Consider the following 121,896-nt stretch of genomic DNA (forward strand, 5'->3'; position numbering starts at 1 on the left):
GCTTGTGCTTGAGCACACAGACTGGCTATGTCATTGGAGAGGAAACCCTTCCTTAATTACTCAGATTCTGGGCACCATCCATTTTATCCATCACTGGCTCTAGCTTTTATGTTGATGATGTCTTTTTGCCAACATGGCCCCTGATTCAAAAATCATGATGCTAATCCCTTTTTTAAACCTTAGCTTAGTAAAAGGGCTCCTAATATATTTCCAGTATATATAAAATATTTCTTACAAATAGTTTTTCTGGGCTAGAGGGATATTATGTTATTGTCAAACTCTTGAAATTTCTGTAAAAGTTCATTTATCCTTTTCCTATACTGTTCAAATAAGAATTGTAATTAAAATTTATTAATTTTTTTTTAAAAAGTTTCTCTGTCCTTTCACTTTTCCCAAGGATCACTGGTCTGGGAAAGTAGCAGATTATTGGACCCCTAGACTGTAAAGAACTGGTAGGAATGTCTTCTTCCTGAGGGGTGAACCATTAATCACACTTGTTTCAGATACACCTGAACCTCACAAGATCTACAGACTAAAGCCATGAATCTGGACTGTTCATGACACCTCTAAAATCAAAGTTTACTAATGTTAAATTGTGTTCTTAGAAACATAGGAACAGAGACAGGTCGACTAAAGTAGACGAAGACCTTATGGTCTATCTCAGGGGTAGGCAATTCCTGTCCTCGAGAGCCGGAGCCAGGTCAGGTTTTCAGGATATCCACAATAAATATACATGAGATAGATTTGCATCTCAAGGAGGCAGTGTATGCAAATCCATCTCATACATATTCATTGTGAATATCCTGAAAACCTGACCTGGCTCCGGCTCTCGAGAATTGCCTACCCCTGGCCTATCTAGTCTGCCTGTCCATGCCATCTACTATCCCTTCCTCTCAGAGATTCAATGTACTTGTCTCAAGCTTTCTTTAATTCAGATACATTTTTCATCTTTGCCACTTGCACCAGGAGACCCCTCCGCACATTCATTTCATGTGTGATTCTTTACTTTGTACAGTATATATTAATTAATTATTGTTAAAAAAGTTGTTATGGAAGTGGGTATAAATGCCATTATGTCATATGTTTGAACAAGGAAGTAAAGAAAACAAAAGCCATTATTTGAAACAATGACTCCCACAGTAGCCACTGAAACAGCAGAAGAAAATGACTACTTCTCACAAACTGTCACATGCAACAGATAAATTAATTTCCTGGCATTGAGCTGGAAAAAGCAACAATAGCATTTCAGATAACTTAATAAATTTCAGTGAGAACCAAACCTGTAGATTTCTTTAGTGTAAAAATATTCTATAACAAATCTGTGATTTACTGTATTTTCCCATATACAGTATAAATGATTATTCATTTTGAAGGGGCAAGCTGCAGATTATACTTGAGTGCTGGCAATACAAGCTGTTATATGTATGATGATTTTTGCATGTTACATGTATGATTCTCCTGTTTTTGCCCTGTGCACAGTGGTATGCTGCAGCCTGATTAGAGAGTAACGTATATACTGTGGAGTTTTTTTTATGCTGAAGAGAAGTAACAATGACTAGCTTATAATCAGTATTGATTGCTGTCAAAGATTCCAGTGTTGAGGCTTTTTCTCCACAATTTATGTGTTTAATGGTTCTCTCTTTCAGGCACATCCTTATCTCTGGTTGGTAACATTTTGAATTTAATTTATTTATATTCTGTTGCTAATCATTATTTTTTGAGAGGTAATTTTTTAAAAATTCTTTATTGATTTTCTAAACTTCAAAAGTGCAATACACAAATATATACCATATAATAAGTTAATAAAAGCACATTCAATTTACAAATATGCATAACCAACCATTCTCCCCCCCCCCCCCCCAATGATTATAAACACAGAAACATAGACTATCCCAATAACCTTACCCTATTCAGATTAAAAATATCCTTCCACCCTCCTCCCACCCCTGGTGGACATACTCAAAAGTCAAATTAGGACAGAAATAGCCCCCCCCCCCCCTTTCCTGGATGTGTACGAAAATAAACAAAAACTGACTCATATTCAAAGACCTACTATAGTGAAGAAGTCAACGGCCCCCAAAGCAGCTTAAATAAATTACTGTGCCCCAAACTATTGCCATTCAATTTTTCATATCTATAGCTGGAGCACAAATTTGCCCACCAGAAAGGAAAATTGAGGCGGTAATAGTTCTTCCAATTTTGGGTTACCATCTGCATGGTTATCCCGGTCATGAGAAGAAAAAGATGGCATTTATAACGATCCATAGGGGATTTAACATGTAATAATGTTCCACATATGACCGCCTCATACGTAAGTGGAATTGATGATTCCAATATGTTGTTAATCGTAATCCATATTGACCTCCAAAAGTTAAGTATCAAAGGACAATAGAACAACAGATGATCCAGTGTCCCTATGTCCAGTGTCCCTATGCCAGCATCTAATAGATGTAGAACTGTCTAACTTGTGTAACTAACAGGGGTCCAAAAAGATCTATGTATCAGAAATAAACCACGTTTGTTTCATATATCTCATCCTCCAAGTCCAAATTCATGACCATCGAGTTGCAGAAATATATTGTTTAATCTCAATGCTCCAAATGTCTCTAAGACCATTTTTTGGTTTTTTATTCAAAAAATCAGATATTAATTTATACCACCGGGCAGCCTGATGCCCTAACGAATCTATCTGGAAGCATAGGACCTGAAAGCTGTAATAACTTTTTAGATTTTGCCATTCAGGGAGCCCCTTCTGAATGGCTTGCTTCAACTGCAACCACTTATAATTTTGAGACTTTGCAATACCAAATGTTTGTTGCAGTTGTGAAAAATCAAGCATTTTCCCATTTGCTAGAACATCATCTAGTGTATGTATGGCTGCCTGCATCCAGTGCTTCCAGGTGATCCCAGATCCGCCTATTTGAATCTTGGAGTTTAACCACAAGGATTGATAAGTGGATTTCTCTTCCGGAACATCTGTTAATTTATTAATAAATTTTAAAGTTTTCCAGGTGTCAAATATAATACTAGTGTCCTTAACATATCTGGGTAATCTTTTGAGATATTTTTTAAGATTTTAAACAAGAATCAAAAAACAGGTGTGGGATGGGGCAATGGTCTTTTCAAATGAAGAATAGCCAAAAGGATCAATAAAAGCATAGATTTATTTTGTCCATCCACAAAGGTGAAGACCTGACACAGCACAATGTTTCGGTGTATAATACGCCTGCTTCAGGAGTCAATCATACATGTTTTTTTTCTATATTCATTTCATAACTGCTATGCTTGTAATACTATGCTAATCATACTATGCTATGCTTGTATATATGACTATGTTTGCCATGCTATACTAGTCCAAAAGAAACCAGGAGAACAACCCCACAACAAATATACAATGCAAAGAAGAGTGGAAAAGGAACAGTATACATCAATCTTGGGTAGAAATTAGTTTATTGAATACAAACATCTATTGAAATATAAAATCTTACATGTAATCATTATATCTCTGGATTCTTTCCAAAACCTCCAGTGATATATTGATTGCATCTAAGATTTTATTTTTCAATAGATGTTTGTTTTCAATATACCCATTTCTACCCAAGGTTGATGTGTACTGTTCATTTCCCATGCTTCTTGGCATTGCCATGCTAAGCTGCCATCCTATATTTGTCATGCAAAGCACATCATGTTGCGTCACACTATGCCACGTTTGTCATGTTATACTTTACCAGGCTTTGTTATACAGTAAAACCTTGGATTGCAAGTAACTTGGTTTGCAAGTGTTTTGCAAGATAAGCAAAACATCTTATTAAATTTTAACTTGGTATACAAGCAATGTCTTGCAATACAAGTACTTACAGTATACACACATCACAACTGAGCCGATGGTTCTTCTCCCTCTGACGCTGCAAGAGTGTAGTGACTGTTCTAAACGAGCAAAGTCTTGCAATACGAGTACATACAGTATACACATATCACAACTGAGCCGATGGTTCTCTCTCTGACTGCAAGAGTATAGTGACTGTTCTAAACAAGCAAAGTCTTACAATACGAGCACTTACAGGATACACGCATCACATCATCACAACTGAGCCGATGATTCTTCTCTCTCTGACGCTGCAAGAGTATAGTGTTTGTTCTAAATGAGCAAAGTCTTGCAATACAAGTACGTATAGTATTTTGTATTAAAGTTTTTGGGTTGTGGAACGAATCGTTTGAGTTTCCATTATTTCCTATGGGGCAATTCGTTTTGATATACGAGTGCTTTGGATGACAAGCATGCTTCTGGAACGAATTATGCTCACAAATCAAGGTTTGACTGTATATGTAAACTTGTAACCCGTTCTGAACTCTCCTGGGAGGACAGGATATAAAACCAAATAAATAAAAAGCACACAGGAAAAACAAAGCCGAGCCAAGCACTGCTTGGTCTTACAGGCTTCTAATGCACACTGGTCAATCTTCAAAAAAAACAAAAAAAGATTTGTTTGTCCTTATGACACTGGTCAGCACATATTTATAAAATCCCCAAAGTCTAAAACAACCAACCAAGAATAAGGGCTCGTTTTATCAAGCAGTGGTAGAGCTTTTTACCGTGGGCTGGCAAGGTAAACAATCCGACAGTAATTCAATTCCTATGAGCATTGGAGCATTTACCTCGCCGGCCCACAGTAAAAAGCTCTATCACTGCTTGATAAAAGGAGCCCTAAGTCAAGCTCATTGATTCTTCCAAAGAATTTTCATTGTCACACATCGATAGGTCTGACAATAATGAATTTTTGGAAGAATCAACAAACTTGACTTAGACTCCCTTTCACAAAGCTGCGGTAGTGATTCTTTTGAGGCAAATGCACCAAAAACTATAGGAATTAAATGGGATTTGGTGCATTTGCCATGGGGGAATCACTATCGCGACTTTGATAAAAGGGCCCTTAGTATTTTGTTCCTGTATATTCTTAGTTGGTTGTTTTAGACTTATCCCCACTTTTGGGGTTTTGCATTTTACTCATGGGGATTTAGTAGATTGCAACTGTTATGCCCAGACTTCCCCTTCAGCCCTCCTTGTTGTATGCTCATATCTGTTTGTACGAGAGCTTTTCCCCTCTTTTTATGTCTAAATTCCATGCTAAAATATCTTCATAATATAAATTATAAACTTTATTGAAAATAATTTTACAGTACCTCCATGAACCTCCTTAAAATATCCAAGGCATTTTATAATACCACCTATTAATGCAATAAAAACACACTAAGCATCCAATACACATCATTAGACCCAATAGTTTCCTTTTTAATGAAGAAAGAAAAAGAGTTATTCTGTCTTTCAGGTGTGCCGAATGCATAGCTGTTTTTGTACTTTTCAACCCAGTCCTCAGGGCACAACCAAACAGTTGGTTTTTCAGGATATTCACAATGAATTTTAATGAGATAGATTTGCATACCAAGAGGGCAGTGTGTGACAATCTATCTCATGAATATTCATTGTGGATATCCTGAAAACCTGACTGGCTGGGTGTGCCTTGAAGGACAGAAGAAGGGAGCATTCGTGGTAGAAATGATGAACCAAATGACATACGCAAGCAGCTGGCAAAACAAAACATACAGAGACATACATCACATGAAATGATACTTGCATACACACAGCCAAGACACCAAGCTGGACGATGACAGATGTGTATCAGCAAATACTAATCAGCGGGACCTGTTCCACAAGCCAAAATGAGGTCTTCTAGGCCATTCGTGCCCCCAAACTATTGAGAGTCCTTTATGAGCCAAAGGGACAATCTTGATCCCTCACTTCCTCCTCCCCATTTTTGGTTTCTGATACTCAGGAGTTACAATGCCCTGCTCTGAACCATAAGATCATAAGATCAATTCTGAAAAACATAAAAAAGAAGACGGTCATTAGCTGATGGATTCCAACAAGTACAAGTAAAGGAGGCCTGCCACAGACATGGTGAAGACAGGAGTAGAGTCTGTGGGAAACTAACTCCCATCTGTACAAGAAAAGGAGCTACCTGGGTCTCAGAAAATCCCTTCCTCTATTATTTTCCTATATCTAATACCTTCCTTGTCTTAATATGGTTTCTCAGCACAGCTTCATCTTTATAACCAGCTGTTATATAAGAACATAAGAATAGCCTTACTGGGTCAGACCAATGGACCATCTAGCCCAGTATCCTGTCTTCCTGGAGGCCACTCCAAGTCACAAGTACCTGGCAAAAACCCAAATAGTAGCAGCATTCCATGCCACCAAAGCAGTGGCTTCCCCCATGTCTGTCTCAACAGTAGACTTTTCCTCCAGGAACTTGTCTAAATCTTTTTTAAAACCAGCTACATTAACCGCTAACCACTCTTATCACATCCTCGGACAATGCATTCCAGTGCTTACCTATTCCCTGAGTGAAAAACTATTTCCTTCTATCGGTTTTAAAAGTATTACTCTGTGACTTCATTGACTGTCACCTAGTTTTTGTCGTTGTCTTCGGTCCAACCTTTCTGTGTGAGATGCCTTTCTGCATTAGCCCCTTAGACAGAAATGTAATCAAGCACCTAAAATATCGATGTACCAAGGGGGCAATTATATATGTGGGTGTCTCCTTTTAGATGCCCCTATGCAGCATAGTAAGAGACTATACTATAATGGCATCTGGATGCTTAAGTTCCATTATAGAATGCTAGCGTTACCCAGGAATCAGTGCACCTTCCATGTACATGCCCACAGTTACACATACATAATAACATACATAATAGTACATACATAATAGTAAATGGTGGCAGATAAAGACCTTCATGTTCCATCCAGTCTACCCAACAGTCACATTCATTATCAATGCAATGTTGAATCAACAATCTAGTAATTATTCATTTCACTTGCTAAGTTCCACTATAAGATGCCTTTCCCTCCCTCTGAGATTGGCAAGACCTGTCCTCAGACAATATGAATGTAGTGTAAAATATGCATATTTGCTCCTGATCGGTCTTGCCACATACAGACACGAACTATAGAAGTCCGTCCAGCATCAGCTACACAGCCCCACAGTTGGAGTCTCCGTCAAAGCTAACTCCGACCTGTCCTGATCTACCCTGACACATACTGGACTGAACTCTGAAGACTTTTTTTTAGAGATTAGACTCCACAGGTGCCCTTTGAGGGGAGGAATGCTGACCTAGTGCCTAACCCTCAGTAAGCCTGGTTCTGAGAGAGAGATTGTAGAGTACATTCCCTTGAGCCTAGAGTTGCAGACTTGGAAGAGCTGAGGGAGACAGAAGAGGTACATACAGAAGACCTACAGGGACATTCAGTCTGGCAGCCCCTGTGCTGCCTTGGAGGAGGGAGGTCTCCTAAAAGGAGAACATCACCTTGGTGATGCAGGACCTGCCCACCTCTTGAAACAATGATCTATCTCCATGGGCTTCTGCCTAGGAAGGCCATTGTAGTGAGAGATTCAATTATTAGGCATTAGTGATCGCATGGTCACTTGCCTGCCTGGTGTAAAGGTGGTGGACCTCACATGTCACTTAGATAGGATATTAGCTAGTGCTGGGGAAGAGCTGGCTGTCTTTGTACATGGCATAGGAAAATATGGGAGTGAGGTTCTAGAAGCCAAATTTAGGCTCTTAGGTAGAAAGCTGAAATCCAGATCCTCCAGGGTAGCATTTTCAGACATGCTCCCCGTTCCACGTGCAGGACCCAAGAGGCAGGCAGAGCTCCGAAGTCTCAATGCGTAGTTGAGATGATGGTGCAGGGTTGAGGGATTTAAGTTTGTTAGGAATTGGGCTACCTTCTGGGAAAGGAGGAGCCTATACTGAAAGAATGGACTCCACCTTAACTGGGATGGAACCAGGCTGCTTGCGCTAACGTTTAAAAAGGAGATAGAGCATCTTTTAACTAAGATGGGAGGGGGGAGCCGACAGTTGCACAGGAGCAGATGGTTCGGTGTGGAGTATCCTTGAAGGATACTGTTGAATCAGAACATTTAGGGAGCCCCAATAGAGAAGTTTCAAAAATGGTGAAAGAAAGCCAAGAGTGCTAAAGAAGGAAGTAGAGTAAAGATGTGAAGTTATCCTTGTCATCTTCTCAGCAGCCTGTAGATACAGGGAAAAAACACAATTTGAAGTGTCTGTATACAAATGCTTGAAGTCTAAAAAATAAAGTAGGGGAGTTAGAGTATAAAGCACTGAATGATGAGATTGATATAATAGGCATCTCAGAGATTTGGTAGAAGGAGGACAATCGATGGGACACTGGGTACAAATTATATCGCAATGATAGAGTAAATCAGATTGGGGTGGGGGTTGTGCTATATGTTAAAGAGGGAATTGAATCAAACAAAATAAACATTCTGAGCAACACTGTGTGGAATCCATATGGATAGAAATTCCATGTGGGAAAAGAAGGAATATATGGGTGGGGTTATACTACCGTCCCCCTAGACAGAATGAACAGACAGGAGAATAAATTTTTTCACAGATCAGGAAAGCTGGTAAATTGGGCAACAGTATAATAATGGGTGATTTCAACTACTAAAATACACTAGGAAGAAAGAATGTAAATCACACGTTCAAACACACACATGTCCTATATTCAACCACAGGATACCCCTTCTACACTGCAAGGCCTCCCAAAACAACTAAACCCCAAATTACCACTGAAATATATTTAAAAAGTAGAGAAGAAACCTCAGTTCAGTTTCATTGGTTTAAAAAAAAACCTCCACTTTTCAAAAATCAATGTCCCAGTCACAATCATCCAATGATTTTTGAAAAATTCAGAGAAACAATATGTGAAAAATCATGGGGTGCAATAGCAGTCAGAGAGGAAACCTCCTGATTTCAAAAGTTTTCATTGCAAAAGCATGCCAAAGACCAACATGCAAAACCACTTTCAGATTTTGTAATGCTCAGTCCAAATACTGCAAACAAGTAAGGAACCGTCCACTTAGCTGCACTTGAAGTTCAATTGGAGTCCACACAGTGCCACTGCTTTGATTGGTACTCCTGAGGCCGTGCAGGCACCCAGCTGGCAAACAGGATGCTAGGAATTATTAGTAAAGGGATGGTTAACAAGACTAAGAATGTTATAATGCCTCTGTATCGCTTAATGGTGCGACCTCATCTTGAGTATTGCGTTCAGTTCTGGTCTCCTTATCTCTAAAAAGATATAGCAGCACTAGAAAAAGTTCAAAGAAGAGCAACCAAGATGTTAAAGGGGATGGAACTCTTCTCGTATGAGGAAAGACTAGAGAGGTTAAGGATCTTCAGCTTGGTAAAGAAACGGCTGAGGGGAGATATGATTGAAGTCTACAAAATCCTGAATGGAGTAGAACGGGTAAAAATGGATCGATTTTTTACTGCATCAAGATTTACAAAGACTAGGGTACACTCGATGAAGTCACAGGGAAATACTTTTAAAACCAATCGGAGGAAATATTTTTTCACTCAGAGAACAGTTAAGCTCTGGAATGTGTTTGCCAGAGGCAGTGGCGTACCAAGAGAGGGGGGGGGGGGCAGTCCGCCCTGTGTGCCAGCCATGAGGGAGGTGTTCCCGGCCTGGGAGTCATGGTCCAGGAACTTCCCTTCTCATGGCCCGGTGCCAAGGCTCTGGATAGTCCCTGTGGCTCAGCATGTTCCCAGCCTTCTCTCTCTTTACCTTCCGTGAAGCTGAAAAAAACTGCCGGCCTCGGCATTGATTCAGCTACGTTGCCTGCGGCTCCCCTTCCTGCTTTCCGCATCTGCCAATGACCCAACTTCCTGTTTCTGCTTGGGTGGATTGCAGAGGCAGACACGGAAAGCAGGAAGGGGAGCGGCGGGCAACGTAGCTGAATCACTGCCGAGGCTATAGCACGCGGTAATTTTGAGCGTGTGCTAAAACCCTAGCGCACCTTCGTAAAAGGAGCCCTAAATGACACAGATATAGTGAAAAATCAAATATAAAGTACAACTCTTTCACACAGACAATGCAAGGTAGGAAAGAAAGCTGTTGCACAGGCCAAAAACAATAGAAGTGAATACATGTTCCAGTAGGTAGTAACAGAACACAGACAGGAAGTAAAAGAGAACTTATTTGCATGCCAATTCTCCCGAATGTTATTTCTAGTTTACACAGCTGTGATAGGGTTCAACCAATTCAGCATCTGCATCATTCACACACACTAAAAACCCTAATGATAGCATCCATCGCCTATTCCTCCCAGGAATATGTCTATTTTGCAGTTGTTCTGTGCATTTTCATTGCATTTTGTAAGTCATCCAAAAACAAATCTTTGATCAATCAGAATTATTTTGTCACATGCTCCATTGTATATCTGTGTTTCATTGCCCCTTCGTTCTTTTCTACAACTCTAAACAATGGTATTTTCTGCCTAGAAAAATAATATATTCATAAATCAGTTAGTCTGAATTAGTTAATCAAATTATAGTTTAACATTTCAGCATTTACACTGTCAAGTTATCTGAATTTTTTGGGGGGACAATACTGCATAGGGCAATGCCCCCTCCCAAATGCTGCAGGTGCTTTGCAAACAGCATTTTTCATCTACCTTGGGAGTCAGCAAGGACTGTTATATTGTAAGTAGCTGACTCCCATGGAAAATCGATGGTATTAAAGTTTGCCTTTTAATGCACCTTAATAATTTCACCCCTAACCAGCATATTTTATCTGGGATTAACCCAGCTGCACTAATTCTAGCTGGTTAAAGTCTGAGTGGCTATAAGTATACAAATATTCATTTAAAAAAATTTTGCAGATTAGGCTTAACTAATCATCCAGAGAAAATCTGCTATAATGTATTTCATTTACTGCATCCGTTAATTTCTATATTTAACCTGTCCTTACCCCCAAGCTCAGGGTGAGTTACATAAGAACAGAGGCAAAACAATAAAACAGCAAATAACAGAAATAGCACAAATATTATAATAGCTCTGTTATAGAACATAGAATACTCATATATAACATATCTATTTATTCAGATTCAAGATATTTCTTCAATTTACTGGGGACAGAAATGGTTTCAAAAGAAGCCTATATTTACTCAAATCATCCATTTATCACAAGGATGATGGTAATCAATTCTACTGCACAGTTCTTCTTAAATCAGTCCTTGAGGCACACCTAGTCCATCAGGTTTTCAAGATATGCACAGTGAATATGCATGAGATAAATTTTCATACCAAGGAGTCATGCATATTCATTGGGGATATCCTGAAAACCCGACTGGAATACGGCTCTCGAGGACCGGAGTTCCCTACCCCTGACGTAAAAGGTTTTCAGCACCAGCTGGTGCGCTGAATGCTCTGCACTGCTCTGATGATCATAGAGTTCCTACGAGCATCAGAGCAGAGCATTCAACTTGCCAGCTGGCGCTAAAAACCACTCACATGGTTTTGTAAAAGGGGGTTTAAAAGATTTGTGTGTGAATGTGCGCAAATCCAATTTGTTGACAATTAACGCCAACAATTATTAGTACTAATTGGCTCATTAGGCAATTTAATTGCGCATGCATTTGTGTGTGGAAATTTGTGCGCCACTTATAGAATTCTGGGCCCAGTGTACAGGCAATCCTCATGCACACACCTTACACCCATTTTCAAATGGAAATGACTTGGGTTTACTCTGAAAACGTGCAGAAAGCATGCTCTTTACAATTGTCTATGTATTTCACCCCTTCAAGGGCTGTTTCGAAATTGTAATTTTAGAAGGATTTTTTTTTTTCTTTCTACTTCTCTTCAGTTACTAATTAGCAATAAATAGTTTCCTGCACTATGACCTGTTCTCCTTAACTGTAGAGCAAGTTTAGTGAAAAAGCAGAACCATGTGGTACTTCTTCAATTTTGACTATAAAAAGTCTACAGTATTTTGTTTACAGAAACTGGAAGGTTCTCTCACTGTTTCTGATGAAAATGATCATCTATTTTCATTGCATTATACATTGTATTCTATACATCTGCTTTGCATGAAACTCCTGGGACTGATTTTATCTTACCATAGGACACTTCAAAGTGAAAAGATGGGAATGGGGGAGGGTTTGATTTAGCTCACACCTCTAGCATACAAAGGGTGGTGCAATGGGGGTGGTTCATCCTATGTGCGGACGGTGGGGGGGGGGAGGGGGTACATGGAGTGGTTGCATGGCTGCGGTCTGCATGTACTCGGCTGGGCTCTGCCAGCCCCCACCCCCTATCACATCAATTTCCTGTTCCAGGGCAGGAGAATGGCAGAGCTAACGGCTGTACAATCGCTCCATGCACTCGCTCACTGCCTGTGCTTTGGCCAGAGGAGGGGGTGTTCTGCTCCAGAGGCTTACAATCTAAGTTTTCACCTGAAGCAATGGAAAGTTAACTGACTTGCCCAAGATCACAAGCAGCAGATTTGAATCTGGCTTTTCTGGTTTTCTGCCCCCTGCTTCATATAGTTCTTGCATGCAGATAAGAATGGACTAGATACAGCCAGTTGAGGGCCAATGTGGAAGTGAACAGCTATTTGGGAGTACCACAGAATTAAAAAAAAAACAACTTTGAGCAGGGGTTTCAAAGGAAGTCAAACACAGGAAAATTGTGTAATGGTAAGCTTATAGGAGTTGAAAGGAAGAGAAGTCCAGTGGTTAGATCAGCAACTCAAATCCTACTTCTTCCCACAATGCTCCTTGGGTTAGTCATTCTACCTTCCATTGTCTTGGGTAGAAACTACCCAGTGCACCTCAATATGACACACATTGAGCTAACAATAAAAAGGCAAATTTAAATTTGGGCTCAACTGGCAAAATGCATTATCAACCTGTTCTCTTAGGCTTCCATGGCTGGTGTCATGATTGTTGTAGTTATCCGAGTCTCGCCGCATCTGGGAAGGTAGAACTGATTTTTTCAGCTATCATGCATTGGCTTTCTTCAGTGTGTGCTCTGAGATCTGCAGTGTGTGTCTTTATATATATAGTGGGTCCTCACATCTGATTGGCTGGGTCTTGAGGTGATTGAGGCAGGAAAGTCCATTGGTCTTGCAAGACCTGGACAACTGCAACAAGCTTTATCAGTCTCAAGACCATCATTCCTTTTTCAGATTCACTTCATAGCTTGTACGTTGGTAGCTCAAGATGGGTTACATTAAGAACATAAAAGCAAGACTTGCCATACGGGGACAGACCAAAGGTCCATCAAGCCCAGTTTTCAACAGTAGCCAACCCAGGTCCCAAGTACCTGGCAAGATCCCAAAAGAGTAAAACAGATTTTATGTTGCATATCCTAAAAATAAGTAGTGGATTTTCCTAAGTCCATCTTTATATTGTAATGGCTTATAGATTTTTCTTTTAGGAAATTAGCCAAACCCTTCTAAGCTGCTTTTACCATATTCTCTTGCAATGAATTCCAGAGTTTCTCATACATGTTGACTGAAGAAATATTTCTGATTTGTTTTAAATTTATTACTTAGCAGCTTCATAGCATGCCCCCATTCCACTTCACTCAGTATTTTATAGACCTCTATTACATCTCCCCTGAGCTGTCTTTCTCCAAGCTGAAGAGCCCTAGCCGCTTCAGCCTTTCCTCATACATTCAAGGTCAGTAGGAAATTACCTATCCCCAGAGAACTTACAATCTAAGGGCTACATTTATTAATACTGCATTAACAAACATCATCACTATTTAATGTAAGGCCCATTATTGGATAACCATGGGAAACTATCTCTATGTCATTCTTTAAGGAGAGAGGGAAGAATCAGAGTATGAATGGGCACAACCACTGACCCTCAAGTCTTGCATTACCCTCCCCCCTTTCAAGGCCCCTTTTATTCCCTCCTCCTGAACCCCTTTCAACACTTCTCTGAATGTCGCCTAGAGCCTGAATAGGTATGTGCAACGCACAAATAGAAGATTAGATTAGATTAAAAGGACTGAGGTTGAGATAGACACTAAAGAATGACACGGAATGGTTTCTTGAAGTTATCCACGGGGACAGGAACGGTGATGAATTTTGTCACCATTGAAGGTGACCCTCACACTGGACAGCCTGTGGAAGCAACTTCCACAGAAATGTGCATGAAAATCGAGGATTTAATTGACAGATGAATTAAGGTTTCCTGAAAAGCTGAAGAAATGGGCATTTCGGCAGATAAGGTTTGGAAAATAATTCATGAAAAGTTGGGCAGGTCCAAGGTTAGTGGAAGATGGGATCCAAGAATGCTGATGCCATGTCTGAGGGCCACGAGGCTTCAGTGTTGTCAGGAGAACTTGGGAGATGCTCTGTGAAGACCAAGTGAATTTTTTCATCATTTGGAGACTGAAGATGCGACTTGGGTCTATCTCAGAGATCCTGAGTCCAAAATGGAGTTAATGCATTGGAAGCATAAGTCATCCCCCACCCCCCAAAAAAATTCAACACAGAAAAATCTGCAGGCAAAGTCATGGCAAATGTCTTCTGGGATGATGAAGAACTTTTGCTTCAACTGCTTACATGCTAAAATAAATAGCACCTGCCAACCAGAAAACAATGCCATTTTAAACATCTAATTGTACAAAAAATTGTGCCAGCTGACCAGAAGTTTAAATGGATAAGTTAGACTAGCAAAATGGCAGGTCTAAGTTCATCCAGATAATTTTAATGGGTTATATGCAGATATGTTCCAAAAAAGATCTTACTTGCATTACCTACCGTGCCTCTGGAACAAACCACCTGCTTGCATAAAATCACTAGAAGGTCTACTGAACTTCAGGAAGGCAACAAAAACTCACCTCTTCCCTTGATCCTCTATGAGTGTGTGTCGATCTAAATTCCCCAAACCTTCTGACAAAATTCTCTGATCCCCATTGTCTCGAGTCTCATATGATATGTGCTTCATTCTATCTGACCTTACTATGTTTTCTCATACAATGTTCTTCCAAGCTTCGCAAGCTTTGTCCTACTATACTATACAATACACCATATTTACCATACTATGTTTACCATGCTACAATCTCTCATACCATGTCTGCCACACAATGTTTGCTATTCCATGTGTTCCATGCCTTACCATTTCTTCCATGTCATACTATGTTAGTCATGCTTTGTAATACCATGTTTGCCATGCTATGTTCTGCAATACTATGCTCACCATGCTATGCCTCACCACACCATGTTATGTTTTGTCGTGCTTTGTTAACTATGTCTGCCATCTCTGTTAGACAATGTTTGGCATGTTATCTCCTACCACCCTAGATCTGAGAGTGTGACACAGGGGTTATAGCTACAGCCCCAGCACCCTGAGGCTGTGGGTTCAGATCCACACTGCTCCTTGTGACCCTGGGCAAGTCACTTGGTCCCCCATTGCCCCAGGTATATTAGACAGATTGTGAACCCACTGGGAGATAAACAGGGAAAATGCTTGAGTACCTGAACAAATTCATGTAAACCATTATGAGCTCCCCTGGGAGAACAGTATAGAAAACTGAGTAAATAAATAAATCTCTCTTTAATGGTGTCTGGATAACCTTAACACCCAGCAGCCTGCTAAATACTGGCCTCAATGTGTATCCAAAGTTCTGGTAAGAACTCTTTCTTTAAGGTCCGACAGACCAGCATTGTCTGCGTTCTGGGATTTATGGCTGTCTGAAAACCTGAGCATGACAGCAAAGGAACAGATGCTCCATTGTTATAAATAAGAAGAACATTATGCATGGGCAGCTGAACCACTGACATACCCAGAGTTGTTTTTTTCATATGATATCCATGTTGCTGCTGTTTGTCATATAGCCCAGCACCTGGTTGTATCTGGTTCCTCACCCATCACTCACCATTTTAAATCAGAAGCAAGCTTGGCTTTGTCTGTAGGATTTCTTCTATGGTATTATTTGGTTCTTTACTGTATTATTTATAGGTCTTTACTGTAGTATTTATAATAGCATTAATGAGTATTATTTGTATTGTATATTGTTTCTTTATTATCTTTTATATTTACATATGAAATTCAAGTTTTGATGCATTGTACTGTATTTTATGGAAATTTTAATAAAATGATTGAATTAATAAAAAAATAAAAATAAATTGAATAGGTAATGGGGTCCTATACCATGGTGAGCGGAAAGGAAGGAGAGAGATATGGGAGGTGTTCAAGGAGTCTGGGTGAAGAGGTGGATTGGTCAGGTCCTTTATCAAACTTAAAAAGTGTATTATGTCCTGTAAACATGTCGTCTATGTCCTGGTGACATAGAATTTCTTTTATATTTAAAGCATTTCTATTGAAGGAACAAAAGAAAATACATTCAGATAATATATAAAGATATTCCTTATAAATAAATTCACATATTTAATAATTCCATTCCATATAATTCATATTATCAAATAATATTATTATTCCTTCAATCATTATCACCCCTTCAATCATTATCACCCCCTTCTCTCCCCTTTCCTTCTCCCTCCTTCTCCTTTCCCCCTCCCTCCCTCCCCATCCCCCCTCCTTCCAACCCATTTCATTCTCCTACACCCCATCCCATTCCCCCTTCCTTCCATCCCATTTTCCCTTCCCCTCTCCCCGGATGAAAAGTGACAAAAATAAAAATAAAGATCTGGAATGCAATTAAGACAACCATAGTTTCTTTGTAATTCATTGAGAATTAAACTTCTTGCTTTAGGTGAAAGTTTTTGGACATAGGGATTCCAAGTCCTATATTAAACTATAAGGAACAGCAATGGATATATGGACTGCAAACTGTAGAGCCTAAGGGGCTCATAATCGAAAGAGAAAAACATCCAAAAACCAGCCTAAATCACCACTTGGTTGATCATAAATGAAAGACATCCAAGTGCCGATAATCGAAACGGGTTTTGGATGTGTTTACAAACAACCTAGGTCTTCCCAGTGCTGCTGAACGACCAGAGCTAAAAGGGACATTTCAGGAGGAGTGTCGAAGGCGGGATTTGTGTGGAAAGTGGGCCATGCTAGACTTAGTCATACTGAATGTATAACCAAAAGTTTTACAACACAGCCTAGACAGAACTTGGACGTTGTGACTTAGGCTATTTAAAACATGGTCTAAGTCACAAAAAACTATATACAGTGACCAGATAAGCTCTGCAAACACATAGTACAGGCCCCCCATATAGTAAGACACTACCCCAGTGATCACCGACCCCCCCACCCCACCCCCATAAAAATCGTAATCACAACTTTAAATATCTGCCTCCAGAACATCAGCACCTGGCAGCCTGCCCTAGGAAAGCCTAGTAGAGCTGCACAGAGGCGGCTTAAGTCGTCTTAGGGGTGGTTTAGGGACCCATGGAAAGGAGGACCCAGGTCCATAAGCCACTGTACTCACTACATTCATGGTGAAACATGTGCACTCCCCAAAAAACCCCAAACCCTTTTGTACTGGCATATAAGAGTCTCCTGCAGCCATAAGGGCTATTGGGGTTGTAGACAGGTGGTTATAGTACATTTTGGGGGGCTCACCATGACCTATATGGGAGTTATAGTGCGATGTTTATGGGGCACCCTTTTTGTGAAGTTCACAGCAGTGCCCTGTAAGGTACCCCACTATTCAGGTGCCATGTCTGGGTGTCCAGTCCATCACTTTGCTGACCCCTCCCATGTCCAACAGGGCTTATTATAGGCATTTTTGACTTGGACGAATATTTGGACGAAAATGTGGTATAAAGATGGACGATTTAGCAGCTTGGACGATCAGACTGCTAGACGTGTGGAGGGGCATAATCGAAAGGAACGTCCAAGTCCATTTTCATCTAAGTTGCAAGTCGTCCAAAGTAAAAAACAGCTTAGGACACATTTTCGAAAAATACGTCCAAATTTTTTTTCATTTTAAAAATCGTCCTGCTGATTTAATCATCCAAGCCATAAACCATCCATCTTTATACCACATTTTCGTCCAACTTTTCGTCCAAGTCAAAAACGCCTAGAACAAGCCCTGTTGGACGTTGGAGGGGTCTGCAAAGTGATGGACTGAACACCCAAAAATGGCACCTAAATAGTGGGGTACCTTACAGGGCACTGCTGTGAACTTCACAAAAAGGGTGCCATGTCATCATCTCACTACAGCTCCCTTATAGGTCACAGTGAGCCCCCCAAACCACCTCCAGAATCCCCTAAACCCACTTATCTACCACCCTAATAGCCCTTATGGCTGCAGGAGCCACTTATATGCCAGTACAAAATAGTTTTGGGGGTGTATAGGGGAGTGCACATGTTTCAGTAACAATGCAGTGATTACAGGGGCTTATGGACATGGGGCCTCCTCCCCTAACCCACCCCTAAGACAACTTAAGCCGCCTCTGAGCAGGACAACTAGGCTTTCCTATGCCAGGCTGCTAGGTGATGATGTTCTGGAGGCTGAATTTTAAAGGTGTGATTACAATTTTTATGGGGTTGGGGGGGGGTCGGTGATCACTGGGTTAGTGTGAGGGGATCTGTATTATGTGTTTGCAGTGCTTATCTGGTGAATTTAGGTAGGGTTTTGTGACTTAGACCATGTTTTAAATGGTCTAAGTCACAATGTCCAAGTTCCGTCGATCCTGTGCTGTATAACTTTCGGTTATACATGCAGTACGACTAAGTCTAAGCCTGCCCATGTCCCGTCCAAATCCCACCCTCGACACTCCTCCTGACATGCCCTGTTTAGCTATGAATCACAAAAAAACAGACCAGTTCAGCAACACTATGAAGGACTAGGTCGTTTAGAAATACATCCAAAACCTGGTTTGATTATTGGCACTTGGACGTCTTTCGTTTATGATCATCCAAGTGCCGACTTAGGCCAGTATTTGGACATTTTTCTCTTTTGATAATGAGCCCCTTAGTTAGATGATTTTTGAAAAAAAAAATTGGGGGCGTATTTTTTGAAAATGTGTCCTAAGCTGTGTCTGACTTTGGACGACTTGCGACTTAGGCGAAAGCGGACTTAAACGTTTCTTTCGATTATGCCCCTCTAATGGTTTGAATGCAGAATTAGATTGGATGTCTTTGATGTGATTTTTTGAATTCCGCCTCCACTGGGATGTGGTTGGCTATTTTTTATATTACATTTTATCAGAATCGTCGACATCAGAGATGACGTGGCTAACTTTTTTCTTTTAACGGCGTTTTAGTTTGCCAGGAGCCATGTTGCAAAAATATAAGGATAAACGTAGTTGTTTGAGCAGTTTTTTGACGATTTGTTTGAAGGAGAATGAGATTATTATATTCTAATTCTTATTCCAATCCTATTTTATATTGCTTTAAAGATATGTTTGGAGAATATCTATAAACCATACCCTGAAGCAGATATCTACAAAAACATGCACGTCAGCAATGGTTTCTGACTACATCTAAAGATAAGTGATATTTAAATAAATACAATTAAAATTGTGAAGAAGTCCTATATTAACTTGAAGTTATCACATAAGTTTGAATTTACTATACAAATGACATCTGTTTCTCTGGCCAATGAAGAAGCTTAGCGGTGAATATTCATTTACCTCTATCCCTTTTACAAAACTGTAGCGTGGTTTATAGCGCCAGCTGTGGCAGAAACAACTCTGATGTTCATAGAATTCCTATGAGCATCAGAGCTGTTACTGCTGCGGCTGGCTAAAAACCACACTATGGTTTTGTAAAAGGGGGGGGGATTACTGCAATGGAATGCCACTTCTGAAGGCTGTTTTGAGAACAGGAAGTGTTTATTTTGAGTTGTTTATTTCTTGCTGCTTTTGAGTGATATAATTTACAAGTAATAAAGTTTTTGACCATATTTAGGTGATGTGTAAACAAACACAGGTTTCTGTTTCTTGGAACTTAACTAGTCTGTTTTTTGTGATTCTTTCTATCTTTATAATTTGATGTATGAGAATATCTTAGACTCATATAGGCCAATGCTAGCTAACTCTACAAGATTCATAAACATTTGTATTTCCATTTTTCTTTCTTAGGCTGTCCACTCTGTAAATCTAGTATGATCATTAATTAGGTTCTGCATTTCTTTTCTGTAAGCTTTTTCTTTCTCTGATAAGAAATAATTGCACGAGGCTTTGTGTTTTGGGTCTAGTTCTCATTATCTTGTCTCTTTGGTTCTGTACTTCTGGTATTTTCCCTTGATAAGGCAGCACATAATATGAGGTCATGTACAGAGTACAGAAATACTTGGTTACTATATGGTTGGGCAGATTGTATGGACCATTCAGGTCTTTATCTGCTGTCATTTACTGTTACTATGTTATGTCCTGTGTAAGTATGGTTGCATAGTTTTAGTAATGCTTTATGTTTTGAGAATAGGGCTCTAAGAATATTGTTACTACTCATTCATTATCTAATTCTTTTGTTTTATAACTATGTGTATTAGTTATTCTTTGAGTTTGGTCTGAGAATTGTAGATATAAGATTTTCTGCTTATATTAGTGTATAATAAAAATGTCTCCTTTTCTATGCACTGAATGATGCATACACGAACAGCAAAACTGTGCAAGCACATCTCAAAGAATCCCATGGTCACTCACATGGGAAAAATATTCAGCATAAAGGGATCCTTCACATGTTCATCTTCTAATGTGGTATACATCATTCAGTGCAAAAAGTGCAAAGAGGCATGTTACATCGGTGAAACAAGCCAAATGCAAAAGACCAGAATTAACGTACATAGATATCATTAAGAATTGCAATACCAACCAGAATGTAACCTCTTGTCAGACAACACTTTGGAAAAATTGACCACTGCACCAATGACTTTATGGTGAGAATATTAAAAGGGAACTTTAAAACAATTCAAGAACATAAAACCTTTGAAATCAAAATGATAAGGTATTTTGACACTTACCATAGAAACATGATGGAAGATAAAGGCCAAATGGCCCATCCAGTCTGCCCATCCACAGTAACCATTATCTCTTTCTCTCTCCAAGAGATCCCACATGTCTATCCCATGTCCTTTTGAATTCAGACACAATCTCTGTCTCCACCACCTCTTCCAGGAGACTGTTCCATGCATCTACCACCCTTTCTGTAAAAAAGTATTTCCTTAGATTACTCCGGAGCCTATCACCTCTTAACTTCATCCTATGCCCTCTCAATGCAGAGTTCTCTTTCAAATGAAAGAAACTCGACTCATGCGCATTTACATTACGTAGTTATTTAAATGTCTCTCTCACGAGAGGCTCTTGAGAAAATTAAAGTGTCATCGGATAGGTGGCAAAGTTCAGTTGTGGATTAGGAATTGGTTATCGGATAGAAAACAGAGAGTAGGGTTAAATGGTCATTTTTCTCAATGGAGGAGAGTAAACAGTGGAGTGCCGCAGGGGTCTGTACTGGGACCGGTGCTATTTAACTTATTTATAAATGATCTGGAAATTGGATCGAGTGAGGTGATTAAATGTGCAGATGACACTAAACTGTTCAAAGTTGTTAAAACACATGCGAATTGTATAAAACTGTAGGCAGACCTTAGGAAATTGGAAGACTGGGTGTCCAAATGGCAGATGAAATTTAAAGTGGACAAATGCAATCTGTGTGCATGCTTTTCTCAGGTCAGTTTTCAAAACCAAATGTTTCCCTCTGAAAATTATTAGAAAATCTGTGAGTAAAATGTATTTGCAGACTTTACGTATATGTGTACTTTCTGTAAGTTGCCTTCTGAGCAAGTAGGATTTTAATGCCTGGTAAGCACTAGCCTGTACCCCTCTGGTGGAATACACAGAAACAAAATAGTGAAACTTTTAATATAAAGAATGAGACTGGCATAAGAACATAAACATTGCCATACTGGGACAGACTGAAGGACCAATCCATGTCACAAGTATCTGGCAAGATTCCCAAAGAGTAAAACAGATGTTATGTTATTTATCCTAGGAACTAGTATTTAAGCCCGTTACATTAACGGGTGCTAGAATAGATGTGTCTGTCTTTCTTTCTTTCTGTCTCTCTTTCTCCTTGGCTGCTATCTGTCTGCTGTCTCTCTCGTTGGCCACTGTCTGTCTGTCTTTCTTTATTTCTGTCTCTCTCCTTGGCCGCTATCTGTCTGTTTGTCTTCTTTTCTGTCTCTGTCTCTCCTTGGCCGCTGTCTGTCTTTCTTTATTTCTGTCTCTCTCCTTGGCCGCTGTCTGTCTTTTTTTCTGTCTCTCTCTCTCCTTTCTTTCTAGGCTGCCACTGGACACTGAGCAGAGTGTTTTAATGTGGCACCACTGATGACACCGAGATCCTTTTCCTGGGTAGCGATTCCTAAAGTGGATCCTTACATCACGCAGCAACGGTTTGTCTTCCACTTCCCTAGAGGCATCATTTTGCACTTACTCATATTAAACGCCTTCTGCCATTTTGATGCTCAGTGTCACAAGGTCCTCTTGCAATTGAATAACTTTCTGTCATCAACAAATTTAATTACCCCACAAGTTATTCCCACCTCTAGATCCTTTATAAATTTGTTAAAAAGCATATGAGAGCAACCTTTTAGTTCCTTTTTTCATTTGTCTAACTTTATGTAATAAAAACTCATAGGTGTACAGCTATAAGGAACTTGCCGACATAAACATGAAAAGAAGAACCAAAATTGAATTTTTATGCAAACTGCTTAACATTAATGCAGAAGTTTATCAGAGGTTTCTAAGAGAGAGGAGGGAAGCATTCAAAACATTTGCGACAAACACAGGCAAGCCCTTCAGTGGCAAGATGATCTCTGCACTGCTGTTGCTGTATCTCTGCAATTACGGGAGTAAGTTCACATCTTTATCTACTGCTCTTCAAATGGGGGGGGGGGGGGAGGCAGCTCTGAGATAGTCAACAAGATCTGAAAAGCCAGTCAATGCATGATTAGCTGAATAATGCAATCTGTAATGGGGAGAATGTGGCGCAGTGGTTAAAGCTCAGCACCCTGAAGTTGTGGGTTCAAACCCACACTGCTCTTTGTGACCCTGGGCAAGTCGCTCAGGTCCAAATTCTGTAACCAGCACCTAAAGTTAGGCACCTGTTTCAGAGGCGCCCACTTAGATAGGCGCCTATCTAAATTGAATAACAAGCTCAATTAGGCTTTTTAATCAGCACTGATTGAAACATAGGCGCCAATCAAGAAAGCGCGATTCTGTAACGAGGCACCTCTAAAAATTTAGGCGGCCTTCAAAAAAATAGGCGCTATGCATGTTAGGCGTGGGCGTGGCTACGTGTTAGGCGCCTTCTTACCGAATCGCTGCACTTAAGCGTGCTTAAGCGCTCGCATGGGCTCCTAAATTTTAGTTGTGCCTAGAGCTGGCCTATTTAATGGGCGCCTCCAAAATAGGTGCCGCTCAGCGCGATTCACTAAACAGCACCCGATTTTACTTGAATCGTGCTGAACAGTGCCTACCTTTTGGGCGCTTCTTGTAGAATTTGCCCTTCAGTCCTCAATTGCCCCTGGTACATTAGATAGATTGTGAGCCTGCAGGAACAGACAGGGAAAAACATGCTTGAATAAATTCATGTAAACCATTCTGGGCTCCCTTGGGAGAATGGTATAGAAAATTGAATAAATAAATAAATTTGATTTCATTTCTTATTCTGGAAAATCTTTGCTATTACATCGACAGGGACTTGGAAACTGTTTTATTTGGCTTCCTACAACATTAATTTATTTGGTTTTATCTCCTGTCCTCCCCAAAGAGCTTAGAACAGGTTACGGTTTTACATTCAAAGTGATACAATGTACCACTCCATAAGGATTGCTCTTTGACCCGGAAGCCTTTTCTCTGACGTCGCAACATCAGAGGGAATGCTTCTGGAAGAGGCGCGGGACGCGCGAGGAGCCGCCGCCGCTGCAGCCACTGCAGCCTGCGGCTTTGTGCACACGGCGGAAGTGAGGAGGAGGGAGTCGGCTAGAAAATAACACCGGGGGCATCGCACTGCAGGCCACATGAAATGGCCAGGGGGCCTTCAGTTTTGCACCTGTGGCCTAGGGGCACCCAGTTATAAAATTACCTCATAAATCTACACTAGCTTTCAGTGAGAATTTGTATTTTTTTAGAGTAGGATAGAAAATATCCGGATTAGAAGAGGCCCGGAATGGCTTACTGTTACAAATCTGTCTTGTTTTTCAGGCACATCCCAAATCAGCCTGCCTACCCAAATTAAAAACCTGAAATTGTACTCCATTAATCTCAGGACTGTCCTTCAGTGGGATCCTCTCAACAGCACAGTGGCTGTTTACTTTGTACAATTCCAACTGTAGGTATAACTTTTCTTAACTTGACAGCCCACTAAATGGAACTAGATTTTCTGAACTGAACATGCTAGATATTACCAGAGCCGCATATTAAGGGGCTGGCGTTGTTCTCTCTTTTCAATGAACTGAAAAACAAAACCCAAAAGTTTACCATTGCAAGGTATCCATGCATACTGTGGTGAAAATTAGAATGTTATCTCCTTTGTATTATGTAAGCATTCATATGAACAAAACTGTGGTCCCTATGTTATACTCCATCCCCCCCCCCCCCCCTTACAAAGCTGTGCTAGCAGCTGCAGCTGCAGTAACTGCCCTGAAGTTCATAGGGATTTAAAGAGCTCTGGGGCTTTTGCCATGTGGCAACCACTAGTGCGGCTTTATAAAAGAAGGGGATTAGTCTGCATGGAAATAAAGAGCTCTTTTTACAAAGGTGCACTAGCGTTTTTTAGTGTACGCACCGGATTAGCGCACGCTATAGCGCGCGCTACCCGAAAAACTACCACCTGCTCAAGAGGAGGCGCTAGCGGCTAGCGCGCGTGGCATTTTAGCGTGCGCTATTCCGCGCGTTAAGGCCCTAACGCACCTTTGTAAAAGGAGCCCAAAGTGTGGTGCACTAGTTAGAGCTATAGCCTCAGCACCCTGAGGTGGTGGGTTCAAACCCTGTGCTGCCCCAGGTACATTACATAGATTGTGAGCCCACCGGGACAGATAGGGAAAATGCTTGAGTACCTGATTGTAAAACCGCTTAATACATCTTGTCCAAGCAGTATATAAAATTCCAATAAACATAGATTTCCACCATAGCCCAGGCGCTACATGGTCCGACACTGCCCTGACGCTCATGGGAATTCTATGAGTGATGGAGAATTTAGTGCTCCAGGACGTGGTAGAAACCTATATCGTGGCTTAGTAAAAAGGGGGGGGGGGGCATATGAGCTGATTCCTTTTGCGTTGGACTGCCATAATATATTTCTTCACTACCAATATATTCTCAGCCTACACAGAAGGGAGTGTTAGCAATGTATTAAGTTGGGCCAATAAAAACGTTATCGACATATTTTTTTTTAAGACCTTTATTTTCACATCTTAGACACTGATAGGCTATACTGTTTTCCTTGATTCAATGGGAAATTAACATAATCCCCTTGCTATTCAGTCTGATCGTGATACCACAGTGTTCAGTGCAGGGCTATACCTGGATACCAGTGCTGAACTCAGGTTTAATAGGGCTGCCAGCACTTATCAGGGAACCGGCAATATCCACAGTGCATAGATATTTGATATAATGTATTCTAGAACAGTGTTTTTCAACCTTTTTACACCTATGGACCGGCAGAAATAAAAGAATTATTCTGTGGACCGGCAGTTGAAGAACACAGGGCTAAGTCGTGGGCCAGACCCTGCCCATCTCTACCCATTTTCCACCCCAGACCCCGCCCACATAATAGTACTAATTGCACCTTGCACATCCTGTGCCTCATCTGGAAGCCTTCCCTCTGACGTTGCAACGTCAGAGAGAAGGCTTCCGGTTCAGGCGCAGGACGCCCGTAGGAGCCACTGCCCGTGGCTTTGTGCACTGAATCAGTTAGGAAGAGGGAGCTGGCTCGAAGATAACGCCGCATCGATCGCACCATGGACCGATGGTTGAAGAACACTGTTTTGGGCCTGATGCACATGCTGGCTCTGTGGACCGGCAGGAAATTTCTGTGGACTGGCACTGGTCCATGGACCGGTGGTTGAAGAACACTGTTCTAGAACATTCCTTTGATTCCCAGAGTGTAAAAATTTGGAATGAAATACCATTAGAAGTAAGATCTGCTTCTTCTTATTTATTATTTAGTAAAACTCTAAAGACATATTCATTTTCAATAATATTCTAGAATTGTTTTTACTTTTTAATTATTTTGAAACTGGCTGGAATATCTACCTAAACATATCAGGGATCTCTTTTTTTTGTGATCTGCCTTGAATCTAATAGATACCAGCAGAATATAAATCACAGAATAGAATTAGAGTGGTACCCAGATACCATTTGAAATGCCTTTTTTTCTAAATAATACCACTACTTGACTCCATTCCCAATCACATATTTATTGAAATATATGGCAGCAAAGCATTCATTTTCAAAATGAATTTTTTAAACAGGCATGGGGACCTTATGTGGCAAAACAAAACCGACTGTTGGGGAATGAATTTGACATTCTGTGAGCTCACACCTGAATTTTCCAACCCTGAAAATGCCTATGAATATCACTTTGCCCGAGTACAAGCAGAGACAGCTGGTGGACTATCTAATTGGACAGAGACAAATGCATTTCATCCCATTATTCACAGTGAGTACTAAGAATGTAACTCATTCTAGGTTTGCAATTTGCTGATGGTTAAAGGGCCCAATCAAGTGAAGGTCCCCATTCTGACTAGATGCAAATTCTGACTGTCTTGGAGAAGGCTTTCTGCTGATTCCGGAAGCTTCTCTCTTCTAGGAATATGCATTCATTTGTAACAATGTGAGAAATATCAATATGTCCCAAGTTGTGTTATGTAGAAAATCGCAAAAACCCGAAAAATACTTGGGAGGCTAGAAAAATAATCACAAAAACGTAAACCTCCCAAACCCCAAGAACTGGAACCAGATAGGGGGGATGAGACAAGAGCCGAACTGGTGGAGTGGCAAATATAACTGCCACTAATAAAGGAATGGAATGGTAAACACAGAAGAGCCCTCAGTCACACAGCCACCCACTGGAACATCCAGCGGTAAAGGCTGTCACATGGCTTACACCCAGAAGGGTGTTAACTGTGAAACATCCCCGGGCTAATTTATAATAAAGTGCACCCAACAGTGCTCGGTGTGAAAAAAGATAATAATAAATCAAAAAAACACACACATGCTCCACCATAAACAGCAATTGTCTCAGCCCCTTATCCGGGGGGCCAAATGCAAACGTCCAAAACCAGCAAAGTGAAAGAGCCAACAGGAAGTACTTAGCTTCTCAGTGGAAACGAACAGCCAGCGAAGATCTTAATTCGTCCAACGGGATTCCGTTTCCAAGTTGTGTTATGTCATTTTTTTTTTTTTACTCAAACTGACAGGAAAAAAAGTCCTCATATTTTGGATTTTTTTTCCTTGTGATGTACAATTAATAGTGCACACTTTTCTGAAAGAGTACAGATTATTTCCTAACCATACACACTCTTCACAAATAAAATGAAAATTCCCTTAAACAGTATGGAAAATTAAACAAAATGGACAATTATGGGCTGCACACTCCTACTGTCCTCTTGCTATTCCTTCCTTGAGGTGAGGAAGACTTTGGGGCTACCTTTTCCCACCTCTGAATGCAGAATTGGTCGGAGCAAATTTGGAAGTTTTCTTTTAGCTGAAAAGGGGTTGGCAAGGGTCCTCAGGGTGCTATTGGAAAGAGGAGAGAGATTGGTGTGCCATCATGGGACAGTGCCTTTGTTATTTAAGAGCTGGAAAAGCAATTGGTGTGGGAAGCACAATCTACACTTGGTAAAACCATCTTGCTAGGACAACCTATACACTTCCAAAGTACTGCAAGGCTGTCACTATAGATTGCAGTAACTATTATGTGGAGGCAACCATGCCAGGCAGGAGTGTGGGCATCACTCTTGTCCATTTCCCACTAGACCACCAAGAATTGGGCAGGTAGGCCTGAGCTGATTCAGCGGGGGACATTCTTGATGTTATGGAGGAGTGGAAGGGAGGAAGGGGAATCCTGGGATGGGAGGGAAGGAAAAGAGATTCTATGGGAGTTCATGTTAGGGTTACCAGATGTCTGGGAAAACCCAGGCATGTCCTCTTTTTAGAGGACTGTCCAGGTGCCTGGATACACTTTCCAAAACTCAGCAGTTTCTCCAGGTTTTGGAAAGCCCTGAGCTCTGGCCATGTCTGGAGGGCCTCTGAGCATGAGCAGATGATGTCGCATGCATCCACGCCTGCTCGTAGGTCCTCCAGACACAGCCCGGAGGTCAGGAAAGAAGAGATGAGGCTTTGTGGGGCTGGTGGCAGAACAAGGTGGGACAGGGGGGCGGAACAGAGCAGGGCCATGCATCTGGGATTTTACACCACTAAATATGGTAACCCTAGTTTATCTTCTGGGGAATGGTAAGGGGGATTGGAAAGGAGGGATTTGGGATGTTCCAGGAGTACGGGTGGGGGTCAGAATCATGGGGGCAGGGGTCAAGAGCTCACTAGGAATTCTTTTGCAGGTCCCATCCAATATTCAGCAGGACCCACAAAAGCTCTAGTACCTTGTTCATCACAAATTAGCCCCGTATATTCAATACAGATGCCCTGACATGGTCCAACAATGAGTATCTGGGGCTAATTCTGCCCAGGCAGTCAACATGGAAAAAAAAACAGCTGGTTGCCACATATTAAATATCAACTGGCTTGCTTTTACCTTGTAAAATGCCATTGCTGAGCTGGCAGAAGCAGAGCACAGTGATGATAATGAATAAACAAGCATTTGCCACTGTGTAAAAGAATTAATCCTGAGGTGGGGGCTGGTTTGGAAATAGGCTGATGTGTGTGTGGGGGGGGGGGGGGAACGACTGGAAATGAACTGACATTGGGTGGGGCTATGATTGGAGGGGGCTGATGCTGTGAAGGTTAGGACTGGAAGGGAGTTGATGGGGTGCTGGGGCTGGAAAGAAGGGGCTGACTATAGCAGATATTAGGCAGAGGGTGGGAGAAAGCGGGAGGTGCTGCCCAGATGATAGCAAGAGCAGCACATAAAGAATTATATTTGTCAGGACCAAGACTGGGACCAACTTTAAAGCTGGGGGGTGTTGAGCAAACTAGCATCAGATTGTCCACTCACTCACTCCAATAATGTAGACCACACCAGAATCTGTAAACTCCAAACTTGAACTTTACTTTCTCTCTGTTGATGAAAGAAGCAGTTTCCATGACAGTTCCAATTTATAGTTCAAAAATGTTTTATTAAGTTTCCAAAAACATAATACAAAAGACAACATAAATACATTAGAAAGTATATGGTCCATGTACAGGAAAACAACATTGAAGTCAAGTATCAAGTAGGCATACTATCAAAGTAAAGCAGGAGGTGACAAGAAATATCTCGTCTAAGGAAGTGCAGTTGAGAGAATTTATAAAGGATATCCTTTACTTTTCTCCTCTCCTCAATTCATGAAAAGGTGTTGCAAGAACAAAACTTAAAGTTCCTCTACACAGGATAGGCTGATGGTATTCAGATATTAGATACAGTAGAACAGTTCTTAATTTTTTATTAAAAAATTTATATACCACATACAACTATGCGGTTTACATATCACATACATAAAATCTTATTTCCCTGCAATTTCCACATATAACATAGACACAACTAGACAACATCATTAATATCCCCCCCAATATAAAATATCAATATATCAAGTTAAATCAAATTTCAACAATTAAAAAAGCAAAAATGCATTACATCAAACGATCTATTTCAACGTAGGTGACAAAACCGATCCACATATACAGGCAAAATAAGTCAAATTCCAACAATTCAAGAATGCAAACAAGCTTTACATCATACATGGGCTACCTGGATGGTAGTGCTGCACAGCCTGAGGTCCCTTTAATGAAACTTCATAGAGTAAGAAGAGTCTCCACATCTCCTCACCAAAGCAAACCAGCAGTGGGTGTCCGATTTGGAACTTGCCCCATCCTCCTATTCCTTGCTCTTCTAGCAAGTGCCTATAATGGCTAACCTAAGTAGTACAGACCAGAGGCTCCCAACCCTGTCCTGGAGGACCACCAGCCAGTCGAGTTTTCAGGATAGCCCCAATGAATATGCATGGAGCAGATTTGCATGCCTGCCACCTCCATTTTATGTAAATCTCTCTCATGCATATTCATTAGGGTTTTCCTGAAAACCCGAATGGCTGGTGGTCCTCCAGGACATGGTTGGGAACCAATGGTATAGACAAATTGAATCTGTATCTCTCTCAGGTGTCAGTTTCAGGCATAGGCATACAGGGGCTCTCCCTCAGCATGTAAGGTCAGTGGTGGGAGAAATTTTGGCACCAAAAGCAGAGCTTAAATCCTTTTTGGGGGTGTACCTTTTGCCACCAGGAATACCCCTTCAGAAACTCCAAGAGCTACCTTGGCTTCTAATTGGGTCTAACTCCAGAAGTTACCAGAAGCCTTGACATGAGCCCTTGACAGCTAATGCTGCTATAAAGTCTGAAAAACTCCAAAAATCCCCTTTGAAACTGCTCCAAGAAAGTGCAGGAAACTCAAACAGGAAAAACATGAAGTCGGAAGTGCACCTCTAAGGGCTGCAGGTAGCTAAAAAAAAAAAAAAGAAGAAACACAGCACTAATAATGAACTGTCAGCTACACTGCCAGCTGTCACTGGATATGAGCTGATAACTTTTAGGGACAGCCAAGAGCAAAATACATGCAAAAACAACTGTATATTCTCTCTTGCTGTTGCAAATGTTTCTGTGGGCAGAGCAAAACTGGAGAAGAAAGACAGATTTATGGAGAAACTCGACACACTGATGGACATACTTATCTGGAAGTATGATGTGAGATGCAATTCTGCTTGTGTCAATGGAATACACATACTTTGTGACTACAGCAAAGAGATTTTTGTGATTGAGCTAGACTTTTATAAAAGGTCAAAAAGAGAAAGCTGGAAGTGTTGGACCAAATCAAATTGGACCAGTCGCCCTCCCTGAGACCAGAAGATAAGAGCTACAGAAGGAAAAGAAGGAAGATGAATGAAGAGTGAAAAAAAGAACAGCAGAAGAGCAAGAGATAATGGAGAAATCTGTGCTTGTAGTGGAAGAGGGAGACTCGGATGAAGTGGTGGAATAACTAATGGAGGAAGCTCCTGTTGCTCTAGAGCAGTGTATCGCAAACTGTGTGCCGCAGCACACTAGTGTGCCTCCTGAGATTTCTCCTCCACCTATCCAACATTAACTCTCTTCCCATCCCTTTCCTTCCCTGCAGCATCTCTCCTTCTACCTCCCTCCAGGTCTAGTAGCAGCTCTCCCTTTATCCAGTAGCTTCCCAGCCTCCTACAGTGGCTTCCTCCCCTTCCAACAGTTCTCAGTACTTGCCTGTAGCAATGATTTCCTTAGGCAGCCTTGGGTCCGTTGCCCTCTGAGAAAAGGGGAAGGTGCCAAAGTGAATCACTGCCCTGGGAGCTGCTGGGAGGGGAGACAGCCACTGTCGAAGGCTCCCCATGACACACCGGGGAAGAGGAGAGGAGGAGAGGCGCTGGTGTTGGCTAACTGCCTTCAGGATGTGCCTCTTGAGAGACACATTCTGTAGGCAAACAGCCGGCGCAAGCACCTCTCCTTCTCTCCATGCCTCTTCCCTGCTTGCACCCCCTAATGGCAGCTCAGGACCCATCTGAAGGGTCTTTGTCCACGCACTTCCAGATGCCTTGAGCCATGGCATTTAGTGTGCCGCAGCTCGACAAAGTTTGTGGTACACTGATCTAGACAGAGGCCAAAATACAATACCAAGGCTATAACCAACATTGCCCTTGCCAGTTTAAGAAATTATACTGGGCTGAGAAAGACAGCAGAGATTGCTGCTGCTGCATGGATTGATGCAGGAGAAACTGCAGCAGAATGGCATCAGTTGCATTTTCTGTGATGGTCGTCATGACAATACCAGGGTTATGTTAGAGGCAGAAGATAATGGCAAAATATACCCAGGTAAGGTGAAAAAGGAACATTACACAGTTTGTATGGAGCCAGGAGGCAGATATCTGGCATTTTGTTCCTGCAAAAGCAACTAAAGAGAAGACTCAAGCAGAAATAATTGCTGATAATTTTGTTGAATGATTGAAAGAGGAGCATATTGGAGGCGATTCCTGTAATGCAAACACTGGTTGGGAGGGCGGAGTGATGCATTATGTTGAGGAGAAGCTAAAAAGGAAGCTGGTTTTGATTTTCTGTAACCTGCACACAGGCGAACTACCATTAAGGTATTTGGTGACTGCTTTAGATGGCAACACACAACAAACAGATACAACAAAGCAGTACAGTAGGCAAGAGCAAAAAACAAGAAAAAACTGCAGATCAAAATGTACAAGATGCAGGCTATGTTTATTTGTACCAAATATTAATGCAGTTACTGATATCACCTTACTACAAACCAAGGGACCCAACACGGTCCGTGTTTCGGAGAACACACCTTCTTCAGGGGTCCATGGTTGTTAAGGTTTGAGATAAACCACACTGAGAATGGTATAAAACAGGCTTTTGTTTTATACCATTCTCATTGCAGTTTACCTGCTTTAGATGGCAAGATAGCGAGCAACAACAAATGGTCAGGTCCTATTGGAGAAATGCTGGATTCTACTACTGACCTGGAAATAAATCCTGATTTTACTAAGATCTCTGTTCGTCTTGATCTTCCTTAGCTCACCAATGATCAAAAACTTAAGCACAGATCAAATCTATGGCTATGGAATTGTAACTACCATCAGAACAGGTGTCTTGTCAAAGGATCTAGCTCTGTTGGAAATAGGACCTGTGCCAAATAAGAATTATGTTCTGAATTATGTTTCTATCTGATGCCTAAAAACCAAATATGAACTAGGAAGTAAAAAATAACAAGATAATTCATCCCAAAGCCACACTGCCTGAAAGACAAGCAGCTTATCTATATAACTGCACCTTGATCAATTAATTAATAAGGCAGCAAACCTGAATCTCTCCACAAGGTAAGAAGGAGCCAACCCATTCAATACCTTATAGAATATACAAGGAAACCTAAATAGCAATCTCTCCTATACCAACAACCAATGTACAAGAGTATGCTGAAAAGTTCTCATCACAACCAACCAACTTCCTAAATTCTGAGCTTTATTTTGTAACTGAAAAGAGTGTTTGGGTTTTTTAAAATAATTTATATTCTTGGATCATCTGCTCTTCTTTTGTCCCCTTTGGGGACAAAATTTTGGCAATCCCTTTGGGGTCAAATCAATAGGATATTGAAAGTTCCATTGGCATTGACATATGATGCAGTGCTGTTTGGTACCTTATTAATGCCCAATAGTCCAATAACTTCACATAACAATAAATTATTTCTCATCATGACAGGAGTTGCCATACAGCTTATTATGAATAATTCAAAAAACTGGGACAGGTTAAACTATAGTTTTTGGTGGGAAACATTGTGCCAAACTTATAAGTTTGAATGTATGAGTTCAAAGCATTTGGGACATTATAAGAAGTTCAAGGAAATTTGGGACCCATTAACAAAATTTTATAAGAATTGATTATTAGTTTTGCCCTTTGATTCTGTACATCCAGGATGGGAGGGTGGAAGGAGGGGGGGAGATGTAATTAATTTATTATTTGATTGCAAGGTTGGTTATCTTGATCATTTGCATTATATTAAGTGCTTTTATACTTTTAGGAAGGGTGGGTGGGGATGGGGAGGGGGTTATGTATTTATTGTATCATCTGAAGGGATTGAGTGCTGTCTATTGTGTTAATTGATTGATAATATGTTTCACTTTGTGCTGGTTTTAAAATAAATAAAGATTTAACAAAAAAATAATAATAATAATTTATATTCTGCATATCCTATCTAATGTACCTGAGGCAATGGGAATTAAGTGACTTGCCCAGGGTCACAAGGAGCAATGTGGAATTCAAACCCACAACCTCAGGGTGCTGAAGCTGTAGCTCTAACCACTGCACCACACACTATTATTTTGTCAAGTGCCAGTTTTCAGAAATTAAATTCTATGTTCTGATATTGTTTCAGATCATTGATTAAATCATATCAACGTCATTCTCTTCTTGGTTGGGTTGAGAATCTTTCAGTAACCACTTGTAACTTAAATAAGAATTGCCGCTGTTGGGTCAGACCAGTGGTCCATCAAGCCCAGCAGTCCGCTCACGTGGTGGCCCTTGGTCAAAGACCAGAAACCTAACTGAGACTAGCCCTAGCTGAGTACGTTCTGGTTCATCAGGAACTTGTCTAACTTGGTCTTGAATCCCTGGAGGGTGTTTTTCCCTAAGACAGACTCCGGAAGAGCGTTCCAGTTTTCTACCACTCTCTAAGTGAAGAAGAACTTCCTTATGTTCATACAGAATCTATCCCCTTTCAATTTTAGAGAGTGCCCTCTCGTTCTCCCTACCTTGGAGAGGGTGAACAACCTGTCCTTATCTACTAAGTCTATTCCCTTCAGTACCTTGAATGTTTCAATCATGTCCCCTCTTAATCTCCTCTGTTCGAGGGAGAAACGGCCCAGTTTCTCTAATCTTTCGCTGTACAGCAACTCCTCCAGTCCCTTAACCATCTTAGTCGCTCTTCTCTGGACCCTTTCGAGTAGTACCGTGTCCTTCATGTACGGTGACCAGTGCTGGACGCAGTACTCCAGGTGAGGGCACACCATGGCCTAGTACAGCAGCATGATAACCTTCTCCGATCTGTTTGTGATCCCCTTCTTTATCATTCCTAGCATTCTGTTCGCCCTTTTCGCCGCTGCCGCACATTGTATGGACGGCTTCATCGACTTGTCGATCATAACAAGTCTCTTTCCTGGGAGGTCTCTCAAAGTACCGCTGCGGACATCCTGTATTCGTGCATGAGATTTTTGTTATCTACATGCATCACTTTACACTTATCCACGTTGAAGCTCATCTGCCATGTTGATGCCCATTCTTCGAGCCTGATTATGTCACATTGCAGATCTACTGTTTGTAGTGGGGTCATCAACTGTTGTGAACAGCATTTATTAAGAAATTGTGATTCAGTGAGAAAATGATCTGGAGGACAAACAAAATGGTAAAAAATAAAAAGCTTCCATAGCAGAATATGAAAGAGATACTAGATAATTAAATAATCAAAACTGTGACTGTTGTCTCTCTGTACTTTGGATATTCTAGATGCTTATGGCTGCGAATTGTGTTGATATTCTTCTTCTAGATAGGCTTGGATCAGCTTGTTGTATTACATGGATATTATTGTATGATTCTTTCTCCTTTGTACAACTTGTCTGCATCTTGCCTCATTAACATTTCTCTTTTTGTACTTCTTGTATATTAAAATCAATAACATTTTTGAACTAAAAAAAAAATATATATATGACTGACTGTATAATTGCACTCAAGTTAGAGAGGAACAGAATGCCGGGGAGTTTTGGGTATGGTTTCAGCATGGGAAGTTACCCCTCCTGATGACGCTTTCAGGTCTGGGTAGAGGGGTTCAAAGCAACATGTTTATCACATAAGTAACACAGGTGCTTCATACGAATTTGTCCACCTGCAGAGCCGCTGAAAAATTACATAAAACCAAGAAGTTTGGCTGGAGTACAGCAGTGCCTCCAACTAAACAGATAAATACATTGCCCTGGTCATATGTTATGCTCACTGTGTGGGGGTAAGGGGACTTGCAAGTATTATGATTGTCCCCAGTAACAACTAGCAGCAGCTCGCATGCAGTTGGAATCAGGGCCGGATTAAAGGGTAGGCCCAGTAGGCATCTGCCTCGGGTCCTAAAATATCAGGGGGTCTCCAAGGCTGGCATTAGGGGGGAAGCACACAGGTCAGGGGATCCCCCAACTGCCTGGTGAGGTGAGCTCAGCTTCCCTCTCTTCCACTCCCTCGTTGCCCTCTCACCCGAAAGCAAACTGAACCCAGGCTGCTCTAACACTGCATGTGCCAGCTTCCCTTCTCCTCCAAAACAGAAAGCTATCTCATGAGGGGGAGGGAGGAGAAGGGAAGCCGGCGCATGCAGTGTTAGAGCTCCGCTGCCTGGGTTCGGGTGAGAGGGCAGCGAGAGAGTGGAAGATAGGGAAGCTGACCTCACCTCACCAGGCAGTCGAGGGCCCCCTGCCCTGTATGTGCTCTCCCTAATGTCAGCCCTGGAGCCCTCCTGGGTTCATTTCACTCTAACACTGCGCCCGCCAGCTTCCTTTCTCCTCCCTCCCCCTCATGATGCAATTTCCTATTTTGGAAGAGAAGGAAGCTGGCACACACAGTGTTAGAACCCTGTGGCCTGGGTTCAGTTCGCTTAAGGATGGTGGCCAAGAGGGCAGCGAGGGAGTGGAAGGGAGGGAAGCTGACCTCACCATGCAGTTGGGAAGGGGGGATTGAAATGCTGCTGCACCCAATTGGGGAGAGAAAGTGAAGGAGGAAGATGCCAAGACCATGGAGGGGGAGGGAAGGGAAGGAGACAGATGCCAGACCAGGGGCAAGGAAGGAGGGAGGAAGAGAAAGGAAGGAGAGAAAATGTCAGATAATAGAGAGGGAGGGATAGTTAGAAGAGAAAAAGAGCAGAAAGATGCTATGGCATGGGGGGAGGGAAGGGAAACTAAGGAGACAAATGTCAGACCAGAGGGAAAGGAAAGAGAGGAGATGCCAGAGCATGGAGGGGTCGGGATAGATAGAAGAGAAGGAAAGGGAAGGAAAGGAGAGAGATGCCAGGCCATGGGGTTGAGTGGGAAGGAAGAAATGGAGAAGAGAGAGATGCCAGAGCATAAGGAAAGGGGTGGAGACAGAACAATGGAGGGGGGTGAAGCTGAAATGAATCATCTACAAAGGAGAGAAGGGGCACAGAACAGACAATTTATTGAAGGGACATAGAAAAAGGGAAGATGCCATATGGAAGAGAGAGAGAGAGGACGGACATTGGATGAAAAGGGCAGGGAGGGCAGTGGATAGAAGAGGCGAGAGAGAGGAGGACAGCCAATGAATGGAAGTGTGGGGGTGAGAAAGGGGGACAGACACTGAATGGAAGTGTGGGGAAGGGGTACAGACATTGAATGGAAGGGGGTGAGAGAGGGGAGCTGATGCTGGAAGGAAGTGGGGAGGAAAAGGAAAAAGGATTGGGGAAAGAGGATTGGGGAAAGAGGATAGAATTAGATATGCCTAGAACTGCTGGAACAGGATGCATGAATCAATACATCATGCTCCATCCCTAGCAGCATTCAAATCCAAGCTAAAAGCCCACTTTTTTTAAAATCTGTTTTCAACTCTTAACTCCCACTCACATTTCCTCTACCATAATCTCCCCAACCCTGAAATGTCCTGTCTAAATTAGACTGTAAGTTCTTCTGAGCTGCGTATGCCTTTCAGCACTATAGAAATAATAAATACTAGTAGTAGTAGAAATTGGAAGGGGTGAGGGAAAGAGGTGGCAAGCTATAGGTAGACACAATGAAAGAAGGAAATTGAGGGCTGAATAGTAAGAAAGAATTTAGACAGAGGCAGAAAATAAATTGAGAAGGAAGACAATGGAAGAACAGGAGGAAGGGAGTAGAGAGAGAGATGCCAGAGCAGGGGAAGGGGAGGAGACAGATACCAGACCTGGAAGGAGGAAGGAAACAGATACCAGATCTGAGTGGAGGAAAGGAGGAGAGAGAGAGATATGCTAAAATCTGCTGGGAAGGAGGGAGAGATGGAAGGGAAGAAGACAGATGCCACATCATGGGGGGAGTGGAGAGAAGTAAATGGATGCCACACCAATCTGGGGGGAGGGGAGGGAGAAATGGAAGGGAGAGGCAGATAGTTTCTGAAAAAGGCATAGGAAGAGAACAGATGCCATATGGAAGAGGCAGAGAGAGGGCAGACAGTGGATAGAAGAAAGAGAATGATGAGAAGATGAGAAAAGCAGTAACCAGACTACAAAGGTAGAAAAAAATTTCTAATTTTTTTATTTATTTATTAATGAGAAATAGAAATAAGGTCATACTGTTTATTGGACTAACTTTAATACATTTTTTTACTAATTCAAAATCCATAACTCCTTTCCTAAGGTCAAGACAGGGATATTGTAACAGCAGTATAGTTTACTGACCTGAAGAAAGAGGTTTTAACCTCTGAAAGCTAATCGAGAAATGTATTAGTTCGGTAAAATGACAAGCACTAAATTTTCTTCCCACCATGCCCCATGCCTCCTACCCAAATGCAAAATATAAATTGGTAGGCTTCCCAAAGCCCTGCCAGCTGAAGATCTCTTCCTCTAGGAAGGAAGGGGGGATTTTTTCAGAGATGTTTGGAGGTTGCATAGAAGAAAAACTCCATACTGGCACTGGTATGGTAATCTTTGTTGTTTATTTTGAATTTTTTAAAAAAAAGAAATAAAGTGGAAATAAAGAAGTAAATAAGAAAATGGGTAAATAAATAGGGGTGAGGCAGGGATGGGGCATGATGGGGTGGGGCAGGGGGGTCCAGTGGACTTGTGTGCCTAGGGGCTCTCGACAAATTAATCCTGCCCTGGTTGGAATGGTACTAAACACTTCAAATGTTTAAAAACATGAGGTTGTGTATTGAAATCTAAAATAAAATAATATTTATTGAAGCATATCCTAAACCAAATAAAAAAATACAGAGACTTTGAGTGAGAGTATAGGATTCATTAAAATTGGACTCTTATTGTTTGGAATGACTATATACTATATATAAACATAAAGCTGAAATTTGTTATCTTGAAAGATCACTTCAAAACTGTATTGGGTTCTTTTTGTTCTTATTGCTAGCAAACATTGATCCTCCAGAACTGGAACTAACTCCTCAGCTAGATGGCATCTCTGTCCACATTATTGCTCCAGTAGATATGCTTCGAGCCAAATTTGGGATGAGCCAATCAGGTTACAAAGCATCAAAGAAGAAAATAAAATATACCATAATCCTTTCTAGCAGAACGGAGGTAGGATTTTTAATCTTCTACTTCATTTGTTCATTAATAAAACTACAAAGAAAACTCTGATGAAACATAGATTTTACTTAGATCAAATTATAAACGTTATTTAATAATGTAGTAGTACATGTGAAGGGTAATTTTCTGAAACTGTGCTTACCTCAAGACAAAGAAGAACTCCGAACCTTTTGCCTTCCCTCCACTCAAGGGCACTCAGCGCAAAAAGATGTTTGATAACCTTCTGGCGACACAAGCAGCAAAACTTAACCACTCCATCTCCAACCTGTTGACGGCAACAGGCGACTTCAAAACTTTTTGAAAAGAAATCAAAACCCTACTTTTCAAAAAATTTATCCAGATATCTTAATCCAACCCTTCCCCCTCCTCCTAGATAAATTCTCCTCCAAAACCGCCACTTAAATAATCTCTTCCTCCCCAAAACACCAACCAAGTATTCAGATCCCTGAAATGTAACGTAATCTTATTTGTACTCTAACTGTAATCTATTTGTTATATCACACAGTAACGTACAGTCAATTTAATATCCAATTTGCAAGTTCTTCCGGAATTAATCCAGGTACCTTTCCTCCCTTGTAACCAAAAAAAAACAAACAAACCCCAAAACTGTTGTAACTTCACTGGAAATGTCCAGTTAGCTCTTTTGTAATCCGCCTTGAACTGCAAGGTATAGGCGGAATAGAAGTTCCTAATGTAATGTAATATTTTATGTGCCTATCGCATGTTTATTTATGCCTATTTGACATCTATTTTATAAAATGAAGTACAAACCTATTTGATTTTACCAAATACTAGAGTAGGTGTTAACACATATACCAGCTATAGTTCTAGTGTAAATATTAGCAAGTACATGCACAAATGAAGGCATTCTATAATCCAATATCAATTACCGTATTTTCACGCATATAACGCGCACACAGGTATAGCACGCGGGAACAAGGCATTTATGTAAGAAAATTTTGTTATAGCGCGCACATGCGTATACCGCGCATTCTCCCACCAACCCAATTGGACTGCAATTTGAGTTTGACCGCATATACCGCGCTCCTCATCTTTCTTCTTTTCTTCACTATCCATTTGTACCATTTCCTCCCCTTCCATTAAGTATCACATCTCTGCATTTTTATTCCTCCCCTTCCAGCATTATTCCATGTCCCTGTCCCTATGCTCCCTCCTCCTTCAGCATTTCTTTGCTCCTGTACTCCTCATCCTCACCCCGAGGCAGGCAGGCTGGCAGACAGGGCACCCCCATCCCCAAGGCAGGCAGGGCCCCTCCCGAACTCCCTCCAACCTCTCTCATGTACCTTATTTTAGTTCCTCCAGTGCAGCTTGACAGGCCTGTTCCTCCATGTCCTGCCTGCTGCGGGGGCTGAGGCGAAGGGAGTCAGAGGAGTGGCGGTGGAGGCGGCTGAAGCTCGAATGTGCCGCCCAGCGCTGCCATGGGGGAAGGGAGGGAGGAGAGCGGGAGGCTGGAACTAGCCGCTGCTGCCGCTGTTGCCTTGCCATAGCTGCTAACTCTCTTGTCAGGACTGCCATGCCGGGACTCTCAGCGGCTTCCGGTTCCGAAGGCTGCTGCTTGTGTCTGGCCCGCTACCTGCCTGGTTGGCTGATGTGGCTGCCTCTTCCCTTCTCTAGCGACAGAGTGGCACACAAGGCTGCCTGCCTAGTCCCACACTGCGTGATCCTGGCTTATGGGTGTCGCCGAATGTATCAGCAATGTAAAAAAAAAAAGTATAACGCGCTCATGGATATACCGCGCATGCTTATTCCGTGTTTGTAAAATCTTGTATAGTGCGCGCGATATATGTGTAAAAAATACAGTATATAAGAGGAGTAGACACTTCATTCTACAGTATAAACTATTTGAAAATGTGTCCACTAATATTTTGTGACCGACCAGTGACAATTCCAAACCCAGTAAATATTTACACAAATGGGCCTCAAAATTCCGGCAAGACCCAAATAAGGATCCAAACTCCTAAAGAAAAGTAATCCTCTCTCAAGAGTCTCACATATTAAAATTCCCAACATGCAACAATATAAAGTCTACCAGGCAAATTACCCTATACATCCAATATCAATTAGCAAAATGCTGGAACCAACTACAATCTTGTGAACACTACACCATAAATTCTGGGTACTGGCTTGCAGGTCAGAAATAAGGTCCCCTCCCTCTTGGTCTCTCTTGACAAGCTTCCAATCCCCCCTCCCTAATCCCTCAATAAGCTTCTGATCTTTCTGGCCCCTCTCAACAAAGCCTGATCTCCCTTCCCACCTCCCATCCCACATTAAGTAGACAAGTGAAATCAAATCCTAGAAATGCACCGTGCCATCTCTTTTTATCCAGGTAAATTCTGCGAACACAATAACTTGTCCACTTAATATATGGCCAAATAGTTAGATTGATTGAGGGAATTTTAATCAGAAATACTTATCTGACTGATTTCCATGGTGAGCTGGACCACCCTTTGAATATTCACCACTTAAAGACTTTAAATCTGGTTCTTTAAAGTGGTCTCTTCCATGATTGAGAGCTTTAAGCAGTATGAGAGCACAAGCAATGCACTATGAGAGTTTGGGGTTGCTGGAAACTAAGATGATCATCCCTACTCCATTTTCTTTCTTTTCAATTTACTTATTTGGGGAGGTCAGATAAAACATTAGGAAATTATGAAAACAACCAAGAGACCTAAATCAAAGGGTATTGATTGTTATTTTTATGGGCTTTATAGTTTGGCACACTTCTGTTTAGATTCCTATTGTAGAGACACTGAAGGTAGGATGCAGATGTGACCCAGGTGGCATTAAATCCCTCATAGTAAAGAGTGAGGATTTTTCTTTTCTTGCCCTTGCAGGGATGGAACTATCCTGGATGCAGCATAGGTATATTAACACCTAGGCTTGCTCTAGCCCAGTAACCAATTAGTCAGTTTGTTAGATTATTTTAAGGCCACCCAGTAGCAAGTACAGATCTGCATCCAGCAGTGCAGTTAGAGTGACACCCTGAAAAACCACCCAGATCTCAGGACAGTAGTAGAAGCAGAGCATAGCCAGGAGAGGATGCTGTTGAATTCCCCCTTCCTGTCTACTAAGAAGCAGACTGAGCTTTAACCCAGGGAAGAGAGCTACAGATCTCATGAGGGTAGTATCTTTATGACTGCAGAGGTAAAGGGTTAAAAACAACAATGGCTTACTTCCCTGCGTAATTTTGCCAGGGCATAAAAAGGACTCTTTAGTGGAGGGAAGATTGTTGGTGGTAGCTCGGACGTAAGGATCCAGACAGAGAACTGAAGAGGCTGGAGGCCTTTTCCCTGGGAGAGAGAAACTTGTTGCCAAATATCTATGGGAAGCCCAGCTGGAGGGTGGAACCCGGGAGAAATAAACACAGGTGTTGGCTGGGGAGACCGATGTTCTTCAACAGAAGCACAAAGAGATATATTATATCTCTATATAGAATTATATAGAATATTAATGGGTGCCGTAGCATTTAGCTCATGCTAATCTTTAGCTAAATCAGTTAGCGCACCTTAGTAAAAGGACCCCTAAGTTTAGGAAAGAGATAAGTTATGTTGATGTGAATGGAAACTAGACAGGGGTGGTGCTGAGGAAGGGACTGTGCCAAACTGAGTTTCCCTAAATGTCAACAGTAACACTGGAGTTTCATTGTACATCACTGTGTGTTCTGGACTTATTTCTGATTCATGGAGGAAGGATGTATATGGTACTTGAATGGACATTACATTACAGGGGTGTCCAACCTGTGGCCCGAGGGCCACATGTGGCCCCATGAAGTATTTTGTGTGGCCCTGGTCAAGGGTGATGCACTTTTTTCCTCTGCTGCCTCCGGGTGTTTACCGTCTTGCCGGCTCCCTCTTCTATCTTGTTGCAACATTTGCGAGTTTGTGCAGCCCCAGAAACATTTTTTTTGGCCAATGCGGCCCAGGGACGCCAAAAGGTTGGACACCCCTGCATTTAATAGAAATGTGTAAACCGCATAATACCAGCTAGAGTTTCCTAGCGGTTAACAAAAGAAAAATTGAACATCCCTCAGGAATTCCATCAAATCCATGTCTAATTACTCACAGCACAAATTTCCTAAATAGAAATGTTTTTAACAATTTACAAAACACAGAAAAACTAGATTCTTGTCTCAAAGAGAGTGGAAGGGAATTCCATATAAATGCTACCTGACAAGATAAACTATTATTGTGAAATTTGTATAATTTTACAGATTTGATAGAAGGAAAGCTTAATAAAAATTTCTGCTTTCCCAATCCCTACAACAATTGAAAATATGGACATATGCACATATGGGAGCAATTCCCCAAATAGTGTTTTAAAGGCAAAAAACACAGAGTTTATATGCATTAATGATATAAGGTCTTGAGAAGAATCCTCCCCACCCCCACCCACTTCCTTTCTCAAGCATCTTTGGATTCCAAAAATTACCAAAAACTCTTATGTCAGCTTTTAATCCACCTTAAATGAAAAGTGGTAGGGGAGAGGGGCTTGCCAGGACTCATCTTACTCAGAGAATGAGTAGAAAAGATGGATATATTATAATTGAGAAAAAGTAGGCAATAACCAGCTCAGTTTTGATTTTTGCAGCCAAAGAAGATATATGAGGCAGATGAAAGTGTATGGAATATATCCAGTTTAACTCCTGGAAACCAATATTGCATTTCTGCTACAATAGAACTTGCACATATCAAAAAAGAAAGTCAGCCAAGTAAGGAACAATGCATTACATTACAAGGTAAGCTTTTACAACCAAACTATATTGTACGGCACTATGAAGTATGAATAGGATGTGAAAGACACACTTTGCATCACAATGGTATCACATGGCTTGGCAATTATAGCCAGGGTCCCTGGTTTCTCATGATTCAATGGCCATGAGAAAAGCCACAAAATCTTACTCCCGGAGGAATTCCGTGCAAAAAAATTTGAAAATTCTATGTACAATATTTCAAAATTCTGCAGTTTTTATTTGTAGTGATTTGCACAGAATTCTCCTGTCCTGAGGCCTGAAATTAGTTCCTGCTTTTTCCTTTCTCAGGTTGTAGCCTCCTCAGTTACCTTTCCCACTCCAACTACAATTCTGTCTCCTTCTAAATCTCACCCCTCTTTTACTTGCACCTTGAGTCCCCTCCTTGGCCCCCACAGTTTGAGATCACTTTCTCTCCACTGGCTAAGAATCTTTCTCCCTTCCCACCCCCTTTCTGGTTTTGGTCACTCTCTCTTCTTCTCTGTTTCCCCACCCTCAATTGCAGGTCCAACATCCATGTCCTCCACCCCCACCTCTCTTGCTTGCTGAGTCCCTTCCCCACTCCCCATGGTCTGGCATCTCCCTCTCTCCATGGCTAAGCATCTCTTTCTTCTCACCCCCCTTCAGTGGCGTACCTAGGGTATGTGGCACCCGGGGCCCATCATTTTTTGACACCCCCCCCCCCCCTCATGGAAAAATTTTTTTTTTTTTTTTTTTTGCAATAACCATGAAATGGAATAAATGGTCAGAATAGAAACAGGCAGTGAAAATTTTCTTTTATTGAACCTCATTTATGTAACCATTATTCCAAACATAACATAACATAAATTATGTCGGAATTGTCATGACATCAGAAGTACATATGGAGTAGTTGCAGGTGATGCTTGGGACAGTTCTGATTATGTTAGTTTGGTTTTATGTGTTTTTTGAATAGAAGGGTTTTTATTTCTTTTTTTAAGGTTTTGTAGTTTGTGGTCGAGGTCAATAGGTTGTAGAGTTGGGGGTCAAGTGTTGCAGCTCGAATGGCTAGGAGGTTGTCGAACAGTTTTTTTCTTTTGACGTTTTTGGTTGGAGGGTGTGTGAATGGTGCGTGAGTTCTCCTATGTCTGTTTGAAGTGGATTGAATTATTTAGCTGAAGAAATTAGTTACCCCCCCATTCCACACACATTAATTCTCTTCCATTTTTGTTCCCATTATAAAAAAACACTGATAAGTTCCCAGGAAAAAAATACATTAAAATAAGAAGTGAAAACAAAGGCCCCTACAGATGAGAACATAACATAAGAATAGCCTAACTGGGTCACACCAATGGTCCATCATGCCCAGTAGCCCATTCTCATGGTAGCCAATAGTGCTGCCCGATTCAGAGAAAAATATTTCATTCGATTCGATTCACCCTGTTGAATCGATTTTTCGATTAGATTCACTGTTAATGACACCGCTTTTTAAGTTTAAACAAAGTATAACAATAAATTTCACAACAACAATAAATTTCACAAAGTACTTAAAAAAAAAAAATCACATTTTTCCATTAAAGCAGTTCTGGAGACATTTGCTTGAACAGTCTTTTTTCCCAGTCCATAAGCAAGCAATATGAAAAAGATTTCCTTAATTATCTACTCAAACATTTTTGCTATTTACTTTCATTGTACCTAGACTATTATTCAGTAGAAAAAATTTAGTTTGTTCAATCAAGCAGAACATTCACTCATAGAAGTCCAATGTCCACACAGGATTTGATTGAACAAACCATATTTTTTCTACTGAATAATAGTTTAGGTATACTGAATAGCAAAAATGTTAAAGCCACACAGAAAAGCAGTAAAAGTCAATAGGTTCTCCAAGTGGGAACAACCTGATGTCTCAGCACTTGAGGAAAAGACCACGTAATAATGTTTATAAGATAAATCATATAAATGATTATACTGAAGCAGGGTGTCCTCAGCGTGAGAGGTAAGCGAGAGGAGAGAATTCTCCAGTGCTTTACACAATAAGGCTCCTCTGCCTGCAGTGCACACCATCATAGGACACCTCAGGTGTGCTCAAATTAATCAATGTGATAAATTAAACAGTGATAAACAATTGGTCAATCACAAGAGTGCAAGATCAAACAGGTTGTTCCCACTCAGAGAACCTATTGACTTTACTGCTTTTCTGTGTGAGTAGATAATTAAGCAAATTTCTGATAGCCTACAGAACTGATTCTCACCTTCCATCCCCAGCCCCCAAGACTTACCAGACCCCCCCTGCCGATGCATTTACTTACTGCCTGAACTGGATATTAAATCGTGGGGAAGAGAGGAGAAATGCGGGGAAAGAGCCAGCCAAAACTAGTATTTGTTGCTGCTGAGTGCACCAATCCAGGGCAAGCAGACGCTTCCCCCATGTCTTAATAACAGACAATGGACTTTTCCTCCAGGAATTTGTCCAAACCTTTCTTAAAACCAGCTACGCTATCTACTTTTAACATAACTTCTGGCCACTTCATTTTTAAGCTTAGATCTTTCCTTCCAAACAGAGACCTTGCTAGATGTCAAATACAGCACAAGGTAACTTCACATGGACTTAACTGTGCAGGAAATGAATCTCCTCATACACCCACCATATAGTGCAAAAATGTGCAAAGGTCTGTTTTTTTCTTTCGATCACTACATAGCCTAATGCCACACAAGCAGCGCTGTTACAAACATATTCTGAAGGTCAATGCTAAGGTTGACAAAGTTTCCTTCCTTGGACCAGAAGGAGATACTGACAAACCACTGGAAGAGATTCTAAAACAACTACCCAGAAATAACACCCAAAGACCCACTCAGTGTGTGAACCAGTTGAGTGGAGTGGACTAACTGGGGGTGGAAATGGGCCCAGAGTTTGCTCAGCAGAATTTCCCAGACTACCTCTTCCTCTCAACACACTGACATGCTACCACCACCACCAACACTAGGAACACCTCACCGAGTATGCCAGCAATGCTTATAAACTTTATAAAACACATTATTATATTTTCTTATAAAGCATATATTTTAACTGAACTCAGCCTTGCCATTCACAAAAATAGAAAAGTTCCCATTTCAAGCTGTCTCATGTACACTTTTCAAATCTAACATATTGTAATCACAAAACAGAAAATAAAATTATTTTTTCTACCTTTTGTTCTCTGATCAATATTCAAATCTTGTTGGTCCCAGGCTCTTGTTGTCTTGCTTGCCAGGGTCTCCTTTCTCCGTGCTAACCATCCGTCTGCCATCTCTGTTCTCCCCTTCCGTTTCCCTTCCCTCTCCCGGAGATCTGGCATCTTTCCTTTTTTTTGTCTCCATCCACAGATTCACCTTTTCTCAACTCCCCACCACCCCAGGATCCACCATCTCTCCCTTTCTGTTCCCAACTATCCTCCTATCCAGTATCTCTATCCCCCCTCCACACCATCCCCTGTTTCCAAGTTCTCTCCCTTTCTGTTCCTTCCCTCCCTAAATCCCATTATGCACCATCTCTCTCCCACTCCTCTGTTTTTAGACCCATTATTTCTAACCCCCAAAGTCTGGCATATGCACGTATCTTTGAACCCCCCCTTCCCTCTCTCCCTCTGTGTACTTTTACACCAGGACCCCCCTCCCCTGAAGGTCTGTCCCCCCTCAGAAGGGCTACACCCCACCCCTGAAGACCTGCACCCCCCGAAGGACTTTACCTCCCACCCGAAGGTCTGTCCCCCTCTGAACGCCTAAACCCCACCCCTGAAGGCCTGCACCCTCCCCGAAGGCCTGTCCCCCCACTTGAAGGCCTGCCTGCCTGTCCCCCCCTTGAAGGCCTGCACCCCCTTGAAGGTCGGCACCCCCCCTGAAGGCATGCACCCCCCCTGAAGGCCTGTCCCCCCCTTGAAGGCCTGTCCCCCCCCCTTGTAGGCCTGCACCCCCTTGTAGGCCTGTCCCCCCCCCCCTTGTAGGCCTGTCCCCCCCTTGAAGGCCTGCCTGCCTGTCCCCCCCTTGAAGGCCTGCACCCCCTTGAAGGTCTGCACCCCCCCCCGAAGACCTGCACCCCCCCCTTGAAGGCCTGCCTGCCTGCCTGTCACCCCCCTCCCCCTTGAAAGTCTGCCTGCCCGCCCGCCCGCCCCACCCTGAAGGCCTGATGCCCCGACCCACCCCGAAGGACCATTCGCCCCCCTGGCCTCCCCGCACTACCTATGAAGCAGCCGCAGCAGGATCGCGACGTCAGCTATCTTTGCGCTGCTTAGGAGCTGCTTCCTGCGCCGGGCTACCTTAAGCTACTGCCCCCCCCACGCCCGAAGGACCGCTCGCCCCACTGACCTTCCAGCACACCTATGAAGCAGCCCGCAGCAGGATCGCGACGTCAGCAATCCCTCAGCTGCTTGGGCGCTGCTTCCTGCGCCGCGGTCCCGCCCCCTCCTCTGACGTCAGAGGAGGGACGGGACCGCGGCGCAGGAAGCAGCGCCCAAGCAGCTGAGGGATTGCTGACGTCGCGATCCTGCTGCGGGCTGCTTCATAGGTGTGCTGGAAGGTCAGTGGGGCGAGCGGTCCTTCGGGCGTGGGGGGGGACTGAGCGGCAAGGCCGGGAACACCCCCTCAGGGCTGGTACCCGGGGCGGCCCGCCCCCCCCGCCCCCCCCTAGGTACGCCACTGCCCCCCTTTCTGATGTGGGTTTCCTTTTCAGTCCCTTACCCCCCTATTTATAGGTCCAGCATCCATGTCCTCTCCTTCTCCCCCTGAAGGTCCAGCATCTATGCCCCCTCTTCTCCCCACTTGCAGCCCAGCATACATTCCCCCTCCTCTCCTCCTACAGTTGCAGTTCAGTATCCTTTCCCCCCATTTGCAGTCCAATATCCATGTCCCCTCTTCTCCCACCCCTCGTTTGCAGTCCAGCATCCATGTCCCCTCCTCTCCCCCTGCCCCTCCACTTGCAGTCCAGCATCCATGTCCGTTTCTCATCCCCTACTTGCAGTTCAGAATCCATGCTCCCTCTCCCTAACCCACACTTGCAATCCAGGGGCATGCATCAGGGTATAGGTAATCAAATTCTCACATATCAAAATCTCACATACCAGTAGTCTAACAGCTATTATTTGTTACAGGTAATCTAATGAAGAAAATAATATTAGGATCAGTTGTACCAGCTGTTGCAATTCTGCTCGTAGCCTGTCTCTTCAGAATTTATTGTAAGCTTAACAAATATGCATCTCATCCTAAAATGCAACTTCCTTCTGTGCTGGTAAGCATGATTTAGTTTTTACAGAACGTTCAACAATTTGTCAAATGCTGACTGTTGATACAGTCACCTCACAATGCAACATTAATCCCTTCTTTTACTAACGCGTAGCGCAGGTTTTAGCACTGGCAGCGGTGGTAACTGCTCCAACGCTCATAGGGATTCTATGAGCGTCAGAGCAGTTCCTGGAACGGAACCCCGGTGAATATTGGGGGGAGTACTGTACTCAATACAAGAGATTGGACCAATCTGAAAAAGGGAAAATCAAAATATGACTTCAGAGAGCATAATTTCCAAAGAGTGTCGTAACATTTCTTTTCCAAAGTGTCAGTATGGTAAAAACATCATCTAATGTACTTTGAAGCAGGCCATTCAGAAGAGGTTCCCTGATTAGCATAACTTTAAAAATCAGTATAGTTTGCTGGGCCTATATTTCCAGACATATTTGCTAAGGCATCAGGCAACCAAGTGGTACAAATTAATATCTGAACATTTGAACAAGAAACCTAAAACTAGTCTAAGAGACATTTGGAGCATTGAGACTAAGCAACAGATTTCTGCTACTCAATGGCCACGGATTTGGTCCTGGAGGATGAGATGTACAATGTCAGCATCTGAGACAGACTTGTTTTTTTCTGTTATATAGAATTTTTTGGACCCCTGTTCGGTTGCAAAAGTTAGATAGTTCTAAGTCTAATAGATGCTGGCATTGTCATCTTGATATAGAGGCACTGGATCATCTACTGTTCTATTGTCCCTTGATACTTAAATTTTAGAGATCTATATAGGGTCAAATCACTATGATATTGGAAGTTCCATTATCTTTGTCATATCATGTAGTGTTGTTTGGAACATTATTAATGTCCAAGAGCCCAATAACTGCAAATAAGAATAGATTATTGCTCATCATGACAGCTTATTACGAAAAACTGGAAAAATTGGGACAGGTTAAATTATAGCTTTTGGTGGGAATCCTTATGCCAAACTTATAAGTTGGAAAGTATGAATTTGTTACAATTGGGACACTATAATAAATTCAAAGAAATTTGGGATCCATTAACAAAATTTTGTTTGACTTGATCATTAGTATTAACCCTTTTTTTCCCTGTAGGAGCATTTTTATACATCCAGGAGGGTTGGGCGGGTAGGGGGGGGAAATATGTACTTATAAATATATCATTTGATTGTATTGAGTGCTGTTTATTGTGCTAATTGTTTGACAATCTGTTGCACTTTATGTTGGCTTTTAAAATGAATAAAGAATATTAAAAAAAACAACCAAAGTGTCAGTATGGGCATCAAAAGTTAAGGATTGATCGAAGGTAATTCCTAAAATTTTTATTGTGGGAATGATGTTATAATTTCTCCCATTCAGCGTTAAAGAAGTCTCCATGATTTTATTTGATGGACTTGCCAAAAAGATATATATTTTTTTCTGAATTCAATCTAAGTTTAAAGTCCTTAGCCCATTTTTCCACGAGTACTCCACTTCCCTACGCCAATTTAGTTGCAAACACAACTCAGGATTGCGCAGAACTTTGGATGCCTACATTTGGGCTTCCTTTATAGAATGCGGGTGCACAAAGAATTTACCATATGACAAACAGTAGGGATTTACTTTTGTTTGAAATAAAATGGGAAATTTACCGTTTTACTGCTTTCATTTTAAAAACAAAGTAGTCAGTATTCAAAGAGGTTTAACCAAGCAGGAGAGGATCCTGACTGGTTCAACCCACTGAAAGTCTCTTAATCAGGCAGTGCTGTCGAATATTGACTCTAATCAGCAACAGCGTACCTGGCTTGGTAACCACCCAGGGCAGAGCATCCCCTCCTCCTCTAGAGCAGTGGCTCCCAACTCTGTCCTGGAGTACCACCAGCCAGTCGGTTTTTGGGATAGCCCTGATGAATATGCATGAGAGAGATTTGCATATAATGGAGGTGATAGGCGTGAATCTCTGCTCCGTACATATTCATTAGGGCTATCCTGAAAACCTGAGGCTGATGGTCCTCCAGGACAGGGTTGGAAACCACTGCTCTAGCACACCCCTCTCCAGGCAGTGCATGGAGCGGTTGAGAGGCTGTGATCCACGTGGCCTTCGGCTCTTCCAGTCCCCTGCCCCAGAACAGAAAATTGACATCACAGGGGGTGAAGGATGGTAGCGCCGACAGCCGAATGCATGAGGACCGTGCTACCCCACTGCCTGTACCCGGGATGGACTGCCCTCCACTGCCCCACCCTTCATATTCTAGAGCTAACCAGCTATTCCCTAACCTGCTAGGTTAGGGGCGATCCGGGGCAGAGTTTGGGCAGAGCTTCGACTTAGCCAGCTAGTGGGGATATTCTGTCCGCTAACCAGCTAAGTAGGCAAATAATGTTAAAATAGCAAAACAGTTGTCCTAACGTCATCCAGTGAATTAACTAGACACCAGTCCGAATAACTATTGGCTTATTGCACATATCCAGATATTCAATACCAGAAGCTGCGCTCACCTCAGCATTGAATATCCAGGGTTGATTCAGCCTAAAGCAATGAGCAGCTTACAAACCACAAACCACCATAGGCTGAATATTGAGTCCAAAATGAAAGAAAAATGCCTGGTGAATCTCTTCTGCCCCCAGGAAGAAGCATCAATAGGGTACAAGGTTGAAGCTTCAGCAAAAAAAATTAACCTAATTTGATTGTTCACACTTCTGAGATCTCTGAGGTCCTCTCAAGGAGCATCACTATCTGTACCCTCATCAAAAGAAATTGTATGACATGGTAGAAATTTCTACCGTGGCCTGAGGCGCTAAATGCTCTGATGCTCATAGAATTCTATAAGTGTCAGAGCAGTGTTGGGGCATTTAGCGCTCCAGGCCATGGTAGAAAGGGGGGGGGGTTAAATAAAATTGCGCTTTGCATGGACATATAAAGAACCTGGGCTTGATTGCCAGGCCAGTGTCCTATTTTCATGAAACAGCAGAGTCCAAGGAAATATGGTCAAGTTCCTGGAGGTAAAGGTCCATAAAAATTATCAGCCAAGTAGAGAGAAGCTCATCGCTGGAAATAAAAGACAGCATATCTGTTTTTTGAGGTGTGCCAGGTACTCATGACCCAGGCTGGCCATTGGTGGAGTTAGGTCTTCCTCAGCATAGTTTAACTGATGTTTTTCTGTTATTATAGTCACTTTGAAAATTACCCTGGCTACAAAAGTCTAAACAAATTTTAGCTGGAGAGCAGCACATATAGGTTTGGAAATTTAATCTACTCATTCCCCACCCCCACCCCCACCCCCACCCCTTTTATGAAGCTACATTAGGATTTTTTTATCGCTAGCCATGGTGGTATTAGCTCCAATGTTCATAGGAATTCTATGAGAATCCGGGCTAATACCGCCATGGCCAGCGATAGAAAGCCTACTGTGGCTTCATAAAAAGGGGGATGAGGGGGGTTGTTTTCCAGCTCTGCCTAAACATATCTTTGTGAATGCCTCCTTCCTCTCATCACAGCCCCGTTCCGCCCCCACATGAACGTTGTGTTTCCTTCCCCGAGTTCAGCGCCGTGTCTAGAGGGCTTCTGTGCAAACGTGACATTGATGTGATGACATCACGCTCATGCACACATGCATATGATGTCGTCTCTTTGACATCCACATATATGCAGAGGCCTTCCAAAACCTGGACAAACTGCTGACAAATATCTTCCTACTTGGGGCCATGACAATAACGCTCCACAACATTCATTCCTACCAGAACACCTGGCCTTGGTCACACATGTAGAACACAGATAAACCCTATGCAAATACAGGACCACAAACTAAAAGTCCTAATATACACAAATGAAACCCTAAAATGTCAGGCTCTGTATATAGTACAACACCAGAAAAACTGATAAAAATGCATTTCTTCCTGAACAGTGCAAAATATAAACAACAGATATAAATTCTGAAAACTGACACATTTCAATCACTAAATTGAAAATAAAATCACTTTTCCTATCTTTGTTGTCTGATGATGTTAGTTTTTCTACTCATCTTTTCCTAATCTATGATTTCACTTCCCTTCCATCCTATTTACCATCTCCTTCCTCTCTTTCCCTCTCCTATGGTCTAACATCTGTCTTCCCCCTCTCCCGCTGTTATGGTCTGGGATCTTTGTCCTCTCCTTCCCATAGTCTGTCATCTCTATCCCTTCCTTCTTTACCTTCTCCCTCATGTGTGGTCTAGCATCTCTCTGTCTTTCTCTTCCTTCCTTCCCTCCTCCTTCCTTTCCTTGGTCTGACAGATCTCTCTTCCTCCCCGACCCCCCCACCCCTTCCCATTCCAGTGGTTTGACATCTCTCTCCTTCCCTTCCCCTTCTCCTGTGGTCTGATATTTATATCTACCGCCTTTTCTTCCCTTGGAGATCTAGGGAATCTTTCCTTCACTTTCCTCCCCATCCAAGTTCAAGTCCAATATCTTTCTTACTCCCCAGTCTTGTGTTTGCTCACCCAGCGCTGCTGTAACCCTTCAGCCGTCATCAGCATCAGTGAACTAAACATGCTGCCTTCGGCGACCCAGAAGCTTTTTCTCTGTAGAGAGAAAGCTTCCGGGTTGCTGAAGGCAGCCTGTTTAGTTCACTGACACTGACAACAGCCAAAGAGTTACAAAAGTGCCGGGTGAGCAAGCACCGGATCCTGTGGGGAGTGGGGGGGGGAGGGGGAGGAAGGAGGACTCCAGATAGGTTGAACTGTTGTAGGGTTACTAGATGTCAGGTTTCCCCAGACAAAAGTTGTTAAATTGAAAAGCCACCTGGATTTCCAACAGAGTCCTCAAAAAGAGGACATGTCCGGGGAAATCCAGATGTCTGATAACCCTACACTGACCGAAACCTGCCTTTCAGCCTGCCTACTACCTGCCTACTACACTGCGGTCCAATAACTTTGCTGTTACTGCCCCTTCTCTGTGGAACTCATTGCCTACTCATCTACATTACGAATCTGATATAAAACAATTTAAAACAAAATTTAAAACATTCCTATTCCAAGACGCTTTTGGTTAAAAATGCCCTTTTAAGGGCTAAATTTACAATCAAAATTTTAAACTTCTGTTATTTTTACCCAACCGACTGTTATATCCTTTTATATATCAATTGTAGTTCTTCCCTACTATCCCATAGTGTGGCTGTATGTCTGTGTATGTCACCCTTTTTCTTGTTTTTATATGTTTCAATGTAATTTTACAATTTGTTTTTATGTAATTTTATTAACCGCTTAGAAATTAGAATAAGCGGTCAAAAAATATTTTAATAAACTTGAAACTTGAACTTGAAACTTGTTGGGGATCTAAGTACAGGTTGGCCAATTTTTAGACATTTACCTTAGTAAACAGCTGCTTACTTGGGTAAATTTCTTTCTAATAATTAGCCCTCAAAACGTATATTGCCACCATGCATCAGTTTATAAATTAAGAGGTGAATTTTCCCCCTTTTCTTAGAATCTACCTGGTCCAGAGTCAAAGAAAGATGGAAGCTTTAAAGATAAAGAGATAGTCTTCATTCCATCCAGCTATGAAACAATGGAAATTGTTAAATATATCTTGGAAGAAAAGCTAAACAATTGCATCACTGAGGTGTGGAACAGCAGATATGTTTCAACGGTCCAGCAGAAGAAAGGGTATACAAATGAAGAGTGTAGAGGAACAGAAGGCAACTCAGAATTAACTAACCTCACCTATGCAATGTGCATTGATGAAATCAACCATACTTCAGAATTAGCATCTCACGGGACCTCATCAGCAAGCAAACACGAGTTTCCATTCATTGCAAAGCTGGAGAATGCAATGCTTTATGTTAATCAGGATAAATCTACGGAATGGAACTCTCGCAGACTCCCAGGCATGAACGAAAACCATGCCTACATCAACCACAGTATAACAGAAGATCCTTTTCAGGGCAAATGGGGACTGTGTATCCAAGGGGAAAAAGGGCTTCAAGAATCACACTGTGCTACTTCCGTTTCATATGCTGGATTGTCCTCGACATTTCAGTGAAAGATTGTTATAGCCACATATGCAGGGGCTGTTTTAGAACAACAACCTAGGTTTGTCTTTATAAAATACTCTAAAAAAATAAAATAAAATTTGAAACAGTCAGAGGCATTGTTCTCTCTAAACTAGATAACACAGAAACGTGAAGGGGCATTTTTGAAAAAGGCATCTAAGTCCAACTTGAACATTTCCAGCTGAACGTTCAAAGTTGGAAATACAAAAATGGTCATTTTCGAATGGCAAACTGCTGAATGTCTAAATATTTACTTTTTTTGAAAATCAACTACTTAGATATCTTGGCTACCAGGACATCTAACTTTATACCCTATTTTCAATCAGAAAAGCATCCAGGTTGAAAACGTCCCAATCCTGACCATTTGGATGTGTGTGGGGCCAGCATACTAATGGACTAACCACATAGACATTCCAACAGAAAAAACGGGACATCTTAGAGCAGTGTTTCTCAACACGCAGTACACATACCCCTGGGGGTCGCGGGCCGCTTGGGGGAATGTGGCATGGCCGCCATGGAGAATATTCCCTACCCACCCATCCGTCAAAGCTGCACTGCCACTGCCGGGGATCCCTTCATGCTGCCTACCCCACACACTGAAGAAGCTGCCAGGGATCCCTGCTCACCCAACCCTCCCTCCCTCCCAAAGCTGACTCATAGGGCTTCTCTACGATGTCAGAGCTGACATCAGAGGAAAGCCTTCCGGGTCGGGAGGGGGGAGAGGTTCCCAGTTACATCCTTGCCACATTCGCTCCTTCAGCAGCTTGATGGAGGTACGAGCAGCCAGCAGCAGTTCACACGCTGCACATAGCTAACCCAGAAACCTTCTCTCTGACGTCAGAGCTGCATTGAATGAATCTATTCATAAAGGTGAATAATAAATCCCAATAAATAAATAAGTGTGCATTTAACTGTAAAAGCACCAGCAGGGCACTTCAGTGCTATTCTGTAATAGCGTACTTAAGGGATAATATTCTTATATATATATGCAAGAGGGTGTATACATGGATGGAGTATCGGCAAAGCTCCCATTTAGCATGTAACTTAGTACTGTAAGCAGGGAGAGGTCCCTGCACAGGCCCTGAGCAGAAGTCCCTGGGCACAGGCCTACTGTGCCCAGGCCAGGGCCCCATAGGACTGAAGAAACCCTTCCCATCAACGTGGGCTGTGCGTAGCAGCCTACCTGTACAGTCCAGTGGTTGTGTTTTTCAGGAATGTGATAAATCTATTTATAAACTCTGTTGAAACCCTAACATTTGCCATTTGTTAATGCTCATGTCAATAATCTAAAACACTATCAGTAATTTGACCAAGTAAAATATTTTCTTTTCTTCCATCTACCAATATCAACATAGACTACGTTTCATACTCTGTACCAGTGTTTTTCAACCTTTTCAAGCCAAGTACCCTTAAGCCTAACAAATACCAACCGAATACCCCAGGCCCAACCAAACTCCGCCCCTGAATCCACCTCCATACTAATTTCTTCTGTCCATTTTTCATATACACACAATATAATCTTATTAATACATAATGGTAACCACAAAATTAAAAAAACACAAAGCACAGTGTACACAGAGAAAATGTTAATTATCATTTATATTCAGGGGTTTTCAAAGAGGTCGAGGCAGATGACTTTAAAATATACCATGTCACCTCAGTAACAACAATAGAAAAATAGACAAATATAGTGCAAAATACAGACAACAGATATAAATTCTCAAAACTGACACATTTTGATCACTAAATTGAAAATAAAATCATTTTTCCTACCTTTGTTGTCTGGTGATTTCATGAGTCTCTGACTGTGCATCCAATATTTCTTTCTTTCTGCCTCCTGCTTGCTTCCTTTCCTCCAGACTTCATTCCATTCCCCAACCAACATCTCTCTCTGTCCCTCCATGAGTCCAACTTTTCTTCCTCTCTCATCCACCAGATCAAGTGCAGCATTTTTCACCATTGTCCACCAGCCCCATACCCATTTCTCCTTCTATCACCCCTCTCCAACACCATACCACATATCTCACTCCATCAATATGCCCAACATTCCTCCCCCTTGCATCCCCTTCAATATTTCCCTCTGTTCTCTCTCCACCACCATTTCCACAATTTCTCCCTCTCATTCTTCTGTTCTCTGTGTATCTCTACCTCACTCCTCTCTCTCTCTGCCCAATTTTCCTCCATGATCCATTCTACACCCCCCCCCCCAAAGCAGACCCTGCCATGCTCCATTTCCCCGCCCCGATGACGACGCAGCAACAGAGACAGGCCAGGCATATGCAGCAACTACACAACCAGCCAGTCCACAAGCCTTCCTCCGACATCAATTCTGACATCGAAGAGGAGGTTCCGGGCCAGCCATGCAGCTGGCTGGCCCGGAACTTCCTCTCTGACATCAGTATTGACATTGGGGGGAAGGTTTGTGGGCCAGTCGCTTGTGCAGTCACTGCACGCGCTTGGCCCATCTCTGTTGCTGCATTGTCGGTGGGGTGGAGCGGGGGAAATGGAGCGTGGCATGGGTTGGCTTCAGGGGGGAATTCAGTGTGGCAGGGACAGCTTCCGGGAGGAGGGGAGAGGCAGGGAGAAATCGGCGGTGGCAGCGGTGGTGGCTTCAGTGAGGGGGCAGGCAAGGAAAAATCCCAGGTGCTGGCCAGCCCACGCACCCACAACAGGCAGCCCATCCTCCAGCCCATCCTCCACCAAACAGCCATATACAGACATAGATCGTGCAAGTCTGCCAAGTACTAGCCTTAGTTCTTCAATATTTACTATTATTTTCTGATCCTAGATCCTCTGGGGCTCATAATCAAAACAAAAAAAGTCTACAAAGTGGCCTAAATGGGTACTTAGATGATCAAAAAGCCTGATTGTCCAAGTACGCATAACCAAAGCTAGTTTTAGATGTATCTAAAACTAGCTTAGGCCTTTCCCCTGCCTCTAAACGCATAGAATGAAAAGAGGCGTTTTTAGCGGCGGGGAAAGGGCGGGAGGTGGGCCGACCTACACATACAGCAGGTATAACCAAAGGTTTAGGCAGGTTGCCGAGTCGGCACTTATACGTTTTGACTTAGACCAAGTCAAAACAGGTATAAGTGCCGAAAAAGGGGCTGCTGAGCTGGTTGCGGCTGCCACGATCAGCTCAGCGGCCCCAGCAACCTGCCTACCCTCTACTGCAACGATCATGGCAGGAGAGATGGCTCATCTCTCCTGCAGCGATTGCAATTGCCCACCTCCCCAAACTGCAGCACTTCGGCGTAAGCATCGCAGCAGGGCATCTCCCCTGCCTTGATCCTCACCCCGAAGTGCTGCGGTTTGGGGGGTGGGCGATCACCATTGCGGCAGGAGAGATGAGCCATCTCTCCTGCCACGATCCACACCCCCCTCCTCCCCAGCAATGATCGGGGCAGGAGGGAGCCAAAGCCCTCCTGCCCGGCAAAACCCCCTACCCCCCACCCCCCTCTAAGATACGGGCAGGAGGGATCCCAGGCCTTCCTGCCCTCGTCGCACCCCCCCCCCCTCATGATCGCCCCCCCACCCCCGAACCCCTGCTCGGCTCCCCCGAAGCCCTAAGCCAGCTGGAAGCTAAAGAAGCACAGCCTGGGCTTTGCGGTCCCCAGTTATGTCTAATACCAGCTCTAGCAGGATACATATTTCAAATCTGAAATATTCTAATCACAAAATATAAAATAAATTTTTTTTTTTTTACCTTTTGTTGTCTGGTAATTTTATTCTTCAAATCACATTAGTCTCAGGCTTGGTTTTGGGTTCCTTCTGTCTTCATCATGGCATGACTGGCTCCTGAAAGTAAAATAGATGCAAGAGGAGCTGGGGAGGAGATGCCGAATCTGAAACGGGCACAATATTTTTACCACAGGAGCAAGACTTTTCACCACTCCCATGGGGAGATAAAAGTTCTTGTCTCCATTCCATGGGGCGGTGAAAGGTTTTGTCCTCATTCCTGCAGTAAACCAGTTGCAAATTTCTCCATTCCTGCGGATTTACTGCAATGACCATGGTTTACTGTGGTAAACGGTTCCCGTGTTATTCTCTAGGTGAGAGGCTGATATGCACAGAGGGTGATAGTGTCCGAAGATCTAAAGGCGAATAAATAGTGCGACAAAGCGGTGGCAAAGGGATGGGGACCGAGCTTGAAGGGCGGGGACAGGGCAGGGACGGCGACTAAGCTCGCGGGGATGGCACGGGAACGGGGATTGAACTCGCAGGGACGGGGCAAAGATGGGGACGAGCTCAAGGGGACGGGACGGGAACGGTGATAAAATTTTTCCCCGTGTCATTCTCTACTCTTACCTCCCAGCATATTCAGCTCCTTCCGATTATTAATCCCCAAATGCATTACTCTGCATTTCTTTGCATTGAATTTTAGTTGCCAGATATTAGACCATTTCTCTAACTTTTGTAGATCCTTTTTCATGTTTTCCACTCCCTCCTCAGTGTCTACTCTGTTAGAAATCTTAGTATCATCAGCAAAAAGGTAAACCTTTCCTTCTAACCCTTCAGCAATGTCACTCACAAAAATATTGAACAGAATCGGCCCCAGCACCGAACCCTAAGGGACTCTACTACTCACCCTTCCTTCCTCCGAGCGACTTCCATTAACCACCACCCTCTGGGTCTGTTCATCAACCAGTTTCTAATCCAGTTCTCCACTTTGGTTCCTAACTTCAGCCCTTCAAGTTTGGTCAAGAGCCTCCTATGAGGAACCATATCAAAGGCTTTGCTGAAATCTAAGTAAATTACATCTAGCATATATCCTCGATCTAGCTCTCTGGTCACCCAATCAAAAAATTCAATCAGGTTCACTGTATTTACAAAATCATAATTATGTCAGGTCTACAACTGGTGTAACAGGGAGCACCTAAACGTTTGGGTACCCAGATGCCACTTTAGAAAAGGCTCTCACTGCATAGCATTAGGGCACCTAAATGGAAGTGCCCACTTAAAGAATTTGTTGGCATTGTGCGTGACCAAATGGAAAATTGAATCATATGCTATTCTGGTGCTCTATAGCAAATTCCTTCTGGAAGCAAGTATGGTTAAAAAAAAATATAGGAAATACTCAACATTTCAGAAGTGTTGTCATATCAAGATATAATACTTAATATTTTTCAAAACAATTCATCATTAACCACTGATAACATTAGCTTAATTTCAATACTGACAACCATTGCATTACAAAATATTATTCACTCATGGAAAGGTACAATGGAGTTAAATATTCATTTCTGGTGGCAATCTGTATGCTGAACACATATAAATATGAAGTTAATGTTGCCTAGAAAAGTATTTCAAATTCTTGTATCAAACGTATGTAGGACCCCATCAAAAATTATGTGTATAACTAATTATTTCAATTCTGTTATTATATTTTAACATATTATATATATTATCTTTGATTCCAACCTATCAATATATTAGACTAATTTGAAAGGTTATTGTTAATTTACTCTCCTTTTACAAAACCACAGAAGTGGTTTTTAGCTAAGGGCGGTGCGCTGAATGCCTCTGTTAAATCCAAGAAGGCTAGGAATTCTCCTGGAGTCAACGCCGCTATGATTGAGCGGACCATCAACATGCGGAAGCGGGGAACTCTTAGTCCCTCATTCATAGTTACCAAAAGACACAAAGGATACGGTACTACTTGAAAGGGTCCAGAGAAGAGCGACTAAAATGGTAAAGGGGCTGGAGGAGTTGCCGTACAGTGAGAGATTAGAGAAACTGGGCCTCTTCTCCCTTGAAAAGAGGAGACTGAGAGGGGACATGATAGAAACATTCAAGATAATGAAGGGAATAGACTTAGTAGATAAAGACAGGTTGTTCACCCTCTCCAAGGTAGAGAGAACGAGAGGGCACTCTCTAAAGTTAAAAGGGGATAGATTCCGTACAAACGTAAGGAAGTTCTTCTTCACCCAGAGAGTGATAGAAAACTGGAACACTCTTCCAGAGGTTGTTATAGGGGAAAACACCCTCCAGGGATTCAAGACAAGGTTAGACAAGTTCCTGCTGAACCAGAACATACGTAGGTAGGGCTGGTCTCAGTTAGGGCACTGGTCTTTGACCTAGGGGCCGCTGCGGGAGTGGACTGCTGGGCACGCTGGACCACTGGTCTGACCCAGCAGCGGCAAATTCTTATGTTCTTATAAGTCCTCTTTTCCAGGGCTCTGTTGGTGGTCCGGGCAGCTGTTTTAATGTTGTTTTGTCTGAGGGGGAGGGGGCAAGAGCCTGAGAAATAAATGTTTGCTGTGCATCATCACAGAGATGAATATGCAGGCACCTGACAGCTGCCCAGGAGAGGAGAAAAAAAAGAGTCTGGGCCTGCCCTGAAGCTGACAAAAAAAAAAAAAAAAAAAAGCAAGCTTTGTGTAGGGGAGTACTCAAAGTCAGAGTGAGACTTGGAACACTCTTAGAGAGGCCAAAGGAGCAACAGAATCAGCCTTGGAATCAGTAGCATAATGAGGGTGAAAGGCACCCAGGGTGGTGGTGCCCCTCCCCCATCCTCTTCTCCACCCCCACCCCCCTCCACATGCTCCTGTACCTCTGTAACATTCCTATCGCAAGCAGCAACCCCCAACCTGTTGTCACGCCAACATTGGCTCTTCCTCTGACATCACTTCCTAGGCACAGGTCCAGGAAATGATGTCAGAGGAAGAGCTGATGCTGGCATGACAGCAGGTTGGGGGTTGCTGTTCACACCAGGAACATTACAGAAGTATGGGGGAAGAGAAGCCGCATGGACATGTGGCAGTGAAGAAGGGAAGGAGTGAGGGGGCGAAGAGGAGGATGGGTGCCTGCGCCCTCACCAAGACGGCGTCCAGGGTGGACCGCCCCCACCTTACTATGCCACTTCTTGGAATATAGTGAGACCCCCATTCACTTGTAAAGCCCCCCCCCCCATACCATTTGCACCCAAGAAACAAACAATGCCCAGGCAATTAATAACAAAGGCACTTAAGAATCCACTTATTGACTCAAACAGAGTCAAGACAGAAGTTACATCTACCAGGAAATATGTTAATATGTAGGCTGAGTAACTACAAATAGGTGTCCACAAATAGCTTGGTTTTCAATGGAATGGAATCTGGGTGCTCTAATGCCTTTATAGATCAGCTTTTCCCATGTAGCCTTGGAGCACCTAAATGGAAGATCCCACTTACAGAATTGGGTAGAACCTGACTGGCTGGGTGTATCTACGGAACCACTGCTCTAGAGGGCAAGATGAGCTGAAGATGGCAAAATGGCAAACCCTGCAATACCACTTTGCTCTACTATAACAAATTACAGTTTTCACAGCAGCAGTTCAGTACTCGTATTTAACACACATTTTCTCTGGAGATTAAAATCCAGCCTGGTAAGCAAGCCTTATTTCGGTTTCTGAACGTTTATTCAGATTCACATTATGAATTCTGTTTACCGCATTAAGGGAGCACTGATTTCTGTCCACAGTAGTTTATAGGATTTTTACAATGGTATAAACAAGCAAATAGAATTTTTGGCTGCAAGAGGGGCAACAGATGGGTAAACAGAGTGGGCTGGCATGACATGCAAAAAGAATTTATTAAGGATTCAGTTGACCCAGCAAATACTAGTTAAGATATCATTAGAGAGTGCAGCAAAAATAGAGGTGGTCAAGAAAAGAAAGTTACAGATTAAGAGAACTGACAACAGTAAGAAGACCACACAAGAATACCTTGTATACTATAATCACTGTGTGACCTTTTTACTAATATGTGCTAAACAGCCAGCATGGAAATTAGTGTGTGTTAAGTATTAATGCACAAGCACAGTAACTGTTACCGTGTAGGCAAGACAGTACCTGCAAACCCATGCATGAAATGGGGCAGGAACTGGATGGGTTATGGGTGGAGAATGGGCCTGGACTGCACACTGATTTGGTGCATTTATTTTTATTTATTTGGCATTTGATTTACTGCCATTTGAGGAACATCACAGCAGTTTACAGATCTGAATTGTTCAACAAGACCATAAATAAATAGTAGAAACTCTGACAGGACATCAAATCACAACAAGAACACGAGGGAGAGGATGCATAGCACAACAGAGCTTAGCCGAGTGGATAAAGTGATGTCCAGAGCACATTAGGAGTGGGGACGTGCATTTGGGACACCATAAAGTCTATTACCAATTGTTCAGAAGAAATTTCCTTTGACATTATAATTCTCCGATCTCAACACCCTTGTTTTACACAGTCTAACTGTCCTCCTAAACTCATTGATGCAATGTTTGTGACTGCCCTTATGCACATCTTAAAAAATTGGAAGTCCTCTTCATTACTAAACTATACCTTTTGGTGGAATTCTTTGAGCATGTATCATAAATTTGAATCATATGCTTATGAAAAGAAAAATATAATTCGACTTTCCAAAAGTTTGATACAATGTAAATCACCCTGGAAATTCCTAGACTCATATGTTCAATCTATTTCATAGACACTCCTCTCTTCTTCTTCTTCCTCTTCCTCTTTTTTTTTTTTTTTTTTCTTTACCTTCATCTTTTTCCTCATTTTATTCTTTTTCTTTCTTCCTTCAATTTCTCTTTCCTCTTATCTTTTCTTTTATTATTTTTTCATGAACAGTCCTAGTACTTTAGATCTTTTAAAACGATTCAATTCTACATTGCACAAAGTAACTGAATATTTGTTATACTAAATGTTTTGTTTTATTTTTTGATACCCTGTACTTGAACTGTTTCTTATATTTTTTCAAAAAACTCAATAAAAAATATTGAACTAAAAAAAAAAAAAAAAAAAAAAGGAGTGGGGAACAGAGTCTGAATGGATGAAGGTGGGAATGAATCAGTCACAGCACCCCTTTCAAGAGAAAAGCAGCTGTGTGCTTCCACAGATGAGTGTTTTTTCCTTACTTGGATATCATAATCATTGTGGATTTTTTATGGTCCATTTTAAGTAGGGTATAAGTAATATCTAACATTTAAAGTTTCCCTCTCTCACAGCACTTTAGTTATTAAAAAAGATATACACTTAATGGTGAAGATATATGTTTTTGGGTAGTTTCTGTGGTGTGCTTTCGGGTTCACATATATTGTAGTGGGATAAACCCTGGTGGAGACTCTACAGGCTCCTTTTACTAAGGTGCGCCAGCGTTTTTAGCACATGCATGACATTACCGCGTGGTGCGCTTCTACAATAATGGCAGTTCAATGCTGGCGTTAAGGTCTCGCGCGTGCGGCAATTTAGCGCACGCTATTCCGGGCGTTAAGGCCCTAACGCACCTTTGTTAAAGGAGCCCTAAGATTTTTTAAGACTTGTTTATTGTTAAATTAAGAATATGTTTGCTTCATTACTGATTGTGCTCTGCAAGTTGGGAATCTAAGAGCAGGTTTTTCTAAATAACTATTAATGTGAACCTCCTCTGATTTTTTTTTTTTAGGCTTTTTTGATTATGGGAATGAATCAAAGCCACATCTCGAGGGCTTTTTTTGAAGTGAGGCAGAGCAGGCTCCCTACGAAGACTCACAGGCTATTGATTCCACAGGGTACTGAGGATGTAGCTCTGACTACTATGCCATACACACCCCAGGGCAAGTCATTGTGAGAGGACTTCTACCTATTATTGATCTTTTTCTTTCCATTGCCTTATGGCATATACTCTTAGGGGGACATGAGAGTCTTACTTCTTGGGCAGGTAGAAAAGATTTCAATGGTACACATACAGAGATGAAGTCATTAAAATATTCCTGCTCCTCCATCAATTAACAGTATACTGACAAAATGTTTGTTTTATCAGTAATCATTCTCAATCCGGTTGTCATCATCCAGTCTAAGATTTTAGCAAAGACCAGGCACATTAAAGCATATGTATCCAACTTATATTACTGAGTTTTATTTAACAAGTGTCATTATCTTGCAATTGTTAGCAGGGACATTTTTCAGAAATAAGGACTGAAGCATGGCTGGTAAGAAAACCTTAATGAGAAATTGGTACCTCCTTAGCAGTCAATAAGAGTGATAAACTGGCGGAGCTAATAAAAAAAAGTAACATGACACAATAGTGACATCTACTGGCTAAGCAACTGCAAATCTGAAGCATGCCCTGTAAAATGATGGTCTCAACCTCATCACCTCTTACCACTTTGTACTGATTTATATATTTGACAGTCACTCTAAGACTGAGTTATCTGTTCACAGAATTTTCATTTAAACAAGCACTTCATTTTATGTACAGCGCTGCGTATGTCTAGTAGTGCTATAGAAACGATTAGACAATGAAAGATTTCCAAACTAAGTGGAGTTAAAAACATAAGAATTGCCGCTGCTGGGTCGCTGAGCTGTGGAAATGAAGATTGCCAAGGAATCGGGAAAATCCAACTCCGCGTTCATTGTCAGATCTTGTCAGATTGTGCCCAGCAGTCCGCTCCCACAGTGGCCCTTAGGTCAAAGACCAGTGCCCTAACTGAGTCTAGCCTTAGCTAAGTACGTTGTGGCTCAGCAGGAACTTGTGTTGAATCCCTGGAGGGTGTTTTCCCCTATAACAGCCTCCGGAAGAGCGATTCAGATTTTTACCACTCTCTGGGTGAAAAAGAACTTCCTTACGTTTGTATGGAATCTATCCCCTTTTAACTTTAGAAAGTGGCCTCTCATTCTCTCTGCCTTGGAGAGGGTAAACAACCTGTCTTTATCTACTAAGTCTATTCCCTTCTAAATCTTGAATGTTTCAATCATGTCCCCTTTCAGTCTCCTCTTTTCAAGGGAGAAGAGGCCCAGTTTCGCTAATCTTTCACTGTACGGCAACTCCTCCATCCCCTTAACCATTTTAATCACTCTTCTCTGGACCCTTTCGAGTAGTACTATGTCCTTTTTCATGTATGGCAACCAGTGCTGGACACAGTATTCCAGGTGGGGGCATACCATGGCCCGGTACAATGTCATGATAACCTTCTCTGATCTGTTTGTGATCCCCTTCTTAATCATTCCTAGCATTCTGTTTGCCTTTTTCGCCACTGCCACACATTGCCCAGACAGCTTCATTGACTTGTCTACCAGTACTCCCAAGTCTCTTTCCTGGGGGGTCTCTCCGAGTACTGCACTGAACATCCTGTATTCGTGTACAAGATTTTTGTTATCGACATGCATCACCTTACACTTATCTTCGTTAAACCTCATTTGCCATGTCGCAGCCCATTTCTTGAGCGTGTTTATGTTACGTTTCAGGGCTTTGCAGTCCTTCTGTGTCTTCACTTCTCTGATTAACTTTGTATCATCTGCAAATTTAATCACCTTGCTCGTCGTACCAATTTCTAGGTCGTTTATAAATATGGTGAAGAGCACGGGTCCAAGCACCGAACCTTTACCCCCACTCTCTGTTTCCTATCCGCTAACCAGTTTTTAATCCACATGAGTATTTCACCCTCGATTTCATGGCTCACAATTTTTCAAAGTAGTCGTTCATGCAGGAACTTGTCAAACGCCTTCTGAAAATCCTTATATGCAATGTTGACTGGGTCACCCTTGTCTATCTGCCTGTTTACTCCTTCGAAGAAGCGCAATAAGTTCATCAAAAAAAGATCTTCCTTTGCTGAAGCTGTGCTGGCTGGTCCTCATCAGATTGTGTCTGTCAAGGTGATCAGTGAAGCGGTCCTTTATCAGCGCCTCTACCATCTTTCCCAGTACCGAGGTCTGTAGTTTCCCTGATCTCCCCTCAAACCTTTCTTGAAGATCAGCATAACATTCGCCTTCTTCCAGTCTTCCAGAATCCTTCCTGATTTGATCGACAGATTGGCTATTAGTTGGATAAAAGATCCAATAACGGTTCTTCTAAAGTATCTTTTTTTTTTAATGAGTTTGAATAATTACAATATCCAATATTACAAAAGGAAAAAAGGATCTCATAAACAATACATAATCAGTCATGCATAATTCCTTTTTAAGCCCACATAAATGGGGAAACATGATACAATCTCACATAGAAATTATAAGGAAAAAATAAAGGAAGTAATTCTCGACTCACCCTTGCGAATCTTAAACCTTTCCTTACTTTTATAGGGATTCTTAATTTTTCTCCTCTTATTTCTCAGCAGTGAAACTTAAAGAAAAAATTAACTCATTTCTGTTCTCCAGCGATTAAAAATTGTTGTAGTTGAATGGGATCCAAAAAAACATATTCAGTGTCTTGTAACTTGACAAGACATTTACATGGGAATTTTAAGTAAAAAGATGCTTCTAGAGCCAATACACTAACTTTTAACCTCAAAAACTCTTTCCTCTTTAATTGAGTAGCTCTAGAGACATCTGGAAAAATTCTAACCAATTCCCCACAAAATTTTGTTAACCTATTTTTAAAATAAAGTTTCATTATTAACATCTTATCTATCTCACTCATGCATGTTATCATCAGAGTGGACCGAGTCTGAATCACATCCTGACTATCTTCCAAAAATTCAGTCAAATTAATTTCGGTTGTGACCAAATGGTCCACCTCCTGGGCAGATTCTATTTTTTTTTAGGAACATAATAATAATTATTAATTGGAAAATTCTCCGCATTGTGCAGTCCCAGTATTTTTTTTTTTTAATTTCCTTAATAGGATTTCAGATGATAATAAATGAGTTACTGGGAAATTGACCAAGCGGAGATTTCTCGCTCTATACATATTTTCCATTAATTCAATTTTAGAATGTATCACTGTAGAATCCTTAACAGCAGATACTGAGACAGCTTGAAGTGTATTACATTGAGCTTCCATCACATTTAATCGTTTATCCAAACAACTCAAACTGGAATCCACATTTTCTAATTTATGAGAAACAGACTGTGAAAAATCCACCGTTTGTTTCATCGTTGACCTGAGAAACCCTTCAACTCTAGAAATACCTAATCACAAGTCTTTAAGGGTAATATCTTGTGCTTCCTCCGTTAGTGGTTGTTCCTCCACTACACCTGAAAAATCAAGTGATTTAGGTATTTCAGTATAAACGAACTTATTTATCTGGGTGGAGGATACCACTTGTTCAGTGGAACTAGTAGGATTTATATTCCTACTATTACTTGATACTGGATGAAGGAGAGGAGACCGTTTGACGGGACTCCTTGAAGCACCTGACATAGAGGAATTCATGTTAAGTGGTGCTACTGAAGAATTTTCAGTTAGTAATGTTAAATGCCTATCCATGTACAGATACAGCTGGTGTTGAGCTCTTTGGTTTAATTTTTCTTTTCCCCATATTCAATTTATCAAATATTTAAAGTAAATAATACAAACTTGAATTCCAGCTCCTAGGCTCCTCGTGGCTACAAGGGGCTCCCAAGGGGCCAGACGTGCCCCTTTGGGCACGTCCCTTCGGCCATGCCCTGCGGCTGCAACCGCAACAGCGGCTTCAATTTAAGAAGTTGGAGACGGACCCAGTGACATCAGGGGTCCGTCTCATTCAGTGCCTGCCCGTTCAGCTGGGGAAACAACAAATTGCTGCTGCAGGAAGCTCAGGAGCAGCAATAGAAGTCGCCTCTGGTATCCCTCTAGACAGGTATCAAGCTCCCCCTAAAGTATCTTACCACCACCACCCCACCCCTTTTTACAAAACCATAACACAGTTTATAGCTTCAGCTGTGGCACTAACAGCTCTGACACTCATAGAATTCCTATGAGTGTCAGAGATGTTACTGCCACGGCTGGCACTAAAAACTGCACTATGGTTTTGTGAAAAAGGGGGGGGGGGTTAATGCACAAAATTGAATATTATAAAGAGATGGGTGAGGCAGATGCGAGAACAGTTTTGTGGTTTCTTGTAGGTTCACTCCTAGGCTCTTGGTCACCTGCTTTGGAGACTTAGAACATAGCTACCGTACTAGAACAGACTGAAGGTCAATCAAGCCTACTATCCTGCTTCCAACAGTGGCCCATCAGATCACAATCTACATATGTTCCCTCTAAGTGGCATGCGTGAGCAATCACTCATACATTTTCATGGTCGCTCACAAAAATACTGACCCGATCCAACTTTCAAACAAAATTAAACTATAAAAATGTAAACTAAACTAAATCAATTACCATAGGTGTGATCTCAGCGAGAGGGAGAATTAGAAGTCCTTGAGCATGCGCAGATGCATGCTCAAGGCAGGCAGGCAGAAGCCGGAAGATCTTCTAGGCACAAGATCTGTGCCTGCGCTAGATAGGGGGAGGGGGGTAAGTTTAAGTTGTTCGGGCGGGGGGCTGGTTCGCGCGGGGGTGGGGTTGGAGCAAGGGGGCCTTTGCGAGCGGGGGGGGAGCGATGCCTGTTATCGCGGGGGGGGTGCTCGCAAATCGAGTCAACGCTTAGTTTGCGAGTCAAAACGCTTAGTTTGCTGAGTGTTTTGCTCGTCTTGCAAAACATTCGCAAACCGAGGTTTGACTGTACTTGGACCAAAACCTGTTGATGTTTAGAGCTTGTCACTCACATGAAAAATTTTGCAAGCACCTTGCTACTCCTTAAATGGAGCATTAGTCACAAGTACCTGGCAAGATTCCAAAGATTAAAATAGATTGTTCTATGAATATGCAGTGGATTTTCCAAAGCTCGTTTTAATAATGGCCTATGGACTCTTCTTTTAGGAAATTAGCCAAACCCTTTTTTAAACTCTGCCAAGCTAACTGGTTTTATCACATTTTCTGGCAATGAATTCCAAGATTTAATTACACATTCAAAGAAGAAATTCTTTCTCTGGTTTGATTTAAATCCATTACTTACTTAGTAGCTTTATTGCATGCTCTTAGTCCTTGTATTTTTAGAAAGAGTAAACAAGCAATTCACTTCTATCTGTTCTACTCCACTCAGTATTTTATAGACTTCTGTCATATCTCCCCTATGTCGTCTCTTCTCCTGACTGAAGATCCTTAGATGTTTTAGAACATTGTTCCATCCCCTTTCATTTTCATCTCATAACTCTGTATCTGTTCTAATTCTGCTATATCTTTTTTTGAGATGTGGTGATCAGAATTGCACACACACACACACACAGTATTTTGAGATGTGGCTGCACCATGTAGGGATACAAAGGCATTTTAACATTCTCATCTTTGTTTTCCATTCATTTCCTGATAATTCTTAACATTAAGAACATAAGAACATAAGCATTGCCTCTGCCGGTTCAGACCAAGGGTCCATCGTGCCCAGCAGTCCGCTCCCGCGGCGGCCCCCCAGGTTCGTGACCTATAAGTCCTTACCTAAAATCTTTATTCCCTATTCATTAGCACCTGTATAGTTACCCTCTATCTGTACCCTGCAATCCCCTTCTCCTTCAGGAAGTCATCGAATCCCTTTTTGAAGCCCAATATTGTACTCTGCCCTATCACCTCCACTGAGAGTGCATTCCAGGTGTCCACCACCCTCTGAGTGAAGAAGAATTTCCTAGCATTCGTCTTGAATCTGTCTCCCCTCAATTTTTCTGAATGCCCTCTTGTTTTTGGTGGCCCTGTTAGTCTGAAGAATCTGCCTTCTCCACCTTCTCTATGCCTTTCATGATTTTATAAGTCTCTATCATGTCCCCTCTAAGTCTCCGCTTCTCCAGGGTAAAGAGCCCCAGCTTTTCCAACCTTTCAGCATATGAAAGGTTTTCCATGCCCTTAATCATCCTTGTCGCTCTTCTCTGGACCCTCTCGAGTATCGCCATATCCTTCTTGAGGTAGGGCGACCAGTATTGGACACAGTACTCCAGATGTGGGCGCATCATCGCTCGATACAGCGATAGAATAACCTCCTTCGTTCTGGTAGTGATACCCTTTTTGATTATGCCCAACATTCTGTTCGCTTTCTTTGAGGCCGCTGCACATTGCGCCACCAGTGTCATTGTTTTGTCCACCAAAACCCCCAGGTCTTTTTCTAGGCAGCCTTCCCCCAGTACCCTCCCTCCCATCGTGTAGCTGTACATTGGGTTCCCCTTCCCCACATGCAAGACTTTACATTTCCCTACATTGAAGCTCATCTGCCATCTTTTCGCCCATTCACTCAGTTTGTTCAGATCTCCTTGTAATTCTTTGCATTTCTCAACAGTTCTGACTCTACTGGAGAGTATTGTGTCGTCCGTGAATTTTATAACTTCGCACTTTGTCCCTATTTTTCAGGTCATTTATGAATATATTGAACAGCAGTGGTCCCAACACTGACCCCTGTGGGACCCCACTTGTGACCACTTTCCAGTCCGAGTAGTGCCCTTTTACTCCTACCCTCTGTTTCCTGACCGCCAGCCAATTTCTGATTCATCTATGCACGTCCCCTACCACCCCGTGGCTCCACAGTTTCCTCAGTAGGTGCTCATGAGGTACTTTGTCGAAGGCTTTTTGGAAATCGAGATATTTGATGTCTATGGGGTCACTCTTGTCCAATTTCTCGCTTATCCCCTCAAAGAAATGCAGTAGGTTCGTTAGGCATGATCTTCCTTTACAGAAACCATGCTGGCTTGTTCTCATCAGATTATTTTTTTCTAAATGCTCATTGATACCTTCCTTGAGCAATGATTTGGCCATCTTCCCCGGAATTGAGGACAAGCTTACCGGTCTGTAGTTTCCTGGGTCGCCTCTCAATCCCTTTTTGAAGATAGGTGTAACATTCGCTATCCTCCGGGATTATCCCTGTTTTCAAGGTTAAATTGCAAATCTGCTGTAGTAACTCCGCAGTTTTGTCTCCGAGCTCTTTCAGTGTTCTCGGGTGGATTCTATCTGGGCCCGGAGATTTATCAGCTTTTAGTTTATCTATCTGCTTTAGTACATCTTCGAGGTTTATCTCCTTGCATGATAATTTTCCTTCTTGGTCTCCCCTGAAGATTTTTTTCCAGTTCCGGCACGATGGATGTGTCTTCTCTTGTAAAGACTGACGCGAAGAACATGTTTAGTCTGTCAGCCACATCTTTTTCCTCCTTCACCACTCCCTTCTTGTTGCCCTCATCCAGAGGTCCCAGCTCATCCCTCGCCGGCTGCTTTCCTTTCACATATCGGAAGAATGGTTTAAAATTTCATGCTTCCTTAGCTAGTCTCTCTTCATATTCTTTCTTTGCTATTCTGACCACTCAGTGACACTCTTTTTGTTGCTTCCTATGCGCGTTTCAATTTTCTTCGGTTTTGTCTTTTTTCCACTTCCGAAATGTCCTTTTCTTGTCTCCTATCACTTTCTTTACTTCAGTGGTTATCCATGCCGGGTCTTAAGTTTGATTCTTTTTGCATCCCTTTCTAAATCTGGGTATGTACAGGTTTTGCGCCTCATTTACCATGTCTTTGAATAAGGACCAGGTTTGCTCCACAGTCTGCACCTTCTTGGAGCTGTTTTTAAATTTTTTTCTCACCATTCGATTCATGGCGTCATAGTTCCCTTTCTTGAAGTTAAACTTTGTTGCATTGGTTCTTTTTCCCTTTGGTAGTCCTACTTCCACTTTGAACTGAATCATGTTGTGGTCACTGTTACCTAATGGACCCACTACTTCCACTCCCTTTGCAGGTCCTATCAGCCCGTTGAGGATTAGATCCGCTGACCCTCTCGGTTCCTTTCAAGTTGTTCCATGAAGCAGTCTCGTACAGCCTCCAGGAACTTCTTTTCCTTTGTACATTTTGAAATTCCAAGACTCCAGTCTATCCCTGGATAGTTGAAGTCTCCCATAATTATTAGTGTTAGTGTTCCTGCATTCCCGCCTCAATTCGTCTTCCATTTCTGTATCATCTGCTTCAGTTTGCCCAGGTGGACAGTAGTACAGTCCCATCTTTATCTCGGTTCCGTTCCTTCCTGGTATTTTAACCCATAGTGATTCTTTTTGCTTTCTTAGCTACTGCTGCACACTGAGGTGACGCTCTCAATGTATCATCAACAATGACACCAAGATCCTTTTCCTGGGTGGTGACTCCTAACATGGAACCCTAAATCACATAGCTATAGTTCTGGTTCCTCTTTCCCACATGCATCACTTTACACATGATCACATTAAACATTGTCAGCCATTTACTGCCTGCTCAAGAGGAGGTGGTAGCAGTTAGCGCATGTGGCATTTTAGCGCGTGCTATTCCACGCGTTTAGGCCCTAACGCACCTTTGTAAAAGGAGCCCAAAGTCTCTGCATATACAGATAATATTTTGCTTCATCTGAGGAATCCTGAAACGACCATTCCACATTTACTAGATTTGATTGATAGAGTTGGGAAATTTTCAGGGTTTAAAATAAATTGGAGTAAATCAGAGGTTCTTCCGCATAATGTACATTGTCCAAAAGGATTATTTGATTCTTTCCCCTTTCTTTGGAAGGAAGAGTATATAAAATATTCAGGAATTTGGATTTATAAAATGCTGGAAGAAATGAGGAAAGTAAATGAAAAATCTTTATTGCTAAAGATCACAGAAATGTGTGAGCAATGGAACCCCTTACATCTGTCTTGGTGGGGGAGAATTCAAACGGTTAAGATGATGATTTTGCCTGTGGTTTGTTACTAAATGGGCATGTTGCCAGTGTTTTTTCAGGGGTCCTTTTATAAAAAGTTAAATAGTATTCTGACTAAATTTATTTGGCTGGGGAAGCTACGAGAATTGCTTTAGTATCTTTACAGAAACCAATTGCAGCGGGTAGGGTAAATTTTCCCAACTTTTATAGGTATCATCAAGCCTATATAATGCGTCAGGGTATGTATTGGATCCTCCCCAAGCTCATGGAAAATATTACAGACTGGCTATGGTTGGAATGGCAACTCCTGTCTCCACTGCGATTAGGTCACGTTTTGAGTATCAAGCTTCCAACGTTATACAAGAACGATAGAATTTTGTTAGACACTTGGCAGACATTAAAAATTATTAATAATTTAACACCTATCCATAGATCTACTTGTCAGTCCCTCTGGCTGAATTCCAAAATTCAAATTGGCGTGTTTAAGGTCCTCTGGAAGCATTGGATGCAGGCGGGCATACGTACTCTGGATGATGTAGTATCAGAGGGAAAGCTGCTTGACTTTTCACAGCTGCAACACACATTTGGTATTGCTAAGTCTATAAGTTATAGATTGTTGCAGTTGAAGCAAGCAATTCAGAAGGGGTTCCCTTATTGACAAAATATTAAAAATCAGTATAGCTTGCCGATCCTATGCAGAATATCTGAATTTTTGAATAAGAAACCAAAGACTGGTCTCCGTGACATTTGGAGCATTGAGATAAAGCATCAGATTACTGCATCTCAATGGCCACGGATTTGGACTTGGAGGATGAGATGTACGGCGTCTGCATGTATGAGACAAACATGGTTTTTCTTGTTACAAAGAGCATTTTGGACCCCTGTTCGATTACAGAAATTAGATAGTTCCAAGTCTAATAGATGCTGGCACTGTCGTCTCAAAGTTGGGACATTGGATCATCTATTGTACTATTGTCCCTTGATACTTAAATTTTGGAGATCCATTTGGGATCAAGTGAACAAAATATTGGAAAACCAGTGGCACTGACATACGATACCATCCTATTTGGTACATTAATGAGGGCTAAAAGCCAAATATCTGCTCTAAATAACAAACTTATCTTTATAATGACAGGGGTTGCCATACAACTTATTTTGAGGAACTGGAAAAATTGGGATCGATTAAATTATACTTTTTGGTGGGAATCTCTATTGCACACTTTTAAAATGGAGCGTATGGTGCCATACAACAGGGACATTATAGGAAGTTTATGGAAATTTGGAAGCCATTGACAAAATTCTGTAAGGAGTGATTGTTGATTTTCCCCTTTTGATAATACATGTCCAGGGTAGGTGGGAAGATTTTTTTTCAATTTTGAGTGCAAATTTTGGGATAAGTAGAAGAGGGGGATGATATAGCTGAAATAGCTACACTGAAATCTTCAGTTACCAGGAATCTTCCATACTGGATGGTGCCCCTGCAATCCAGTCCTGATATCGCTCTGTTGTTATTTCCACTGTGTCAATCACCTTAATAAAGAACTACAATTGCCAATATCAACTGTCACAAATTTAACTGTTGCATTCCATAACAAAGTTAAACCATCCTGTTTTGTTCTTCATCTTGTGGGACAAGGATCCTGGCTAGGCCTAGTGGCTCTGCTGAATCCTAGTCCTGGAGTTAAAATAAAGGTAGTGGAACACAGATTCTTTAATATATCCCAGAAATCGCACACTAAAATGTCCAGGTGGTTCAAACAAAACACTTTTAATGAAACATCAAAAGTTTCAAACAAAAATGTCAGAATTTGGCACGAGTGAAAACAAAACTTCCAAAAATTCTCTTTACTTCTTTTACCAAACAAATAAGTCCTACTCCTAGCACCAGCCGTGCTTCCAGAGTCAGTCCAAACTAATAACAGCAAAATCCTCAGTTTAGCCTTCTGGCCACGTTCAGGGTATGACAGAATAGTCCATGCATCAAGTCATAGCTTTTGAGTATAAGGCTCTTGGATACTGGCTCTCATTGTGTCCCTGTTAGGTTGAGCAAAAAGTAATCCCCAACAGTTTGAGAGGAGAGAAGCCTGTTCTCCACAGGTGTTACCACTCTCCCAACAAACAGGCTTTGGTATAACTTCTGCACCTTCTAGCACAAGTCAGAGCAGTGCATAAACTGCTCTCAAAACATAAATTAAAAAAAAAACAAAAAACAACTCTTCACAAGAAAAAGAAAACCTGCTCACATTCCATGGGGTGCTCTTCCCCTTGGGACAAAACATAGTCCTCCAGCCATTCCATGTCACAAACCTCGGGCTGGACTTCAGGTTCCTCCATTTCCAAATCCTTGGGAGAACCTTCTTGTGCTGGCCATGGATTAGCTGCCAGAGCTGGCATCCTCCTCAGCTTGACTTCAGCTTCCAGTCCCAGCTGTCTCTCCTCACCATCTGACGAGAAAAGCTCAGAAAAAGGGAGCCTCGGCAACGGGCCACGCCCCCCCCCCCCCCCCCTCAGCAGGGTTAGCAAAATTCTTAAAGAGCCTTGTCCTTTCAGTCACTGTCTGAGCTCTGGGAACTTTTAAAGGGGCTGGCTCGTTCCTAAAGCTGTGCACAGTATTTTTACTATACACAGGATGTTTCCTAATCTTGGTCACAGGATCTTTAGTGGGGCTTACCAGGGCTTTCTCCTTGGATTTAGTAGGACTATCCAGATCCCTGTCACAATGTATAAATTCTTCCAGTTTAGCTGGATCTTGATAATAACTGGTCCGGTAATTATAAGTTATTTTCATTGTGGCAGGATATAATAACCCATATTTAATTCCCAGCTCTCTTAACCTTGGTCTCAGCTGGGAGAAATATGAGATGTGACTCCTTCCACTGAATCTGCTTCACTTTTTTTTGTAGCTGAAAGGATGTCCATGACCTGCTGAAATATCAGCACTTTTAAAATTATCAGTTTTGGACCTTTTTGAGTGAAAGAAGCTTTCGAGGGGAGACGATGAGCACGTTCAATTTCAAATGGATGTTTGTATTCCAATGAAAGTACCTCCGGGATAAAAGTTGTTAAGAAATCAATTATATTTGCCCCTTCCAAACCTTCATTTAAACTGAGAATCCTAATATTGTTTCTTCTATTTCTGTTACTCAAATCTTCAAGCTGCTGTGTCAGCTGGGCTACAGATTTATGGTCTGTTTTACACTGTACATTGTTTCAAGTTTCAAGTTTATTTAAAATTTCTTATACCGCCCAATCAGTCTTCTAGGTGGTGTACAAATTTGTAAAAACAAAGGACAAACTTTAGGTAAAATAAAAGTTTGAAGTGACACTACATCACCAAACTATAACTATAAAAACTTTTAAAAACTATTAAAAACACAGACAAATAAGAACTTAGGGTAAAAGGCAAGAACTACATTAGGCAAAGTAAACGATAACAATTAAGGAAAAAACAAGAGGGAGGGCTGCTGTAAGCTCAGTAGTAATTTCACTCAATTGCCCTTAAAAGGACAGTTAGGCCTCAAAGGCATCACGGAAGAGAAATGTCTTTAGCTTCATCTTAAAGTTATTAAGATTTGATTCTTCGTGTAAATAATTTAGAATACTATTCCAAAGAGAGGGGGCAGTGACATGTAGGGGTGTTTCCTTATTTGCACCTGAAGGTTAGGCCTGAACAATTGTCTGCAAGAAATCTTTCCAGCATGAACTTTGCAAGAAGGGAGAAAGAAGAACACATCTTTGCTGTTTCTGCCTGATGCATTCTGGGTATGAACCAGAATGGTATTCTAGTCAAGGACATTCATCTATGTCTTCATAATTAGACTGTGTGATTCTTGTGGGAGGTATACTCCTATCCTGTTCTTATCTGTCTTACGGCGCCTGTATCTCCCAGCCTGTATGAGACCTTACACAGAAAGGCTATTCATCTAAGTTCTGTTTCTGGATTGGTCCGAGGAAGTCATCTGACGTGGTCCAAGTGAAAGGTTGCTAATGATAATTAGTCTGTGTCGGGATGCGAGGAAGATCACATCTTACCACAGGTGTCCTGCACGCATCGCTTTCTTAATAATTAGACCTGAACAGTTACCTTGTGTGACTCTCTGCCTGAGAGAGAGTGAATCGGACCTTAAACAACTCTGAATTCCATCACTTCAAGGAAACTTGGCTGCTAATAAATTATAGCTGTACCAGTGGCTGACGAACACTCGTTCCTGTAACCAAAGGATTTTCTACGTCTACTAAGCTGAAAAGAATCGTTTTCCATTTCACCTAATTTTGTGCTGAGGCCTTACTGAATGGTGAGAATAAGGAATTTATTATCTTATCAGCTGGGGTTAGATAAGTGCATCCGATTGTGATATAGGATAAGGTTTGTAAAGCTACCTTGGTGATAACTGTAATCAATTGCTGCTAATCAGGGATTATTATTATTATAAGGAATTGTTTAGTGTGTGTAAGAATTAATTTACTTAGTTATCTAACAAGTGTATTGTGATAATTATGTACTGAGTTTCATTTATGTAATCAGATATTTTGTGAACAATATTTAGATATTGCAGCTGGCTTGTGAATTATATTTTTCTATTTTCATAATAAAAGTATTTCTCATTAGCCTGGGTCTTGTGTCGTGTAAATAGGCAAGAAAGCTGAACCTGGCAGAGTTTATGGTTTTCCCTAGACAAAACTAACAGACACGTAACTTGTTTATGTAACTGATTAGTGTACCATAAATCTTGCTACAGACAGAGAAGATGGTAGATCTCATTGTGTATATAAACTTCAGTGACGGTATAGAGAAAAGATTATTAGCTGTTGATCTTAGGGACCTAGAAGGAATATAAGGGGTAAAAAGATTATTTATAAATTCCGGTTGATTGTTTTGTCTAGTCTTAAATGTTAACAGAATAATTTTTTAAGTGATTCTGTGTTCCACTGGCAACCAGTGAACTTCTTGCAACAAGGGGGTGACATGGTCAGATTTCTTTGCATTGAATATGATTTTTACAGTGGTGTTTTGTATTATCTGAAGTTTTCGTATTTCTTTTTTGGTTATACCTTTATAAAGGGTATTACAATAGTCAATGCACGAAATCACGAGAGAGTGAATCAAAATATTAAAAGATGCGGCATCTAATAGTTTTGATAATGATCTGATCATACGTAGCCTATAAAAACAATGTTGGACCACTGTACTGATATGAAGATGATAATTAAATTTATTATCAAAAGTTACTCCAAGTAATTTAAGTGCAGGTATGGTTTTAATAGGTTGAGATTTCAATGTAAGAGGAGATTGCAAAGAAAGTCCTTCCTTATTGGGAAAAAGCATTACTTTGGATTTTTCAATGTTCAACGAAAGCATATGTATGTCCAACCAAAAGTTAATCTTTTCCAATTTTTGGTTTATAAACTTTACTTCTAAAGGATTATTTATCGGGTGTATTAATTGGACATCATCTGCATAGGCAAACATTGTAAGCCCAATAGATTGCCCTAATGTTAAAAGGGGGGCCAGAAAAACATTGAAAAGTAAGGGAGATAAAATAGAACCCTGAGGAATCCCATAATCAGTTGTAAATGAGTCAGACGATGTAGAATTAAACACTACCTTGGAAGAACGATCTGTAAAAAAAGATGAAAACCAGTCCAAGACCTGGTCTTTAATACCAATTTCACTCAGACGAGACAGAAGAAGCTTATGATCTATCCCTAACCCTAATGTATTTTCAACCCCTGACACCCGGGTTTCTAACTGCTCTATACGGGCAGTGCAGCTGGACATTTGCTGTGTCATGTTAGAAAGTTCCTCTTTAACTCCACTAAGCTGAAATGTTGTCTCCTTTAACAGTTCTTTTATCACTGTCAGATCAGAGCAAACCAGCACAATCAATTCAGCAGAGTCCTTAGGTAAGGGAACTTTAGATGGGGTAGGAGGATCATGTTTCAAACATTTAACTGAACCTGAAGTTGTAGCTGCAGCTGTTTCTTCTAGAGCCTGCTTACTTGAAGACATATTTAGTTCAATTCAGGATCAATTCCCTATTTTCCCAACCTGAATAAACTTAATAAAATCAGTTTTGAGCTAGACAGAAGTTGAATAAAATGCTGGGAGAGGGAGAGCAACTGAATCACACAGCCTGAATAAATTCCTGTAAATCGTTCTGAGCTCACCTAGGAGAACGGTACAGCAGTGGCGTACCTAGCATATGTGACACCCGGGGCCCATCATTTTTTGACACACACACCCCCATCTATATGAAAAATATGATTTTTAGTAACAATCCACATATCGCACAACAAAAGTGTACCTTGGAAAAGGCAGCATCTTAAACACTGCAGTGAGCACTAGAACATCAACACATACATTGTAAAACTAAACAAGCCAGATCCCACACAGTCATTTGATCCTCCAGTCAATGCCAACGAAAACTATGTTCTTTTCATACACACAGAACAGAGATACACCCTCGCCCAATATGGAATAATCACAAACTAAAAATAGAAATATGAAGACAAAAGTTAAATTGAACTGCTAAGAAACCAGACTCTGCATACAATGTAACACCACAAAAACAGTAACACATGTCCTCTAATACTGTGCAAAATATAAAGACAGTAGATGTAAATTTAAAAAAACTGATACATAACAATCACCACTATAAAAATTAACAAATAAAAATAAAACAAATAATGAGAAATAAGAAAATGCCATTTTATTGGACTAATCCCCATAAACACGGTCCCCATCCCCACAAACCACTGATTCCATCCACACAAGCCTTGAATTGTTTTATATTGAACTTTTATATTAAAGTATAAAAAGAAACAATATTCTGTACAATTGTCAGTTTATAAATCAGCGTTTTCTCCCCACTCTCTCTTCCCCATTTCCCTTCAGCGTCCTCAGCCCACTCTCTCTCCACTTTCCTTCAGTGCATGCACATAAAAACAAGCAAGTAATTTTATATCATTTTCATTCTATTCATTTATAGAAATTAAAGTCTAAATAATGCCAGTAACATAACAAAACATGATTTTACAAAAATAATTCCCTGCAAAGTCAAGCCTGCAAGGATTACTAGATGTCTTTCAGCAGCTCCCCTCCCTCCCTCCCCCATATCTTTGTGGCCAAGTCAAAATGATCTACCAACAATAAAATTTTAAAAACACACAGCACACTGTACGCAGAGAAAATGTTAATTATCATTTATAATCCTCGGGTTTTCAAAGAGGTCAAGGCAGATGACTTTATGCAATGTCACCTCAGTAACAACTATACAAAAGTAGACAAATATACCCCCTCCCTTTTTACTAAACCTAGATAGTGTTTTTTAGCGCAGGGAGCTGCGCTGAATGCCTCATGCTGCTCTCAACGCTCATAGGCTCCCTGCACTAAAAAAAACGCTATTGCAGTTTAGTAAAAGAGGACCATAGTGCAAAATATAGACAGCATATATAAATTCTAAAAACAGACACATTTTGATCACTAAATTGAAAATAAAATCATTTTTCCTATCTTTGGTAATTTCATCAGTCTCTGGTTGCACTTTATTCTTCTGACTGTGCATCCAATATTTCTTCCCTTCTTTCAACCTCCTGTATGCTTCCTCTCCTCCAGACCTCATTCCCTCCCCCAACTTTTTCTTTGTTTCATCCTGCCCCCTTCTTTTTTTCTCTCTCCATGCCCCCTTTCTTTCTGTATGTCTGTCTTTCTCTTTTTCTCCATGCCCCATTTCTTTCTTTCACCCTGCCCCCTTCTTTCTTTCTCTCTCCATGCTCCCTCTTTCTCTATGTCTGTCCTTCTCTCTCTCTGTGCCCCATTTCTTTCTTTCACCCTGCCTCCTTCTTTCTTTCTCTCTCCATGCCTCCTTTCTTTCTCTATGTCTGTCTTTCTCTCTCTCCATGCCCCATTTCTTTCTTTTACCCTGCCCCCTTCTTTCTTTCACTCTCCATGCCCCCTTTCTTTCTCTATGTCTGTCTTTCTCTCTCACCGTGCCCCATTTCTTTCTTTCTTTCTTTCACCGCCTCCTTCTTTCTTTCTCTCTCCATGCCCCCTTTCTTTCTGTATGTCTGTCTTTCTCTATCTCCCTCCCTCTCCGTGCCCCATTTTTTTCTTTCTTTCTTTGTTTCATCCTGCCCACTTTCTTTCTTTCTTTCTCCCTGCCCTCCCCATGCCACCACCATTGGGAAACATGCTGCTGCCACCGCTGCCGGGGAAAGGCTGCCACTGCCGCCATCGGGAACAGGCCGGTGCCGAGTTCTCCCTCCCTGCTTTTCTTCCCCGTGGGGCCGACCAACTCTCCCGGCTGACTTCAATTCTAACGTCGGAGAGACATTCCGGGCCAGCCAGGCAGCGATTGGTTGGCCCAGAATGTCCTCTCCGACGTCAGAAGTGACGTCGGGTGGCGAGAGTTGGTCGGCCCCGCGGGGAAGAAAAGCAGGGAGGGAGAACTCGGCGCCCCCTTGTGGCGGCAGTGCCAGCCTATTCCCCGGTGGGTGGCCAGTTGTGCACCCCCTTGGGGCGTGCATCCGGGGCGGACCTTCCTTCCCCCCTTGGTATGCCACTGCGGTACAGAAAATTGAATAAATAAATCCTGTATAAGCTTCAGCAGGGGCACACAGTACCATGGTATTTACATACTAAGAAAAATAATTTTCAGATTTGGCCGCCCCAGAAAAATCTAATCATTACAGAAAGAGCAGCATTCCTTGCAAACTGTTGCTATACGATCAGTAGCTTAGTAAACACAAGTGAAGTGGTTGGGTGCAGCTCATCGAAACCGATCCTCACCTTTCGCTTTCAAGACAGGGGAGGAGGAGGTGCTATGCGTCAGCTATCTGGGTCGGAGCCGGGGTTAGTGCGAGATAGGGACAGGGAAGAGGAGCCAGGGAACAGTGGCAGCACTCGTAAGCAGCCGCCTCGTTTCACGCTGCGAGGAGCGACTGGGGAGCCCACAATATGCGATCTCAGAGCCATGCTCACCCCCGCGCCTGTGGAGCAAGGGGCAACCGTGGCCGGGGCTCTGGTGCTGCTTCTTCATCTCTTCACCCCTCCAGCAGAGTCAGGTATTGCGGCAGGGTTGCTTGCCTATGAGATGCTGCTGCCGTTTGCCAAACACCTATATGGATTGGGATGAACTGAAGAGGGGGGGGGGGGGGACGTGCAGTGCCCGTTCTGTAGGATGTGTTCTGTTATGTTCCACGTGACAGGGTGAGCTTCAGGGATTAGTTTATGCAGTTGATAGATTATGTAAGAAAAGATCTGGCGGTGCAGCCGTGCAGTGTAGAAACAGTGCGATTGCACCTGTTGTAGTAGATACCCAGGCAGATGTAAAGAGCACGAGCACAATTGTCCAAGTTTCAAAAAATACAAGGCAAGGGTTATTACGTTACAGCACAACATTCATGTTGCAATCAAGGTTGGTTGTTAAGAAACTTCACTGTCAGAATGCCAGTGCCCTTTATAGCTTTACTAAAAAAAATTAAGGAGTATTGGCTGACATTACTTGTGTTAATTATATGATCTTGAAAATATCTCCACAAGTTTCATTAAAAAGCTCATTAAAAAAAAAAAAATTTTTAATGTGAAAAAAATATAAAGTGCTTAAGAAAGTGCCTTAAAGTGCTTCAATGTGCTTATAAAGTGTTCAGTCACCAACCAAAAAAGTGCAAAAGTACCTTGAGGCTCCTTTTTATGAAGGTACGCTTAGTGTGCGCTATAGCGCGCGCTAGCCGAAAATCTACCGCCTGCTCAAAAGGAGGCGGTAGCGGCTAGCGCTCGCGGCAGTGTAGCGTGTGCTATTCCGCGCGTTAAAGCCCTAACGTGCCTTCGTAAAAGGAGTCCTTATCTTTGATGGGTGCGTTTGTAGCTATGGTTTGCGGGTGCTAAAGTTCATCAAACAAACCTGCAATATTCAAAGCCCTTTCAGCAGACTAAATAACATTTTACGTGCTAAAATGGCCTCTTTGGAAGCTGCTCGGCGTCACATATTAAATGTGGACAATTTTACCTGTGTAGTTTGTACACGTTAGATCAGGAAACAGGCATAGTTTGGGATTTTTTTTTTGTCCAGAGAAAGTGTATGAAGCAAAAGGCAGGCTTAAGTATTTATCTTTAGTTAGTTTTCCTTTCACTATTATTCCCAGTCAATAAGAACATAAGAAGTTGCCTCCACTGGGTCAAACCAGAGGTCCATCGCGCCCAGCGGTCCACTCCCGCAGTGGCCCATCAGGTCTGTGACCTGTGAAGTGGTCCCTGACTATTCCTATAACCTATCATACTATCTGTATAGTTTTGTTTTGTTTATTGACACACATATCCAGTGGTTAGAACAGTGTGTCTCAAACTGAGTGCCATGGCTCAGTGGGGTGGCCACAAGAGATTCCAGAATTTTACTTTATTTGTAAAAATTCCCTTCATAAGTATACACTAGAATAGATGACGCAATATTATGAGCATCTATGGGAGGGTTAAAATGTTCATTTAGATATACTTGTTAGTGTAAAGTGCTTTTATTGTATTATTTTATAAATGTTTATTTGTTAATGCACTATGATTGTTTTTAAAATGAATAAAGTTTATTTTTTTTAAAAAAAGGATACAACCGCCCAGACAAACATCATTCTTTGACATGATTGATCCTTGAAAACTAATGGCAAGTAATTTTATTTTAATTTTATATGCAGTAGTTATCCTAACCCGAGGAACAAGCAATCAAGGCTATGTTACCATTTGGATCTTCATATCTTTGCAAAATTGGATTTTCAGCTCTGACAGAAATTAAATTTTAAAAAAAGAGAACGACTGCAGATGATGGATGATGAAATGCATAGTTGCTTGTCACTATCGAGCTGCTTTTTGAGCTAATATGCACTCATTTTCAAAGGGAGGAAAGCTAAAAGGGCAAAATTGATTGATTGATTGATTTAAAAAAATTCTATACCATCTAAAACCAAAACGGTTTACAAGATATTACAAACATAGGTTTGTAAAACAAAATAAAAAAAGACACAAACAGAAGTAAACAAATCCTCTGAGATTCAGCAATAGGAAAGGTCAATGCCAAAAAGGCTTATACAAACAGTTATTGACAGGTTCCCAAAAATTAATCAGGGAGGAATCAATGTTTAAAAAAGGCATTTACAAACAATTGTGTTTTAAGTAATTTCCTAAATGTGCCTTTTTCACCACATTTCCGTATTTGCCCCACAAGTGAGTTCCACAGGTCATTGCGCTGGTTTCAATATATTTTGGATTAACATTTGCCTTTAATAGGGCTGAATTCTCAAAGCGCAATGTTCTTTTCTGTATATAGTTAGTCATCTTACACTTGAATAGTTCAGGTATAGTACCATACAGGAATTGATGACAGATCATCACTTTGTACTGAACTCTGAATGCAACTGACAGCCAGTGTAATTGTTGGAGATAGGGTGTAATGTGAACATATTTTGACGTTCTCGTTATCAGTCTGGCCGCTGCATTTTGTACAACTTGCAGTGCCCTGCACCTCGTCTTGGTTATTCCAAGGTACAAGGCATTGCAATAATCAAGCCTCGACAATACCATTGCCTGTACAACAGTACAGAAATCAAAAGGTGACATCGGATTCACTCGATGCAATAAATGTATCTTTGCAAAACATGCTTGTACTGTCTTAACAACTTGACAGTTGATTGTAAGACCTAAATCAGGTCCTACACCTAAGATAGTCATTGACTCTCACTAGAAGTACTTCATCTATTACCCTTAATTCCTTTGGCCACTTATCTTGATCCAATATCTTGGAGATAGGTATAGTGAGGGAATGGAGCAAGAGTGAAGAGGAGAAAGAAATGGACAGCAGATACTGGAAACGCAATGCCGTCTCCCTTGCGATCGGAAAACTAACTCAACAAATTCAAAACCAAACTAAAAACCTTTTTATTTCAGGACGCATACCAAAATTCTGGATAAGATCCTTTTTCTTCCATCTTTAATTGTTAAAAAGAACCGCTTTGAAGAAGTGACCCCCCTCCCCTCCCCTATTCGTTCTCTCCCTTCCCCTTCCTACCTCCCTTTTATTTTCATTTTGACTTTGAATCTTCCCCTCCCCCAGTTCCTATTGTATCAACTTTTCCGTATCTTTGTCTTTGTCTGGTTTTTATGTTACCCTATTTTACTTTTTTTTTAAATTCTAATTTTAAACCGTCTAGATATTTGTTAGATGGTCGGTATATCAAACTGTAAATAAACTTGGAAACTTGGAAAGAGAATTAGTAGAAGATAGACAAAAGCAGAAAGAGAAGCTGGGACCAAGATGATGGAAAAACAAAAAGTCCAGACAAGGTAGAAAAAAGTTTTATTTTGAATTTATTAACTAGAATATGTTGGCTTTGGGACATGTGCACCACAAATATACTTGTATTCTATTCAGTAGCATAGCCACACAACTATTTTTTTTTGGGGGGGGAGAGGAAATGGAGCCCCAAATGGGTAGATGGGCACCAAATTTTCTCCCCATATGAATGCAAAATATAAATACTTGAACTAGTGGGGATCCCCAAGCCCTGTCAACTAAAGATCTTCTCCAACCTGGCAACCTCCAGTCTAGAAAATCTCCAAGCTTTGCAGCTAGTGGCCGTATCCTCAAACTGCCACTGCTTGCATGCATGCATGAAAGCCAAGGGGGTGGGGAGACAGCAGCAGCTCAGAAATACTGTTGCAAGCTACAGAACTTGGAAAGTTCTGGTCTCTGGACCTGAGGAGCTAGTCATCAGCTGGTGAGGCTTGGGGATTCCCACCAGCTACAGCAAGGGAAATGTTCATTTTGTGGAAGCCTAAGCTCAAAATTAGGGACCCAGCCCCCTTTCATGGTTATGCCACCAAGTGTGTTTAGTACAAAATGAACCAGAACCGGACCAGGTCCGTTTCAGTACTTGCTAAGTTTGTCTTGGGGGTTTCCAGTTCAGTTTTGGTATTCGTATTTCTATTTTTAATTTGTGATCCATTGTTCTGTATTTGGTGAAGGTCTGTCTGTGTGTTGTGTGTGCAAAGAAGTAATTTTAAATTGTTTTATACATATATGGTAGTAATGGTGGGTGGGTAAATTGGGAGAGAGGACCCCTCCTTAATTTCTGCCCTGGGCCCCAGCATGTCTAAAACCGGCCCTGTCTGGGCCCCACAGCTCCAGGGGTCCTCACAGTCCGGGCATTTCTTCCCCTGGTTGACCTATCTCCCTCCCTACCCCTCACCTTCGCGGTCACCTTTCCATTTCAAAATCTATATTTTCTTTTTCAGATGGGCCCCGGCATCAACAGCAACCATTCTCTTAAAAGCAGCTACTCAGCCCAAAGCTTCCCCTCTTACGCAGTTTCCTGTTTCTGCCTGGGCGGCTTGCATCAAAGGGAAAGTTTTAGGCCAAGCAGCCACTTGCAAGAGAACAGTTGCTGTTGATGCCAGGGCCCATCTGAAAGAGAAAACATTGATTTTGAAATGGAAGGTGACTGCGAAGCTGAGGGGAAGAGAGGGAGATGGGCCAACTAGGGGAAGAGGTTAAGTGGTGCTTGAGGCTTGTTATCTTGAGCCCTCAGGAGCATGTAGGAAAGCAACAGCAGCAGTGAGGAGGTGAGGGGGCAGGATAACTCAATGGAATTAGGGTGGTGGAGAGAGAGAGAGAGAGAGAGAAGGGGGCCAGATATTCAATAGAATTGGGATAGAGGAAGAGAGAGAGAAGCGGGCAGATGATGGAAGTGGGGTGAAGGGAGAGAGATCAGGGAGCAGATGTTGAATGGAAGTGGAGAAAGAGAACACATTATGGATGGAAGGAGGGGATAAAGAAAAATGATATATGCTGGATGGGGGGAATAGGATAGAGTTAGTGAGATGCTGGGGGGTGAAGGGAAGGGGTGGGAAGCTGTGGGTAGAAACAGTGAAAAGAGGGCAACAGAACAAGAGAATATGGACAAGAGTAGGAGAGGCATGATGACCATGCCTCAGATGAGATGCCCACAGACAGATTGAGAATGGTTGCATGAAAGGAAGAAAATATTGAAGTTTTAGAACTGAGAAGAAGTTAGAAGACAAAAAGGAAGGTGAGGTGATGCATTCAAAAAGTGGGTGACATGGTCCTGAGGAGTTCAGTGATTTGGGATGGAGAAAGAGATTGGGAAAAGTCAACATCGAGGAGGAGGTGTACAGGAGCTATTGAGTTGGAAGAGAGGGAAGGGAAAAGAGTAGGTACCTGGTCAGAGGCCTTGACTGGATTGGGGTGGACTAGGGGATAACTCAGAGAATGCTGGGAGAAATATACAGATGACTCCCAGACCTTCATAGCACTCAGAAGGCAGGTGGTGGAAGCCTAAGATACCTGGGAGTCACCCCAGAAAACACTGGGAGGAATATGCAGGTGGTTGCAAGTCCTTCAGCAGTCAATAAGATTCACCTAGCTATGGAAGAATTTCACTTAGGCCTAAACTTATGAAAAATTACTATGCTAGACTGGAATTAAATTATTTGACAGTGCAGAACCCTCCTTACCTACATCCATAGGGTCCCAAAAGGCAGGGAAGTCTAAGTAGCACCAAGTCCTGACAAACATTGGCTGATTGATGACTGACTGCAGTTGATTGGTAGGCCACTGAATGCTCCCTTCTCTGATTTACAGATGAGGTTGCAAATATGCCAGTATAACAAGATTTCACCCCTCTGAATGCTGACACGGTGATGTGCCTGCAGCTGAACCTATTTGAGCCCTGCTTTGGAAACTGCTGCTGACATCATGATGGGCTGGAGCCAGCAAAATGAATCAGAGGGCATGCTCTGCCCCAGTTGTTAATGTGATTCATGCTGCTGTCAAAAAATAGTTGAGAAATAAAGAATGAAAGGAGAGGCAGTGAACTGGGTGACCTTTAGTATCCTGGGATATATATCATCCAGTCCAGGTGATTTATCACTTTTTAACTTGTCGATTTGTCTTAGTACATCTTCCAGATTTACCAAGAATTATTTCATTTCCTCCACATCATCACCCTTGAAAACCATTTCCGGTTCAGGTAGATCTCTTACATCTTCTTCCATAAAGATTTAAGCAAAGAATTCATTCAGTCTCTCCGCTATGGCCTTATCCTCCCTGAGTGCCCCTTTTGCTCTTTAGTAGTATCATAGGTGGCTATTCAATAACCGGAATCACATATAACAACTTCAACTATGTTAAACTTCCAGTCTTCTTTATACTAAAGTTTTCCTTACCAAACCTTAATACAATCAAGAATGGTAAAGATCTACAGAAGGTCAAACTACCCAAGTGGTTCACGTGAAACGAATCACTGAACCCGATCTTCATAGGATCAATTGTACATTATTTTTAGTTAATTTATACTTTCTAAAAAAGCTCTCAATACTAAAGAACAAAAATGGATATATTTTTTAAATACCTTGTCACCTAATGGTCTGAATGAAGAGATTGACTGGATCTTTAGTTTGAATATTATTAGATCTGCCCATGGATGAATAATTATTTAAAATCGATGAATAGTCATTCTAAATCACTTAACATCATTTAAAATAGTTTATAACGTAATGTAAACTGGTTTCCCCCTGTCTTCTTTGGAGGGAACCCACTCCAATCAGGTTGTTAGTCTCAGTTTAGGAGTTCGGGTTATAACTGGAACTGACAACAGACGCTCTCAAAAGCATGTCTATCTATGGAAAGGAGCGGTTTCTTCAAAGCATGATAGTAAGTTTAAGTTTTCTTAGTAAGAATAAAAGATGACTTTACTATTAAACTAATAGTTTTTAATAAATTGATAGATATCCGGATTAGCAGAGCAAAACAAGAGAACAATATTTGGAAATTCTCTTTGGGTAACACTATTTATCTATTTGTGTGTCTTTTAGATTCAATTCGGGAGCCTCAACCCTGAGGAAAGTATTTGAAACATGGACATGTATGTGGAGGCGCTCCCCTAAAATTGTTCAGCTAAGTACTTTACTAAAAAAGAATTACTAAAAAGAATTATTAAAAAGAAGTGTTAAAAAGAAGTGTTAAAAAGTATAAATTAACTAAAAATAATGTACAATTGATCCTATGAAGATCAGGTTCAGTGATTCGTTTCACTTGGGTAGTTTGACCCTTTTGCTCCTTAAGCATCCCATCTGTAAATCTGGAAAGAAGTGGGAAGATATTGAATAGATGGGGCTTTGCTTAGACAAACTAAGACTGAACCAACCAGGGAAGGGTCATTGCTGGATTTAGTACTCACAAACAGAGAGAGTAGGTCTAATATCAGGGTTGGTGGTAGTGGTTTGATATGAGTTAAAATAGAGTCCAGTAACACCAAACAAAAAGTCCTGTAATTCAAACACGCAGACTTAAGGGTGGGAGGAGATAAGGGAAGCAGAAGGACAGTGAGCTAAACTGAAAAGAGATTATACAGATTGAAACTGATCTTTATGCAAATAAGTAAAAGCTAGAGAAAAAGGAAATCTATATGGTTCTCCACAGAAGTGGCTGCAAAATAATAATACAGAAAAAAGGTATTATTCACAAAAATTACAGGAGTTCATAAAAAGAGGAACACACAAAAAAAGAGAACTGCATAAAGTTGAGAGAGATGAAGAAAGAAATCCGGATAGCAAAAGCACAGAAAGAAGAAACAATGTCAAAAGATGTAAAGCACGATGACAAGACTTTTGCATGTGTACAGGTGAAAGGAGGAATGCCAGGGGTGGAATTACAAGTTTCAAAGATACTGAGGGTCAATGTGTAGAAAGACATGAGAAAAAGGGAAAGGGAGTGGGATTTTGTATACCACTTTTCTGTGGTTACAAAGTGGTTTACATATTATATACAGGTACTTATTTTGTACCTGAGGCAATGAAAGGTGAAGTGACATGCCCAGAGTCACAAGGAGCTGTAGTGGAAATTGAACCTAGTTCCCCTAGTTCTCAGGCAACTACACTAACCATCTGGCATAATTGTTCAAAAATTACTTCTGTTTGGTATTCATGGAAAAAAAACCTGGCAAAGGCCCATGGATGTTGACAAAGATACATTTGGGAATGAAGAGAAGGGGAGAGATGGGAAACGGAAGGGGAGGACAGAGATGGAAGATGGATGGTGAACACGGAGAAAGAAGAAAATGTCAAATGGGTAGGAGACCCTGGCAAGCGAATTAACAGAAGACAAACAGAAACCAGAGTCTGGGACCAACATGATTTGAATAATTTCCGGACAACAAAAGGTAGAAAAATAGTTTTATTTTCTGTTTTCTGATTACAATATGTCAGATTTGAAATGTGTATCCTGCCAGAGCTGGTGTTAGACAGCAAATGAGAGCTAGGACCTAACAGAGTCTTTTTTGTATGTTTATTTTGTTTACACCACAGCGCCAGCATGATTAGGAGAGGGCAAAGGGGATGGGGTGGGTGAAGAGACTACAAAATTAACTTGCCAGGACGTTAAAAAAAAAAAAAAATACCCATATGGGCAGGAAAATTGAATTGAATCGAAAAATCAATTCAGTAGGCTGAATCGAATCGAAAAAATTTTCCCTGAATCGGGCAGCACTAATAAGCACCAAGAATCTTCTGAGTTACATACGTTTTTAAAGCAGTTCTTAAATCAGATTTGTAACTTGTTCTTAACCCAGGGACTGCCTGTAATTTCAAGTTTATTTAAAATTTCTTATACCGCTTAATCAGACTTCTAGGCGGTGTACAAAAGTAATAAAAGATAATACACAGAACAGATACAGTAAAACCAGATTATAAAATTAACAGTGCAGGACAATACTAGGGTTTGTTAGTACAATAAATAACTTAATATACAGACATATGCCAAACATGGGAGATGGGCAAGAACTACAATCTTTGGAGAAAAGAGTACAAAAAAGGGAAAAACAATAGGTAGGGGGAAAACCGGAAGAGAATTGTGTAGTCCTTAGAAGGACAGTTGTTAGTTTTGATTTGAATTGGCTTAATGCAAACTCTACACGTAAGTAATTAGGCACTTCTTAGTATTAAATGCATCCAAAAAGGAAATCATTAAATGGCAGCAGGAAGCTCAAAAAAGCCAATAAAAGCCCTTCCTCAAATTAAGGAGGACCAGTCTAATTCAGCATTGAGTCCATTAGGGCAAACAGTGTGCAGAAAGAAAATCTTGAGCTGTTCCGTGTCATTGAACAACGAGTAGATCTCACTCCCCTCTCTCTTCCCAATTCAATGTTTTTGATGACTCTCCAGTGTAGATCTTGCACTGTGTGATGATGGTGCACCCAGTGGTTAACAAGGGGGGGGGGGGCAGTTGACACCTGACATGTGATCCTGGATCTATGTTTGTTCATCCGTAACTTAATGAGTCCGGATGAATGACCAAACAAATGAATTAGCATGTGAAGGCCATAACGATTCAGGTGAATCGTGGGCAAGGGGCTCATGTGAAACTAGTCACCACCAAGGTTTCTGAAGATTTATTAAAGATGAGAAGGTGTCGATGTGCTGTTTATAAATCTATTTTTTGAGTGCTGAGTATATTGGATTTAATTGCGCCCGCCATAAGACTGTGGACTCGATCAATTAAATCTATTTAGTTCTAGGTACTAGCTGTCCCTATCTTGTGACAGATGCCATATCACACTTTAGTACAGAGGTCAAGAGCTGAATTCTTATCTAGCTTGTAATTTATTTGCATCCTCAACTGTATTCACCTGTTCGCTATTAAAATATTATTTATAGTATTATTTATTGTATTGAAAAGAGTTAGTATATAGTATGGCTCCATCAGAGATGGAAAAAAGTGGGTGTAGATGACAAATTCCCAGAGGAGTCAGGACTGGATTGGAAGAAGGGACCAAATCCTTAAAGACAGGACTAGTCGATCAAGTCACTAGGGAGCCTTTATCATCCCCAGCACCGCCACTACTATCCGATCCTTTTCTCATATGTGCAATGTGTCACACACATGAGCATTGTCTGTCAGGTGTGTCACAAATGAAAAAAAAAAGTTGAGACCCATAGCAGAGACAGCAGTGGCCTTTTCCAAGCTAGTAAATCCTAAAATTGTGCCTTCTGCCTCTTCCGCCATCCTTGGCTATCTCGCAACCCATCCGGATTTTTGGTTCAAGGAGTCCTATTACACTTGGAAGCTAAAATTAGTCAAGCGATGCAAAGCAAATCTGTCCTCATAGCATAATTTACATTAAGATTCTTCTCAGTGCCTGAGAATTTTGGCTGGAGCCTAACGTATTTTAAATCTTTTTCCACCCAGGATCGCTTTAATTCTTTATTAGTCACTTTTCCCTCCCTCGTGACTAATATTTTCCTCAGACCAAATTGCTAGCCTCTGTTTGCTATCTGTCTAATTCGTCTGTCATAACTATATAACAAACACATAAAAAAGGAGACACACGGACAGGCACAATGCATTGGAAACCAGAATGTCAGAAGCAGAAAAATATTCCTTTTGAATGCTAAATTCAGTATCTCTTGTAAGCACAGACAGAATACATTCTTTAAATTATCTATTCTGCATTGGTTATGGCAAGTGATCAGTGATAGAGCATCTGTGGTCTAGAAAATTTTTTGATTGTCTAACTCAGAAGTTTTCAACTCAGGGCTCGAGACACACCAAGCCAGACTAATTTTCAAGATATCCACTTGTAAAATACTCGCTGTGTAGGATACGCACATATATGCGAGCCCAAGACCTAGTGTCGAAGGGCGTTAGGTAATACGGGGCTGGTGAGCCTCCGTGTTAGGGATCGGCGGGGCGGTCGGGGGGCGGTCGAGTCGGCGTCGTGGCTGATTGGCCTGCAAAAGGCTAAAAAGCCGAATTTAAATTCCATTGGTGGGCCTGGGCGTGCACGGGGGAGCCGAAGGGATAAAAGGGGAGGGCTTGGAGGACCGTAACTGTTCGGGTCCTCCAACGCGGTTTTTTCCCTCCCACCCTCCCTTTGTTTTGCTTGGTTTTAGGGAGAAGCTCGGGGCGGATCCCCGAGCTACTCGGTCATTGGGGCTCATCGGGTGATGAGCGGTGGGCCGGCGGGGTGCCGTGCCTGGTGGGTCAGGTGACCCGAGAAAATGGGGCATGAGGGACATGCCACCCCTCAGACCCTTGTTGAAGTGGCAGGGTCGAGGGCACGGAACACTTTGTTTTGGGTAGCTCGGGGGGAGCTCTTGGATTTATATTAATTGTTGTGTTAATATATGTAAATAAGTTGTTTTTGTATCAATAAACTGAGCTGCGGCTAATTACCCAAAAATAGAGTTGTTGTGTCTTATTGAATAGTTTGGATGGGTACCTTTAGTAGGTTGTTCTATGGGGAAAAGGAACTAAGGAGCTCATCCAGATCCAGTTATTATTACAGAACAGCGCGTAGGCTGAGTTTTGGCATATACACATATGTCACTGTTCTAATGAATTGGGGAGCCCCTCTATTAAGCACTTAGGGCCTGATTCTCTATTGCGTGTGCCAAAGTTAGGCAGGAGTAGGCGCTGTACCGCCACCTAACTAGCCAATAGCAGAACACGTTTTTTTTAATTTTTGCCCATTTGCAATGTTCATTTGGATTAGCAAAATCACAATCTTTTAAATGGTTGCAGTTAAAGTAAGTGATCCAGAAGGGAATTACTCAATGGAGATCATTAATGGATCAACACACCTTGTCATTCTTATGCTTCCAGGTGGATTTCTTAGGGCACCATGCCTCAACATGGTACAAAGTAAAGCCCAAATCTGATTTGTGTGACATTTGGAGTTTAGAGATAAAGTACAATATCTCAACAGCAAAATGGCCCATTTTATAGAAACGCAGATTGCAATGCACTGCCTCAGCGTGTATTTGACAGTCTTTGTATTTTTTATTTTGCCGAATTCCTTTGGACCCCTGTGAGATTGCATAAAATTGACAAAACACGATCTAACAGATGTTGGCATTGAAATTTGGAAATTGTCACCTTAGATCATCTTATATTTTTTTTGTTCTTTGATATTCTCATTTTGGAAGTCAATTTGGAGTAAGATAATATATATTCTTGAGGTACCCATACCGTTATCATATAGAACAATATTGTGTGGTACCTCATTCATGACTACATAGTCACTTAAAAAAACACAGGGATAATCTCCTTCTAATCATGACGGGCGTTGCCTTATAAATGATTATGAGAAATTGGAAGCAATGGGATCGATTAAATGTATCCTTTTGGTGGGAGTCTCTTTGTTTATATTATCATTATGAGAAAATACTAGCAGAGGAAATTGGGGATTCCAAAAAATTTAAAGAAATCTGGGGACCATTGGAGGTTCTATCTCTAATAAGGTTGTTTGTTCCTGTCTGCTTTTGATATTTTAATGTTGTTTCCAGACTTGGGGATAATGGGTGGGACTGGGGGGGAAGAAGGAAGGGGAGAGGTATTCTTACATTTAGGGTTTTATGGTAGAATATAAGTGCTTCTCTGTATTTATTCTTCCATATTTCTTGCACTTTCTGTATGTTGTGCATAAAATTAATTTTATATATATATACTAGTCTTTAAGCCCGTTACATTAACGGGTGCTAGAATAGATTTGTCTGTCTGGCTTTCTTTCTGTCTGTCTCTCTGTCTCTCTCTCTCTGCCCCCCCCCCCCCCCCCCCCCGAGCAAACCAAGATTGCTGCCTGCCCCCCAGTACACCCCTTCCCCTAAAAGCAGCCCCTTTTCCCTCTCCCTGTCCACTTCCCTATATCTTGCAACTAAATGTCACAGAGTCACCAGAGTAATCAACCCAGAGTAATAAATTTATTTAGAGGTTCGCAAGGGGTATCAGACAGCCCTACAAACTGATACAGTTTGAAGGGAAAAGTTCCTCATATACCCCGCGGTTCCTCCTCCTCCGTATTTATGCTTTTTCTAGTGAATTTCTTTTTATTACTTTTTATAATATAATTTTTTCTATTTTTCTACAAACATTGTAACTGCTGGAGCTGATTTAATAAATACTTAGCTTTCAGCCTTGTTACCAATCCCCTGAACGCCAACGCGTTTCGAGTTCTTTGTCAAGGCGACATGGGGAAAGCTACTAAGGATAATCTACTCTGCATACCGCTACTCAGCTTATCAACTGATAAGCTGATCAACTTACGAGGAGTAAGAGGAATTGGTGTGTCCACTTCCCTATATAGCAGTAGCAGTCGGACGCCTCGCAGCACCTGGAAGGACACCCTCCTGCCGTTGTTCTCAACGCTGCACGTGCCGCAAACCGCTGTGCGCCGCAAATGGAACACGGCGGCCTGGGGGCCACATGCAGCTCGCCAGATACTATTTTGAGGCCCTTGGTATGTTTATCATAATCACAAAAGTAAAACAGATTCTTGATCATATGTCTCTTTAGCTATAAATGACAATATTATTATTAAGACTTAGCCAAAAGGAAAGTTTTATAAACTATGAAGAGTTTTATCTCATACAAAATTGTCGTTTCTTTAATAAGACATTGACTGGGTTTTTTTGAGGCCCTCCAAGTACCTACAAATCCAAAATGTGGTCCTTCAAAGGGTTTGAATATGAGACCACTGATATATATAGAACACTTTTTTAAAAAATTAAGTGCACTGTCCTTGCCAGACTTGCACGGTCTGTGTCTGTATATGGCCGTTTGGGGGAGGATGGGCTGGAGAGGGCTTCAATGGCTGGGAGGGTTTAGACGGAGATTTCGGCAGTTGAAACCCAAGCACAGTACCGGGTAGAGCTTTGGATTCTTGCCCAGAATTAGCTAAGAAAAAAAATTTAAATTGAATCAGGTTGGGCAGACTGGATGGACCATTCATCTACTATGTTACTATGTACTAACGCACCTACCTGGGGTGTAAAAAGGCGCATAGTGATGCCTAAGCTTGCATAAGGCAAGCAGAGGTGTAGTTTGCACCATAAGTTGCCTTACGCATGCTTAGGTGTTGCTATGTGCCTCCTAATGCGTGAGGTAGGCATCTGAAATGTAGGCCTGCAAAATGCTGGCTTACATTTCACATGCCTATAGAAAACTATAGGCATGATTCTACTATGGGCGCCTAGTGGTTGATTGACAACTTCACACCTGCACGGTTACAATGTAGGTGCGCTAAGGCATGCTATAGAGAATCAGGTCCTTAGGTTCTGGATTCAGTAAATGGTGCCGAGAAAAACATGCTCTGCTCTGCTCTATAAAGGGTGCTCCAGACTGAACACTCTTTATTGAACAGCACTTAGCGCATATTCCAGTCCACATCCATGGGCGCGAGGACCTACACCAACTGAAACCTGTGGCACATAAGAATAGCCTTACCGGGTCAGACCAATGGTCCATCAAGCCCAGTAGCCCATTCTCATGGTGGCCAATCCAGGTCTCTAGAACCTGGCCAAAACCCAAAAAGTAGCAACATTCCATGCTACCGATCCAGGACAAGCAGTGGCTTCCCCCAAGTTTAAAAAAAAAATATTTTCTTATCTAGCACAATCAGTTTCATGGGAAAAACATCAATTCACACAGTTTTTCCAACTTTAGGTTTTTCTGGACAACCCTAAGGTGATTGATAAAGAAATGTCTCTTGAGAGTCATTTTCATAGCTGGTTCTCCAGAGTATGCCAGATGATGGCATCTTTTGACAATCATGAGGGCCAGGTGTTGAGGAATGAATATGATGGCACCCGCTGTGCTTGCGTTTGAAGTATCATTGTGTGGGTCTGGATTGCACTTGAATTGGCGCATATTTGTACCCACCCCCCTTTCAGGACAGACTGGCTCAAAAGAGTGCTCAAGTCTGTTCCTGAGAAGTATACTGGGGTGTAAGGGTGTCCAGAAAAGGAATGATGGTGTAAAGAGGAGCCGAAGGAGGGGGGCAGAGGCTGGCAGCTCGGGCTGCGCGGTCGGCAAGGGCATTGCCACAGGAGATGAGATCAGTGACACGATGGTGGGCTCAACAGTGCATAACCGTGACACGGAAGGGCAATTTGAAAGCCTCGAGGAGATCAAGAATGAGGGGAGCATGATGGATTAGGCGGCTGGAGGCTGTAACGAAACCTCAATGTTTCCAGATGGCCCTATGGGAATGCAAGGTAAGGAAAGCATATTTGGAGTAAGTGGATATGTTGCAAGACTGAGAGGCAGAGTGGCACAGGGCAGAAGGGAGGGTATACAGCTCAGCTTCTTGGGCAGAAATGCCAGAGGGCAGGAGCCCAAGTCAGAAGTTTTGCAGGCAGCGGATAGCCCGATCCTGGAGTTTGGTCCAGAGAAAAGGGGCTGAGTCCACGCCTTTGGTGGAATCATACAGAGGGCGGGCAATGGTAGAAAAATCAGAAATCCAGATGTGACAGTATCCTGCAATACTGAGGAAGGTGCGCAGAGCCTTGCGGTTATCAGGGACAGGAAGACTACGACGGCCTGGACCTGGGTGTGAGGAAGGGACCGAGTACCCTGGGAGATTTGAAAGCCAAGGTAGGTAGCACGAGGAAGGCATACTTGGAATCAGTGTAAATATGGCCACAGGAAAATTTAAAAGGCAGACCCCCCTATCTAAAAGACTCAAGTAAACTGTCTACTAGCACATAAGAATTGTTCTCAATCCCCATTCTGTATCAGGTTCTTACCCCATAGAGCTGACTTGTAAAAATTAAGTAAAATTCAGCTCTGGGTCCACCCACTAAGCAGGGTAGTCTGACACAAGCACTCTCTAAAGCAGCAGTCCCTTCACAATCATCTGACTGGAAAAAATATTTACTTCCATATAAGGGCGTGTCACAAAAGCATTCCTAAAAATTACATTCGTATACTTAAGCTTACATGATTTATAAAAAGAAATCCAAAACAAAGATTAGAATATACAGTAAAACTTTGGATTGCAAATAACTTGGTTTGCAAGTGTTCTGCAAGACAAGCAAAACATTTTATTAAATTTTAACTTGATATACCAGCAACGTCTTGCAATACAAGTATATACAGTATACAAGCATCACATTATCACAACTGAGCCAATGGTTTCTCTCTCTATGACGCTGCAGGAGTGCAGTGACTGTTCCAAACGAGCAAGGGCTTGCAATACAAGTATGTATATTTTGGTATTATAGTTTTGGGTTGTGGAATAAATCGTCTGAGTTTCCATTATTTCCTATGGGGAAACTCACCTTGATACACGAGTGCCCTGGACTACAAGCATGCTTGTAGAACAAATTATGCTCGCAAACCAAGGTTTTACTGTACTCACAAAAGATAATCCATACACACAACTTTAAACCTTTTTTTTTTTTTTTTACAATCAACATGCGTCTCAGTAGAGACTTATTCCCCCTCCCTTCAGAATTTCACAGAGGAGAGAGAGTTGCTTAAAGATCAAAGAGATCAAATTACAGATGTAGTACTTTTCAGAATTTCCTTAGGTTTAAAAGATACATTCACACACATTGTCATTCATGGGATCCCATCACACCACTTACATAATAAAATCGGCTATTACCCTGAACCAGTTCTGCAAACCCTGATTTACCATGTATTCAATGTACAGAAAAGATGGTCAAGTATAATTAAAAATTGATTAATCACCTAATCAGACATTCAGGGCATTACACAATTCTAAAAATACTTTATAAAACAAACATGGAGAACAAAAATTCATTTTGGACAGACAGAACCCATAAGGAACCCGGGATAAAATACAAAGGATGGGGATTTTGAATGTCATGCACACACAAAAAACCCACACATACATGCAGATAAACGGTCCGTGCAAAAAGCAATCTCTGTACTTTCGTACAATTTTCTTACTTTACAAATACAGCACAATAGAAATATAACCAGTTCTAACCAATTCCCTGACTCCTGAAATGTTCATTGTAACTTCAGATCTACAGATTAGTTCAGTTTCGTTTCCCAAACAGACACAGTTCCTAGAATCCCTCCCCGCTGTTTCAATGATGGATCAAGTCATTTACTAGAGCAATGGAAAAGAAACAGGAAAGGAATGATCAATTCCTCCACTTACCAGTTTGGTGGCCAACCCAGACAGATACCTGCACTTTAACACAGGACTCGATTAAGCAGTTGAGCCGGCCAAAGCTACGAGGTCTACAAATTCCAAGAGGAATTAAGCCAGCTTAGCAGACAGGTCGATTCTCAGACCAGACACAAGTGACCAATTGAGTCACCGGTGGTCAAAAGACCTTCAAGTCTCTGTTTGGGTGCCAAATGAAAGGTCACTTTGGGCAGCCATAAAATTTAGAGACTTGAAGAAAGCACAGATGTTTATTAGCATACATTTGCGACTCCTGAGCTCCAAGCTGGCTTCAGAAGTCCCGAAAACAGGAAGTTACAGAGATATTTATACATTCTTCTGGCTATACAACTGAATTCTAGAAAAATCTTTTCATGTGTTACATTTCTTAACAATCATTGGTGCTAAGCTCACACTAGCAGGTCATTAGCAGGTCACTTATCTAAGCCCTACAGTCTTTCTGTTACATGTCATTTATGCTGAGATAGTCATAAGAAGTTAGAATGTCCAAGCTAACACCCAGTGCAGGCAGGCTAGAACATGAGATAAGTTAAGTCTGCAGCTAAACATAATTCAGCATTTTATTAAAGAGAAAACTTAGTTCAACACTTAGGAAAACCAGTCCCAGACTCCTTCAGTTCAATTAAGCTTTTTAATCAGCACTGATTAAAACATAGGCACCTATCAAGAAAGCGCAATTCTGTAACAAGGCGCCTCTAAAAATTTAGGCGGCCTTCATAAAAATAGGCACTATGCATGTTGGGCATGGGCGTGGCTACATGTTAGGCGCCTTCTTACCAAATCACTGCTCTTAAGCGTGTTTAAGCGCTCTCAAGGGCACCTAACTGTTAGTCATGCCTAGAGCTGGCCTATTTAATGGACGCCTCCAAAATAGGTGTCACTCAGCATGATTCACTAGACACCACCTGATTTTACTTGAATCATGCTTAACAGTGCCTACATCAGCGCCTAACTTTTGGGCGCTTCTTATAGAATTTGCCCTTAAGTGTCACTGGGGCCAATATTCAGACCACAGGAGTTAGCCAGGCATACTCCCACGGTCGGCACTGAGCCTGGATATTCAATGCTGGTCTATTTCTGGTGACTTGCGTTTACTATCTATTTTATTTTTGGCCACTATGAAATGAGCGGGCTAAGTCATCGTTCAGCGCTGGCCTCCTAAGTTTATAGTGGCCAAAGATAGACCAAACATTTAAGTGACCCAATTTGGCCACTAAACCTAGCTGGCCAGTGCTTTAAATTTTGCAGATAGCTGGCCAAGTCATGCGGGCTGATTTGGGGGTGTGGTTTGATTTAGGTGCACTCATTTAGGCCAAGAAAATCCTAGATTAAATGGGAGTGCACCTAAAGTTTCAATGCCTATCAACACCTAAGTTCGTTCAAAAGGAATTGAGCACCGTTTATAGAATCAGAGCCTAAGCACTAATATTCCGTAACCATCTCATACTAAATATTAGCACTTAGGGGGAAATTCTAGAAACGGCATGCTCTACTGGCACCTAAATTAAGTGCCTATAGGCCATTTTTAGTGGCAAAAAACGATACTATGCCTAAATGATACATGTCAGAATCGCGCCTACATAGGCGCTTTAGGCTGTCGAATGCCTCTATGGGCAGGCTAAAGCACCCACGTAGGTGCAATTCATAACAAAGAGAGGAGCTAGAAATGTAGGCGGGAAAAACCCTGGCCTATATTTCCAGTGCCTGTCTGTCACGGAGGCACGATACTCTATATCAGGGGTGTCAAAGTCCCTCCTTGAAGGCCGCAATCCAGTCGGGTTTTCAGGATTTCCTCAATGAATATGCATGAGGTCTATGTGCATGCACTGCTTTCAATGCATATTCATTGGGAAAATCCTGAAAACCCGACTGGATTGCGGCCCTCAAGGAGGGACTTTGAGATCCCTGCTCTATAGGGTACTGTTGCGTGATTGACACGCGATCGGCGCCCACTTTTTATGTAGCTGCCGATATCGGCACCCTATAGAGAATCAGGACTCTTCCATGGCCTGTTAAATAATGTGAATATTAGGCAGATTATATTTACTTTTGGCCTCTCCTCTTTCCCCTAGTAAGTGTGGTGTTTTCAGTCCTGCTGCTTCCATTTATAATCAGCCTTTGAGTATTACAAAAGTCAAAACCAAAACAGAAATAGCTGTGCGTGCTTCTAAAAACTGGATCACCACATTCTTGAGTTATGTGCATGTGGACTTTTATGTTGCTTAATTATGTGCTTCATTCATAGCATTATGATTGATGTGCCAATGTTTGCGTAAGTAAGGCCCTGTGGCTCTGAATCTGAAATCATCTAGAAAGTTTTGCAATGACATTAGACGGCAGTAAATGAGGCAAATTGAGTTTTTTCACAGCTCTTCACTTAGCTTTCCTTTTTTCTGATTATTTCAGTAATGGAACAAGACTGTACTTTACCTAAGCCCCGTGATGTCCACTTTTCCTCCATTAACATGAAGAATGTCCTGCACTGGCTGCCACCAGAAAGATTAGGAGATGGTGTCCTCTATACAGTGAAGTACAAAATGTGTGTTTTAAATTCATTATTTTCTCGTTGCTTGTATTTGTGATATCAGAAAATACTGTTTGGAAAATTCTAAAATAATACAGCCCACAGCGAAAGCGATAGATTTGCTTAGGTAGGATGTTGCTTAGGTAGGATGTTTGCTTAGATTTGCTTTCTTAGATACAGTCCAGCCTCAATGCAGTTCATAATACATAATGATACAATAAAAACATCTTCAAAATGGTGGCAAGTCAAATGCGTGCAAGACAAAAGTGCACAGACAATTGCACTGACAATTCAGCGCAAGACAGTTGAGCGCAACCAGAAGTGAGCGCAAGACAATTGAGCGTAACCACAATTGCATGGAAGACAGTTGAGCACAAGACAACTCAGCACAAGACAATTGAGCGCAAGACAACTCAGCACAAGACTATTAAGCGCAAGAGAAAATCCTGCGCGTTATTGTCTCGCACTCACTTGTCTTGCGCTCAGATGTCTTCACGCTCAATTGTCTGCGCGCTTTTGTCATGAGCGCATTTGACTATGAACCCTTCAAAATGTATAACTACAATATTAAAGTACAGTTCAAATATACAGATTAATGCAATTCATAAATATATAGAATATCAATACGTTTCTAAACAAAACCCAAATTCAATACAATTGATTCAGAATACAGTAGATGGTGGTTTTAAATCTAACTGCATTATCATTTATTTGAAGGTATGAATAAACGTGAATAAAGGTGAGCTGGTTGATATGCTGTATCCAGATTTTTGGAAAGCTTTTGACAAAGTTTCTCATGGGATACTCCTGAGAAAATTAAAAAGTTATAGGATGGAGGCAATGTTATTTTGTGGATTAGGAACTGATTATTAGACAGAAAATAGAGAATAGGGTTAAATGGCTATTTTTCTCAATGGGGGGGGGGGTAAATAGTAGAGTGCAATAGGGATCTGTGCTGGGACTGTTGTTATGTAACATGTTTATAAATGATCTGGAAACTGGAAGTGAGATGATTAAATTTGCAGATGACACAAAACAATTCAAAATACATGCAGACTGTGAAAAATTGCAGGACGACCTTAGGAAATTGAAAGACTGGGCATCCAAATGGCAGATTAAATTTAATATGGATAAATGCAAAGCGATGCTCATCATAAGAACTTAAGAATAGGCTTACTGGGTCAGGCCAATGGTCCATCTAGCCCAGTATGCTGTCTTCATAGAGGCCAATCCAAGTCACAAGTACCTGGCAAAAACCCAAATAGTATTAGCAATCCATGCCACTGATCCAGGGCAAGCAGTGGCTTCCCCCATGTTTGTCTCAACAGCAGACTATAGACTTTTCCTCCAGGAACCTGTCCAAACCCTTTTTTAAACCAACTACATTAACCGCTCTTTGAACTTTTTCCAGTGCTGCTATATCTTTTCTGAGATAAGGAGATCAGAACTGAAGACAACACTCAAGGTGAGGTTGTACCATTGAGCGATACAGATGCATCATAACATTCTTAGTCTTGTTAACCATCCGTTTTCTAATAATTCCTAGCATCCTGCTTGCCTTCTTGGCCACTGCCACTGTCACACATTGGGCAGAAGGCTTCAGCGTATTGTCTAAGATGACACCCAGATCCTTTTCTTGAGCACTCATCCCCCAAGGTGGTCCCTAGCATCCGATAACTATAATTTGGATTATTCTTCCAAATGTGCATCACTTTGCATTTGTTCACATTGAATTTCATCTGCTATTTGGATGCCCAGTCTTCCAATTTCCTAAGGTCTTCCTGCAGTTTTTCACAGTCCACATGCGTTTTAACAACTTTGAACAGTTTAGTGTCATCTGCAAATTTAATCACCTCGCTCGTAGTTCCAATTTCTAGATCATTTATAAATAAGTTAAATAGCACCAGTCCCAGCACAGATCATTTGTCTGAACCAATATGGTTATTCTTAATGGTGCGCAAATTTACACCTGTGCTGAAAAGGTGGGGGGGGGGGGGACAGACGACTCTGACGATATATAGGGACCATGGATCTGAAGATATTGCTACTAGAGGATATGGCCATTAGTTGACTATTGAGGAAATTTCATTAATTTCGTGCTCTATTCACTCTTTCTCTCTAACCAGATATGGTACAAAAAATTACCACTATAAGCTGGAATGCAAGGATATCAGCAAGACTTGGTGTGATCTTTCAAATGAAACCTACGATTATGAAGATCATTACTATGCCAAAGTTAGGGCTACCTGGAACTACACCTGTTCAAAATGGGCACAAACGGATCGTTTTTTCCCTAAAATAGACAGTGAGTAAAGCTTTAGCACATAGGACTTTACATCAATGAAAATTTTTAATCACTTGATTAATTGCATTTAAAAATTTTAATCGTGCAATTAATCACATATCGCACTCCCTCACATCTCTTCCTGTATAATGCAATATATACATAACAGACATAAATTCTCAAAAATGACACACTCCAGTTCAGTTGTCCCATAGAAAGGCAGTATATCAAATCCTGTTACCCACATACTAAACTAAAAATAAAATCTTACCTTTGTTGTCTGGTGATTTTATCTTTCTAATCATCTCATTCTACATTTTTAGTTCTGCTTTCCTGTGCTCTGTCTATTCACTATTTCTTTTTCTTTTCTTCTCCTCTTTATTTCCTGTATTATAGCCATCTTTCGTGATCAACTTTCTCTTCCATTTTTCTTCCTCCTTTTCAAATTTATCTAGTTTCCATTCTTCCAATTCTCTTCTATGCCATCCATGGGCACCATCATCTCCCTCCCTTTCCTTTCCCTTCCATGGGTATCCTCTTTTCTCTTTTCCCTCACATCCCTCTCCCCATCACTCCATGCTTACCATTTTTCTCTTTCCTTTTTCGGTCATCAATTCCTTTGTATTTTTTATCCCTATTTCCAGAATCTGGCCCTCTCTGGTTTAAATAAAGACTTGATCATTGGTTGAAAAGATGCCTCCCTTGCCTTTTGTTAGACTGCCTCTCAAATATCACCCTACTCCCTCCGTCTGCACCTTTTTCGCACAGCAAATCATTTGAACCTACATTCTTCCTCTCTCCCTATCCCATGGTTGGTTTATCTATTTCTCTCCTCTCTCCCTCCCTCTGTGGCCAGGTCATCTCTTTCTCTTCTCCCTCCTTCCCTCTGTGGCCAGGTAATCTCTTTCTCTTCTCCCTCCCTCCCTCTGTGGTCAGGTCATCTGTTTCTCTTCTCCCTCCCTCCCTCCCTGCCCCTGTATTCAGGTCATCTCTATCTCTTCTCCTTCCCTCCCTGTCCCTGTGGTCGGGTCAACTCTTTCTCTTCTCCCTCTCTCCCTGTCCCCATGGTCGGGTCATCTCTTTCTCTCCTCTCTCCCTCCCTGCCCCCGTGGTCGGGTCATCTCTTTCTCTCCTTTCTCCCTCCCTGCCCCCGTGGTCGGGTCATCTCTTTCTCTCCTCCCTCCTTTCCCCTTGCAGTGTGATGAGATCAGGTCACTTTGCTGTCTTTTTTTCCCTCCCTTCCTCTAACCATTTAAAGCCTGACGGCAGTGTTAGCAATTTAAACAGAGCACTGCCGGCAGGCTACCTGGCTCCACAAACTCTCACAGACTCTTCAGTCTCTGCTACACTGGAACAGGAAGAGATTGTTCAGAAAGAAATGCATTTGTTTCTATTTCTCTGGGGTTGTACTGCATGCTGACTCTTGCATCTTAGGGTTTTGTTTGTATATATTAGTACTTTTAGTTTGTGCTCCTGTATTTGCATAGGGGTTATCTGTGTTCTGCATGTGTGACCAAGGCCAGGTGTTCTGTTAGGAATGAATGTTGTGTTTTGTGTAGTTTAATTTTTTGCTTCACCATTATGTGATGTTAATAAGATTATATTGTGTGTGTATATATGAAAAATGAAAGGAAAAATGGTATTACAATTAGTACTATTATGCTGGTAGGGTCTGGGGTGGAGCTTGATACGGAGCTTATGGGCTTCCCCAAGTACAAAAAGCATTCCACTGCCTATGGAGGGAGGGGACCGTAACAGGCAGCATCAGCAGCAGTGGCAGCTCTCAATGGGGGGGGGGAGTGGGGGCAGTGGCATAGCAGTATTGGTGACAGCTTTCATAGGGGAAGGGCAGAGTCAGCAGTGGCAGCTCTCCGGGGGAATACAAACATTACAGGAGGGAGCCATCAAATGGGCAGTCTAAACAATTTGCACAGTATATTTGGTCATTTCAAAATTGTCCTCTCTCAATCCCACTGAAAGTAGTCATGGAAATGCATAGCCCACATAATGTTAGACACATTTGGCTGTGGTGTTGGGGATGTATAGACTATACTTTCAGATCTTAGTGCATTATTTTACATATAAATTTTACCTGTTCAAATAGTCTAATATTTAGACAGTTGTAGGTGGGGATCATTTGAAACTGAAGGTTCAAGAGTTAAATAAAACTAACTTTGTTCAGATGGGGAGGTTTCATCAAGGATGAGAACATCTGGAAGAAGAAGGAAAGCAGTGTGAAAACTGAAAGGAGCTATTGTAAAGAAAGTAAGGCAAGGAAAACAAGGCTGCTTTGGTTCTCAAAAATAGTAAGCTGAGAAGGTAAGGAAAAAGAGGATAGCTTTCATTAATTACAAAAGATCACAGAAAGAAGGAGACAAGCAAAAATATCTGGAAAAGTTAAGAGAGGCTGGTCAAGTAGTCAGAAAAGCAAACGTGGTAAAATGGGGGGGGGACAAGACATTTTTTAGATATATTAATGAGGAAAAGGTGCAAAAGTGGCATTGTGAGAGTCAGGAGTGCTATTGGAGGACTGGAGAAGGGTGGATGTGATCCCTTTCCACAAAAGTGGAAGTTAGGAAGAAGTAGGAAACTACAGGCCAGTAAGTCTAACTTCTGTGATAAGTAAATTAATGGAAACACATCTAAAACAGAGAATAGTAAAGTTTCTGGAATACAGTGGATTATAAAATCCAAAGCAAAATAGATTCACTAGAAGCAGATCTTGTCAGACAAATCTGATTAATTTCTTTGACTGGGTGACCAGAGGATTGGATAGAGGGAAAGTGCTAGATTTAGATTTTAGTAAAGCCTTTGACAATGTTACACACAGGCATCAAATAAACTGAGTGCCCTGATATGCGTCCCAAAGTGACAGACTGAATGAGGAACAGGTTGAGTAGGAGGCAACAGAGGATAGTGGTCAATGGAGATCACTTGGAGGAAAAGGATGTTACAAGTGGTGTGCTTCAAAGTTCAGTTCTTGGGCCCCCTATGTCCATCTCTCTTTCTCTCTCCCCAAGAACCACCTCTCCCTCTCTTCCACCCCTACATCCATTTCTCCTTCTCTCCTCCTCCACCATCTCTGCCTCCCCTCCACTCTTATGTCCATTTCTCCCTCTCTTCTCATGCACCATTTCTCCCTCCCTTCTACCCCTATATCTATATCTCCTTCTCTCCTCATGCACCATCTCTTTCCCCTCCACTCTTATGTCCATTTCTCCCTCTCTCATCACTCTCATCCCTCCTGCAACATATTTACTGTCTCCCCCAACCCCTATCCCACTCATAAATTGTATTGTATTGTGTTTATTATTCGCCTTATACAAAGCGAAGGACAAATGAACAGACAAATACCTTTACAAATATAAAATCATACAAAAATACAATAAAAACATAAAAACAGTCAACAGTGATCATCTTCAACATACACAGCATCCTCTCCACAGCCACAACACAGACATCTGTTCTTCAGCCATATTTCATTTTACAAAAAAGATGGCTCTTTCTTGCTTCAATGGGTCAGCTGTGATTCCTACAGCTGCCTGCTGCTAACCAGGAATCCTTTTTTCTGTCGCATCCCGCCAAGGCAGAAACAAGAAGCTCTGACAGAAGGTGGGACATAGCGGAGGAGAGGCTTCCGGGTTAGCGGCAGGCAGCTGTAGGAATCACTGCCACTAACCCATTGAAGCAAGAGAAGAACCGCAGCCATGTGGTCAAAATGCCACATGTGGCTCATGCCGACCCCTAATCTACACAATGACTCTGCATTTATGCTGCTTTCTTTGGCAGGGAGCTAAGGAAGCTATGATGTTGGACTGGGTAAGACCATCCTCAAAAGTTTACCCAGGGCCTGAACAGAGTAACTTACCAAACCCTGCCCTTAGTTGCCCGGGAATAATGACAATTGCACAAATCTTTTCCAATTGATTATTTTTTATTAGCTTTATCATGATCAACTTTCAAAAGGTAATTTGGGCAAGGAAGACCCGTCAGGCGTGAAAATTGCACCGCTCCTGAAGCAATACATGGTCTCCAGGAAACCCCTGCCACCAGGTTCACTTATATACTTTTGCAATGCCTAGTATGACATCACACCTATCAACCAATCAGCCAACAGAGGAGGCCGTCCTTAGGTATGAACAAAGAAAATTCCTTTTAACATAGTTACCAAGCTTAAGAAAAGTTTTACAAATCATATTTTGTGAACACTTTTTCTCTCAGTAATTCTTTAACAGTTTAGCTCAAACCAGCTCAGACTCAGTAACGCTGACAGCTTCAAATTTCACTGACGCACACAAGAAAAGAAAGACCCAGACCTCCCTTACTGAGAATTTCCTAATATGGGCTTAAACGAGCCCTGAAACAGCCAACAGGCCTCCTGGAATGTCACAGATTAGAGAGAATTGCCTAGCTTAAAGGTCAAATAGGTCAAACTGCAGATGTTGTCTTTCAGGATTTCTTCAGGTTTAAAATATATAAAAATACAATTTTCAAAACCAATTCTCATGTTTAAACATACATTCACACACATAATCAAACACATTCTCACACATTCGGGCCCCAAACATTCATAAATCACACGACATATTTCATTCATAATCAATACTGCTTTCAAAGCCTATTCAAGAAAGATTTTCTTCTATACCCAGCATTGTAATGTGAAATCAGATATCCTCCAAGCTAACTAGCTCATGAACATCTGTTATCAATTAGGCCATGAGGATCTTTTGGCGCAAACCCTTGTAAAAAAGGAAAGACACAGAATACTGCAATGTATGTTCACTGAACAAAGAAATACAGAAAGACAGAATACTGAAGAGAGAAAGATGGAAATAAATTAATACCTCCATGTATTATGTATACATCCAAATATCCCTTATGGTCTTGCTTGATTCAGCGAAGTACAATAAAGAGAATATTATTATGCTGCTCCTTAATGTTAATCTGGAGTGTTTTTCTGGCCTTGGCTGCAATCCATATTCAGATTTATATTTTTGTATTTATGCACCAACTTTTCATAAGTTTCTATTGGGTGTGGCCTTAACTATCACATATGCATCTAACTAAATTTACCCAGAACCATATGAAAGGCAGGTGTCATATGTAGAAAAATCTACAAAATACTCCACAAACATGTCTTGCACACTATCCATTCCATTACAGCATTATAGCACTCCCTACCAGCCAGCCAGCACCACTACTCAGGCCCCATAGGAGGTTTAAGCAGCCCTACTCATGTCCCATAAGCATCTAGGTCTGTTAGTCTTAGGTCTCTGAGATAAAAAGACTACATCACTCTATCTGACAGGTTTATTAAATTTGCATTTTCAAACTTTGTATGTTTTGTTACATGGGTTTTGTTTGTTTGTTTTCCAGCCAAAATTGGTCCACCTATAGTCAACATGTACAGTGGTGAAAGATCCATTTCAGTTAATCTGACCGGTCCTGTGAAATGGAAGGCAAATCCAATGGATACGGCTTCAATTCATGATATCTTCTCTCGGGTGCAGTACCGAGTTGCCATGTTTAGCAATAAAACCCAGCAGAGGGTGAGTTTAAGGGGACGTTCAAGCTATGCAGGACTGAGCCAAGACAGGGATTTTCACTACAGGTCATGCTGCTCTGCAGTAAGCTTACTTTCTACTTGACAAATAGTAGCATGTTGCATAACAGGTAGGTGCTTTTTCATATTGTAGTGAGTAATTCACCAATGAGGAATTATGATGGAGAGCCAACACTAGAGAATGACACGGGGATAAATGTGTCCCAGTCTCCGCAGGAACACAATTTCCCCATCCCCATGAGTTTTGTCCCTGTCCCATTGCTGTAAGCTCTGCCTTAACCAAACAAGCCTCGGACACTTATGATTTTAAAGTGTTTGAGGCTTGTGCAGATGAGGACGGAGCTTGCAGAAAAGGGGCAGGGACAGGGAAAGAACTCGCCGGGACAGGATGGAAAAATGAGTTCCCGTGGGGATGGGGAAAGATTTGTCCCCGCGTCATTCTCTAGCCCAAACTTTGACAGGCATCAAATGAGTTTTACTTGCCCTAATTTACCAGCGCATAACTTGGATACATAGCGACGCCTACGTCAACCACACCTATTCTCTGTCCCTAACCATACCTACTTTTCAGATAGGCATCGTTAGTTTCGGAAGGTATCTCAACTTAGGTGTCGTTAAACATCCTAAGAGTTCCACTCTAAACTCTTAAATGGTGATTAAAATTTTTTTTTGATTGGCTGAAAACTGGCGCAGTCAATTGCTATGCCAATTTAGCATTTAGCACGCACTAAATCGGTTAGTGCACCTTAGAAAAAGGACTTCTTAGTTACCTTAAAATGGTGGAATGTTGTTTGTTTTACTTGTAGAACTGAGTTATATTTAGTAAAGAGAAATAGGTTACCTATTTCTTATGCTGCAAAATGGTCATCTCTTAAATAGTATCTTAAAGTGTAAATGTATTTTGATTTTTTTCTGTATTATTATTTATATTCTTTTACTGCTTATTTTATATAATTTTAAAATGTTAATAAAACTTCCTTGATTTAAAAAGATTGTAACTTGTAATTAATTCTAATTAGCGCCAATAATTGCTAGTTAAAATGCCAAATATTGCCACTAATTAGCTTGTTTTGCAATTAAATTGCACATGCAAATTGGGAACGTGCCTCGGCTTGCCCTGGATCGGTAGCATGGAATGTTGCTACTCTGGGTTTTGTCCAGGTACTAGTGACCTGCATTGGCCAGTATGAGAACAGGCTACTGGGCTTGATGGACCATTGGTCTGACCCAGTAAGGCTATACTTATGTTCTTATGTTAAATCCGTGCAGGCAAATTTTTGCGCTTTTTAGAGAATTAGGTGGCAAATGTGCAGTTCTTTGTTGGAAATTCACACCATAATGTTTACTTTACATTACATTACATTAGAGATTTCTATTCCGCCATTACCTTGCGGTTCAAGGCAGATTACAAAAGAGATTTAAAAAACGGAGGGTTACAATGGAAGAACATTTGTCCTTTCTAGAGAGGTAAAGAGTAGGTTATGTAGTTTCTGTGTGGTGGGAAGAGGGAGGGGGGAAGAATGGTAAGTTTGAAGTTAGAGCTGTTTCAGGAATTTCTTGAAGAGTATAGTTTTTATTTCTTTTCTGAATGTCTTGTAGTCTGGTGTCGTTATCAGTAGATTGGCGATTTGGTTATCTAATTTTGCTGCTTCAGTGGCCAGGAGGCCATCGTATAGTTTTTTCCGTTTTACTTCTTTGATCGATGGGTGTGTGAATGGGGTGTGTGTTTTTCTATGTCTGATTGAAGTGGTTTGGATGAGGCGGTTGTTCAGGTAGGTTGGGCTGTTTCCGTTTAAGGCTTTAAATAATGTACAGTAGAAGTTAAATAGTATTCTTTCTTGGATTTGGATTAATTGGATTTCTTGGATGTGAGTTGATGTATGCTTCTGTAATATGGTCGTGTTTTCTCAATGAGTAGATGAGTCTCAGAACTGTATTTTGGATTGTTTGTAGTTGTTTAGTCATTGTAGCAGGGCAGGGGAGGTAGATGATGTTGTAGTAATCTAGTAGATTTAGGATTAGGGATTGTACTATAAACTTGTACTTTGTCACAAAAATTTGACAACTCTGTCCTCTTCAGTAAACACCATTTTCACAGTTAGTGTAAACAATGACATCATACTGATATCATTTTTGCACAGTAGAAAAAGTAAGTAAGCAGTGAGTTTTGGTGGTCAGTTATTCAAAGTGCTACTTGATATTTATTCTGGTACAAATTGCCTTGTTTGACCTCTTAGATATGAGTTTGCAAGGCTCCTTGTCCTATCGTTCAAGGTCAAGGCTATATCGACCCCCCCCCCCCCCCCTTGCGCATTTTTTGATTTTTAAAATTATGAGAAAACATCAAGTCGGGTGATCAATATGCCAGTAACATAAGAAGGGTGATGGATTATGGCATAATCATGCCGGTATTAATAGCTCTGTATTTCAACACCACCACAGAGCTCCCTGTATTTCACAGAAGCTCTATGCAACTCTGTATGGTAACATCTCTACAGAAGCTCATGTATCATAACACTTTTTACAGAAGTTCGAGTATTGTAGTGCCTTTGCAGAGGCTCATGTAGACCGCTCTGAATTGACTCCCCAGTCATTAGTAGCGGTATAGAAGCTCTCAATAAACATGATAGAAGTCCAGATGCTAGGGTTTGATTTGAAGTCTGTGTTGTGCAATCTGCCTCCTGAGAATCTAACTGAAACCAGTAGTAACTCTTTTCACACTGACCACCAGAAAGCACCAGGACTGTGGCTTTAAGATTAGGGTGCTCAGCTTACTGCATTTGTTCAGGGCAGACAGCTCTAGTCCTGGTCTTACCCCCACCGCACACATGGATTTGTCCTCCTGCTTTTCATATAGAAATCAACAGTGAGATAAGAATTTCAAGCCTGGGAGGGGGGAGAGGGAGAAAAGAGGGATTAAACTAGGACTGAATCAAGCTGTTCTGAAAAACAAAATGGAATCAATAGGCCACAACATCTGAAATGAGTTTGTTGTTAAGCAAAAAGTGAAGGGTTCTGCACCTTCACAGAAATCTACTAAGGGGGAATTCAAGTTTCAAGTTTATTATGTCTTGATATACCTCTTTTATATACCAAAGCGGTTTACAGCTTTACAGTGTTAAAAAATTAATTAAAAATACATTTTATTTTTATTTTTCTTCCAGGACCTCAGCGATGACATCAGCACCAATATTTCAATTTTATATTGGCTGGAATTTATTTATCGTTTCTTAACTGGCTCCCATAAACTTAATTTGATTCTCACTTCAGTCTTCAACAGTCTTCATCATTACTTATTTAGACTTTCAGTCTCTTTTACAAAGCCGCACTAGCAGCTCCGTTGTGCTAACGGCCCCAAAGCCCATAGAGATTTAAAGTGGTTCGGGGCGGTTGCCATGCGGCAGTCGCTAGCGCGGCTTTGTAAAAGAGGCTGTTTATAATATAAACACTTGTTGCATTTTTGTGAATATTTTTAATAATAAAAATCACTTAACTCATTCTCTTCAAAGTATGAATCAAAATCAAGCAGGGGCTCGATGACCGACATGACTCATGTTTCGCTATCGCTGCATCAAGGGCGCTTCCTCTAAGATAAAATAATCTCTGTTAAAGACTTTTTTTTCCCAGATATTCTATACAAAGAAATTTTCAAACATCTATAGATATACTTCTCAGCATAGCAATGTAATGGGCATCTTAGCATTTAGGGCTCCTTTTATCAAGGTGCGCTAGTGAGGTTAGCTCGTCGGACATTTAATCACGCGCTAACCCCCGCGGCAAGCCAAAAAACTAACGTCTCATCAATGGAGGCGTTAGCGACTAGCATGGCAGACGGTTTAATGCGTGGTATTCCGCGCGTTAAACCCCTACCGCGCCTTGATAAAAGGACCCCTTAGTGTCTGCTAACATGATTAGCGCATGCTGAATCGCATAGCACCTATTGATGAATTCCCCCTTAAATCTCCTTAAAAATCCTTAAAAAAATCTCTGACCTTTGAATGATAAATGTTGTGTGAGTCTGACATGAGGATTCCTGTTTCTCCTCTCTTTTAGTGGCATTTTCACATACAAAATAATTCGATGGACATGAAAAAGCTAAGCCCCGCTACTACCTACTGTGTTACCGTGAAAACCTTTATTCCTGTACCGTACAAACTCAGCGAGTCTTCCGAACTTGTGTGTGCAAATACTCTGGAAGGTAAAGGATGGTGGAGGGGGGCATTAATCAATTAAAGCTTTTAACCATGATGTAAGTCTAATCAAAGTGAGGTCAACCAATCTCTTTTGTCACAATCTGTGGATTCTGCACAGACTATAGAAATGTTCCTGGTTTTATTTATTTATTTGGATTTAATTTACCTTTCCCAGTAGACAGAGATGCCACATTACCCAGTTCCAGGCTGAAGTCTTGGCCAGTCCTGATTTTGAAATTACATCCAAAGCAGTATGGGATTTCTAGTGCCTGATCTTGTCCATTGAAATCGGTGATGTAAGTCCCACAATGCACCAGGATTAGAAGGTCAGAAATCCAGGATTGTCGTAAAATTTCCTGCCTGGAGCTGGGCAGCTTGGCTCTTCTGAAGTTACTTTCAGGTACAATAGGTAGTTTTCTGTCCACAGAGGGCTCATAATCTAAGTTTGTACTTAAAATAATGCAGGGATAATCCAAGGTCACGAGGAGTGTCAGTGGGACTTCAACCCTGGTCTCCCTGAATTATTTTACCTCATTGCTTTGATTTTTTTCATAATAAAATGTGAATGTTTTCCTTGAAGATGATGATATATACTGTGTTTCCCCCAAAATAAGCCCTAGCAGGATTTTCGGGGTAGGTCTTAATATATGCCCTACCCCAAAAATAAGCCCTAGTCCCGGGATTCACTAGCAGTTCCTCTTTCCTCCCTCCCATCCCTTGTGCAACAGAGCCCTTGAGCGAACACACACCCTGAGCACCCGCCCCCATCGTGTAGCCGAACCCACATCCTTCCCTCCCTCTCTCCGCATTACTGATGGCGATCTGCACGGGGCAGGAGCATAGGAAGATCGCTCCTGCCCCGAAAGCCTGCTAGACCACCAGGTGAGCCCAGGATGCCGGGGGGAAGGCGGGAGGGAGGCGAGGGTGGGTCAGAGCCGGACCAGAAGATATTTGCGGTATTTCACCATTCGCGGTCCAGCTCTGCCCCTATCCCCCGCTAATACGGAGGGAGAAGTGTACTATGCTAAGCTTGTATATATGACTGTCTGCCATGCTAAGCTGCCATCCTATGTTTGTTGTGCAATGCTTGTCATGCTGTGTCACATGTGCCATGTTTGTCATGTTATATTTTGCTAGGTTTTATTATGTATATAAACTTGTAACCCGTTCTGAGCTTTCTTGGGAGGACGGGATATAAAACCAAATAAACAAGCATACACTTGCAAGGGAGTGCTAAAAAGTTCTCAGCCCAACCAAGAAGAGAATTATGTGGATATGGTTCAATCAATGATCTGAAACAATGTCAAAAACATAGAATTTTGTTTCTGCAAATTGGCACTTAATGAAATACAAGAACACTCTTTTCAGCTACAGTGGCAAAATAACACTCAGAATTTAGGAAGTTGGTTGGTTGAACTGAGAACTTTTCATCACCCCCTCATATGTAATAAAATTGAGCCAAGTATAGGACAATCGAGCCATTGTGACATAACTGATGAGGTTGGCTCTTATTGGTGGAATAAGGCATTATGACATCACAATCTCAGCTCTGGTTACCAGAGACTGAAACTCTTCACACTAGAAGGGGTGCTGAAAAGTTCTCAGCCCAAACAAGAAGCGAATGACATGGATATGATTCAATGAGTGATCTGAAACAATGTCAAAAACATGGAATTTTCTTTCTGCAAATTGGCACTTGACGAAATAAAATAACACTCTTTTCAGCTACAGAGGCAAAATAACGCTCAGAATTTAGGAAGTTGGTTGGTTGGGCTGAGAACTTTTCAGCACCCCCTCGTAGGTGCTTGAATGCCAGAATTCTGTATATTTAGGTGCACAGTTGGAATGTACATATAAGTGACTTGTTATAGAAGTGCCCTTATAGAGCTGTCGTCTTGTTTTTATGTAAACAGACCACACTTCACAACTAATGACCAAAGCCATGTTCTGGTACTCTCTTCCTGTCATTGTTGGCGTGCTTCTCATCATAGCAGTGGGCTGTGGCATATACAAGTACATTCATGTCAGTAAGCAGAAGTCCCCCCAAAACCTGGTAGGTAACCTTTGTTTTCCACCAAGTGAAACCCATATTAGGAGGCTAGTGAGAAACTGTAGCTCAGAGTGAATTCCATAGACATGCAAATGTGTTCTGATCGATAACTCATTTTGGTCTGTGCTGCTGCCTTCTTCCTTTAAAAGAAACCCAAGGAAAAATGTAGACTGAAGGGTAACATTCTTCCTTCTCTCTCTCTCTTATCCTGCACTCCTGTCAATGAAAGTCATGATCATAAGCAAACACTGAGGCAGCCACCTTAAAGCATCTGCAGAGCTCATATTGAAGAGCTTGAAGTATTAGCAATCAGCCAAACCTAACCCAAAGCATCTGTTGTTAGGAGTTAAACAATCCTCAAAAAAACCTATCCGTGTGCTTTATCTGATAAACTCTCTGAGGAGAGTTATGTATACTTCCCCCTCCATATTCGCGAATTCTGTATCTACGGATTTGCTTATTCATGGTTTTAAATTAAAAAAATACATTTTCATTTTTCATGCTATTTTAAGCCCTGTAAGCCCCCCCCCCCCCCCTCCTTAAGTCTTACCTGGTGGTCTAACAGGTTTTTGGGGCAGGAGTGATCTTCCTATGCTCCTGCCTCGTGCAGATCGCTCACAGGAAATGGCTTGAGAGACTACGGTCAGGGGGGCCTGATGAAGGAGGCCCCCCGATTGGCAACACAGCACCCCCCCCTGATTGGCAATGCGGGGTCCCCCCCCCCCGATCAGCAACGCGGGCCCCCCATCAACAGAAAGTAATACAAATGAGCAATGCGGGTAAGACAGACAAGGGGAACGGTAATTTTGCAAGCGGTGCTGCTTGCCCAAAGCTTCCCTCTGACACAGCTTCCTGTTTCCGCCTGGGCGCATCAGAGGGAAGCTTTGGGCAAGCAGCACCTCTTGCAAAATTACTGTTCCCCTTGCCTTTCTTAACCGCGTTGCTCGTTTCTATTACTTTCCATCAATGGGGGGGGGCCCGCATTTCTGATCCAAGTGGGCCCGCGTTGCCAATAGGAGGGGCCCGCGTTGCCGATCGATGCTTGGGGGCGTCACCGTTCTAAAATAAAAAAATAGAAGTGAAAGGTGAGTAGTGAGATGGGCCTGGGGTGAAGGGAGAGAGAGAAGGGGGCAAGGCAGAGCAGGGCAGATGATGGATGTGGGGAGAAGAGAGACCGAAGGTTGCAGGGCAGATGATGGATGTGGGGAGAAGGGAGACCAAAGGGAGCAGGGCAGATGATGGATGTGGGAAGAAAGGGGCAGGGCAGGACAGATGATGGAAGTGGGGAGAAGGGAGATAGAAGGGAGCAGGGCAGATGATGGATGTGGGAAGAAAGGGGCAGGGCATGACAGCTGATGGAAGTGGGGAGAAGGGAGACCGAATAGAACAGGGTAGATGATGTATGTGGGAAGAAAGGGGAAGGGCAGGACAGATGATGGAAGTGGAGAGAAGGGAGACAGAAGGGAGCAGGGCAAATGATGGAAGTGGGGAGAACTTGTGCCCAGCCCTCACCTCCTCACCACTGCTACTGCTTTCCCACATGCTGGATATGGGGAAGAAGATAGAGTTAGTGAGATAGTGGAGAGGTGAAAGAAAGGGGTGGCAAGCTGTGAGTAGACACAGTGAAAAGAGGGAAACTGAGGGCTGAATAGTAAGAAAGAATTTAATTTAGACAGAGGCAGAAAATAGAGAAGAAAGACCAGAGAAGAAAAGGAAAGGGAAAAGAGGAGAGAGATGCCAAAGAACGGGGAAGGACACAGAGATATCACATCCAAGTGAAGGAAATGAGAAGAGAGATGCTAAAAACCACAGGGGGGAGGGAAGGAGAGTTGGAAGGAGAGAGATGCCAGACTATGAGGGGAACAGAGGGAAGGTGATGGATGCCAGACTAAAGGGGGGAGTGGGCAGGAGCAGAGATGACAGAGGGAGACAAACATTTTCTGGAAGGGGCAGACAGTGGATGGAAGGAATGATGAGAAGATGAGGAAAGCAGAAACCAGACAACAAAGGTAGAAAAAAAATTCTATTTGTTTTATTTATTTATTTTTGCTTTAGGATAAGGTATTATTGTAGCTGTGTTGATAATCGTTTATTAATAGAAAATGGAAATAAGATGATGCTGTTTATTGAACTAATTTTAATACATTTTTTACAAATTCAGAGACCATAACTCCTTTCCTCAGGTCAGGATAGGGATACTGTAACAACTGTATAGTTTACTGATCTGAAGAAAGAGGTTTTAACCTCTGAAAGCTAAGAAAGAAATGTATTTGTCAATAAAATGATGGGCACTAAATTTTCTTCCCGCTATGCCCCATGCCTCCTGCCCAAATGCAAAATATAAATTGGTAGGCTTCCCAAAGCCCTGCCAGCTGAAGATCTCTTCTTCTAGGAAGGGGAGATTTGTTCATAGTGGGGTAGGGGTGGGGCAGGGCATTGTGGGTAGGGCAGGGCAGGGGGGCCCAGTGTACTTGTGTGCCTAGGGGCCCTCGATGAATTAATCCTGCCCTGGTTCCAGGTATAAGAGAGGATGAAAGCTTGTGTCTCTGGAAGAAGGGAAAAAGAAACTGAGTCCTTAAACCAGCATTTAAGAGAGTATAAACATTATAAGCATGTCTTCAAGTAAGCTGTTGTTCAGTAAAGTGTAAATGTCAGTTACACAAAAAGACATTCTGTGGGGGCTTGGCTCTCATTGAGGTGTGGTATGCCATGAAATTGTGGATACCAAAAGGGCAATTCTATATGTGGGGACCATTAGATGGGCACCTAGAAAGTACCTGGCCAGAACCTGCTCTACAAAGGGACATAGGTGTTACCTTACTTTATAGAATACTAGTGTAACAAGTCAAATGCACACATACTAGTGGATTTTCAGTCTGTAGGGGTTAGCGTTTTTTAAAATGCTGACTACCACAGGCAGAATGAGCCCTGGATCTTCAATGCCAAGCCCTGTTTATGTACCAGCATTGAGTGTCCATGGCTAGTTTGTTACGTGCTAGCCACCAGAGCTTATGTGGGGCTTGGCTGATATTCTGCGATCAGCATAAGACACTTATGTGAAATCCAGCTGAATATTGACCAGGATCCACATAGGTATTTCTGACCACTCCTGAGCCCCCCTCAATTCTGACCCCTCCCAGCATATCTCCCTCCCTCTCCCCTACCCACCTCAGGATCCTCCTCCTGCCTTCTTTCCCCTCCCTCCCCAATACCAGATTGTGGCAGGTTTACCTGCCCAATTCTTGGTGGTCTAGTGGGAAAATGGACAGGAGTCGTTCTTTCTGTTATGGCTGCCTCCTTAAAATGGCTGCCATGATATCTAGCAGTAGCCTTGCAGTACTGTACTTCGAAGTGTTGTTTCTTGACATATTGAATTTTTAATGCCTGAAAAACTAATTCACTGTGACAGGATCCACCTGCATATTGCAGACAAGTGTTCTCATAAGTTGCATTTTGCTTTCCCTTTCTTCTTCAGGTGTTGCACCGCAGTGATGGGTACGATGGGAAAGTGTTCATCCCACAAGAACAAGTGGTAATTAACTTCATCAGTATTAGTGTTAAGGACAACCCTCTGAGCAGCCACAGAAACATGAACTGTAATTTGCAAGATGATGCCATGCAGAACATTGACGTCTCTCCAGATGAAAGCAACCTTCAAAAGCAGGTGCAGGAAGAAGCATCAGATGTAAAACATTTAGGCTACACATCACAGGCACAAGAGCCAGCCTTTAAGATGCAGCAAGACGTGAGGTTATCATTACAGACTCCACAAGGACTTCAGTTTGCTCCAATTTCCAATAACGAGGAGTCCATTCTATATGGGCTTATCATGAGGCCAGTAGGTTTTTCTCCAGTGAAAGAACAAAGAGAACAGTATTTGAAGGTGATGCCTGCTGCAAAGAACCTACTTCTATTTAACTCACCAAATATTTTATTAAATGCTGGCATTGCAAATCTAGAACAAGCACGGTGGCTTTATCTACAACAGATGGAAGGAAGTCCCGGCTTGGATCTTAATGACATACAGCAAGAAGCCAGTGAAGCAGGAGAGGAAGAAGAGCACAAAACAATGGTGGTGGATTGGGATCCTCGAACAAAACAATTGAAAATACCCAAATTTTCTCACTTTGTACATGACAGAGAGGAGGACGAACAGGCTTGCACACAAAGGGACCTTAATGAAGAAGAAGGGCTTTTATCCAAACTGTACAAGAGACAGAGTTCTGAGGAGCCACCAGAAGATACTAACGACGTATATCTTAAGCAGTTCAAAGAACAATGGGACCTGCAGGTTCAAATGGAAGAGTAGAAAGGATTATTGTAATTGCACAAATACAATAGTATAATAGTGATTTCATGACAATGCTATGGTTGTCTAGACCAGGGATAGGCAATTCCGGTCCTCGAGAGCCACCGGCAGGTCAGGTTTTCAGGATATCCACAATAAATATGCATGAGATAGATTTGCATATCAAAGAGGCAGTGCATGCAAATCCATCTCATACATATTCATTGTTAAACTCTAATAAGTTAATTTTCAACATTTATTAATTTAATATATACTTTTTTAAAATCATAAATATTAACACAATACATTACATCAGTCACCCAACATGTATCAATGAAACTCTCCCTTTCCCAATCTCATCAGAAAGCTGAAATAAGTGTGGTTGCTTTTGAAGATGAATATGAACAGCACATTGACTTTAGAAAAGTATCTATAAACTATAAATGAGATTGGAAGAGCGTCGTTTAACAAGGCAAATTTTGCACAAAAGTTTTTTGAACTGTGAATGACTGAACTTTTCTGAGGGGATTGGGAATGGGAGAGTTTCATTGGTACTTGTCGGGTGATTGATGTAATGTAATGTATTGTGTTAATATTTATAATTTTAAAAAGTATATATTAAATAAATAAATGTTGAAAATTAACTTATTAGAGTTTTAACAATAGCGGGTATTTTGGTTATATGGTATATATAGATAACACTATTTATATATTATAATTAGCTCCATTCTCAGGTGTTTGGTGTATCCAGATACATATTCATTGTGGATATCCTGAAAACCTGACCTGCCTGTAGCTCTCGAGACCCGGAATTGCCAACCCCTGATCTAGTCTAACCAGATATCCTGTCCTCATTGTCAAAGACATATCCCAGCTGTTGGTCACATATCATGACTACCTGGATGTTGTTTCCTTAAACAGGACAGTTTTGGGGGGGGTTTGTGTCCTTTTAAAAAATATTTTTTTACTAGTGTTTTAGCCCGTTACATTAACAGGTGCTAGTAAAGCCTCCTTCCCTCATATGTCTCCTATTTTCAGCCCCAGCTCCAAACCTATTTTTATCCCCCCCCAGCCCCCTTCTTCCATCTGTTCCCTTTCAGCCTGAGCCCCCTTTTCTCACCAACAGCATTTCCCTCCCCACTCCACTTCCCTGTCCAGCAGTACCTCTTCCCTGCTCCCCCTGTCCCTCTTCATTGCTCCCCCGGCCCAGTAGCACCTCTTCCCTGCTCCCCCTAACCCTCTTCATTGCTCCCCCGGCCCAGTAGCACCTCTTCCCTGCTCTCCCTGTCCCTCTTCATTGCTCCCCCGGCCCAGTAGCATCTCTTCCCTGCTCCCCCTGTCCCTCTTCATTGCTCCCCCGGTCCAGTAGGAACTCTTCCCTGCTCCCCCTGTCCCTCTTCCCTGCTCCAGCAGCACCCCTTACCTATTTCCTCAGTCCAGTAAGCAGCGTTGTGAGCATCGCGACTGGTTTTTGCAAACCTTGTAGGCTGCTCTGCCCCTCGGAAGTACGTTCCCTCTGACACGATCACGTATGTCAGAGGAAACGTTCTACTGAGGTGCTGTGCGGCCTGCGAAGTTTGGTACAGCCAGCCGCAATCCTCACGGGAGCAGTGCCAGACCCTCAGCGGCTCGAAGCCCTCCTCCCATCAGCCGCCACTCCGCACCGCCTTTCATGCGCCTTAGCGCGCATGCACACTCTGCTGACCACAGACCTACAGATCAGAGATCAGGGAACACGGCGGTAAGAGTGCGCATGTGCGCTTAGCATTTTATTATAGTAGATTGAAAATGGCAAATGGCCCCAACAAA

The 121,896-nt window shown here is 41.9% G+C and overlaps 2 protein-coding genes across 4 annotated transcripts; both read left to right on the plus strand.

The window, feature by feature from the left end:
* Positions 1–22,554: 22,554 nt before the first annotated feature.
* On the plus strand, positions 22,555–56,380 carry LOC117357793 (interleukin-20 receptor subunit alpha-like). Its single transcript, XM_033938904.1, has 7 exons — positions 22,555–22,650; positions 24,005–24,131; positions 26,275–26,462; positions 38,625–38,794; positions 43,412–43,559; positions 48,653–48,789; positions 54,242–56,380. The coding sequence occupies exons 1-7, from the start codon at positions 22,608–22,610 to the stop codon at positions 54,794–54,796; spliced, it is 1,368 nt and encodes a 455-aa protein (XP_033794795.1). The 5' UTR covers positions 22,555–22,607; the 3' UTR covers positions 54,797–56,380.
* A 25,619-nt stretch (positions 56,381–81,999) lies between these two features.
* On the plus strand, positions 82,000–121,134 carry IL20RA (interleukin 20 receptor subunit alpha). 3 transcript variants are annotated; one of them, XM_033935597.1, is made up of 8 exons: positions 82,059–82,250; positions 89,062–89,111; positions 101,592–101,724; positions 103,836–104,014; positions 109,370–109,542; positions 113,610–113,754; positions 115,663–115,802; positions 119,275–121,134. In XM_033935597.1, exons 1-8 carry the CDS (start codon positions 82,144–82,146, stop codon positions 120,106–120,108), a joined length of 1,761 nt encoding a protein of 586 aa, XP_033791488.1. In that variant the 5' UTR covers positions 82,059–82,143; the 3' UTR covers positions 120,109–121,134. The 3 variants fall into 3 exon arrangements, with proteins under 3 accessions (XP_033791487.1, XP_033791488.1, XP_033791489.1); XM_033935596.1 differs by lacking the exon at positions 89,062–89,111 and having other exon boundaries at positions 82,000–82,250; XM_033935598.1 differs by lacking the exons at positions 82,059–82,250; positions 89,062–89,111 and adding an exon at positions 87,945–88,106.
* Positions 121,135–121,896: the final 762 nt, after the last annotated feature.

This window comes from Geotrypetes seraphini, chromosome 3 (genome assembly GCF_902459505.1).
Source record: "Geotrypetes seraphini chromosome 3, aGeoSer1.1, whole genome shotgun sequence".
NCBI classification, from domain to species: Eukaryota; Metazoa; Chordata; class Amphibia; order Gymnophiona; family Dermophiidae; genus Geotrypetes; species Geotrypetes seraphini.

What these genes read in the sequence shown, in the direction of transcription:
- LOC117357793 (XM_033938904.1), top strand. Translation starts at nt 22,608, where the DNA reads ATGATCTCTGCACTGCTGTTGCTGTATCTCTGCAATTACGGGA. An exon ending in TACTTTGTACAATTCCAACT is followed by an intron (nt 24,132 to 26,274) that starts GTAGGTATAACT and finishes TTTTTTAAACAG; the next exon opens with GCATGGGGACCTTATGTGGC. An exon ending in TCCTTTCTAGCAGAACGGAG is followed by an intron (nt 38,795 to 43,411) that starts GTAGGATTTTTA and finishes TGATTTTTGCAG; the next exon opens with CCAAAGAAGATATATGAGGC.
- IL20RA (XM_033935596.1), top strand. Translation starts at nt 82,010, where the DNA reads ATGCGTCAGCTATCTGGGTCGGAGCCGGGGTTAGTGCGAGATAGGGAC. An exon ending in CACCCCTCCAGCAGAGTCAG is followed by an intron (nt 82,251 to 101,591) that starts GTATTGCGGCAG and finishes TGATTATTTCAG; the next exon opens with TAATGGAACAAGACTGTACT. An exon ending in AGAAGTCCCCCCAAAACCTG is followed by an intron (nt 115,803 to 119,274) that starts GTAGGTAACCTT and finishes TTTCTTCTTCAG; the next exon opens with GTGTTGCACCGCAGTGATGG.